General features: G+C 41.2%; 1 protein-coding gene across 3 annotated transcripts; it reads left to right on the top strand.

Annotated features, from left to right (window-relative positions):
- The first annotated feature begins 52,695 nt into the window (after positions 1–52,695).
- On the top strand, positions 52,696–137,356 carry LOC126456734 (cytochrome P450 9e2-like). 3 transcript variants are annotated; one of them, XM_050092481.1, is made up of 8 exons: positions 52,696–52,751; positions 88,519–88,967; positions 111,012–111,143; positions 111,220–111,422; positions 116,670–116,853; positions 119,773–120,000; positions 123,853–124,119; positions 136,654–137,356. In XM_050092481.1, exons 2-8 carry the CDS (start codon positions 88,613–88,615, stop codon positions 136,818–136,820), a joined length of 1,536 nt encoding a protein of 511 aa, XP_049948438.1. In that variant the 5' UTR covers positions 52,696–52,751; positions 88,519–88,612; the 3' UTR covers positions 136,821–137,356. The 3 variants fall into 3 exon arrangements, with proteins under 3 accessions (XP_049948438.1, XP_049948436.1, XP_049948437.1); XM_050092479.1 differs by having other exon boundaries at positions 111,012–111,146; XM_050092480.1 differs by having other exon boundaries at positions 52,708–52,751; positions 88,570–88,967; positions 111,012–111,146.
- Positions 137,357–144,179: the final 6,823 nt, after the last annotated feature.

Below are 144,179 nucleotides of genomic sequence, written 5' to 3'. Positions count from 1 at the left end.
CGGCAGAATATTATGTGTCTGACCATCTAGAAGCTCCTACCTTAAGTGAAATCCTGTTTAGTAGTTGCAGCCCGCATAATGCGACTCATTTGGAGCAGAGCTGTGGAAAAGTGGCGCAGTGGCAAGAAGAGTGACAATCATAGTAGAAGAGAGACGATCAAATCCCAGTCTGGTTCAAATGGCTCTGAGCACTATGGGACTTAACATCTATGGTCATCAGTCCACTAGAACTTAGAAATACTTAAACCTAACTAACCTAAGGACATCACACAACACCCAGTCATCACGAGGCAGAGAAAATCCCTGACCCCGCCGGGAATCGAACCCGGGAACCCGGGCGTGGGAAGCGAGAACGCTACCGCACGACCACAAGCTGCGGACAAAATCCCAGTCTGATCAACCGCAATTACACCTCCTCTCTTTATCAAAATTATTTAAAGAGGAAGTCAGGATGGTTCCTTCGAAAAATCTACTACCGATTTCTATCCGCAAGCTTGTCCAATGCGAGTTTACTTTCCTCTTCTAATGATCGCAACGTCGACGTGACATTAATACCCACTGACCTTCATACCATCATCATCACGCGATCAGGCCCAGAGGGCCGCGCGCCACCACAGTTAGAGCTCTCCATCCGCCTCTGTCTTCTGCTGTCTGTCTCCAGTTTTCCGTGACTCCCAGCTGCTACAGGTCTTCTCTCACCTCTTTCTAGGTCTTCCCACTGGTCTGCTGCCTGACGGGATACAGTCCATTGTGACTTTGGGCCACCTTGTTGCCTCCATTCTAACAACATGTCCAGCCCATTGCAGTCTTTTGCTTCTCATCACTCCCAAGATGTTAGGCTCCTTGTACAGCTCTTCTAATTCAGTGTTATGGCGTCTTCTCCATTCTCCAGTAGTCTCATCTCTGACTGGTCCAAATATTTTCCTGAGGACTTTCCTTTCAAATGTTAGCAGTCGCTTAAGGTCTTGTTTTCGAGTGCTCCAGGTTTGAGAACCATAAGGTACTACTGGCATCATTAATGTCTTATACAGCCGTATCTTTAGTTGTTGCGAGACACTTCTACATTTTAATATAGGGTCTAGAGAGTGATAGTATCTGTTTCCCGCCTGCAGTCGTGCTTTTATCTCTGCATCAGTTGATGTTACTTCTGTAAAAAATGATCCAAGGTATTTGAACTCTTTCACATGTTTATACCTGGTGTTGTTCACAATTAAATCTTGAGAGTTCTGGATCTTTCTTCCTATGGTCATATACTCTGTCTTTTCAGAGCTAATTTGTAGACCGATCCTAGCTGCCAATAACTCCAAGGTCTGGATACTTCTCTTCAGATCTTCTTGTGTGCATGCTAATAGTGCAATGTCGTCTGCATAGGCCAGATATGTAATGTGTTCATTACCAAATTGAATGCCCTTGATGTTTTCTTTGTTGAAATCCCGCATTACCTTCTCAAGTGTCAGGTTGAAGAGGACAGGTGATAGCCCATCTCCTTGGCGTAATCCTGTTACAACTTGGAAGCTTTCTGTCATTTGACTGCCTACCTTAACCTTAAGTTTTGTGTCATTTAGGCATACCTCTACCAGTTTGACCAACTTCTTTGGTATACCAATAGTTCTAATCAGGCTAGGTCTATGTATACTGTCGTAGGCCTTCTTGAAGTCTACAAACAGGAGATGTATCTCTCGTCCGTATTCGTACATTTTTTCACAGACCTGTTTTAGGACTAAAATCTGGTCCGTGGTTGATCGCCCTGCCTGGAAACCTCCTTGGTATTCTCCAATTATGTCTGTTGCTACAGGTTTTATTCGTTCTAATAGGCAGTTGGAGAAGATCGTATAGCACGTGTTGAGTAGCGCCATGCCCCTGTAGTTGTCACATACGGATTTGTCTTTCTTTTTATATATGGGGCATATCACAGCTACCTTCCATTCCTCTGGTATTTCATGTTTTACCCAAATTTGTTCGATTAGCTTGTGGATTTTGAAACAGAGGATTTCGTCTCCAGCCTTGAGAAGTTCAGCAGGAATACCGTCCTCACCTGGACTTTTACCATTCTTAAGGTTTTTAATCTGGTTCCTTATCTCTTCAGTGGTGGGTGGAGGATATTCTGGGTCTACTGTTACTGGTTCATCAAACTCAAGTAGTTCGGTTGGTTCATCAGAGTTTAGTAATTCTCTGAAGTATTCCATCCATCTTCTTCCAATTTTTTGATCTTCCATTGGTATCTTTTATGAATCTGTGTTGATGGTATGTCCCTCCTTTAAAACTTTTCACTTATCTATAAAGTTCTTTATACCTATTTCCATGAAAGTCTTGTTCAGCTTCCTCCATGATACTTTTAACATATTTTCTCTTTGCTTTCCTCAATGTGGCTTGGGTCTGCCGTCGTGTTTCTTCAAACTTCGATTTTTCTTCTTCTTGCATATTGCTTTGTATCCACAGTAGTTTGGCCCATTGTCTCTCCCTGATAGCTCCCTCACACTCCTCATTGAACCACACTCTTTTTCCCCTAGTTCGCTTTGGGATTACTTCTTGGGCTGTTTCTTTAATGGTCTCTGCAATCGCCTTCCAGTTCTGATCTACTACAGTATCTCCTTCCTCTTCATTCAAAGCCTCAGAACGGTTTGTTAGTGATATCTTGAAAGTTCTTCTTATATTATCTTCAGTCAGACTCTCATGGTCATATCGACTGACTCTTTGCATTCTTTTGTGCTTCCTGGCTCTTCATATTGTTCTCATCCTTCCTCCGACAAGGAAGTGGTCTGGTCCACACTCCGCACCTCTTGCCGTTCTAACATTTTGTATCCACTTCTTTATTCTCTTCTCTACAATTAGGTGGTCAATTTGGTTCACTGTTTTCCTATCTGGAGACACCCAGGTTCCTTTATATATTCTCTTCCTGTCGAAATCAGTACTACTTATAAACAAGCCTTTTGCAGTCGCAAAGCTAACCAGCCTAGTGCCGTTATCACTGCTCACATCATGTAAACTGTGCTTTCCGATGGTCCCCATGAAGGCTGCTTCTTTCCCTATTTTCGCATTAAAATCTCCAAGGATAATTTTGTAATGTTCACTTGGTACATTGTCTAAAACCGTTTCTAACTCCTCGTAGAAAATATCTTTTTTGATGTCATCGCTTTCTTCGGTTGGGGCACGACAATTTATATATGTGAGATTGTGTTTTCCCGTGTCTATGGTTAGGAGTGAGATTGTGGGGTTGATTGATTTAAAATTTATGAGAGTGGTACAGAGTGATTTCTTCATTGCAAAACCAGTTCCTAGTGAGTGGTTTGTTTCTGAGGCTCCATAGAATATGACACAGTTTTCCATTTCTGTGGCTCCGGTTTCTGTCCACCTTGGTTCTTGCAAGGCCAATAGATCAATTTGATACTTATCTGCCTCCCTTACTACACATTCTGCTGCCCCAGGTTGCTATAGGCTTCTGACATTCCAGGTCCCTAGTTGTATTTCCTTCCGTAGTCCTTGTTCTTGCTTAGGTCGTTTTACAGAGATCAGTCCTATCCGGGGCTCTTCTGTGAAGCTAGTACCGGTGATTATTTTTTCCAGGACGGGTTGGTAGCCATGTCGCCAACCCCCAACCTGGAGGACCAGGATTTTTCATTCGGGGTTTTCTCCCGTAGAAAGATTGGCTTCTCCACGCCTATAGAGGTCTTTCTGCCCTTTTGTACATATACCAGGGAATGACAGGAAAAGGAAATGGTGAGGACAGGTTTGGGATAGGAAAGGGGGGCGATAGATCGTTGTGGGACACACTTTGTCTGGCTCCTCCCCTTTGGCCTGTCCGGCATGGGTGACCCTGCTGGTAGCTCCGCTACCGCCGGCACAGCCCTCCGGATCCGGAGCACGCAAACCTCCTCGCCCGCACGGACAGTGCTACGTTAAGGCGGTGTCTACTGAGGAGGCACTGACCTTAATACACAATCCGAATTCAGAGCTGACGGGCACACGAGATGAGAAACAGAAACTCAAGGAAGACATATAAATCAAGGAATTCAACTGTGATCGATATAAAAGTCAACACCGATGTAGTGCGGAGTGTCTACTGCTACTCCGTTTATTGCATCAAAGCTTCAGCTTCGCATACAGCTGAATCATTGTCTCCACCTGTTAAAGACACTGGTCTTACGCCGTTTTCATGCGCCAAAATCCTTATTTGCTGCGACTGACATTATGTTGTCTTTTCCATGCAGAAGAAGAAAAAGTAGTGAAGTGCGAATAGGCCTCGCGCACTGAGGTTTCTGTACAAACTTAATTTTAAGTGTACAGATAGTTCAACCATCCTGTGAATCGACTACCTCGACGATTTTCGCGTGTTATCGATACTAGCAAGATACTGGTCCCGGGAATTAAAAAAAATGGCTCTGAGCACTATGGGACTTAACATCGATGGTCATCAGTCCCCTAGAACTTAGAACTACTTAAACTTAACTAACCTAAGGAGATCACATAACACCCAGTCATCACGAGGCAGAGAAAATCCCTGACCCCGCCTGGAATCGAACCCGGGAACCCGGGCGCCGGGAATTCCAAAGCCGTGTCAATCTCTACTGTAGTTCCTTAGACCACACCGGACATACAAAAAGAAGTGAGCACGGGATTCAGTTTGTACATGTAGGGAAAGAATATTTAGTAACATATTTTTAATTGCATACGAAAACATGACTACAGTTTATTTTTATGTTTACAAGGAGTAACATAATTTTGCTGTTGATGGATGATGAGTACAATGTAAGTCCTAACGGAAATAATATATTTTTATGCGATATAGGCCTAGGTAAAGTTGTTTTTTACTTGTACTGTGAAATCCAGCTTCTTGGCAAATTTCGCTATACTAGGTCAATGGAAGTACCCTATAGATTTTGATGAGAGAGTTTTCCAGTATCGAAATATGTGACGTAAATGGCCGTATCTTTTAATTATATTGGCTGAGAATCATAATTATTTGCTGCTAAGAGACCATAGATCTTTGTATGTGACGCTTAATTTTCAACTTGATACGCCTCTCGTTCATCGAACAGGCAGGCAACGTGACAAACGGACAACGAAGCGGTGCTATAAAGGTTCCCTTTTTACCCATTGAGCTACGGAATCCTAAATATGACTTTTACCAAAATCTAACATGCGATTGTTACCTAATTACCTAAAAACGTTTTTCATATGTCGTATTCACTATAAATTCATTATTGAAGTCTGTCGTTTGCATAATAGCGACTCATAGCTGTCGAAAATACTGGGCAGCTGCTACGAGGAGGCGTGCTCTGAGCGTTCCGTAGAAACTTAATTATACATATCAACAGTTCGTCCATTCAGGGAAACGAGAATCTATACGAGTTTTGTATGTTACCGACTTTGATGCTCGCAAGATATAGGTTCTGGGAATTCCGAGACTTTCGAGAATGTTTTAGGTTTTAAATCGGATAACAAATGGTAAAGCAAATATTTTTTCGTGTGGTATAATTACTGATTAACAGTTTTCTGGTTTTTAGGATTCCACGCCTCAGTTTGTAAAAATGGAACCTTTATAGCATCGCTTTGTTGTCCATCAGTCGGTCTGTCTGTCCGACTGTGAGAACCCTTTCCCTAAGGGTCGGGTAGACGTTTCAAGTTGAAATTTGTATGACATATTAAATACTATTGTCCCTTGACGATGGAAAAAAGTGAAGTTTCTAAGTCAGTTCACTCAAACGAGACGGTCATTTAGTCACATACTTTTATACTCAAAAACTCACTCATCAAAACCTATATGGTACCTCCCGTTGAACTAGAATCATGAAATTTGACGTGAGACAAGGTTTCGTAGTACGGTACAAATAATGGAAAAAGTTCAAAAATTGTAAATCTCTAATTATGTAACACGAAAAAATATTAGTTTGTCATTCTTCATCCGTCTCTTTGTTTGTCTCTCTGTCTGTTACGATCCCTGTTTCTCTTGAACAAATTGGCGTATCAAGTTCCCACACTAAGGTCTATAGTGTCTTGGCGGTGTAAAAATTTGAAGCATCTACGTCAATACAGTCAAGAGATGCGGCCATTTGTCTCACTAGCAGATTTACTCATCAAAACCTATTGGGTATCCCTGTTGACGTAGAATCATGAAATTTGGCAAGAAACAAGGTTTCACGGTGAAAGTAAAGTAAAAAACTCTGAAAACTGTTAAACTGTAATCACATAAAAAACCTTTTCGCATTAGAACATATTGCATTCATCTTCCTTCTAAACTGTAGGAGACGATCAATACTACTTGCAAACATAAAATTTAAGTTGTAGTTATGTCTTAGTAAGTAAATAAAAACGTTTTTTTAAATCTTCTCTCTCTACATATATAAACTGAAGTCTCCTGCTCGCTTTTTTTTTTATGTCCGGACTAAGGAACTGCCGTAGAGATTCTGATAAGCCCTTGGAATTTTCGGGACCGGTATCTTGCCAGTACCTACATCCAAAACAGGGAAAAATCGTTGAGTTTCTTGATTCCCAGGGTGGTTGAACTATGTACATTCGTAATGAAGTATGTGAGGAACCTTGCTCGAACTTGGACACTTTTTCCCTTTATTTGTGCTGTGAAGCGTTGCTTCTTACCATATTTCATGCTTCTAGGACAATGTTCAGTACGGTATGGGTTTTGATAAGTGAGTTTGCGAGTATCAAAATATGTTACGTTAATGGCCCATCTTTTGATTGCAGTGCCTTAGCTTACGTATTTTACACCACTAAAGGCCGTGGACCCTAGTACGCGATATAAGTTTCAACTTAATTTGTCTATCAGCCTGAGAAAAGGGGGTCTTAACAAACGGGTAGAGAGACAATCGGAAAACAAATTACTAAAAGAAGTATCTTTTCGTATGATATAACTATCAATTAGTACTTTTCAGATTATTTGCTTTCGTTATACTGTGAAACTTTGCTTCCTGTCAAATTTCGTGTTTCTAGGTCAATGGGAAGTACCATACAGATTATGATGAGTGAGTTTTCGAGTGTCAAAATATGTGACATAAATGGCCATCATTGGCTTAGAAGCTTACATTTAAATACGCCGCCAATGGGTTATAGAACTTAGCATCTACCATAAATCTCAACTTGATACTCCCACCCGATATGAGAAATAGGGGTCTTCAACAGATGGACGGACGGACAGAGCCGTATAACAAACAAACAAAAATTTTCTTTGTTTGATGAGTTAACACTTTCCGTATTTTTTTCTTTATTTGTACTGTGAATCCTTCCTATTGACAAATTTCATAATTGTAGGCGAACGGTAAGTATCCTATAGGCTTTGATGAGTGAGTTTGCGAGTATCATGACATAACTGAGGGTCGTATGTTTTGATTGCATTGACTTAAAGCTCAGATTTATGTCACCACCATGCGACCATAAACCTTACTACGCGACATAAATTCGAACTTGATACGACTACCCGCTGCTGAGGAAAGGGGTTTCTAAGAGTCGAACAGACAGATAGACGGACAGACGGAGAAAAAAGTGATCCCATACGGATTACGTTTTTACCCGTTGAGGTACGGAAGCCTAAAATATATCCGTAATTTTTTTGTGCCTAGACGCTGACTGTTTACGAGTATAAAATTTGCTAGTTGTTTCCATCACGAATTAACCATACATAAATTATCAAGGAGATAAAACTTGAAAAAAAATTATTCTAAAATTTTTTAGAGTTGGTGCTTGTCACACATTTTGTATCCTACAGTGTGAGTAAATTGTCAAAGAGTTTCTATAAGACTGTCCTCGTCAGTCTAGTCTCAGAGTTGAGCCTGGGGACCGTACCAACCGCTGCTTATAACAAGCAGATTGGAAGCAGTTAGTCCAATAAAGACTCACACTGCAATGTCAATTCACTCAGAGGACATCAACGGTAATGGTGCACGGCACGGTACTCGGCGACCACGCGAACGGCGCAGTAACCAGTGGCAGAACTGCGCAGATGGAGACGGGCCAAGGGGACTCCTAGTTCAGAATAATAAGCGCCAATGGATGACTTAAGACCCAAAAGACTCTTGACGTAGCATGCAGTATTATTTTACTACTTGTAAGGTAATATCTCACACAAAACACAGGAATGGCGCTCATATGCTGTACCTATGTCCGGATGTATCTGAATCTGTTGTCAGGCACTGAACCGTATTTTTCTACTTCGAATTGAATGAAAGATACTACACTTACAAATAAATTCAAGATGTCTAAGACAAAAATACTAAACTTTCCTTCGTATGTTACATAATGAGCACTTGTTGCTGGACTGTAGCGTACTTCTACCGACAAGCAGATCCACAAATCAGTTGAATCCTTTCTAAAATAACATAGCATTATACTAATACTCTTTTTTACATTTTTATCGGCCTGCTGTATGAATCAATCAAAGAATCGTTTCTCCCTTTCAATGCAACCGCATGCCACAGCAATTCTTAACCGAAAAGTTCCGCCTTGGTTGCATATAGGCTCTTTCGTATGAAGTCTGGTACTTCATTCTGAAACGAAACATTTTCGCCAATCGTTAAATGTACGTGAAACTGCATGTAGTTGACAGTACGTTACATTAGTGAAATCATCAAAACTCGATGGGACCTCGAGTGATTTCCGCACTTAGACGCAAATGCCGAACACTAATTTTTCCCAAAAGAACGTAGTCTTCCATGCGGGATTTCCATTTGAGTTAACGAAGCGTCTCCATAATACTAGCGCGTTGACTGAACTTACCGGCAACGTATCTAGCGGCTCGCATCTGAACTGCTTCTACGTCTTCCGTTAATGCGATAGGGAGGAGGTTCCAAACACTCGAGCAGTACTCAAGAATGGGTCGCAGTAGTATTGTATAATCGGTATTACGAGAATGTGCTGAAAAGTAATGCCTCCAAATATTTATGCAGAAACTGTTACAGCTCCTTAAATAAAACAAACGTTATTAATGCACTACATCTTTATTCTTCGTGTCTACGTATTTGCAGCCGCCTGCTGCTAAGGGGCTCCGAATTGTAGCGTGTAACTTGGCAGCGGGTAACGTAAAGATGTCGATGAGTGAGAAAAGCCGCTTGCTGCAATAGAGTTTAGAATTCGAAGAGTTCGTCCACATATGGAGCACCTTCCCCTTTAACACGACAATGCAAGACAATACAGGAATGCCGCGACATCTGCTACAATCCGACACCTTGCGTTCACTGTTATTCCGTACAGTCCTGACTTGTCCCAATTCGATTTTCATCTCTTTCCAAAACTTAAAGAACGCTTTCGGTGACTTCACATTGATAGCGATGACGCGTTACAAGCAGAGGGTGAGCCTGTGGCTCTGTCAACAGAGTCAGACATTCTGCAGTGACGGCATCAGCAAACTGCTCCCTCGGTGGGAGAAACGTGTTCGAGTCCCGCGCCGGCACCACGCCGCACACGTGGCTCCCAGTAGCGACCCATCAGTGTTGCTTGCGTTGGCGCCGTGCCCACTTCTGTGACGTCTACGGCATGGAAAAAAAAAAGGGCGGAGCGTCTCCACGGCTACACCGACGTGGTGGCCATCTCAAAAGATCTACCATCACCTATACAGGGTGAAAAGTATTTAAACCGACAAACTCTGGTAGGTTGTAGGGGACATCAAAACAAATATTTTTCCCTAGTGTCATTTTCTCCTATGAGGATTATTTAAACCGGTGTAGGCCGTATTACGCTCTTCAAATTGTTAGAGTTCGTATTACGATCTTCAGATGTTAGAGGGCGTATTACGCGCATCAGTTGCAGGCAACTGCTGTCCACCAGTGTAGTAGTGCATTGTCTCTGTTTACTAATGGAGCGGTACACCTGGAGTGAATACACTGATATGGCTGGTGCGTACTACGTAGCGCACCACAAGGGACGAGCTGCACAGCGGGTTTATCAACAATATCCTAATCGCCGTATCCCGCATCATACGACCTTTGCTGCTGTGTACCAACGTCTGCGTGAGACCGGGTCATTTAGCAGATTACATGGACAGGGACACCGTCGCACGGTAAGAACGCTGCAATTTGAGGAATCTGTCTTGCAGCATGTTGAGCGGGATCCTTCAATTACCACTCGTGCAATTGCACGTAACATGGTGACGAATCAGACGAACGTAAGAACAATCCTTCGAGAGTAATTGTTACGTCCATTTCACTTACAACGTATCCACAACCTGGAAACAGTTTTATCCACTCAGAGCACAGTTTTCGCAGTGGTACCTGGAACGGTGTGAAATGCATCCTACAGTTCCATCCTCTGTGTTGTTTACCGATGAAGCAACGTTCGGGCGTGATGGAGTCTTCAACATGCACAATTCGCATGTTTGGAGTGAGGATAACCCATATGCCACAGTTACTAGCGCTCATCAAGTGTGGTTCTTCGTTAATATGTGGGTCAGTGTTGTTGGGGGCTGTTTAATTGGGCCGTATCTGCTACCTAGGCCATTAAATGGCAGGCACTATTACAATTTTCTCGCCAGAGCATTGCCATAATTGCTGGAAGACGTTCCACTCCCTACAAGACAACGCATGTGGTTCCAACATGACGGGGCGCCGGCACATTTCAGTCGTCGTGTGCGTCGATTGCTGGACCGACGGTTCTCAGAAACGTGGATTGGCAGATGTGGTCCTGTACCATGGCCTGCTCGACCCCCAGATATGTCCCCATTTGTGTGGGGAGAGATGCGCAACCTTGTTTACGCAACTCCTGTCGCATCAGAAGAGGAACTGGTTGCCCAGATAGTAGCAGCAACAGGAACAATTCAGGATACTCCTGGGGTTTTTGCCCCTGTCAGACAGAACATGATCCGACAGTGTAACATTTGTTTACGTGTCAATGGAGGCATTTTTGAAAATCTACTGTAATTGAAATTGGGTTGTGTTAATGTGTTGTCTTTTGGTCATAAAAAAATGGAAAATTGTTTCTTGGTTTAATTAATTTTCTGCCAGAGAAATCTTCCTCTACCGGTTTAAATACTCCTCATAGGAAAAAATGACATTAGGGAAAAATATTTGTTTTGATGTCCCCTAAAACCTCCCCGAGTTTGTCGGTTTAAATACTTTTCACCCTGTATATTTTTTAGTTCACTAATGGAGGACTTCACGGTATGTGGGGCAATGATCTTATCCCGGCGTCTGGGTAGGATTACACATTAACACTGTCGCCTCGATGAGATAATGGACGAAAAGCGAACGAAGGGTAGCGGTTTTAAGGGCAGAGGGCGAAAAAGGTGCGAAGGCAAGCGCCAAGGGAAAAAGACCTCTGCGAAAGTCTGGTCGGGTAGTAAGAGCAGCAGCGGTTTTCTTGCCATCTCCGACAGATCATGCAAGGGTAGGGTGGTTGTTAGTTTTGAGTAACGTACAGCGCTCGGTTCCGTTAACACAGCTTAGGTCGTCATAAAGGGTGTCAGTCCTTTCGAGGTGGGGTACTGTTGGGCTGGACACCTGTCAAGTCTCCTGGGCCAGCTGCAGCGTCTCTACCTTTAAAATGGGAAGTCTGTCACGTAAGCAGGCGATTGGTCATAAATCGATCACTGTGTTAGTGTCCTGGTTGGGTTTGTTTGCGTTTAGTGTACAGTACGACTTACCTGCGTTACCGGTTGGTCGGCTAATTTACACCTGGTATTTCCAGTTAATTTTTCTGTGCTGCAGGGGTTCACCGGTGTACATCAAGTTCGTGTGTAGGTGTTATTCATAGGTAGTTAATTGTCCCCAAGTAGCAGTGTTTTTGAGCGATTGTGTTTCCACCTACGGTTATGATCGTAGTTAGCCAGATTGAGGATGAAAGGATTGTTCGAGTGTCTCGTTTTCTTTTACAGTCGTGTGGCAAGTATTTGAATACCTCTGTGAGACTCTAAAGGCTGTATGGTAAGACTTTCAGGACTCTATTATACTTCTCTGTCGAAGTTAAGACATGCTAATGTGGTATTTTGAGTTAGTTGCCATAATTAGAGGGGAGTCAGAAAATTAAATTGTTTTATCCAGCTACCTCTCACTTACAAAGGCAGCGAGTTCCCAGTCAGTTTGATTACAGACAATCGCTTCTACCGCACTGTTGGTTCTATCTTCACAATGAACGGTGAGAACTGGCTCGTAGCGTTTACTTTGCCACATCTTGACTGTTTAAAAACTAAGGAAACTTGTGAGTACTCAGGTCGTGACGTTTTAGTAAAAGTATTTAACAACCTGTGTGGAAGGTTTTCTTCACCCTGATCACCGTCGCCAGCGTGTCTATGTTGGGAAACAGATATGTAGACACGAAGAATAAAGATGTAACGTCTCAGTAACGGTTGTTTAAAAGTTCTCACATACAAAATTCGGAGTTATCACTTCTCAGCACGCCCTCGTATATCGTTACATGCTTGAGTCTGAGTGTAAACTTCAACCGTTCGTTGTAAAACATGTCAACTTCTTCAGCTCTCATTATTACAAATCTGTTTGGAAAACGGTGTCAGCATGGTGCATGTATTGCCCATTGACATTCGTATGGCCTGTTTTCTTCATCTATCTCGTTATCATTTGACGTCCCCTTGTACTTTTGACACTATCTACAGCGCCCCAAACGATCAGAGAGCTCCTTTGAAGGAGTGACTAATATTTTGTCCGGAGTTTATGATTGTCTAAACGACAGACATCTCTTAAACAGGCGAAATATTTTTCTTATGGCTTTTACGCTGCAATGCCCAGAGCGTGGTTCACAAACTACCCACAGCGAACCGCTTTGAAGAATGGAATACTTGATCCACCCAAAGTACGAGACTACACGAGAGAATAAGTCCAACATTTACGACTTGTAGCTTAAACAATGATCAGTAACAAAGGCATAGATTTTTGGATGGAAAATTTATTACGACGTAGCTAAAAAAATGGTCATTCATCCAAAAATAAACACTAACCACTTGATTGCAATTCACTCTCATGCACATTGATGTCTTGATGACTCATCCTTCACAGATCACTAAAAAATTGTGCACGAAGGCGTGCTGAAAAGTAGCGCGTCCGATTTGCTTATGTGAAAACTATCAAAGCTTTTTAAATAAAACGAACATTATTCACATTCTACATCTTTATTCTACATGTATACATATCTGCAACCCTCTGTCGCTAGAGGATTCCGAATTTTACCTAGTCGGTGCTTGAGAAACAGACTGCTGTAATCGTGTTTCGAATTCGAAGAGTTCGCCAGACACGGAGCACCCTCTCCTGCAACGTGGGCATGCCAGACCACACACTGGCGCACCTAGCGATGCGACACGACTTCGAGGACTTCACTTCGATAGTGATGAAGCGCTGTAATCAGAGGTGATGTGACTCCGTCAACGAAGACAAACAAGCTACAATGACGGTATCAACAAACTGGTCTCTCGTCGGGAGAAATGTGTTCGTCGCCAGGGTTATTATGCTGAGAAACAGATGCTTATACATGAAGAATAAATATGTAAAGTGTTGGTAAAGTTCGTTTTATTTTTTATAAACGTCTAATATTTCCTATACAAACATTTGGCGGCATTACGTTTCAGCACGCCCTCATATTTAGCTTACAGAGGACTGCAAAGGGTCGCAAACCCGAAACATGTAGTGACACCAAATGAAATTGTTACCTGTCAAACGTTTTAGGTTATTGGCCAAACGATCAGAGAGCGTTATGGTACATACTGAACTACTTTCCGGCTCAGTAGCAGCTATTCTAATGAAACTTTCGGGCAGACTAAAACTGTGCGACGGAGTGAAACTCGAACTCACAACCTTCGCCTCTCGTGGGAAACTGCTCTACCTACTGAGCGATCCAAACAATCCTGTACTTTCTTCAGTCCCTCAGATCCTACCTTCCAAAATTCAAAAAAAGTTCTCCTGCGAAACTTGCAGGAGAGATTCTGTGAAATATGGAAGGTAGGAGATGAGGTATTAGAATAAGTACAGGGTGTCTTTGGTAGAATACCTGAGAACGAGAAGCAAAGATACCGAGTTCGAGTCTCGCTACGACAAACAGATTTCATCTGCCAGGAAGTTTCGCATCACCGCACACTCCGCTGTAGAGTGAAAAATTTATTGTTGGAGCTGTACTAATGACTAACGAAGGTCATTTTTTTCTTCTAGTGTAGCTGTGGACAGTGCTATTATTACGAAACTGAGATGCATTTTTACCACTAATTTAATTAGCTAAAATATTTATTTGAGGGTGTAGTTATAATGCTTGACTCGTTAAAGAAGCACTTTGAAGATGAATATGGGTGAATATTACATACTGTTCTCACTTTGTAAGTGGTTATCTGTGTAATATAATTATATCACAAAATGTCAATGAATTTAAATATCCGAAAACATTATGTCAGAATAATTAGTTAACTAATGCAAAATTATCTAACAAGCAAAGAAGTGATTTTCCAAATTACCATCTTTTATATTACAAGAACAAGTAAGTTATTGTTAGAAGAGGAAAGTTAAGTCCTAAGTACACTGGGGTAACGATGGACTCTGAGACGGGTCCCAGAGATAGTTCCACTGCCCACGCAATCAGAGTGGTTAGGCATTTGCTGCACTCTGCGAACCACATAGTCTGAATGTTCCCAAAGTGCAGCTAAATATCCAGGTCAGTCATGATTCTCAATAATAAGCTTTTAGTTATGGTGGCGTATTTAATTTTAGGTTCTTCAAAAAACATGGCGTAGAGAAGCAAGTAGCTCAACGGATTGAGTGACAGGAAGAGTATAACCCCATGTTAAAAGCAGTTCATCATGAGTTCTTCGTCTGCTTGGCATGATTTGAACCTAACAAGCGCAACCTGACAATAGACACATCATTTAGATACAGCGGCAGAAACTGCACGAGTGCTTTGCACCAGTGAAACACGCTAGGAATACTCGACCTTTGGATCAAACCACGGAGCAGATTAACGTAAATGCCTATTTTCAGAGTTGTCAAAGCCTCTTAGTGAAGTGAAAACGCCTGCCGGAGTGGCCAAGCGGTTCTAGGCGCTGCAGTCTGCAACCGCACGACCGCTACGGGCGCAGGTTCGAATCCTGCCTCGGGCATGGATGTGTGTGATGTCATTAGGTTAGTTAGGTTTAAGTAGTTCTAAGTTCTAGGGGACTGATGACCTAAGATGTTAAGTCCCATAGTGCTCAGAGCCATTTGAACTGAAAACCTAATTAAAAAATAAAATCAATCAGTTAACTTTTTTCTAATTTCAGTATGTGTCTCGGAATATTAAGATATCCATGATTCCGTCGACGTATTTCATAAACACGTAGTATTTATTTTCGTATGGTCAATCATGGTGGTACAATGTTCCATGTGCCGAATTATTGCTTTCGAAAATTGTTTTCAATTATGGACTTCAAATAAGATTTCGAGATTTGTTTGTTAACTATATCTGCGGGACTAAAAGCGCCTAAGAGCCCATTGAGAAATTCAGGACTTTATGTCCAGTAGTGCTGATATCTGATTCTAATTTGGCTGTGGCATGAGAAACAACTGACTAGTGCCACCAGGAAAATAGCTGTGAATATTGGTATTCGCCAATCCCTTAACAACAGTGGAGCAAAGATTCCTTAAGCTGTGGCAATGATGAAATCGTTGTTATATGTGTATCCGCCCGTTCTTGGACGGAAGTGGAGTCGGTCAGATCTTCGGCCGAGGCGACCACCACGTGCGGCTGCTGCCGGCAGTCGGAAGGAAAACACGCACACCTCGCCCGGCCTTGACACAGTGGCTCGGGCTGTTTGCCTTGCCGAAGCGAGCAACAGCTCTGCCCTTAACGACCTTCCTCTATTCTGGACACTCTGGCCCCACCCCCGCGCCCTACCCCCTCCCCTTCCCCCGACTACGGAGTCAGTACACGTGGTAGACATGACATGAATGTCATGGATCTTCGACGATTTACGCTGGCTTTCTTTATACAGCAGAATAAGGATATTATAACACTATGTGCACATTATTGATAATGCCGGTTTGTGGCTATCAGATTCGGCAACAACAGTTGCCGAATTTCTTGCGGAAATATGTTCATGAGGTACTTCCTACTACCTTTTCAGCAGATGGATGATATTTTTCACATTATAGCGGAAGTATTTGTCATCGTTTATCAGTGTGCGACTACTTTTATTTAATTATTTCATGTTATACCTAACCAGGCATTCTCAGTGAGTCAACGTTACAATTTCTGTAGCACTTGAGAGAAACATAATGATAATTATAATGACAACTACAAATATCCAGAATGAGAGGTAGGAGACGAGATACTGACAGAAGTAAAGCTGTGAGGACGGGGCATGTGTCGTGCTTGGGTAGCTCAGATGGTAGAGCACTTGCCCGCGAAAGGCAAAGGTCCCCAGTTCGAGTCTCGGTCCGGCACACAGTTTTAATCTGCCAAGAACTTTCAACTACAAATTTTTTAAAACAGTGCCAGTTTTCTCGTTGGCAGTGTCAACCTGAGAATAGCGATGTTCTGTGAAACGTATCACGAGTGTTACATTCACTTACATATTTCGTTGCCATAGCAGCGTTATCCAAGTGGATGACGACTACGTTCTCTCGTTCGAGTTTACTATGTCAGCAATTACAATAAACATGGCAGGGGTTCGCGGTATACACCCACATGGGGTGACTATGTAAAATACGAGGATATGGCAACACGTTATGCAAATCTCAAGGGACAGCACGTGAAAGGGGCACTTCAATGAAACACTGTGAAAATACATTAATGTGGTCGTAAAACAGTCGAAGTTGAAAAGAGAACTGTCTTTTAATAAATAAAAATGATAATATGCATGGTAATGAGAATACGGATTTTAAAATGTGTCCATCTTATCATTGTACTTAGCAGTCACCTCGTTAGCTTCTTGTCGAATGTGAGTAATGACATCTAATGATCTAATGCATAGCAGTAAATCTACATTACACTCCGCAAGTTTCACAACCGCGTATGGCAGCTTCTGGTACCACTAGCTGATTCGCCCCCCCCCCCCCCCCCCCCGCACCGCAAAGTCTTCCACCGGCGAATGGCGCGTGGGAAGAACGATTGTCGGTGTGACCCTCTCTATTGGCTCTCTAATGTCTCGAAATTTTCACCGTGGCCATTTCGCAAGAGGTATGTGGGACGAAGTAATATGCTGTCCGTCTCTTTCTGGAAGATGCTCTCTCGAAATTTCAATAGTAAATCTCTCCATAATGCTCGACGCCCCCCCGACCCCTAACGTCTGCCACCGGAGTATGTTGAGCGTCTCTGTGGTAAGGATCCCAAACCGATGAACAGCACTCAAGAATCGGTCGAGCGAGCGCCTTGTAATTCACTTCTTTTTTATATGACTTACATTTCCTTAAGATTCTTCCCATGAATCTCAGACTAGCATCTGATTTTCCTACTATTTGCTTTATGTGGTCATTCCACCCAACTTCGCTCTGGACAGTTACTTCCAGAAATTTTACGATAGATACTGTTTCCAGCAGTTTTTCAGCAATGTGCAGTAGTGGATTCGTTGTCCTATGTAGGCACAACATGTTAAGTTTATTTACGTTCAGGACCAACTGCTGGAATCTGCACCGTTCATCAGTCCTCTCCAGGTCGTTCTGCAAATCTGGCGTTACTACTTTGTTATAGACAACCGCATCAGCTGTGAACAGTCTTCAAGAGCTTCCGACGTTTTCTACTAAATCATTCACATACAATTGTAGACAGTAAAGGTCTATCACACTTCCTTGCGGCACTCTGGAAGTTACTTTTGCATTTGTCGATATCGTTCCCTTAAGAGCGACCTGTTGAATTCTGTCTGAAAGGAAACGTTGAATCTATTTGAAAATCTGGTTCACTACTCGGTAAGCTCTTATTCTTTTGTCTGACCGGCAGAGCGGATAGGTGTGCAATTTCTTCCTGAAGTCAAGGCACATGGCGCGTCAACCTGACAATGAATGTCATTGTCTTCACCGCTATGGATCTCATGGAGGAACAGAGGAGCTGAGTTTTGCAAAATCTCTGTTTGTGGAATCCATGTTGATTTCTATGGAGGAGATTTTCGTTCTCCAAAAAGTCACGATTCTTGAACATAAAACATGTTCTGTAATTCTGCAACAGACTGACGTCAACGATATAAATCCAGAAATACAGGGTGTTTCAAAAATGACCGGTAATTTAAAACGTCAATAAAAACTAAACGAGCAGCGATAGAAATACACCGTTTGTTGCAATATGCTTGGGACAACAGTACATTTTCAGGCAGACAAACTTTCGAAATTACAGTAGTTACAATTTTCAACAACAGATGGCGCTGCGGTCTGGGAAACTCTATAGTACGATATTTTCCACATATCCACCATGCGTAGCAATAATATGGCGTAGTCTCTGAATGAAATTACCCGAAACCTTTGACAACGTGTCTGGCGGAATAGCTTCACATGCAGATGAGATGTACTGCTTCAGCTGTTCAATTGTTTCTGGATTCTGGCGGTACACCTGGTCTTTCAAGTGTCCCCACAGAAAGAAGTCACATGGGTTCATGTCTGGCGAATAGGGAGGCCAATCCACGCCGCCTCCTGTATGTTTCGGATAGCCCAAAGCAATCACACGATCATCGAAATATTCATTCAGGAAATTAAAGACGTCGGCCGTGCGATGTGGCCTGGCACCATCTTGCATAAACCACGAGGTGTTCGCAGTGTCGTCTAAGGCAGTTTGTACCGCCACAAATTCACGAAGAATGTCCAGATAGCGTGATGCAGTAATCGTTTCGGATCTGAAAAATGGGCCAATGATTCCTTTGGAAGAAATGGCGGCCCAGACCAGTACTTTTTGAGGATGCAGGGACGATGGGACTGCAACATGGGGCTTTTCGGTTCCCCATATGTGCCAGTTCTGTTTATTGACGAAACCGTCCAGGTAAAAATAAGCTTCGTCAGTAAACCAAATGCTGCCCACATGCATATCGCCGTCATCAATCCTGTGCACTATATCGTTAGCGAATGTCTCTCGTGCAGCAATGGTAGCGGCGCTGAGGGGTTGCCGCATTTGAATTTTGTATGGATAGAGGTGTAAACTCTGGCGCATGAGACGATACGTGGACGTTGGCGTCATTTGGACCGCAGCTGCAACACAGCGAACGGAAACCCGAGGCCGCTGTTGGATCACCTGCTGCACTAGCTGCGCGTTGCCCTCTGTGGTTGCCGTACGCGGTCGCCCTACCTTTCCAGCATGTTCATCCGTCACGTTCCCAGTCCATTGAAATTTTTCAAACAGATCCTTTATTGTATCGCTTTTCGGTCCTTTGGTTACATTAAACCTCCGTTGAAAACTTCGTCTTGTTGCAACAACACTGTGTTCTAGGTGGTGGAATTTCAACACCAGAAAAATCCTCTGTTCTAAGGAATAAACCATGTTGTCTACAGCACACTTGCATGTTGTGAACAGCACACGCTTACAGCAGAAAGACGACGTACAGAACGGCGCACCCACAGACTGCGTTGTCTTCTATATCTTTCACATCACTTGCAGCGCCATCTGTTGTTGAAAATTGTAACTACTGTAATTTCGAAAGTTTGTCTACCTGAAAATGTACTGTTGTCCCAAGCATATTGCAACAAACGGTGTATTTCTATCGCTGCTCGTTTAGTTTTTATTGCCGTTTCAAATATACCGGTCATTTTTGAACCACCCTGTATGTGCATCTGTCATACGACCCTTGTTGAAAACAGTAATGAGCTGAGCGTTTTTACGGTCGCTAATACCTTTCGTTACTCCAGCGATCTACAATGAACTGCTGATAGAAGGGGAGCAAATGCTTTCGTATAATTTTTGTAGAATCTTACAGATATGTCAACTGGCCCTGACAATCTTCCGCGGTGAAACAATTTCGGATGACGGAATTCAGTACTTCAACCTTCACTCTGTTACCTTCCCTTCCGGTACCAGTGCGGTCACTAAGTGAATGAATAGATTTCGAACCGCTCACTGATTTTACGTAAGACCAAAAGATCTTGAGATTTTTAGTCCGATCGGCTGACAAAATTTCACTTTCGAAGTCACTGAACGCTTCTCTCATTGTTCTCCTTACGCTCATTTCGCTTCGTTCAGCTTTCGTTTGTCAGCTAAGTTTTGACTGCTTTTGAATCCGTGATGAATCTCTCCTTGTTTACTTAGCAGTTTTCTAACATGGCTATTAAACCACGGTGGGTCTTTCCCATCCCTTAAGATCTTTCTTGGAGCGCACGTGTCTAAGGCATATTGAATGATGCTTTTGAATTTTTCCCATTTGTGTTCCACATATTCGGCCTGTGATTTGATGCTGAGGGAATCATTCCAGAGAAGAAGTTGACTGCTCAGAATAAGAGTGTGAAATAATGAGGTAACATTAGTAAATGATATGAAGGGAAGAACAGAGAAATAAGAAGGGACGAGATAAGCACGAGTAGTATACAGCGTGACAGAGACGCTGTTCCCTGTTGGATAGAAAGAAAACAGTTGGAATAAGCCGAGAGGGAAACTACGCCGATGATACCAGAAAACGCTTTAATCTCCTCTTGAATACAGAGCGCCTTCGGATAAGACGCTAGTTACGTGGTACTTTGTTCCACAACCTCATGCAGAAGGAGATGCAGTAAGATTTAGTGTTGTGCACAAGTACAGGAAAGATGTCGGACATTTCCGATCTCGTATTGCAGTTACAGAAAAATGATAGCTGTTTGACATTTGAGAAGACGTACTGAAACACATGTGGTTAGAAAACTGATGAAGTACGGAGTGCTTATGAAAATCTTGTCTCCCATTCGGTCGCCTCCAGCCTAACTGAGCGTAGAGAGGACCGATGTGATCAAAGAGACCACAACCAGTTTGAGTCGACAGTCGAAGTTTGTTCTTTTGGCGTGTACAATCAAAATGCGTCAACTCTGCGCTAGCGCCTTCGTTCGGTCTAAAGGAAAATTGAAATCCGAAGGACTTTTGTGGCTCTGAGCACTATGTGACTTAACATCTGTGGTCATCAGTCCCCTAGAACTTAGAACTACTTAAACCTAACTAACCTAAGGACATCAGACACATCCACGCCCGAGGCAGGATTCGAACCTGCGACCGTAGCAGTCGCGCGGTTCCGGACTGAGCGCCTAGAACCGCGAGACCACCACGGCCGGCGGACTTTTGTGGAGCCTAACGGAAAACCACATGAAGAGACGTTTTGTACGAAGAAAGGAACGAGTGCTGACGCTGTGCGGACTTAACTGCGTCGTACTTCAAAGAAAACCACCATCACCTGTACACTGATGAAGAGCCGAATTGGAAAGAAGGTTCTCCCGGCGCTACAGCGAGTGGAACAGTTTGATGCGTCGCGTGTATGAGAATGCCGATAGTCACCTGAGACGATGCATCCATGTTGTTGACAATTCACTACTCGTACAAGTAGTGAAGGTATTCTTGAGTAAGCCGTCGTTGAACTACTTAAGAACGTACTTTCCACTCACACTACACAGTATCGGTATGATCAGCAAGGCAGTCCATCGTCTCTCTGGAATCGTTTGAGGAACGCTCAAAGAGAAACAAGTGTGTGTTTTGGAATCCCAAAGACCACCTTAACACCTCACCAGAATCCTGCCGCCTACATTTGGGACTTCGTCCAATGAGATGCGGGCACACTGGACCCAGCACGGATATATTTTCGTGGTTTTCGGCGGCGTTTGACCGTTTCAGAATCAGGATTACTTCCCAACACTGTCACTGTATTGTAGACTCCATGAACAGTCGTGTCCCCGCCATCAGGACGTAAAGGTGTGCGCAATAACACCTCTGAATTTCAGTGCTAATTCGATGCGTTTGGCTGTCACACACCTCTGTTCTCGTCCCTTGGAAAAGACTGGTAACGGAAGCCACAAACCACTGATGTCAACTCCCTTCTCTTTGAAATTAGTGCCTTGTTTGCCAGTCTCTGTCGTCTCTCTGTCCAGCCTAGCACCATATCTGCTCGTGGCTACGATATTACTGCTTTTTTGGCGGTGTATTGTATACATTTGCATCGATCAGCTCGTTTATAGCTTTCATGATGCGACGCATCGCATATTTCAAAATATTTGTCGTTCTATCAATGTAATTCACTTTCGTTATAATTCAGTTCCTAGTAGTAGATTACTGGAAAGACAAAATTCTTTTTGTAATTTAAGCAGCATGCGCCATTTTAGGATAATTTGCTTAGTAATCAAATGGCTTCAAATGACTCTGAGCACTATGTGACTTAACTTCTGAGGTCATCAGTCCCCTAGAACTTAGAACTACTTAAACCTAACTAACAACCTAAGGACATCACACACATCCATGCCCGAGGCAAGATTCGAACCTGCGACTGTAGCGGTCGCGTGGTTCCAAACTGTAGCGGCTAGAACCGCTCGGCCACCCTGGCCGGTGCTTAGTAATCGATTTCAATTATAATTTTCTGTAGTATTATTAAAAACTTACATTTTACAAAGCTTCATCACAATTAATATCGAGTACTAGCACAAGTGAAAGTATACAATAACGAAAGCAAAATCATTCCAATGAACATGGCTTCGCATACTAAACTTTCGGGAAATAACTGAAAATGTGCAGATATGAGCCGCCATTGATATTAGTATGTCATATTGTCATTGCACAGATTTATTTGAAGTGTGAAGTTTACGGCCAAAACTCCTTGTTATTGGGCTCAAATTTCACATATGATCTATGGCAGTGGCCCCCAACCTTTCTGAACCACTATCCTAGAGTGCAGTCAGATGTTAGCTGGTAACCCTCACCCCACGTGCTCCCGCCACCATTGTCAACAATGGCACCTAATTATACTTTAGAACGGAAAAGAATTTTCTTTGGACACTTTCATATTTAAAACGATGACAGGCGAATGATATTTAGTTTCTGTTGGTGTTTTTATTAAACTACAAACTAATGATTCAGTGAGACAGTTGGTGTAGCTTATTTCTAACCACATTTTTAACAAATTAATGTATCAGTTCTCAATGCGTCACGAGTGCTATCTCAGAGAAGAAAGGTGTCCACATTGAGGGCAGACACTTGTTACGAAACACGCTTCCTTTGCACCGCTTCACTTCCTAGCGACACTTGCTTCAACCACACCTTGCACCTCATTTAATGTAATAATAATTTTGAATGGCTCAGCGGCTGGTCCATCTTTCAATTGGAGGCCTCTTTGGCGACTCGTGTGTCCATAACCTACCCCACTTATCCAAACAGGGAAAGAACACCTACATTTTAACTTGGAATCTGTGTTATTTCTGGTGATTCATTACAGCGTTAAGGTTTTAGGTTAAAATACAAGCTGAAAAATTCGTGTTCTGATCGGTATTCGATCCCGCAAGCATTCCGTTTCCAGGAGTGCGTTTCGCCAGTTGATCGCCAGGCTCAACAGCCAACTAACTTAAGACGTGTGCACTTCACTAAGGCCTGCTGTTTGTACCTCACTTGACTGCTGGTTTCCTTACTTCTGGACAGACAGAAACTGGAAGACCTCAGGCTGCCAGTGTTTCTGTCTGAGCACTGCCAGTAATAATTATAGTAATAATAATACAGTTTAGGCTCTACAGTAACGTAGTAGCCACTACATAGTTACTGTTGTATTTTGCTGTCAATTAATTTGTTTATTATTGCGAAGTGAAGAATGAAGCAATTTATGGTCTATTGCTGGAACTACCCACAACTAGGCGAAGGCATTTTCATGAGACGTTTAAGCAGAGGTGATGTATGAATACATCTCAGTTTTACTGTCATAGGCAAGTACGGGTGGACATTGTGAGAAAGACGATATTTATGCATTCGTTTCATTGTTGTAACCTCCACCACATTGTGTCACGTATTATTGCTACTATTTAAAAACTTGTATAATTATTGGTAAAGTATGTAATCAGTATTACAGTTTTTCAGAATAACGATAACAGTTTCTTATGCCTCAGAGAATTGTATTTTACCCCTTACAGGGTAATTACTTCCACATTGGGAAACACTGATATATGGCAGGGAAAAGTGGTCGATAAACGATGAGGCACCGACATATTTTGATACTAGAGCAAGACCATATCTAAGGCGCCAATGTGCGCCAAGAGTGATTGGTCGACCAGGGATACGTACGGCCTTCAAGATCACCATGTAGCGACTGGTATGCAACTGATGAATGATATGAATAACACTGCGGAAATCACTGTCTTTCACTGGCTCCGTATAAGACTCACCTGCTAAGCGCTGTCACTGGATTATCAGTTAACCATAGTGTGGTCAGTTCGTTCGTGCTGACAGTACCACTTCTGTTAGGGTTTATGTATGCGACTTATAATACCCCTAGCACATGTGGTGTAACTTTAGAAAATAGACTGGTTATGCTAGTCGAAACTGTTTGTAACATTACCGTATCATTTTTAGTATGTAATGTTGCGCTCTGCAAACACGTGTAGCAAGTAATATTTCATTTCATTCTGTGGAAATAATCTTTTAAGGGAGCCACCTTTCTGCTGGACTAAGTATAATAGACCGTCGATTATCCGAACTAAGGGAAAATGGACGTCAGGAAAACTACTGTAGTTTATGCGGACAATCGAACCGTATTCAGCAGAAACTCGGTTAGACGTTTCTGAAGAGAACTGATTAATGTACAAGTGAGATTAACTTTAAAATGAATCTTCTTAATATATTCGTATTGACTTTAAATACGTGTAAAATGGAAGATACATAAATTATACTGCAGAGTGGTAGACGGGTAATTTTCTGGAGAGGCCATTGTTCAGCTGTTAGGAAGCTTTAATGACGCACCACGCCAATACTTCTCTTGAAACTAAAAATTATTAAATAGTATCTGTCTGTCACTGCTTTTCAGCACGTTTTTCCACAAAGCAACTTATATATGATGTCGGTTATACTAACTTCGAACACTTTTTTTTTTTAGGTAGGGGTGCCAAAGACCTGTTCTTGTTATTGTGGTCTTCAGTCCAGAGACTGGTTTGATGCAGCTCTCCATGCTACTCTATAATGCGCAAGCCTCTTCATCTCCCAGTAACTACTGCAACCTCAACCATCGTCCTATTGAATCTGCTTAGGTATTCATTTCTTGGTCTCCCTCTACGATTTTCACCCTCCCCCCCCCCCCCTCCCCACGATTCCCTTCAGTTCTAAATTGGTGCTCCCTTGATGTTTGTCAATGTGTCCTACCAAATAATGCCTTCCTCTAGTCAGACTGTGCCACAAATTTTTTTTCTCCCCAATCCTGTTAAGTACTTACTCAATACTCCCGTGACCTACCCATCTAATCTCGATCATTCTTCTGTAGCACCACATCTCAAAAGTTTCTATTCTCTTCTCTTCTTGGCCAAACTCTTTAGAGTTCACGTTTCACTTCTACACACGGCTACGCTCCACACAGATACTTTTAGAAAAGACTTCCTGGCGCTTAATTCTATACTCGATGTTAGCAAATTCCTCTTCTTCAGGAAAACTTTTCCTGCCATTGCCTCTCACCTTCTGCAGTAGCAAAACTGATTTACTACTTTAAGCGTCTCATTTCCTAATCTAATTCTTTCAGTATCACCTCATTTAATTCGACTACATTCCATTACCTTCGTTTGTCTTTTGTTTATCTTCATCTTATATCCTCCTTTCTAGACTCTGTCCACAACTGCTCTTCCAAGTCCTTTGCTGTCTCTGACAGAATTACAGCATCGGCGGCAAACCCCAAAGTTTTTATTTCTTCTCCCTGGACTTTAATTCCTACTCCAAATTTTTCTTTTGTTTCCTCTACTGCCTGCTCAATGTACAGGTTGATATACGTCGGGGATGGGCTACTACCCTGTCTCACTCCCTTCTCAACCACTGCTTCCCTCTCGTGCTCCTAGACTCAAATAACTGCCATCTGGTTTCTGTACAAGTTGTAAATAGCCTTTTTCTCCCTGTATTTTTACCCCTGTTACCCCCAGAATTTGAAAGAGAGTGTTCCATTCATAACTGTCAAAATCATTCTCTTAATCTACAAATGCCCAGAATTTGAAAGAGAGTATTCCATTTGTAATTGTCAAAAGCTTACACTCAGTCTACAAATGCAATAAACATAAGTTTCCCTAGCTTATACTATCTTCTGTGAGAAGTTGTGGAGTCCGTATTGCTTCGCGTTTTCCTACGTGTCTCTGGATTCCAAACTGATCTTCTCGAGGACGGCTTCTACGACTTTCTCCATTCTTCTATAAAGAAATCGTTTTATCATTTTGTAATCATGACTTATTAAACACACCTGCCAGCACCAGCTTTCTTTCGAATTACAGTTATTATTGTGTTCCCGAAGTTTGAGGGTATTTCGCCTCTCTCACACATCTTGCTCACCAGATTGTAGAGTTTTGTCAGGGCTGCTTCTCCCAAGGGTATCAGCAGTTCTAACAGCATGTTGTCCACTCCCGGGGCCTTGTTTCCCCTTATGTTTTTCACTGCTCTGTCAAATTCTTCACACAGTATCTTATCTCCTGTCTAATCGCACCTATGTACTCTTCTATTTCTGTAATTTTGCTCTCAAGTACATCCCCTTTGTCCAGACCTTCTACACACTCCTTCCATCTTTCAATTTTCCCTTCTTTGCTTGTGATTGGTTTTCCGTCTGAGCTGTTTATATTCATGCAGATGGTACTCTTTTCTTCAAAAGTCTCTTTAATTTTCCTGTAGGCGGTATCTAACTTTCCCCTAGTGATAAATGCTTACAAATCCTTACATTTGTCCTCTAGCTATTCCTGCTTAGCCATTTTGGACTTTATGTCAATCTCATTTTTTAGACCTGCGTATTCAGTGCCTCCTGATTCATTTACTGCCTTTTTATTTTTTCTCCTTTCATCAGTGAAACTCAATATCTCTTGTGTTGCCCACGGATTTATACCAGCCCTCTTCTTTTTACCTGCTCGATCCTCTACCCCTTCACTATTTCCGCTCTCAAAGCTGGCCATTCTTCTTCTACTGTATTCCTTTCTCCTGTTGTTGTCAATCGTTCCCTAATGCTCCGTCAGAAACTCTCAACAAACTCTGATTCTTTTAGTTAAATTCCCCCTTTTTGCAATTTCTTTACTTTTAACCTACATTCCATAAACAATAAATTACGATCAGAGTCCACATCTGTCCCTGGAAATACCTTACAATTTAAAATATGGTTCTGAAATCTCTGTTTTACTATTATACACTCGGTTTGAAACCTTCTACTGTCTCGAGGTCTCTTCCACGTATACAACCTTCTTTCATGCTTCTTGAACAAAGTGTTAACGATGATTAAATTATGTGCAAAATTCTACAAGGTGTCTTCCTCTTTCATTCCTTTCCCCCAGTCGATATTCACGTACTACTTTTCTTTTGCTTCTTTTTCCTACTGTCGAATTGCAGTCCCCCATTAGAATTAAATAGGTAGGGCGATCAAAGATCTAATGAAGCAAATATGTCTCGAGCAGTTCATACGTCTAAAACAAGAAATGTATTTCATGAGGGAAAAAACAAAACAGGCTAAAAGTAGTGCACCTCAGAGCGTGTCTGGCGCCTTCTTCAAATATCTTACAAGAACCGATGATAGCCTAAGTTCGTCAAAAGCAACTGTTTCTCACGTTGATACATGGAATGATTCGGATGTCAGCTCATCTTCAGAAGACAATAGTGGCAATACAGATATGGTGACAACCCATGAAGAAGACGAATCACAAAAAAATACTGAATATGACTATGATAATACTATCAAAGACTGTAACAGTATAAATGAGTCAGTGCAGAACTTGAGAGATGTCTCTCATTGGAGCAGAATGTTCCTGTTAATGTTCGTACTGCGATCATAAAAACAGAAAATGAACATTTCCAAAACAGAGGAGGGACATTTGGTACTGTATCTAGGTACGAATCAAAAACAAAAAGTGATGTGCGGTATCTTTCAAAGTAATGGTTTTATAAGGCGACTTTAGTCTTGATCATTTAGTTATAAAAATGTAGGCGCTTCGTCTGAATATTACACATAAACGAGGTCATGTTGAAGAAGAGTCAATACGTCTTGGTGTGAAAAAATCTGAGGTGTACGATATTCCAATAGAAACAAGAGTTCCTCGCAAAAAACGAATGGCTCGTGAACTGGTCAGCGATACAGGAATCAAACTGAGAGCGGAGCACCAAAAGGATGTGTTGGAAAGTCTTGGTCGATTCAGTATTGAGCTCTGAACCAGATCAAAGGCCATTCGAGATGTCGCCTCATTGCTCGAGGCTGTGCAGCCAAATACTTTGTTTTTGACAAACAACGTTGCAAGGCATCCCAGATATGCTCAATAATGTCCATGTCTGGGGAGTCTGGTGGCCAGCGGAAGTGTTCAGACAGAGAAGAGTGTTCCTGGAGCCACTCTGTAGCAATTCTGGACGTGTGGGGTGTCGGATCGTCCTGCTGGATTTGTCGGAATGCACACTGGACACGAATGGATGCAGGTGCTCAGACAGGATGCTTACGTACGGTCAGCTGTGAGAGTCGTATCTAGACGTATCAGGAACCCCGTATCACTCCAACTGTACACGCCCCACACCAATAAAGAGTCTCCACCACGTTGAACAGTCCCCTGCTGACATACAGGATCCATGGAAACATGAGATTGTCTCCATACTCGTACGTACCCATCCGCTCGATACAATTTGAAACGAGACTCGTCCGACCAGGCAACATGTTTCCAGGCATCGACAGTCAAATGTCGGTGTTGACGGGCCCAGGCGAGGCGTAAAGCATTGTGTTCTGCAGTACACGAGTGGGCCTTCGGCTCCAAAAATTTTCAAATGTGTGTGAAATCTTATGGGACTTACCTGCTAAGGTCATCAGTCCCTAAGCTTACACACTACTTAACCTAAATTATTCTAAGGACAAACACACACGCATGCCCGAGGGAGGACTCGAACTTCCGCCGGGACCAGCCGCAGAGTCCATGACTGCAGCGCCCCAGACCGCTCGGCTAATCCGGGGCGGTCCTTCGCCTCCGAAAGCTCATATCAATGATGACAGGGTTACACTTTCGTCATGTTGAACGATTCTTTTCAGTCGTCGGTGGTCCCATTCTTGCGGGATCTTTTTCGGCCTCAGCGATGTCGGAGATTTGATGTTTTAGCGGATTCCTGATGTTCACGGTACACTCGTGAAACGGTCGGATGGGAAATCCCTAAATTAAAGGAGAAATAGAAAAAAATGTCGAAGCAATTTGATGCCCTGACCATGTTCTCCACAATAATATATCAAGCGCTGCTAGAGTCTTAACTGTCGACATTAAAACAATCGTCATGAAAATGCGTAATTATTTTTCAAATTCACGGTAAAGACAGAGAAGCTAAAAGAATTTGCTTATACGTTGATGTCAGTCATCAGACTCTTCTATCTCACTGAAAAAAAAGATGGCTGTCGTTAATGCCCACAGGAGACCAGCTCTGTGGCTGGATTGAAGAGTTTTTAGCAAACAGAACACAGCATGTTGTTATCAATGGAGAGACGTCTACAGACGTTAAAGTAACTTCTGGCGTGCCACAGCGGAGTGTTATGGGACCATTGCTTTTCACAATATATATAAATGACCTAGTAGATAGTGTCGGAAGTTCCATGCGGCTTTTCGCGGATGATGCTGTAGTATACAGAGAACTTGCAGCATTAGAAAATTGTAGCGAAATGCAGGAAGATCTGCAGCGGATAGGCACTTGGTGCAGGGAGTGGCAACTGTCCCTTAATATAGACAAATGTAATGTATTGCGAATACATAGAAAGAAGGATCCTTTATTGTATGATTATATGATAGCGGAACAAACACTGGTAGCAGTTACTTCTGTAAAATATCTGGGAGTATGCGTGCGGAACGATTTGAAGTGGAATGATCATATAAAATTAATTGTTGGTAAGGCGGGTACCAGGTTGAGATTCATTGGGAGAGTCCTTAGAAAATGTAGTCCATCAACAAAGGAGGTGGCTTACAAAACACTCGTTCGACCTATACTTGAGTATTGCTCATCAGTATGGGATCCGTACCAGATCGGGTTGACGGAGGAGATAGAGAAGATCCAAAGAAGAGCGGCGCGTTTCGTCACAGGGTTATTTGGTAAGCGTGATAGCGTTACGGAGATGTTTAGCAAACTCAAGTGGCAGACTCTGCAAGAGAGGCGCTCTGCATCGCGGTGTAGCTTTCTAGCCAGGTTTCGAGAGGGTGCGTTTCTGGATGAGGTACCGAATATATTGCTTCCCCCTACTTATACCTCCCGAGGAGATCACGAATGTAAAATTAGAGAGATTAGAGCGCGCACGGAGGCTTTCAGACAGTCGTTCTTCCCGCGAACCATACGCGACTGGAACAGGAAAAGTAGGTAATGACAGTGGCACGTAAAGTGCCCTCCGCCACACACCGTTGGGTGGCTTGCGGAGTATAAATGTAGATGTAGATGTAGAGGAAATTCTTAAGCTTCGGATTCCACTAAAACAATTTTTTTGTCGCCGAAGACAGGCCACTTAAATTATTTTCAGATATATATATATATATATATATATATATATATATATATATATATATATATATATAAATCGTGGAGAAGAATAAAGTCTCGGAAATTGGAATATGAACTATATTAATCAACACTCAAAGATGTCTGAATGAACGGAAGACTGCCAGCTTTATTGGCATGCAAACCAAGATGAATTTGAACAACTAAAGAATGAGAAGCCGAACCAAGAAGCAATTAATTTGATTTCGAAATCTGAGGAAGAGATATTGGTTTTCCACACCATATAATTTGCTTTACTTAGAGAAATGGGCTATTTCTGTTAGTAAATATCAAGTATTTGATTGCATGACGTTATCTAAAACCCCAGTTTGGGTGATGATTGAAAACACTATTCTATATCTGACTAAAAATGATGTGAAGAAGTCAGGTGGTAATTTTATTCAGGAATATGTGTATCTGAAGAGCTTTTTAGAAACTCAGTGTGACTCGAAAGAATGGAAGTCGAAACAGTCCGTGGAAGGCAGGAGGATTTACTTTGTTATGGAAACCGAAAATCCCGAACGCAAATGGCAACCGCTAAAATTATGCTAGTATTTCTCTTCTATTCCTGCACACAACGCCACTGTGGAAAGACTATTTTCGCTGATGTCGGCCCAGTGAACTGATGAAAGAAATCGATTGCTGCCAGGGACTGTGGAATCAGTCGTACATTGCTAGTTTAACTACAAGCTGACTTGCATGGAGTTTTATAGATACGTAAAAGGGAAAAAAGACTTACTTTAACAGGTGAAATCTCCCGAAAACTGTGGCGTACCAACTGCTTCTGCTGCAAAAAATTCCATGTAATTGTGTTCTAAATAAAAAGTAATTGTATCAAATAAATTTTTAGATAATTTCTACACTCCAATCTCAGTGTGTCCCGACGAGGTACCAGCTAGATACGGAAACCATACCTCGCTCCTCTCCATTCCTGAGTCGCATAAGCAGTATACAATAGGCTGCTTTCGTTTCGTTCGGATGTGAGCAACTCTTAAGTCCGCAATGTGACGTCGATAGTTGTAAAAGAGACGGGCAGTACTTGTTAGCTGTTACATTTATGATTTTATCTCGATTGTTAGAAAATAATTAGTAATTGTATATACTGTAGCCTGGAAAAATAGGTGTAATTATGTACATATACATATATTGTAAATTCGAGTCGGTTAAAAACTTGTAGAATAATAAAACCTATTAAAATTCGAAGTACAAATATACAGAATTAAGAATCAAGTATACTGCTGTATAGAATTAACATCATATATTGCTGAAATATAGTTTAATCTATATTTATGTGCAAAACACTTAGTTTCATGAATTTATCCAGCTTATGGTAAAATGAAAATATATATTTCGGCGTGTATCATTGCAACTTTTATGTCATGAACCATAACCTTAGAACTAGTGATGGGGTAAAAACCTACTGATTAAAAGCGAGAACCAGTTTTTTTAGGTTTGTCTTCCGGTTTTTCATTTATTTTTTGTCTTACTTAATGCTGGTTATTTTATTTATTTTCTATTAAGAATCGATTGGGAAAAACCACGAAAATCATCGTTCCTCGGCTTTGCTCCCAAAACTTTCTATTTTTAAATAAAGTGTTCCTTTATGTTTTTGAAACGCAGTGTTTTTTTTTCTGTTGTCCTGGATCGTAACTTTAGACACTGGTCAAAGTAAACAAAAAAATTCCAGCAGATTTAACGAGGCGCAGTCGAGTAAAACAAGAGCTGGCTGGCACCACATTCGTGATCACATGGGATGTTTGCCGCACTTGTGTATGTCACGAATATGGTACCACCGGCAATATGAAAATATATTAGCATGTGCAGTGCGAGTAAGGAGTTCTCAATTTATGTTTTAAAGGAAATTAAAGTCGGGAGGAAGCATCCAAAACAGTTCTTGGAAGAGAAGATTTTTCTTCCTTAGGAACTCGTTGTACATAGTACACGATTTTATAATCGGCAGCCGCTTCTCTTATCTAGGCAGAGCTATTGAGTTTTTTGCCTCAGCATCAGATTTGACCTCTCGCGGAAAAGTTATTGTTCTGGACTAACTACGCGTTAAGTTATCAGTTGATCTATAACTTTCTCGTTTACAGTTCCTTTGTTTTCAATATCAACCCATTTCAAAACTTTTTGTAGCATGACTTTCTGGAGTGATGGGTGGAGAGGAAGAGCAGTACAGACAAGCGATGATGAGAGGTCTTCGGCAAACTTAATAAACGGCAAACACCAGGCAAAAGCTGTCAGCCATCATGAAGCACCTTCTACGTGTGTCGAAGACGAACGCATCTACCGACTAAGTATTTTAACCGCTGACTTCTATGTGGATGGGAAAATCGACGCAAAGTTGAAACGCTACGTACAATGCCTACTGTAAAATTTGACATGGGCAGTCGTGTAAATTTTTTTGAAAGTCTAAACCAAAACAAAGCAATAAATAATGCCTCTCATATGAGAAGTACGAGGGCAGTTCAATAAGTAATGCAACACATTTTTTTTCTGAAACAGGGGTTGTTTTATTCAGCATTGAAATACACCAGGTTATTCCCCAATCTTTTAGCTACACAACACTATTTTTCAACGTAATCTCCATTCAATGCTACGGCCTTACGCCACCTTGGAATGAGGACCTGTATGCCTGCACGGTCCCATTCCACTGGCCGATGTCGGAGCCAACGTCGTACTGCATCAATAACTTCTTCATCATCCGCGTAGTGCCTCCCACGGATTGCGTCCTTCATTGGGCCAAACATATGGAAATCCGACGGTGCGAGATCGGGGCTGTAGGGTGCATGAGGAAGAACAGTCCACTGAAGTTTTGTGAGCTCCTCTCGGGTGCGAAGACTTGTGTGAGGTCTTGCGTTGCCATGAAGAAGGAGAAGTTCGTTCTGATTTTTGTGCCTACGAACACGCTGAAGTCGTTTCTTCAATTTCTGAAGAGTAGCACAATACACTTCAGAGTTGATCGTTTGACCATGGGGAAGGACATCGAACAGAATAACCCCTTCAGCGTCTCAGAAGACTGTAACCATGACTTTACCGGCTGAGGGTATGGCTTTAAACTTTTTCTTGGTAGGGGAGTGGGTGTGGCGCCACTCCATTGATTGCCGTTTTGTTTCAGGTTCGAAGTGATGAACCCATGTTTCATCGCCTGTAACAATCTTTGACAAGAAATTGTCACCCTCAGCCACATGACGAGCAAGCAATTCCGCACAGATGGTTCTCCTTTGCTCTTTATGGTGTTCGGTTAGACAACGAGGGACCCAGAGGGAACAAACCTTTGAATATCCCAACTGGTGAACAATTGTGACAGCACTACCAACAGAGATGTCAAGTTGAGCACTGAGTTGTTTGATGGTGATCCGTCGATCATCTCGAACGAGTGTGTTCGCACGCTCCGCCATTGCAGGAGTCACAGCTGTGCACGGCCGGCCCGCACGCGGGAGATCAGACAGTCTTGCTTGACATTGCGGCGATGATGACACACGCTTTGCCCAACGACTCACCGTGCTTTTGTCCACTGCCAGATCACCGTAGACATTCTGCAAGCGCCTATGAATATCTGAGATGCCCTGGTTTTCGCCCGTTGTTTGCAATGCACATCCGTTACAGACGCCATTTTAACAGCTCCGTACAGCGCTGCCACCTGTCGGAAGTCAATGAAACTATACGAGACGAAGCGGGAATGTTTGAAAATATTCCACAAGAAATTTCCGGTTTTTTCAACCAAAATTGGCCGAGAAAAAAAATGTGTTGCATTACTTATTGAACTGGCCTCGTATGTCTTCAGAAATAAATGAATACTTCAGTTACTCACCTTTCTTTCTTAATTTCAGCGCAACCGCCACCATACACAATCACAGGAATAGCCGGTATTGGCTTTTCCTTCCTTCCTTTTTTCTTCATAAAACTGGTCACTTTACATATAATGTATAACCTTAAACGTACAGGTAAAATCGTAACCGAAGGTTAAGAAGCTATATTGACGGCAACAATACAACTTCTAAAAGATATAGAAAAGTACTGCGTGAGTAAAACTTACATTATTTTCCGCATAAAATATCTGGAAGGCACACAACGTAAAATGCCCTCTGAGTGAGTGAAATGTGGAGCGGCGTAGAGAGCGCGCACGACAGTGGTCTCAGCGAAAAGAACGAGACAATGAGGTGTCTGTATCGCACCAGCTTTGGAGCTTTTATAATTTTCGATTGACCCAAAATCGGAACATTTGGCGTCCTGAACGAGGATGAATGGGGGTGTCCCGCGAAAATCGGTACTCCTGGCAAACTAGTTCGGGCACTTAACCGAAAAGTGATGAATGAAAAGGTACTAATTATGCCTGGTTGTTCGTATCCGAACAATCTGCCGCCAACATCACCTATTTTTGACTGTAACATGAGAAGATAACAGCATAAAAGATTAAAAGACCAGGTCAATGGCATGAATTAATAATAGAGCTGACAATATTCAGGAAGTTTAGGCATGTTAAATGCAATCTTCGGACGTATATCACTAACGTAGATTCTTTTTCATTAAAATATACTTTTCTTCTTTACACATAATTATATTAGCAATTACGAGGATAAAAATTAGGACAAAAAATAATGAAACGTTTTAATCTCCCACAGGTACTAGATATATGAAACGGAATGATCTGATAGGGTCGGTCGTGGGTAAAGCAGTTGGTGGATTTGGGTTTATTGGTAGAGTACTGGGAAAATGCCATCTGTCTACGAATCACTCGTGCGATCCATTCCGGAATATTGCTCAAGAGCGTGGAAACCATACCAGACCATACCAGATGGGACTAACTGGCGATACTGAACGTATACAGAGGGGCACCACGAATGCTGAAGAAACTGATCTGGCAGACTCCTGGAGATAGAAGTAAACTATTCCGAGAAAGCCTACTAACAAAACTGAGGAATCGGCATGAAATGATGACTCTAGGAATATTCTACAACCCCTAGTTATCGCTCACATAGGAATCGTGGGGACAAGATTACATTAATTACAGCACACACAGAGGCATTCCCGCGCATACCAGAAGCATTCCCACGCTCCATTCGTGAATGGAACGGGAAGAAACCCAAATACACTGGAGAGCCAAAGAAACAAGTATACCTGCCTAATATCGCGCAGCGCCACCGCGATCACGCAGGAATGCCCCAACAAGCCATGGCGCGGACTCGATTGGCAGTGTCGTTTGCGGTGCCATGTCACGGATCGCGCGGCCCCTCCCACCGGAGGTTCGAGTCCTCCCTCGGGAATTGGTATGCGTGTTGTTCTTAGCATAAGTTAAAGTTAGTTTGAGTAGTGTGTAAGTATAGGTACCGATGACCTCAGCATTTTGGTCCCTTAGCTATTCACACACATTTGAAGATGGACTCAATTAATACCTGAAATAGTACTGCAGGGAACTGACACCATGAACCCTGCAGGGCTGGCCATAAATCCGTAAGAGTGCGAGGGGATGGAGATCTCTTCTGAACAGCACATTATAAGACATCTCAGATATGTTCAATACTGTTCGTGTCTGGGGAGTTTAAACTCAGAAGAGTGTTCCCGGAGCCACTCTGTAGCTATTTTGGACGTGTGTGGTGTCGCTTTGTGCTACTGGGATTGCCCAAGTCCGTCGGAATGCGCAATGGACATGAACGGATACAGGTCATCAGATGGGAACACTTACGTACGTGTGACCTGTCAGAGAGTATCTAGACGTTTCAGGGATCCTATATCACTCCAACTGCACACGCTCCATATCATTACAGAGCCTCCGCCATCTTGAACAGTCCCCTGTTGACATGCAGGTTCCATGGAATCATGAGGTTGTCTCCATATCCGTATACGTTCATCTTCTCGATATAATTTGAAAAGAGACTCGTCCGACCAGGCAACATGTTTCCAGTCATCAGCAGTCCAATGTCGGTGTTGACGGGCCCAGGCGAGGCGTAAAGCTTTGTGTCGTGCAGTCATCCAGGGTGCACGAGTAGGCCTTCGGCTCCGAAAGCCCATATCGATGATGTTTCGTTGAATGGTTCGCATGCTGACACTTGTCGACGGGCCAGCATTGAAATCTGCAGCAATTTGCGAAAGCGTTACGCTTCTGTCACACTGAACGATTCTCTTCAGTCATCGTTGGTCCCGTTCTTGCAGTATTTTTTTCCGGCTTTCTTGGTCTGGAGGAAGGCGAAACCTTCGAGAGTAATCCGGAAAGTAAGGTTACACGAATTTTTTGAAATACAAAAAATGTAATTATTTTAATAAAATTAACACGCATTGTAGTGTAGATCTTGCATTATTTTTCCACATAATCACCATTTACCTCAATATATTTTGTCATCCATGGGACGAGTTTTTTGAATGCTGTGCCATGGACGTCTCCCGCCGCCTTTTTCGGGCCAGTTCTTCGCTTCCATTTTCACCTCGTCGTCGTCGGAAAAGTGTTTTCCATTTTCCAAGAAAGATTCTTCAATTCAGTGAACAGATGAAAGTCACTAGGTGCGAGATCTGGGCTGTGAGAGAGCTGGCTCAAAACATCCCAACCAAACGAAGTCATCAGCTCTTGCGTTGCATGAGCGGTGTGCGGACGCGTGACGTCATGAACTCCAGTCGTCAGTATCCCGGTAAGTTTGTTTCGTATGGCTCTGCGGAGTTTCTTCAAGGTCTCACAATATCTTGCAGCATTTATTGCTTCACCTCTTTCCGAAAAATCAACGAGCTGAACCCCTTTTCTGTCCCAAAACACTGATACCATGATTGCTGTTTGCTAAGTTTTGAATTTTTTAGCTGAAGTAGAATGAGTGCGACTGTCGTTTGCTCTCTGGAGTATGGTGAGGAGCCCAAGTTTCATCTCCTGCCACTATTGAGTTGAGAAAAGCCTCGCCTTCAGTCTCAAAACGCTCAAGAAATTCGCTAGCGGCACTGACTGTTCATTTTGTGTGCTTCAGTAAACGTCATGGGCACCCATCTCGCACGCAACTTGCGATGATTTAGTCCACCAGTTGTGATTTCATGAACAACAGTTCGTGAAATGTCTGGACAAACTGCATGCAGGCCGTCAATTGTCGAACGGCGATCAGAGAGAAGACGTTAAATTTTCTGCACCACATCATCAGTCACAACAGACAGCCTTCCGCTTCTGTCTTCATCGTGAATTTCCGTCCTTCCAAAATTGGAATTCCTTACCTATTTCATCACATGCTGCCTTGACATTACGTCCTCTGCGTAAAGTGAAACAATTTTGCCATGAATCAAAGCGGCGTTCGTGCACTTAGCATTCAGTTAGCGAGTTACAGCGCGCACTTCGCATTTGGCTGGAGCCGGAATGAGAACGCTTATTTCTATCAGTCACCACAACACTAATCGACAAGTTACTAATTGTTGGGAATGCTCGTTCCTTCCGCTGGCTTCCCGCTATATGGCAGTGCTACCAACTAACCCCACGGACATTCAATGCTGAAGCTACATGCCTTGTAACCGTATTTTCCGGACAACCTTCGAACTATGAACAAATGAATGTCTAAGAGCATTAGTCCCAATTTTAAGTTCACTTCAGAACAAACTAAATACCTGAATACTGTCTGAATTCCAACGGTCTGGTCAAGTTTGTAATATATTGGGCCTACAGAGCGCGTTCGATGCAGACGGTGGCAGCGTCATCGACGCCGCCCTGTTGGACTTAATATTCACTTTAAAAATATCCCGGAGGTTACTCCTTCTTTTTATCCGCCAAATACGTTACTTCTTACCGCACTGTTTTTCTTCCAAATTCAACTCTGAGAGACGACTCCAACTTTTCGGCTGAGAGATGTCTTAGCAGATTTATTTTCTGGAAACTTCAATTCCAACTACGTGAGTGTTCTCGGCGTTCAGCACTGTGCTGTCACGTGTACACCTTCCGGTCACGCAACTACTTTGTTTCCCCACCTACGGCAAGGTTGTGCTTATTACGTCATCTCCTGACACCACTCTGAATGCTGTTTCCTGGTGTCTGGCGTATCGCCTCTAACCTGCAGTCCACTTGTTTCTTTTATGACTGAATTATTTATACATTTCATCTTAGAAAAAGTCATCCTTCATCTAGACGTATTGGAAACTCATCAACTGATCTTCAATTACGATTAAAAGATGCGATGTTATGTGAGATACTGAAAGTAACGTGTGTACGAGAAGGCCATATTAGCTCGACTCATAAATACAGTTGAGTTGCCATGCATCACACGTACATAGTAAATGTTAACTGTTAAAATTTGTCGTCATTAGCAGTATTAGTGGTAAATTTTGTTTTAATAACAATGGCGGTAGAAGTACACTACTGGCCATTAAAATTTCCACACCACCAAGATGACGTGTTACAGACGCGAAATTTAACCGACAGGAAGAAGATGCTGTAATATGCAAATGATTAGCTTTTCACAGCATTCACACAATGTTGGCGCCGGTGGCGACACCTACAATGTGCTGACATGAGGAAAGTTTCCAACCGATTTCTCATACACAAATAGCAGTTGCCGGCGTTGCCTGCTGAAACGTTTTTGTGGTGCCTCGTGTGAGGAGGAGAAATACGTACCATCACGTTTCCGACTTTGATAAAGGTCGGATTGTAGCCTATCGCGATTGCGGTTCATCGTATTGCGACATTGCTGCTCGCGTTGGTCGAGATCCAATGACTGTTAGCAGAATATGGAATCGGTTGGTTCAGGAGGGTAATATGGAACGCCGTGCTGGATCCCAACGGCCTCGTATCACTAGCAGTCGACATGACAGGCATCTTATCCGCATGGCTGTAACGGATCGTGTAGCCACGTCTCGATCTCTGAGTCAACAGATGGGGACGTCTGCAAGACAATAACCATCTGCACGAATAGTTCGACGACGTTTGCAGCAGAATGGACTATCAGCTCGGAGACCTTGGCTGCGGTTGCCCATGACGCTGGATCACAGAGAGGAGCGCCTGCGATGGTGTGCTCAACGACGAACCTGGGTGCACGAATGGCAAAACGCCATTTTTTCGGATGAATCCAGCTTCTGTTTACAGCATCATGATGGTCGCATCCGTCTTTGGCGACATCGCGGTGAACGCACATTGGGAGCGTGTATTCGTCATCGCCAAACTGGCGTATCACCCGACGTGATGGTATGGGATGCCATTGGTTACACGTCTCGGTCACCTCTTGTAATCGCATTCACGGCCCTTTGAACACTGGACATTACATTTCAGGTGTATTACGACCCGTGGCTCTACCCTTCATTCGATCCCTGCAAAACCATACATTTCAGCAGGATAATGCACTACCGCATGTTGCAGGTCCTGTACGGGCTTTTCTGGATACAGAAAATGTTCGACTGCTGCCCTGGCCAGCACATTCTCCAGATCTCTTACCAATTGAAAAGGTCTGGTCAATCGTGGCCGACAAATTGGCTAGTCACAATACGCCAGTCACTACTCTTGATGAACTGTGGTATCGTGTTGAAGCTGCGTGGGCAGCTGTACCTGTACACGCCATCCAAGCTCTGTTTGACTCAATGCCCAGGCGTATCAAGGCCGTTATTACGGCCAGAGGTGGTTGTTCTGGGTACTGATTTCTCAGGATCTATGCACCCAAATTCCGTGAAAATGTAATCACATGTCAGTTCTAGTATAATATATTTTTCCAATGAATACCCGTTTATCATCTGCATTTCTTCTTGGTGTAGCCATTTTAATGGCCTGTAGTGTAATAGTAGCAGTAGTAACTGGGTTGTTGATGACGTCAGAAAATTGGAAATGCAGTATAGTAGATTAGAGTTGAAAATGAAACAGATCACATTAAAGAGGGCTAATAGCAATGGCAAAGCGAGAAAAACTAAATACTTTTCTGCAGTATAAATGGATGACCAACTATGAATTGGAACTGACGGGAGAGTAAAACTACACACAAAGTACAATGGGCGATCTAAAAGTTTGTGTTCCAGGGCCGTGCAGTCCAAAATCGCCACACCAGTCAGGCAAAATCGCCGAGACCATCGGGGCAATCATCCCACAGACGCACCAGGTTGAAGATACCTGTTTGATAAAACACTGAATCCTGATGCGTGAAGAAGTTGCTAAATGGGGTCCGCACATCCACGTCCGACAGGAATTGTCGACCTCTCACCTACGTTTTTAGGGGGCAGAAGGCGTGATGGTCCCAAGCAGAGAGATCTGGACTTCGGGGCGTGTGCCCGAGTGTCTCCCACGTTGATGAGGTTGACTCGCAGCTCGATCGACGTCTTGTGTCGAATCGCGACCAGAACGGAACTTCGTGCAGCATTCCACAACGGTGCTTTTCTACAGATATGCTGCGCCATAAACATTCTTCATTCTCCGATGGGGCATTCTCCGATGGCTGTCTACCAGTGTTTTTCTTCTTCGACAGCCAAAACGAGAATAGCAGCAAGCTGACCCTGCTTGGACGCATATGGTAATAGCGTTGCTATATTTTACGTTCTCGCAGTTGCCGCACGCACACTAAACCCCTGCCTATACGTCGGTGCTTATACACCATCAGCGGAGCCGCGCTACGGTGCATCTTCGCTGCAGCAATGCTCTCAAATAGAACCTGTTTGATCACCCCTTATAATATACCTGGCGACTTTCCAGAATGAGATTTTCACTCTGCAGCTGAGTGTGCGCTGATATGAAACTTCCTGGTAGATTAAAACTGTGTGCCTGACCGAGACTCGAACTCGAGACCTTTGCCTTTCGCGGGGAAGTGCTCTACCAACTGAGCTACCTAAGCATGACTCACGCATCGTCCTCACAGCTTTACTTCTGCCAGTACCTCGTCTGCTACCTTCCAAATACAGTTTTAATCTGCCAGGAAGTTTCATACCTTGCGACTGTAATAAAATTAATAATGTCACGGCTTAAAAATTAGAAAATTTTCTTTTTGTGTGCAGCTACTGCAAGTTCCTTAATGGGAGTCATTTTCCTACGTATGCTGTGCTTTTATTTCGTTATTTTACTAGTGAAATGGAAATGACTTCATTTAAGATGATAAGTACGAATATTTTCAGTTTTATGAACACTAGTCTTTGCGAACAACTATAACTATAAACGTACCCTGTAAGACTCTCTTTTAGACACCACAGTGAAGAGCCAGTAGAGAATAAATAAGAAAAGAAAGTTTGTTGTCCCTACCGCTAATTACGCCACGGAGACGTCCGAAGGCTATCGAGCTGACGATACAACGCACTAAGTGCCTACCGGATGACGCAATTCGACACACAACAAAGTAATTAAAACTCACTAGAACTGAGGTGTTCAATGCATCCGTGACGTAAGCCGCAGCTAGTCACGACTGGCAAATTTAAGGTGACTAAATCGATGTCTTAAAACGCAAAGAATTTTTTTTTTTTTTTCAAACCAGTCGCGAACGATCTCAGTGTGCGAGATTGCGCCGTGGTTCATCAGCAGGAGAATTGGACTGTATGACTGTTCATTCAGATTTAGTTTCCTATGAGTTCCCTGAATCTCTTTACGAGATTTCCAGAGCGGCTGCTTAGAAAAAGCCATTGCGGCATCATGTCTCGATCCAGTTCCAAGAAAAAGTGCTAGGTCTCTAAAAAACCTGAATTTCGATTAAAAGTTAAACAGTAGCCTCCCAAATGTTTTGACAGCTCTTAGCTCTGCGGTGTATTGCAGACTCAGAAAATAAAATCTTTGCTAAGCTTCCAAATTTCTCAAAATCGGTGCAGTGGAAGGCTTAGCACTTATTTCCAAATGACTGGATCAGTTTTAGTGAAGGAGCTAAATCAACGTGCATACCAGTATAAATCAACATTATACTGCACAGTAACCTGTACCAGTTTAACTGTTGATTCACTGTGGAGAGCTATGCTTTTTAGAGATGTGTAAAATCCAATGAAAGTGATTGCGCGGTCAGCGTATGAGCTGCTTCCGATCATCTGGGAAGAACAGAAAAGTTAAGGATTAACATTAAGTATGTTGAAATCAATGTAAGTGCAGAAGTAGTCCAGTTCGACAAAGGCAATAATAATTGGCACCTTCCTATTAGGGAAACCACGCAAAACCTAAATCACGAATTTGAATCGCAGACCTTGCGGTATGAATCCAGTGTTTTGGCCACTCCCGAAGTTATGCTGTCAGTAAGTCCTCAGGATCTATGATGAATCTTTCACTCTGCAGAGGAGTTTCCGCAGCCTGACAATTTGAAACTACGTGCCCGAACAGTTGACACTCGCGGTCTGTGCTCTTACTGATTGAGCAATCAAGGAACCACACGTTCTGTCTTCCTGAACTGTGCCAGTATTTCACTCGCGATTTCTAAACTTCAGAGAAGTTCTTCTACATAACCTTCCGAGTAGCAGTCGTGGAGGAAAGCATATCGTGGAGAAATTGTTTAGCCACAGGTTGCTCCCTGAAGACATCTTCCACTCTTCGGCTGAGTGTGTGCTGTTCTAAAATGTACAGGAAACTTAAAACCGCATGTCAAGTAGCCTTAAACAACTACTGCGACATCTCATTTGGTTTCAGAGGTCAAGTTATTATTCAGTACACAATTTTCACTTCTCTGGAATGTTAATTTCAGCATTCAGCCTGCTGCCGAGTGGAAGTTTAGTTCCTGTAGTTAACAATAGAGCCAGGCGGCACCCCTTCGCTCTCTACCCCCATCACCCCCCCCCCCCCCCCTCCTTACCCCAAGACAGACTTGTGTACCCATAAGCGTCTAATGTTACCCCATGCGAAAGTGGGTGAACGTTCGCTACATGTTTGCGAATCGTGGACCTGTGGCGGGATGTGGTTACCAGCCCAGTATTCACCAAGTCGGATGTGGGAAACCGGACAAAACCCACATCCAGGCCGGTCTGAACAGCGGTCCTCGTCGTCATTCCACAGGGCGGTAAGTTAATGAATCACGTATACTTTAATTCAGAGATGTCTCACCTATTCTGAAGTACCGTTTCATGGGGTAAATCTAATTAGGATCATACGAGGTGTGGCTAGAAAAAAACCGGACTAGTACTGGTGAAACAATAAAACGAATGCAATAAGGCTGAAAGTCGCGTGGCCTGTCACGTGACTCTCGCTCCGCCTACTGCTCGAGTTTCATCTGCCTCCTGCACTCAGTCTGCCCGTGGCGTCTGTTTTAAGTAGTTGACGTTTTGTCTGTGCGTCGGAAAATGTTGAGTGTACAGAAAGAACAGCGTGTTAACATCAAATTTTGTTTCAAACTAGGAAAATCTGCAAGTGAAACGTTTGTAATGTTACAACAAGTGTACGGCGATGATTGTTTATCGCGAACACAAGTGTTTGAGTGGTTTAAACGATTTAAAGATGGCCGCGAAGACACCAGTGATGACACTCGCACTGGCAGACCACTGTCAGCAAAAACTGATGCAAACATTGAAAAAATCGGTAAACTTGTTCGACAAGATCGCCGTTTAACAATCAGAGCAGTGTCTGAGTTAACAGGAGTTGACAAGGAAAGTGTTAGGCAGATTCTTCATGAAAGTTTCAACATGAACAAAGTGTGTTCAAAAATGGTTCCAAAGTGTCTCACAATTGAACAGAAGGAACGCCGAAGAATGATTTGTTCTGACATCCTGGAAAACATTGAAAGTGATCCCACCTTCTTACAAAATGTTATTACTTGCGATGAATCGTGGTTTTTTACTTACGATCCCGAAACTAAACGCCAATCGATGCATTGGAAAACTCCTGGTTCTCCACGACAAAAAAAAAAGCACGAATGTCAAAATCGAAATTCAAGGCAATGATGATTGTTTTTTTTTTTTTTGACGTCAAAGGGATTGTGCACATTGATTGGGTACCAGAGGGACAAACAGTGAATCAGCATTACTACATTAGCATCCTGGCTACCCTACGTGAGCGAGTACGGAGAAAACGGAACGATTTGTGGAGAAAAAAGTCATGGATCCTTCACCAAGACAATGCCCCAGCTCACAGTGCGTTGTCAGTGAAGACGTTTTTGGCAAAACACAACATTCCCATCTTAGATCATCCACCCTACTCACCTGATTTGGCCCCCTGTGACTTTTTCTTTTCCCTAAAGTCAAGTCAGCTTTGAAAGGAACTAGATTTGAGACTGTTGAAGCAGTAAAAGAAAAAGCGACGGAAGTAATGTATGGACTTACCGAAAATGATCTGCAGCATTGCTATGAACAGTGGAAAATTCGTATGGAGCGGTGTAGAGACCGAGGAGGAGAGTACATTGAAGGAGATAACATGAAATTGTAAATAATTGTAAATAAATGTTTTTGCAGCATCAGTCCGGTTTTTTTCTAGCCGCACCTCGTAAATGACACTGAAAGCCCTACAGTTCCTAACCTTCCATTTCACTACGTGAGAGTGTCAGTAGGCTGTTTAGGTTTTTATGTTGGTAACGTCACGTACCGCTCTGTATGAAAATCACTAGCTGTGCTGTGTGCAGTCTGTGGCTGGTTTGCATTGTTGGAATTTGCTATTGTAGTGTTGGGCTGTTGGCTGTTAACATCGCGTAGCGTTGCGCAGTTGGAGGTGAGCCGCCAGCAGTGGTGGATGTGAGGAGAGAGATGGCGGAGTTTTGAGAGCGGATGATCTGGACGTGTGTCCACCAGAGAGAGTAGATTTGTAAGACTGGATGTCATGAACTTATATATATATATATATATATATATATATATATATATATATATATATATATATAATGACTTTTGAACACTATTAAGGTAAATACATTGTTTGTTCTCCATCAAAATCTCTCATTTGCTAACTATGCCTATCAGTAGTTATTGCCTTCAGTATTTAGAATCTTTTATTTAGCTGGCAGTAGTGGCGCTCGCTGTATTGTAGTAGTTAGAGTAACAAAGATTTTTTTGAGGTAAGTGATTCATTAAAGGTATAGGTTATTGTTAGTCAGGGCCATTCTTTTGTAGGGATTATTGAAAGTCACATTGCGTTGCGCTAAAAATATTGTGTGTCAGTTTAATGTTGATCAGAATAGGTAAAGAGCGAAATGTCTGAGTACGTTCAGTTCTGCTCAGCTGTTTGAAAATCAAATAATGTAAGAGGTTTATCAGCACAGTAACTCATTAATTTTTTTAAGGGGTTGTTTCATATGTCGACCCTTAGCCGAGGATACCTCACTAGAATCTTCTGATTTTTTCTTGTAGTTTGCGTAATTACTGTAGCTATTGTTTATTGCTAGCGCGTAATTGTAGAGAGAATCTTCTTTGTAGTTGTAGTTTTTCTTTGTTGTACAGTAAAACAGATGTGGCATGCACGTAGATTTGCACCAAGGATTTCGCAGCTGCGCTTGCAATTAATTACATATTATTTTCAGTGCTATGTTAATGTGTTTTCTTATTTTTGCTTTTCAAATTGTGCTTTTCTGTGTTATCGTGTGAAATATTGTGACAATAATGGTGTGTGAAAAACGTAATACTAAGCTCCAAAGTAAACTGAGAAATGACAGTGAAGACGAGGGCACTGCGGAACATTTTTCAGACACTAGTGCATTGTTATTACAATTAATGCAACAAATGAGACAAAAGCATCAAAAGTTAGAGACAATGGAACAAGATCTTCAAAAGGTAGACACAATGGAACAAAATCTTCAAAAGTTAGACACAACAATGGAACAAAATCAGAGACAAACACAGCAACAGCTTCAAAAGTTAGACTCAGTGGAACAAACACTCTAACAAACACGTGAAGGTTTAACTGCTGAGTTACTTAAAATCGAATCGAAGTGTCAAAAAGTCTGTAATGACGTAAAAACACAAATTTATGAGCACTTTCAACCTATTTTTTTGCGTCATGAAAATGCACTGCAGAATCACAAACAGCCATAAAAGAACTGCAAACTATTGTTAATTAAAATCACGACACCTTGCAAGCTAAAATTGTCTCAGTTGCATCTACCGATTCGATTACGCAACTTGCAAAAACTCAGGAAAACTTAAAGGACACAGTAGATGCGATTTCAATACATATGGGCACACGTCCAGATCTTCCGCTCTCAAAACTCTGCCATCTCTCTCCCCACATCCACCACTGCTGGCGGCTCACCTCCAACTGCGCAACGGTACGTGCTGTTAACAGCCAACTGCCCAACACTACAACAGCAGATTCGAACAATGCAAACGAGCCACAGACTGCACACAGCTCAGTAGTGATTTTCATACAGAGCGCTACGTGACGTTACCAACATAAAAACCTAAACAGCCTACTTACAAGAGTTCTAAAAGCAGTTAGACATTTACACTATGTAGACTTCTACTGCACCTCTTGAGAATTCTAAAAGCAATGTAACAGTGTATTTCCTCCCTGAGGAACTTTGTTGAGAACATCTCACTTGATTACAACAAAATTATTCCATATAAAAAAAATCTCCACAGGCGATCTGTATAAACCATTCTCTAAAGAGTTTCGCGTTGGCCTCTAACGAAGCAAAGTGTCTGGTAAACAGCACAATAGTGTTTAAATACCTACTAGATTTATTTCTCGCTGACAACATCTCCTCCGCGACACTTGAGTTCTTGAGCAAGATAGCTATATTCCCTGTTCATGGCCAACAAATCTGCCACAGTTGCAAAATATCTTGTTGATCGAAGTCTTGCAAGACAGATGTCGCTACACATTAGCACGGTTTCGAGGTCTTAGCCCCATTATCAGGTGTATCTGATATCTAGCAGTAGTACGGCGTCATGTCCGTGTGGATGCACGTTTACAAAAGTCTTTGAGAGTTCTACCATGCGAAATATAATGTTTCATGCAACTAAGGAGAAGTCGTTACTTCATCAGCTTTACGGGATAAAGACCATGAGGTGCAATAACATTCGGAGGACTATTGGGGTTATCATATTACGTTCATAGGCCATTGCAAAGGAGGGCTTGAGTATTTTGAATTGCTCTCGTTTGGTGTGAACAAGATAACCTCAGATCGTGATTCTGCAAATTTCAAATGCACAGACGTCTAACCCGACGCAAATACTTATCAGAAAACGGAAAAAGTCGGCACAGATTAGTTGGGCACAACAAGCGTTTCTAGATTCTACATATATATTCACAAAGTTGCTACATAAAAGGCGGGCCATCAAAGGTTTGCGAGCAAGATATTTTAAGTATATAAACTGCAATGTTTGTAATTAGTTCATAAAATTAACCCAAACACCAAAAAATCTGAACACGCATATAACTCATGGTAAAAAGTCTTAATCCAAACGAAGGTCTGGACAAAGCCCCCAGTGAAAAGCCAAATAGTAAATCTACTGTTTGGAACGACATGGTTCCAAATGACAAAATCGAAGAAAATGAGTCGTTGGTGTGACAAGGTTCATCTAACTTCTGCTACAAATACAACGTACCTGTGCTGCAGTCTGTGTTAGAAGAACGCCCAAGTTCCAACTGATATCACTTTGATGACAAGGTTCAGTTTGACAGATGGAACTTACTTTTTTATTATTGAACTGTTATCCTTGTATGCAATAATAAATACAGTTGAATATTTGTGTAATTATCAGTTTTAATTAATCAAACATTATCATATTAACAAAAGTTAGCATTTAAATGGGGAAAATACCTACCATCTAAATTGTTCATTCTTGGGAGCGGAAAAAAAACAAGAAAAAGGAAATTAGCTGTTACAAATCGAATGAAGAAACGAGCGTAGACGTAAGTGAAACGTGAAAATGCACGAGCTGCTTGAATAGCGTGATCAGTTACTAATTTCTTGTAGTTTTCACGGGGCGTTCGCAGCAGCAGTTTTACAAAGAATGAGGCAGTAGGAAGTTTAACTGAGTTATGTTGCATTTTTATTACAATGTTTCTGTAAATGTTCCTTAAGGTTCATTGTGACAAACATTGACTAGCACTATATCAAAAAATTTCTACTGTAGGTGGAAAGGCAACTGAATAATGAGTTAATCAGACTTTCACCACCAGTAGTGTTAGTTGACACCCTGTCATCCCAAAGGGTCGAAATGTATTCCAAAACATTTATTTTCGTTTATGACATTGGGTCCAGCCGCTTTCTATCCCTCCATTGTGTAAGCCTTGCATGAAAACAACCGGACGTTCGGCATGTGTTTGTACAACTGTAGATGGTGCAGTACACATCAGTACAATTTGATAGTCATGTTGGTTAATCTATGGTGGCTAGTTTCTGTATTTTGGCATGAGAAAGCTGTGTCCTGTTGCGTCGATATCGCCCACAGACGGGTCCAGGCAGCCAGCAGCAGAGTGGACATTGTACGTTGCCTACACGATAAGCTCACACGGAGGCTGGTGACGTTGTGCTGCCAGCGAAGAGACACGTATCAGCCGACCACTGTATTACTGCAGCTGGTAGAGAGGGCGATTCCGTCGGCTTAAAGTGAGTCGGCGCGTAGTCGGGGTTGTGGAGGGAAGGAAAGACGGCAAACTACAATTACGCAATGAAAACTGCACTCACCTTGGTGATGGGTTATGCATATTGTACGGTCCGTCATACGAGGGGTGGCCGCCAAGTTCTTCATCTGCTGGATCTGTTTCATTGAGTCGCTGTCTTCGTCGTGTGCTACATATTCATCTTCACTCTCCAGACCATTGTTGATTATTGTATTCTCATTGCTTCTTCCATTAAATCTTTGCGCCAATTTTCACTTTCAATTTTCTTTAAGTAGTCTCAAGCTTTTATCCAATCATGTTGGATAATCTCAGGTAAAGATTCTTCGGTTATTTTTTTCAGGGTAGTTACACTCATAAAATAAAATTTTTTTCTGCAGTTTTTTGTTTCATTGTGTTTCAGATTAGCGCTATAGGGTTCAAATCACAGTGGTTTGGAGGTAGCCTCAGAATAGTGTATCCGTTACGTTTTAAAAAAGCATCTGTTCACAGTGCGATAAATGTTCTATGGTAACAGCTGTGGCAACTACTTTTAAAATAACGAACTGTTTACCGGTACTTAATATTTTTGTTTGCAAGTGCATGTTTCGCAGCAGTTGTTAAAATCAGTTGTCTTTGGTTTTCCGTCTTGAACTCACTGCAATTTCATTAAATAGAATTACACCAGACGCGTTTCGCTTTTATTTATAAAGCATCTTCCGTGGTTATTCTGCAAATTGCATACATACAATTATGCATTTATGGTTGTTTTAGGTTGAAAACAGAGTTTTGTTTGTAAACTGGCTATGCAACTTAATTAACGTCTTTCTTTACATATTCTCCAAACCACTGCTTCTTCCCTCCTTGCTAGCAACGGTTGACGTCGAAATATTTTGATTCGCATATGCATTTCGCAGTTATTGCCATTCTGCAGTATTTCCTGCGCTGGATATTTACACCTCATTTTGTACATTGAACTACAGTTATGAGTCTTCCTTACTCTGCACAATAACAGTGTTTATGTCTGTTCGTTTGTTTTCGCTCACGTTGTGAGTGTTGCCAGCATGTGACACGCAGACATACACACATGAATTAATGAAAAAATAATTTCACAGGTTGGCAACACGCACAACGTGAACGAAAACAAATGAAGAGATTTAAACACTGTTAATGTGCAGAGTGAGAAACACACGTAACTTCAGTTCACTTTACAAAAGTGAAGTGTAAATAATGCAGTGCAAGAAATACTGCAGAATGGCAAAAACTGCGAAGTGCATATGCGCAGCGAAGTCTTTAGATGTCAACCGCTGCTAGCTAGGAGGGAAGAAGCAGTGGTTTGGAGAATATCTAAATAAAGGTCCCAAGTAACTTGCACACCAACTTTATAAACGAAACGTTGCTTTTAACCTAAACAATCATAAATATACAAACGTATGTATCCAATTTGCAGAATAACCATGGAAGATGCTGTTGTTGTTACTGTGGTCTTCAGTCCTGAGACTGGTTTGATGCAGCTCTCCATGCTACTCTATCCTGTGCAAGCTACTTCATCTCCAACCGGTCCCTTCTTCTTGTCAAGTTGTGCCACAAACTCCTTTTCTCCCCTATTCTATTCAATACCTCCTCATTAGTTACGTGATCTACCCATCTAATCTTCAGCATTTTTCTGTAGCACCACATTTCGAAAGCTTCTATTCTCTTCTTGTCCAAACCATTTATCGTCCATGTTTCACTTCCATACATGGCTACACTCCATACAAATACTTTCAGAATCGACTTCCTGACACTTAAATCTATACTCGATGTCAACAAATTTCTCTTCTTCAGAAACGCTTTCCTTGCCATCGCTAGTCTACATTTTATATCCTCTCTGCTTCGACCATCATCAGTTATTTTGCTCCCCAAGTAGCAAAACTCCTTTACTACCTTAAATGTCTCATTTCCTAATCTAATTCCCTCAGCATCACCCGACTTAATTCGACTGCGTTCCATTATCCTCGTTTTGGTTTTATTGATGTTCATCTTATATCCTCCTTTCAAGACACTGTCCATTCCGTTCAACTGCTCTTCCAAGTCCTTTGCTGTCTCTGACAGAATTACAATGTCATCGGCGAACCTCAAAGTTTGTATTTTTTCTCCATGGAAGAAGCTATATAAATAAAAGCGAAACGCGTCTGGTGTAAGTTTCTTTAATTAAACTGCAGTAAGCTCAAGGCAGAAAACCAATAACAACTGAGTTTACTTACTTTTTTTCCGTATGTCTTGTTTTTATTTGACAAACCATTATATAAGTTTTTATAAAGTTATTCGTGTTGCGTATTGTTCTTGCCAGTTATGAAATGAAGTAAATGTTTCTACCAAATCTCCAATTTCTTTTATTAATAAGTATTGAGAAGGCGTTACGGCATGTTGTACTGCAGTAACTGGGTACAGGCTGTCCATGTTAACCTTTCAAGTATCAAATAAAATTGGAAACCGTAATTGCTCATTTAAATTTCCAGAAGATGGGCGATTAATCCTACCAAATTCGCAGAATTATTAATAAAGGACACTATCGTGCAGGTGGAATTCTATTTACAGTAAATAACTACTTTAACTGGCGTATTTCTGCAAATAACAGAGGTAGATTTTCCTGCTGTTGCCACAATACTTTAATCAACTTGACTCTTACACAGAACAGAGGGAAATCTTTCGTGAGGTTGCGACCTCAGGGGAATCGTTGATCTTCGTCTCTTCGCCACAGTACTTAAGAGTGCAAAACGCTTCGCACACCTGTGAAGCTCAGTGGCATACTGCATTCTAAAGAAGTTTTGTAATGTATACCCAAATGGGTAAGGGATCTAGGTCGACCCAGGAAATGATGGAGCTAATAGCTGACGCTAAAATAGGTTCCTCGAACCTAATCCACAAATGTAGATGATGAAGACTTCATTCTAGGGGGAGTAAAATCTCAGTGTGGTCAATTACTGAAATTGCTCCACTGTTTATGGTGGTCCGTTCCTCAGAGTGGTTTCTTTAATTGTTTTTCAACGTATCACTTTAATTCATTCTAAGCTCATCCACAACAAAAGATACACAATACCAAATGTGAAACGTGTAACGTTTTCGCATTGTTTCCAATTCTCACTCAGTACACTACTGTTTTATTCTTCTTATTTTCTTCCAGCATCTAGTGGCAGTTCTTATGGTTCGCTCTCATAAGGTAATATCCTCAAAAACTGTAGATATTGCCTGTTCACAAATTACTGTGGCTTATGTGTGTATTCATTCGCAAGGGCAAGGTTTTCTTTCATTACTCAACAGCTCTGTTGCTATTCTCTGGAACAGACTACTTCCTTGAACATTGCCAAAAACAAGAGAGCAGTATATCATTGGCTTAAAGCGTAAAGGACATACTGCAATTGACTGATGTAATAAACTGGCTGTTTCGCATTAACAAGTTTTGAATTTAATACAAGAAAGCTTAGACAGAAGATTTTATAAGATTTAGAACCGGATACTGAACCAGGAAACACATGTGCTAAAAGTTTTCTAGGAGAATCTGTGTAGACCGTATTTTGGCAACTTGATCTCGTTGCTGACATCCGTTCCCAAATGAGAATTTTGGAATATTTCTCAAGGTATGCAGTTCATTTTGTACCCAGCAGGCAAACATTCATCTATAGAAATAATTTTACGGCACATATACGAGCGACTTTGCCACATAAAACACGAGTCTAACGCCCCAGTTTCCTTACGGAACACACTCCACTCGCAATCGTTGCGTCGCTTGCTCGCGCCTGTTCTGTCTGGATGAACTGCGCATGCGCTACAGTCTGGCGTCCACGTGACGACAGCCATTTTGTATCCTCGCTAACAGAGGTTCCCTCTAGCGGCGTCGCGTGACACAGCATCAGTTCGAATTGGCAAGGTAAGACGGTACTACACGATCGTTTGGTGCTGTTCGGTGATTAAAGCCCCCATTTTGTACTGTGATTTCAGCTGCTCACGTCGTTCTGTAGTTCGTTTCTGGATTAACTGATGAAATTAGTGAGAAAGTGGCCTACATGTTAATGCAGTTGTCTTTTATATGCAGACTTTCGCGATACTAGCGGTGCAAAGTTGTATCACATGAAACCCAGCTCCACACTTTAACATGTGATATCCCCAGAGGTAACGAGTTGCTGTCAAGTGCGCTTCAGATAGCCTTTTATTCAGGATTCCACATTCCACTGTCGTAAAAAAGGTCGTACTAGAGTCGTTACGTTGTGACAAGCAGATTGCTGCTCGTTTTCCTGGCCGAAGAAGCACCTACAACCCCTGAAATAATTTTGGGTGGGTCCAATGGAAATCTCACAACACCAGCATACCAGCACTGTTCATATTACATATTTATACGTTAGCAGATAATATTGGTTGCAGTTTCAAACTTTTTTCAGATGATAAGTGCTAGGAGGCGGTAGCATATCAAGAGGGCTCTGAAATTGTGAACTGCCTCCAGAATAATTTTAATCTGTGGACTTTACAAAAGATAAAAATTTACTTTCCTTCACTTACCCAGCTAGCTACGTCTTAAAATGATGTATGAATTGCAGCTTGTGAGGATATGAAGAGAGAATATTACAAAAGCTTAGACACAGTACAGACAAGCAGTTGTGAACTTCTAGACGGGAAACAAAAATGGTTCAAATGGCTCTGAGCACTATGGGACTCAACATCTTAGGTCAGAAGTCCCCTAGAACTTAGAACTACTTAAACCTAACTAACCTAAGGACATCACACACACCCATGCCCGAGGCAGGATTCGAACCTGCGACCGTAGCAGTCCCGCGGTTCCGGACTGCAGCGCCAGAACCGCTAGACCACCGCGGCCGGCTCTAGACGGGAAACCGGGATAATGTAGTTAATCTGCAAAAGAGATTAGAAATTGCTTAAATGGTGTATATAGGATTTCGTATTTCTTTCACAATCTGTTATAGTAATTACTAAAAGATGGAACATAGCTCCATAATTTCTGTACAGTAATTATATTTATGATAATTATTATTATATGCTACATGTTACGTTCCCAAAAAACTACATCCTACAAAGTTATTTACCCCTGTCTAAACAACTGTTACTATTATTGCTACTGCGATTACGGTCACAACATTTGTTCTTTTGTTAATTCACTCCTTACGACCACCGTTTCTTTGTGATGTGTATATTTTTAATGAAACCATTCGCTACTGGAACCGTCCAGAGTCCACCCTGATAAACAGCCACTGTCTGCAGGATTCCTTGCGCACTGGACGGTACGTATGTAGCGTTGCCATTGCAGCAATCGATTCCTTAATTTACAGCACCATCACAGTTTTCACATCACTTGCATTACTAAACATTCGAAATTAACACGAAGGACGGTCTTGTAATCCATTTGCTGTGGCGATTTCCGAATTAATGCTTCTGCATAGAAGTTTCACTAGCAGAGGAGATAAGAATGTCATGCATATATTTAACTCATGATCAATCCGAGCAATCGCTGTAATCAATTAGACAGCTGGAACATGCCTACAGAACTGACGCAAACGTTTAAGGTTACATTTGTTTTACAATGTTTTCCGCCAGACTGAAGAACAAACAGCCGTAACTGTTTAAACTTCTTGTAGCTGGTTTCAAGGTCAGGAAAAATTTTGTAAATGACATTATGTTTGTCTCTGACAATACAGTTATTTATTTCCACAAACAAGTATTGTCATTTCAGCTGTGTGGCAATTATTAAGTGGAAATTATTGATGCTCGGAGCTAGATAATGGTAAGCCACATACTGAATAAATTGAGATTTTTACACTGTTAATACCTGCAGAGGATTTCAAGAGACCAAGAGATGGCAACGCACACTCTATTGTTACGTACTGCATCAACAGACAGCACGTCAGTTTTGTGGTTTAGTATGGGATGCAGAAGAAACAGCGAGACTTATTCAGCTGAAAAAATGCGTTGTGGAACCTATAAGGAAGCCCTTTGCTTTGAGAGGGTGATGGCAGGGTTATGTAATTATAGAGCATGCTATATTACAGCACGTTATTATGTGGTTATCAAGACAGTGCAGTACATGTAGTGCCCTTAAATAATACTAACATTTAGCTAAACCATAACTATGGAACAATTTCTAAGACGTTTATCTGGAGCCCATTGACTGTAAACCACTTTCGTGCTTCTTATGGGCACCACTAGTGGTTGCTATAGGGGTTATTGCGGCTTGCCATTGTAGTACTTTTCAATTTAGTTTCGTAGTTTCATGTTATCAGTAAGTTTTGTATTTTTTCTTTTGTAAGGAGAAATATAACAAAAAGAAATATTGTAATGGATGGATACGCTATTAACTTTTCAGAAGCTATTGTGCTAAAATTTTTGGTCCCAATCTCTGATTCAGTTTTCCGGAAGCACACTATTCATCGAGACTCTTGTAAAATTAATGTCAAGAAACGTGGCCGTGGACTGTGACCTTAACATCAGAAGTATCGTAGGCCTCTTTCTATGCAGCACAAATAAACAAAACATTTACTGATGTAAGTAAAATTATTCTCTTACGTTACATTATTTTTAAAGTTAAATGATAGTGAGAAAACTTAATGATGACAGAAGCATCTGTATAGAGTTAAAGCAAGTGGACTTTCCGCAGTATGTTTCGCGCTCCCTTCATTAGTCGTCGCCGCCCGGGCCACGAATCATTCATCTTGTTTTGATTTTGGCGCTATTTCCATCGTGTTTTGTCTGTGGTTATTAGAAAGTTTCCGTCGCTCTTTGCAACTGCTGTCAACTTAGGCGGTATACCATGCATGACGCTGGAATAGTCATTACACGGTGAACAGTTTGTTGTTGTTACTGTCGCTTTGTTGGACGTTAGGTGAAACTCCATCGCGATACCAAGAAAGTTTGCAACCCCTGTGACAGTCAGTCGCACCCCCTTCCCCGCACCGCCGACCTCAGGGTTCGTGAACAGGCTATCGTCGTGCGCCCAAATTTCTGAAAATGTCAAGTGATACACAATGACAAAAAGTCTGTGGAAATCCTTGCTATAAGGCATAAGAAACTGTCCGACGTAATGGACCTGCTTCCCTATAAAGCTACCTGCGGTACAACGTGGACATTTTTCAGCCCTCACTCAGTATGAAGCCATACAGCAGGTTCAAGAACCTGAATTGACTGATGGTAGTATCTCATATTACCCTGAGAGAAATGTGAATTGTGATAAGTGAAGCCGGCTGTTGTGGCCGAGCGGTTCTAGGCGCTTCAGTCAGGAACTGCGTGACCGCTACGGTCGCAGGTTCGAATCCTGCCTCGGGCATGGATGTGTGTGATGTCCTTAGTTTAGTTAGGTTTAAGTAGTTCTAAGTTCTAGGGGACTGATGACCATAGATGATAAGTCCCATAGTGCTCAGAGCCATTTGAACCATTTTTTGTTGTTGTTCTTTTTCATTTGAAAACAACCTTTTTGAGTTCGTGGTTTCCCTGACCAATTATGTTGTTTCCGTCGCTCCGTTGTAGGATGCCTTGTAAAAACTGAAATAATAATAACTTGTTTTTATTATATAAAAAAGTTATGTACAGAATACTGCTCGCCTCAGTGCGAGACTTCAGCTTGCTACTCGCTAAACAGCTTGTCAAATTTTGGCACGAAATTACATACAGCTATCCTCATTTCCTTCTTCACACAAAGTCGTGATTTGTACTTCGTTTTAATGACAGCCACTGTCGAAAACCACTCTCGCAAGATAGAAGGTTGCGAAGGCAGTTAAAACCTTCAGCGCTTTCTTGCTCAAGCTTGGAATCTCTTTTCTTACTGAATACCACAACTTTGGCAATGTCAGTTTTGAAAACGTCACTTGGAGTGAAGAATCTGACGAAAATTCTATCAACTTCCTCTTCTGCAGTATTGAATTCAGAAGGAGAATCATTACTGAAGGGATTTTGAACCCACTGACATCTGTTACATATTTCAGGAAATTATTTTTCAAAATGTACATGAGGTCCAGATAAATGTCCTTGGGTTATGGAAAACAATATCTGTACTGAGGGCTACATCATTGTCGTTTATAAAATGCTAACGTGGAAAGCAGTTCATTTTTCTCTTCCAAAGAAGCAGCTTCTTTTGAAGGACGAAACTTCATCAATAATCTGAATTAAATGAATCTCATTTCTTTGCAGAGACTTGTTCAGTGACTTTAACATCTCAAATATATCACAAAAGTATGCAACCTTTAAGGAAAAAAATTTAGTATTGGAGGGCAGCGTGGAGGGTAAAAATCGTAGAAGGAGACCAAGAGATGAATACACTAAGCAGATTCAGAAGGATGTAGGTTGCAGTAGGTACTGGGAGATTAAGAAGCTTGCACAGGATAGAGTAGCATGGAGAGCTGTATCAAACCACTCCGTGGACTGAAGACCACAACAACAACAACGTTTAAGTGTTGTCATTTTGTGATTTGGAGATAGTGAGTGGCGTTGTGGACACTAGAAAATGGAATGATAGGTGGGGAAATCGGAACATTTCCGACACATTCTTCTGTTTGGGTCCAATAGAAGGGTGATAACAGCGGAGGCAGTCGGAAACATATGCGCCGTGTGTAGGGGTTAATGCCATTAGAAAGAGCACGGCAAAAAATGGTTTTCTCGTTTTGAAGCGGATCGTTTTGACATTAGTGACTTTCCAGGTTCATGGAGAACCTCAGGGTTTGATGAAGATCACTTGAACGCATTAGTCCGCACCAGTCCACGTTAGTGTACTTGAGGACTGGCAAATGCGATGTTTTTTTCATCATTCCACCATTGAGTGACATTTGCATGCAGTGGGGAAGGTTCAAAAATCGGGCTTATGGGTAGAGAATGCTCCAAGTCCAAAAACCAGCGGGTGGCCACGTGCGCTCCGCTAATTGCTCATAATCAATTGGTTCGTGAACAGTACCAACCATTCCTGTCCTGTTTCATTATCTGTGTCTAGAAGTTTCGTTTTTATGCTAACATGGAGAAAATATGAGGGCGCAACATCAGGTGAATAATGTGGGTGCTGAATGACTTCCCAATCCAGTTGTCTGTCGAACAACCTTCAAGGATTTCGTTCCGGATGAAAATGCTCTCGTCACGTGACTCGACGAATTCTTTCCCACAAAACTAAATAATTTCCACCGTCGCGGAATCGAAAAGTTACCCACGCGTTGGCTAACTGTTGTGAATGGTGAAGGAGAATATATTATTGATCACGAAAGTCTCTTTATTCGTATCCGCTGTATTTATTAATCTTACGGTAAAATGCTGCGAACTTATGCACCAACTTAACATGTTCAACTCCCATACCGTGACATATTTGTCTAAAAATCTAGCTTCTTGAGGACGAGTTTTAATGAAGTTCACCACATTTATGACAGTCTGCAGTACTTGATTTAGATCAATACTCAAATATTACAAAGCAAGAGCTTTATGAATAATGCAGTGGGTCCGAATAGTTCTTGTAGACCCCTGTAACTCCCCGACATGGATCGCGCGCCATCAGTACACAAACCACACCGCAGGCCGGATTAATTTGGTTTTCTACCATGAAGTTGTCCTCTATTTCGAACAAATCATTGTCGGTAATACCTGAATTTATTTCGTAACAAAACAGATCTTCAATCATTCTGTTACTTTATTCGTCAATAAATGGCACGTAGCAAATTACATTTACATCTACATGAAGAATTTCTACATCTACAGGGATACTCAGCAAATCACATTTAAGTGCCTGGCAGAGGGTTCATCGAACCACCTTCACAATTCTCTATTATTCCAATCTCGTATAGCGCGCGGAAAGAATGAACACCTATATCTTTCCGTACGAACTCTGGTTTCCCATATTTTATCTTGGTGATCGTTCCTCCCTATGTAAGTCGGTGTCAACAAAATATTTTCACATTCGGAGGAGAAAGTTGGTGATTGGAATTTCGTGAGAAGATTCCGTCGCAACGAAAAACGCCTTTCTTTTAATGAAGTCCATCCCAAATCCTGTATCATTTCTGTGACACTCTCTCCCATATTTCGCAATAATACAAAACGTGCTGCCTTTCTTTCAACTTTTTCTACGTACGCCGTCAGTCTTATCTGGTAAGGATCCCACACCGCGCAGCAGTATTCTAAAAGAGGACGGACAAGCGTAGTATAGGCAGTCTCCTTAGTAGGTCTGTTACATTTTCTAAGTGTCCTGCTAATAAAACGCAGTCTTTGGTTAGCCTTTCCCACAACATTTTCTGTGTGTTCCTTCCAATTTAAGTTGTTCGGAATTGTAATTCCTAGGTGTTTAGTTGAACTTACGGCCTTTAGATTTGACTGATTTATCGTGTAACCGAAGTTTAACAGATTCTTTTTAGCACTCATGTGGATGATCTCACACTTTTCGTTCACGTCCTACTGCCACGTTTCGCACCATTCCTATATTTCTTCTAAATCGTTTTGCAGTTTGTTTTGATCTTCTGATGACTTTATTAGTCCATAAACGCCAGCGTTATCTGCAAACAACCTAAGACGGCTGCTCCGATTGTCTCCCAAATCGTTTATATAGATAAGGAGCAGCAAAAGGCCTATAACACTACCTTGGGGAACGCCAGAAATCACTTCTGTTTTACTCGATGACTTTCCGTCAATTACTACGAACTGTGACCTCTCTGACAGGAAATCACAAATCCGGTCACATAACTGAGACGATATTCCATAAGCAAGCAATTTCACTACGAGCCGCTTGTGTGGTACAGTGTCAAAAGGCTTCCAGAAATACGGAATCGATCTGAAATCCCTTGTCAGTAGCACTCAACACTTCATGTAAATAAAGACCTAGTTGTGTTTCGCAAGAACGATGTTTTCTATACCCGTGTTGACTGTGTGTCAATAGACCGTTTTCTTCGAGATAATTCATTATGTTCGAACGCAATATATGTTCCAAAATCCTGCTGCATATCGACGTTAACAATATGGCCTGTAATTTAGTGGATTACTCCTACTACCTGTCTTGAATATAGGTGTGGCCTGTGCAACTTTCCAGTCTTTGGGTACGGATCTTTCGTCGAGCCAACGGTTGTATATGATTGTTAAGTATGGAGCTAATGCATCAGCATACTCCGAAAGGAACCTAATTGGTATACAGTGTGGACCAGAAGACTTGCTTTTATTGAGTGCTTTAAGTTGCTTCACTACTCCGAGGATATTAAATGAGGATATTAAATGAGCATCTCTATTGTTATCAGTGGCCTCACAAAGCTGCAAGCCAAAATCTTTCCCTGTAATCTTTTTATATAATTTGGTCATGATGGTCTTCCCCTAAATCTTGAATTCGACGACTAATTGTGATGTCGGTTGTAGGAATGGGCAACACTGTTTTGCCATGGACACTCCAGGCTGAACACCATGTGTACAGCACACTGTAGAATTAATTCTTTTCCAATCGTATGAGCTTTCATACATTTTGCTACTCGGCAAGCTACAATAAAGGACGCTAGAAGGGCTTTATTCGAGATTTCGCTTACTTAGAAAATAATGACTTTCTTGCTCTTTCATTTCACTCAGTTTTCTAGAAAAATATTCTCTTGGTTTGATCACGTCATTCTTACGAACACTTTCTAAATGATGCCTTAATTGTTAGATAATATAATTTCAACAGAAAGTACTTTTAGATACCAAACGCGCTGTTGACTCTCTTCATTGTTCAGAGCAGGGTACATGAAACCAATATCTAAGTAGCTATCGTCGTACTTTCTGTACTTGCGTTCCCCGTCTTCGTTACTACTTTCCTTGCAGTCTTCAGCGACTTCTCGCTTTTTGCTTCCGTAGTTTATCGCCTTTATCAACTTTATAACAAAGTCACAATGTGCTGGTGCTGGTGCTAAGGGTAACTCGCGATAGTTCCGTCTTCGCAGTTGTGACCCGACTGCTTACGCAGGCTGTCTGACAGCTAAAGGTGGAATTCCTACGAGACCGCACGGGCTGACACCAGAAATGAAATCTCCCACAGCTGTCTTCTTTGCAGCTGCGAAACAAATCCACGGCGCCCCAGGCGGTCATTCGTGTCTCACGACGGCGCCGCAGCACACAGGCTAAACAGCACTGCCGTAATACATGTATTACGCTCGCTGTGACACAGTAAACGTACTTCTCAGTCCATCACCTGAGTTATGAAGTTTGCTGAACCTTCATGTGTCTCTCCTGAAAGGATTACATTAATACTTGTTCCATAGATCATGAATACGACACTTCGTAATGATAGGATAATAAAAGGTGTCTATACAAGATACTACATTACACAAAATATTACATGACACTTAATATTTTTAATTTCTTTTTTTATGGGGGTTGGGGAAATTACCCACTTACTATGTCCAAATATTCATCTAATGAGTAGAAGGAGTTGCCGTTCAGAAATTCTTTTAATTTCATTTTAAATGCTATATGGCTATCTGTCAGACTTTCGATGCTATTAGGTAAGTAACATAAGACTTTCGTGACAACATAGTTTACCTCCTTCTGAGCCAAAGTTAGATTTAACCTCGAGTAGTGAAGATCATCCTTTCTCCTAGTGTTGTAGCCACGTACACTGCTATTACGTTTGAATTCGTTCAGATTGTAAATAAAAAATTTCATAAGTGAATATAGGCTATATATTGTGAGGCTGCAGTGAAGATCTCTAGCTCTTTAAATAAGTGTCTGCAGGATGATCTTGGATGAGCTTCGGCAATTATTCGGATCACACGCTTTTGTGCAATGAACACTCTTTTACTCAATGATGGGTTACCCCAGAATATGATGCCACACGAAAGCAGGGAATGGAAATAGGCATGGTAAGCTAATTTACTGAGATGTATATCGTCAAAATTTGCAATGACCCTAATAGCATAAGTAGCTGAACTCAAACGTTTCAGCAGCTCCTCAATGTGTTTTTTCCAGTTCAACCCCGCATACACCTAGAAATTTTGAACATTCTACCTTAGCTACCGATTTCTGATCGAAGTCTATATTTATTAATGGTGTCATCCCATTTACTGTCTGGAACTGTATATACTGTGTTTTGTCAAAGTTTAATGAGAGCCCATTTGCAGAGAACCACTTAATGATTTTCTGAAAAACATCGTTTACAATTTCATCAGTTAATTCTTATTTGCTGGGTGTGATAGCTATACTTTTATCATCGGCAAAAAGTACCAGCTTTCCATCTTCGTGAATACGGAATGGCAAGTCATTAATATATATTAAGAACAGCAGAGAACGCAAGACCGAACCTTGTGGCACCCCATTCTTGATTGTTCCCCAGTTTGAGAAATCACCAGTTTTTTGCATATTATGTGAACTGTTTATTTGAACTTTCTGCACTCTTCCAGTTAGGTATGATTTAAACCATTTGAGCGCAGTCCCATTCATACCACAGTACTTGATCTTATCTAGAAGTATTCCGTGATTTACTCTATCAAAAGCCTTTGAGAGATCACAAAACATTTACTTAATGTAGCTTACCATTATCTAGCCCCGAGCGTTTCAATTGTGTTTCAGGTTTTGGCATGTGTCCATTATGAACAGCAGTAACTACTCCGCTTGACAACAGCATCACTAGAGGAACGGGTAAAATGGAGCACGGTGGCTCACACTTTCGTAGTGATACACATTGTTCGTCCTGATATATTCATTTTACTGCCAGTTCAGCATTTCTGAATTGTTGGTGCACGTATGGTGTGTGATTCCGTGACCACGGTAGCCGAAGTGTTAGTGTTTCGAGAGGCACACATTACGTTGCTTAATACGGTTTAGGAAATCTGTTGCCATTTCAAAACATCTTCCAGCCGTCTCCGAATGGATACATACAGGTTCTGTATGGTTTTTAAGGGAATCTCGTGCCATTCTCTCGACAAAATAGTGGCGAATCTAGTTAATGATGATGAAAACAGACAGTGTTAACGCACGATTCGCTCCGAATGGGACCACAAAGGCTCAACAATACTCAGATCTGGCTATTGAGGTGCCCATGGTTGATGCGATGATTGATCCTCGTGCTCACAGGATCAGTCCTGGAAGACGCGTGGACAGCGGCCCCATACTCTTAGAACACGGCATCACCATTAGGGAACAAACATTGTACCATGATCAGCCAGAATGGTCACATCCTTGGCAGTAGTGTGAGCTTGCAGATTAGCCATGGGCCTCTTGGAGAACCACGAAACGACTTGCCAAACCATCACCGGACCTCCGCCATCTTTCACCCTTTGGACATAAACTCGGCCAGCAGTTGCAAACTGTGAAATAAGTCACCAGACCAAATGACTTTCTTCAGAGGCATTGCTAGAATTTAGAAGTGAATTATTATACCACCATATTAAATTACGCGGACTATTCGTCGTTGCATGTCGGCCTTACAAGCTTTGCAGACTGTTTCTGACCACCCTGTATGATACTCCAAACTGTTCGCTCTCAGCAACTTCTTTCCAAAATTAAAGCCTATGGTAGACGAGAAGGAAGCGAAGGAACCTGGATTGTTAATTACACTTTCTAAACATTATTTTATCGTGTTTTTCAAAGCTATTTCCCAGCGTGGACAAGTGAAAATAATAGTCCTGTTTAGGCGCTGTACGATTCACTGCTCATTTATTGCCAACACGCACAGGATTTGTTTTTTAATTTCAACCGACAGATGCAGTTAGAAATCCGTATAAAAATCACAAAATAAATAAAAAACAGGAAAATGATTTAATCCCAGCACTAACGGTGTGTGTTTCCTAAGACAGACGAAAACCTGTACATGATGCAATGCTTGGGCTGTTGAACAATGTGTCGTATACTGCGGTTAGAGTGGCACTCAGCAGCTTAGAGGTCTGTGCCAATAGTTCAAGGAAGCCGACTGGAAAGAAATCTTTGTGCAACATTGTTTGCCTCAAATGCACTGTCGCATATAGATAAGACGACAGAAGCATACTAGTACACCCAGCAGCTATTTTCAAGAGTACTTTATTTCATATTAGTCATCATAGAGCGATTTTTGAATAACTGCCAATATACAACGAACATTCCGACTATAAAATCATAAAACATTTATTAATGGAAGGTATGACTATTTATTTAATTTAAATGATAGGTAAAAGGTTCTAGACAAGAATAGAGGGCAGCCACCAATAACTGTTACTTTATGTTATGAACGTAGCTAAAGGGTACCTGTTGTGTTTTTCTTACTCAGTTCGTCCAATAGTTTTACAGAAGTCCATCTTACAAAGAAGCTCTTCTTTTTCATTTATTCCTCATACCAAAGTAAGCCCAGAGTGCCATTAAAATTACGTAAAACTGTCATTATTAATATTTCTAAAAGTTTCCAACCCACACACATCTTATGATGTTCAGTATTTTACATTGTTTTTCTTTAGGTTTCAGGAACGTTACGTAGTTTAAATAGTATATAACCAGCGGAAAAATGCTACCATCGGACCACAAAAAAGGGGAATATCCTGCTGTTTAAAAGACTGCGACAAAAAAGTGGCATACCAGTTGTTCCCTCAGCACCTTCAATATTTTTCGTAAAAATTTTTACATGTGAACATTTTCGTACTCTTTTTAACATGAAACTCACTTCTCACTCCCAAAAGCTCTCCTGATTGTTACTCGCTCACACCCACTACTCCATCGTTGTAGGTGGCTCATACCCAACCAATTCCAATTGCTCATTCTCGCTCGCTCACTCAGTCCAACTCATTGTCATTATCTGTTTGTGTCTCTCTGTCATTGACTGTCTCCAGTCCCAAAAATCTCTGTCTCATTCGTACTCTCCCGCTGCTGCTGTCTCCTCCCATATTTCTCTCCTGCTCTCTCTTACTGCTCCTGTGCCATCTCCTCCTCCGTGTCACAGAGTCCGTTTCTCTCCTTATCGCTGGCTCTCACCCACTTCCACTTTCTCCACCTCTCTGTTCCTCTCCCACTGGCACTGTCTCCTTCACTCTTTTCCTAGAACTGTTCTGTCACTGTCAACTATGTTCCAGTCCCACTGCGTCCATTCTTTCTCTCACACTGCCTTTGTCTCCTTCACTTTTTCTATATCACAACTAATGTCTACTATCTTCCAGTACTTATTGTTTTTCCCTTTCGTATCCACTGCCACTGCCTCCTCCTCTCTTAGTATAAAAAAGCGCGAATATATTCACATACCACAATTTTTAAAGGTGATGAGAGAGGTAGAAGAAGCAGCTGCTATCCTAGTCAGTCTTTTAACAAAGACGAACGTATTCGCCTTTCTTCTGCTCCAACAGGGGCATTTTTACACTGGTTCTCTTCATTTTCTTACCACAACAGGGTGTGTCACTACTAAGAAAATATCACTACGAGTCAGATACATTTTGATAGTTTATTTCTGTGGTGCTGGAATAACATATGACTAATTTTACACCCCAAACCCGATTTGATGGGTACGAAAATTCTGCATGTGCTTCATACAACAACACGGGGTTCCCAAAATTCTTATGATGGTTAACAGAGACAGTTTACAGCATATTTCGTCGTGCTACATAACTTTATAAACTAGGTTTTCGCCTCATACCGGTTTTACGTGTGTATTTTACTTGTACAAGAAGGGTGACATTGAACATCCGTATCTCGCAAATTGGTAAAGATATCAAAAAAAAAACTTTCAAGGTACTTCGGGATTGGGATCTTAGGAATATTTCGTGAAAATTGCAGCCATTTGCAGTGCATAGCCGTATCGAAATCCTTGGCCCGTTTTTGGTACCCAAAAACCATGTGTTTTCGATGTTTCTCGATAACGGATAAAGATTTTTGAAAACGAGAAGATGGAATTTGCAGATGAATTCCTAGAGAAGATGCCGTTAAAATTTGAGCAATTTGTTGCTGTTAGTTATTTACATACCCCGCTGCTGACGGCCAGAAATAGTAAAAAACGTCTTCCGGTTTTCTCAAGAACCAGGCATGAATTAAATGGTGCCTTCATAAGGCCCTTCCTTGCCGCAGTGGATACACCGGTTCACGTCAGATCACCGAAGTTAAGCGCTGTTGGGCGTGGCCGGCACCTGGATGGGTGACCATGCGCCATGCGCTGTTGCCATTTTTCGGGGTGCACTCAGCCTCGTGATGCCAACTGAGGAGCTCCTCGACCGAATAGTAGCGGCTCCGGTCAAAGAATACCATCATAACGACCGGGAGAGCGGTGTGCTGACCACACGCCCCTCCTATCCTCATCTGCGGATGACACGGCGGTCGGATGGTCCCGATGGGCCACTTGTGGCCTGAAGACGGAGTGCTTTTTTTTTTCATAAGCCCCTTAAAGCGCAACGTAGACCACATTTAGTGCAGATAAAAACCAACAGATTTGCTCCATTTGCCTAAGCTGTAGGAAGCGTACAGTATTCAAAAATTGATCATGTACTCTAGGATAGTTACAGTAAGACGATCATTCTGTTGGATATACAAATGGTCCCTAGCCCAAGGATTATCCAACACACTTGACCCTATCTTTTCATCAACACACTTGACCCTATCTTTTCATCGCCAATAGAACCGACGTAGGAGCAGCGGAAAAATTCCGTTTTTATGCGCGGGGTTTCTTAACATATTGGACGCAGGCAACAGAACACGAAATCGAGCCCCACGCTGTGAACTGGTGAGACACGTGTCTGCAACATAGCCGCTCGGTTACCACCCTCTGGTAACCGCAAGTTTGCTGCTGCGTCAGTCAGTTGAAATAAAAGCTGTAGTAACTCTGCCCCTGCATATCGACGCTGCGCTCAACTTACTCTTCTGAACTCACCAGGCACCAGAACAACATCGTAGCGGCGTTCGCGTCTTCTAATACTCAAAACTAGCTAAATAAGGTAATACAGAGTAGGGAAAAATACTGAAAAGATTTATGTGACGCCTGAAAATTCTGTTATTTTTTAACGTCGAAACCATCTCCCGTAAGAGTCAAGTTATTATGAAGTACGTCTGGCATTCAATTGATAGACTAGTGCAGACCGTCACAGTGACTTGTGGGCCGCAGAGTCCCGAAACAAAGGTTCCTAAAGTGAGGGCTCACGCCATCACCGTTAGAAGCGTGAGAATTTCTCTTAGTGCGCTAAGAAATAACAACATTAAAATATAATTAATGCAGGGTAATGAAATTTCGGAATACATACGTCTAGGTAGAAGATTTATGTGATTAACATCGCAAGATCACGGGTTAATGGGGCTAATGTAAGAGCGAGATAAGCCTTTGCAAATGTTACACGCCGGTGCGTTAATAATTTGCGTTGTCCTGGTGTCGGATGTCAGTTTGTGAGGTGGAGTTTCAGGCCTGTTGCAGTTGGTCGGTCAGTGCAGGGATGGTTGCTGCTGTTTGTGGATTTCGCTGATGTCGTCGTCTGAAGACGTCCCAGTTGGGCTTGACTGGAGACAGATCTGGTGGTGGAGCGGGCCGGGCCAAGATGTCGACACCCTGTAGCGTATGTTGGCTACAACAACGGTATGTGGTCGAGCCTTACTCTGTTGGAAAACACCCCCTGAAATGCTGTTCATGACTGGCAGCTCTACAGGTGTAATCGGCAGAGTGACACGCAGGAATGCAGTCAGGGTGCGTCGGACAGCCAAGAGAATGCTCCCGCTGTCATAGGAATCCGAACCCCGGACCATAACTCCAGGTGTGAGCCTGGTGTTCCTGCAACAAGACAGGATGGTTTCAGGCTCTCGATTGCTCCCCTTCTAACCGACACACAGCCGTCGCTGGCACCGAGGCACAGCCGGGTTTCATCAGAAAAACACAACGGAGATTAGACTAGATTAGATTAGTACTTGTTCCACAGATCATGAATACGACACTTCGTAATGATGTGGAACGTGTCAGGTTAATAAAAGGTGTTTATACAAGATATTACATTACACAAAATATTACATGACACGCAATATTTTTAATTTTTTTGTGGGGTTGGGGGAAATCACCCACTTACTATATCCAAATATTCATATAATGAGTAGAAGGAGTTGCCATTAAGAAATTCTTTTAATTTCATTTTAAATGCTATATGGCTATCTGTCAGACTTTTGATGCTATTAGGTAAGTGACCAAAGACTTTTGTGGCGCCATAATTTACCCCCTTCTGAGCCAAAGAAATAGATTTAACCTTGAGTAGTGAAGATCATCCTTTCTCCTAGTGTTGTAGCCATGTACACTGCTATTTGTTTTGAATTCGTATCGGATTGTTAATCACAAATTTCATAAGTGGATATATATATTGTGAGGCTACAGTGAAGATCTCTAGCTCTTTAAATAAGCGTCTGCAGGATGATCTCGGATGAGCTCCAGCGATTATTCTGATTACACGCTTTTGTGCAATGAACACTCTTTTACTCAATGATGAGTTACCGCAGAATATGATGCCATACGAAAGCAGAGAATGAAAATTGCGTGGTAAGCTACATTACTGAGATGTATATCGTCAAAATTTGCAATGACCCTAATAGCATAAGTAGCTGCACTCAAACGTTTCAGCAGATCCTCAGTGTGTTTCTTCCAGTTCAACCCCTCGCCAATGCATACACCTAGAAATTTTGAATATTCTACTTTAGCTACCGATTTCTGATCGAAGTCTGTATTTATTAATGGTGTCATTCCATTTACTATGTGGAACTGTATATAGTGCGTTTTGTCAAAGTTTAATGAGAGCCCATTTGCAGAGAACCACTTAATGATTTTCTGAAAAACATCGTTTACAATTTCACCAGTTAATTCTTGTCTGTTGGGTGTGATAGCTATACTTTTATCATCGGCAAAAAGTAACAGCTTTGCATCTTCGTGAATACAGAATGGCAAGTCATTAATATATATTAAGAACAGCAGAGGACCCAAGACCGAACCTTGCGGCACCCCATTCTTGATTGTTTTCCAGTTTGAGAAATAACCACTTTTTTGCATATTATGTGAACTGCTTACTTCAACTTTCTGCACTCTTCCAGTTAGGTATGATTTAAACCATTTGAGCTCTGTCCCATTCATACCACAGTATTTGAGCTTATCTAGAAGTATTCCATTATTTGCACAATGAAAAGCCTTTGATAGATCACAAAAAAGTCCCAACGGGTGACTTCTGGTTACTCAGAGCATTTGCTATTTCATTAATGAAAGTATATATAGCATTTTCCGTTGAAAACCCCTTCTGGAAACCAAACTGACATTTTGTTAAAACTTTATGTTTACAAAGGTTTGAAACTTCTCTACAATACATTACTTTTTCAAGAATTTTGGATAAGGCAGTCAGAAGAGAGATTGGGCGGTAGTTGTTGACATCAGACGTATCCCCTTTTTTATGTAGTGGTTTAACAATGCCATACTTCAGTCTGTTTAGGAAAATACTCTGCTAATGAACATTTAGATCCTGTTTTCTCTACAACATTTAAAAAATGATTATTCAAAATGTTTTCGACTTCCGGCTTGTTGTTAATCAAGATCTGTATCGCCGAGTCACGCAACCCTGCCCATCAACGGCAAGGTCCATGGTTAAACGGGGGGAGATTTGTGTACAAATTCTTTATGTCAAGACGACAGCCTGTCGGGAAGGCCTGGTCCTGTAACAACGTAACCCTGATTGTGTTTAATGGCGATGAATCAGAATTTCGGGTTTGGTTGATGAATTTAATGCCCTTCACCCAAAGATGATTTTCACACATGAGGATATGAATACTGACGGAGTCCTCAATTACCTAGATCTGTGGTTACAGCTACGTGATAACAAAGTATCCATAGATATTTTTAGGAAACCCACGACCACAGATGCTATTATTCATGCTTCTTCCTGCCATCCTCGCCAGCATAAGATTACTTTCTTTAGAGCTGTGATCACGCGTGTATGCGAATTGCCATTATCTGAAGACGCAGTTAGTAGACAACTTACAGTCTAAGGTGTATCGCCCGTAATAATGGCTACAGGGTTGCGCTTGTTGATAAGATACACCAAGACAAAACAACGACGCCTCTCCGGAGTTCACCCAATGCGCCTTCTGTCGCGCAGCGCAATTACATTTCTTTGCCATTTATGGGCAATTTTAGTTATGAACTGGCAAAACTTTTCCGGGGAGTGGGCTCTCCTATAGTATTTTCCGCGGCTACCAATCTCCAGTTTATGTGCATACATAATAAATCACCTAAAAAGAACAACCTTTTGGCATCGAGGGTATATCTGCTGGAGTGTCGCGACTGTAATCCAGGATATGTGGGAAAAACAGGCAGAACTTTCAAAATTAGATTGCAAGAACATCTTCTTGATAGATGGGGACAGGTTAAACAGAACTCTGCCTTTGCCCAACACCTAAAAGCCAGTGGCCATAGTCCTCCGCAAGTACAAAATCTTAAGATTTTGCATTTTGCACAAAAGGGTAAGAAGTTAAATATTTTGGAAGAAATTGAAATATTTAGGCATATGGAAGACAAAGATTTGTCTCTCCTTAAAGGCCAAATATTTGGCGCCAATCAGACCTTTTTAGAAGTTATGAAATCGGTGTTATTAATGTAATCCTGGAGCTCTCGTAATTCTGTCTTGCTAGAAGTTCTAGCTCCGAATGACGCAGTATTGAGTGTTATATGGGCAGCCTCTTTATCTGAAATTACAGTCCTGTGTTTATTAATGTTCTCGTTCTAGTGATATATGATACGAAAAATCTGTTTATGCACTGCATCTGTGTGTTGTATTATACACCTTGTTTTGTCATTTTAAATTTACCGCCTTCATTTATATTTTACTTCGTCAAACTTTTAGGGTAAGTTATACACAGGTGTTGCCACTAGTAATCCCATCTTATCAATGTTTTATGTGCATTACATTTATAAAGTTTTAGTGCGTACGTATATCCAGTTTACGTTCTCTCACTGCGTCGCAGCGCCACCTCCCGAGGTGATTCTGTATTAGAGGCTTCAGTACTGGCACACGACGCTGTGGTGCATTATGCTTACTACCTGAGCCCCCATCTCACTCTGTTACTCGCTCCTGTGAACGGGAACGCGTTATGCAGATCTTGGTTCCTCTCGCGTCCATCTAGACAAGGTAATGATTTTACTATTTTATATTTCCAGTTTTTACTGAGTTTAACGAAGGCGATGTTGGTCTGATAGATTTGACGATGCCCTTTGGCTACACTGACTAAAGGATTCTTCCAAGGAATACCAAATTAAGGTCCTTGTTCTTTCAATAGGTGATCTATTTATAAATGCTTATAGGTTATCCAAGTCTGCACAACGCGATCGCTATTCTTAAATAGATGTATTTGTTCTCTGTTTTCTATGTAGATAACCTGAAGATGCCTAAATAAGGCGAAACGCGTCGTTGAAAAATAAAAAACTAAATTTGCAACCAAGACTGTTTTTAACCAGTACTGTTAAGCACTGGTTTGCTGTATGCCACATATGGATTGGAAGAATTTCTATGAATACTGCATTTCAAAAACTTATGTGTATTCCATCACGTGTGGACAGACATGTTGTACACGTGATCCATACATATTGTAAAAATGGGTATATGTATGTGTGTATGTTCCACATCTTCCCCTAAATCGCTGGACCAATTTCAACCAGTCTTGGTACACAAGCAACAATCGCTATAGGGGTAAGGACCACATACATATCATAGCTCAGGAGATACACTTTGTTATCAAAAGTTACCCCCAGAAACATACGTTTTTCATATTAGGTGCATTGTGCTGCCACCAACTGCCAGGTACTCCATATTAGCGACCTCAGTAGTCATTAGACATCGTGCGAGAGCAGATTGGGGCGCTCCGCGGAACTCACGGACTTCGAGCGTGGTCAGGTGATTGGGTGTCACTTGTGTCATATGTCTGTACGCGAGATTTCCACACTCGTAAACATCCCTTAGTCCACTGTTTCCGATGTGAAAGTGAAGTGGAAAGTGAAGAGACACGTACAGCACAAAAGCGTACAGGCCGACCTCGTCTGTTGCCTGACAGAGACAACCGACAGTTAAAGAGGGTCGTAATCTCTATCCAGACCATCACACAGAACTTCCAAACTGCATCAGGATCCATTGCAAGTACTATGACAGTTAGGCGGCAGGTGAGAAAACTTGCATTTCATGCTCGAGCGGCTGCTCATAAGCCACACATCACGCCGGTAAATACCAAACGACCCCTGGCTTGGTGTAAGGAGCGTAAACATTGGTCGATTCAACAGTGGAAAAACGTAGAGTGTAGTGACGAATCACGGTACACAGTGTGGCGATCCGATGGCACAGAGTGTGAGTATGGCGAATGTCCAGTGAACGTCATCTGCCAGCGTGTGTAGTGCCAACAGTAAAATTGCGAGGCGGTGGTGTTATGGTGTGGTCGTGTTTTTCATGGAGGGGACTTGTACCCCTTGTTGTTTTGCGTGGCACTATCACAGCATAGGTCATCACTGATGTGTTACGCATCTTCTTGCTTCTCACTGTTTAAGAGCAATTCGGGGATGGCGACTGCATCTTTCAATGCGATCGAGCACCTGTTCATAATGCACGGTCTGTGGTGGAGTGGTTACACGAGAGTAACATCCCTGTAATGGACTGGCCTGCACACAGTCCTGACCTGAATCCTATAGAACACCTTTGCGATGTTTTGGAACGCCGACTTCGTGTCAGGTGTCATCGAGCGACATCGATACCTCTCCTCAGTGCAGCACTCCGTGAAGAATGGGCTGCCGTTCCCCAAGAAACCTTCCAGCACCTGACTGAACGTGAGAGTGGAAGCTATCATGAAGGAGAGCAGTGGACCAAGACCGTATTGAATTCCAGCATTACCGGTGGAGGGCGCCACGAAGTAGTAAGTCATTTTTAGCCAGGTGTCCGGATACTTTTCATTACATAGTGTTTGACGCCATAAACACTGAGATGCGTGCAAAACTGTCGCATTGTTAATGACGTTTAAACTTACTACTGTTTCGCTAACTCTGTTTCAACACATTTTGCAGTCAGGACCTACGTATACCGCTGAATGTACCTACAAAATTATGTCGTGACACCACACATAGTACAGGAGATACGTCATAAACGCTGGCTGGGATGCGTGAAAAATGCCGCATCATGCATGAAGTTTTACTACATTTATTCCTTACTGCTAGCAAGTGAGAGACTTCTACAGTGTAGTCAGCTGGGAAGTGCAGACGGCTGAGGCGAAAACAATAGCCGTCTGTAGAGTTATGATGAGGCGTTGCCATGGAGACGTATATTAAATCGCGCTGCGTTGTATACAGACGAAGCAACTGCGGCCGGCGTACAGGGACTGTCTGGGATACTTTATTTTCACATTTGTACATTATGCATAAGCGACTGTTTGAAGAGTTCGAGACTGATTTCAAGTATACGTGGAAATGAAATTTTTTCGATATTACGCTATAAATGCAGTTCTTTATTTTTGGGTTCTAATAGAGAACTGGCGAGGTGAATACTCGGGGAATGCGAGGTTTGCAAGCCAGTGTGCAACTAACGGAGGCGTACCTAGAGTCCTGACGCTGAGCCCGCATCTCGTGGTCGTGCGGTAGCGTTCTCGCTTCCCACGCCCGAGTTCCCGGGTTCGATTCCCGGCGTGGTCAGTGATTTTCTCTGCCTCGTGATGGCTGGGTGCTGTGTGATGTCCTTAGGTTAGTTAGGTTTAAGTAGTTCTAAGTTCTAGGGGACTGATGACCATAGATGTTAAGTCCCATAGTGCTCAGAGCCATTTCCTGACGCTGATTTTGACATTTTGGACTCTTGCTTCCATTAAGCAAGAGTCAAAAAGAAAAAAAAAGATCAGATTTCAGTCCTTTATTACAAATTATGAAAGGCAGAAATACATTGAGCATGTCACTGATGGAGGGAGGTTCAAACTTTTATGTTCTGTGCCAAAATTTGGAACCTTCCTCTATCCAATGGCATACGCAATGTGTTTCTTTTATTGTTGGTCTATAATAAACAAATGAAATGTGTTATTTCTTGTACCAAAACACGGCGTCTTCCGCTGGCGCGCACTTTCGTATCTTATCAGGCCGTTGTGGCGTGCTATCTGCGCGTTGCTGTATAACAGCAGCCGGTCTCACAGTCTTACTACACTCGTCAAGATGCCTGCACGCTGTACAGCAAGCCGTGTGCCGTACCGTCTACAGGACAGTATTGGATATCGAAACAGACCATAAGATGAGCGTTGATACTGCTAAGATCATTCATGTTCTGCATGGTCGAAGTGCATTTGGTGGTGGTCGATTTGATTTTGCTCCAGCTGTTTACTGTGCTCGCACGGTCTGTAGTTGGAAGACCGCGGACGGCGGACAACGTATAAGTGACACGGAACACCTTTCGCAGATCTATAGGTTGGTTCTCCCTCTGTCTCTCTGGATGGGAACGTCTGTAAGCTCCCGGATCCTTTCTCGGACTTTTATTCCTGTCTGTTCTGCACATCTGGAATTAAAAAGGTGTACTGCCAGAAAAACTATGCTGTATGGTTCTCTCCAGCTTGTATCCGCAACCCCCTCCTGGAAGCTTCAGAGACAACCTCCAGGACGCTAAGCTCGCCATGTTGGCCCTTTGTTTCCTTGAGCTGGACTGCCACCGTGGATAAAAGTTGTCAAACCACTGGAGGTCTCCATTTAGCGCACTAAGTCGTTCTCCCCGCCACTATGTGTTAAAATTATACGAGGGCTGTTCGATAAATAATGCAAAACATCTTTTCTCTTCTCGGCCAATGTCGGTTGGAAAATGCGGAATTTGTCGTGGGAAATCGTGGAGTGGACCGACTTCAGCCCCTATGAATTCATAAAGTTCCGACAGCTGGCGGCGCTGTACGTAGGATTCAAAATGACTTACGTAACGGACGCGCGCTCCAAGCAAAGGGCTGTCACTGAGTTTCTTTTGGCGGAAAACCAGAGCACCGCAGTTATTGATTGGCGCTTGCAGAATTTGTACGGAGAGGTGGCAGTGAACAGAAGCACGGTGAGCGGTTGGGCGAGCCGTCTCTCATCAGTACAACTGGGTCGCGCAAATCTGTCCACCTCCCGCGTGCTGGCCAGCCGCACACAGCTGCCACTCCTGCAATGCTGGAACGTGCGGACACTCTCATTCGAGGTGGCAGACGGATCTCACTCAGATACCTCGCTGCTCAACTGGACGCCTGTGTTGGTAGCGCTGATACGCTCGTCCGCCAGTCCAGGTACTCAAAGGTGTCTGCTCGCTGGCTTCCTCACCGCCTGGCAGAAGACCGTGAAGACTAGCGAAGGACCGTCTGTGCGGAACTGCTTGCACGTTACGAAGCTGATCGTTACAATTTTTTGTTGAACATCGTCACAGGCGGTGAAACATGAGTTCGTCACTTCGAACCGGAAACAAAACAGCACTCCATGGAGTGACGCCGCACCACCTCTCCTCCTCCGAAGAAGAAGTTCAGAGCCGCACCTCAGCCGGTGACGTCACAGCGACGGTCCTCTGGGTCTCTAAAGGGGTTAGTCTATTCCGTTTAATGTCCTCCTTAGTGGTTGAGCGATTAGCTCGGGAGTGTATTGTGGTACCCTCAGGAAATTGAAGAGACGGCTTCAGCGTGTTCGTGGCCCCAAAAATGCAAACGGACTCCTCCTTCTCCGTGACAACTCTAGGCCTCACGCAAGTCTGCCCACCCGAGAGGAGCTCACGAAACATCGCTGGCCTTCTCTTCTCATCCACCCTGCAGCCCTGATCTCGCGCCTCCCGACTTCCACCTGTTTGCCCCAGTGACTTTGCCTGACGAAAATTAGGAAAAGAACGGAAATCAACATCGGGACGGCAGGACCAGGTTTGAAGCTCTCCCTGCTAAGAAATACGAATCTAATAACAGCAAAAAGGAGTCCCAGACGAAAGCACGGTTTCTGCTGTTCACTGATGCAGTGTTTCACAAAACTGTTCGAAGTAGGTCCGTCTGTATCTGTGCATGACTGCATTGTTCCTCGTTTCGCGCACATTTACCACATTGTTGTCTCTTGCACGTGTGGGGAATAAGAACACACGGCTTGACTTTCTATCTTAAAAAACTACTTGTTGTGGCTTCGATCATTGTCAGCTTTTCTCCAGTATTTCAGAATTACCCCTGTGGGCACTGAAGAGTGGTCTAAATAGTTAATCTCGTTCAAGGTGCTTGCCTTCGACAAGAACCTACATGCTAAGTGACCACTTATTGGGTTAATTTGAAGTCGTTCGTGAGATAATGTACCAACCACACAAAACATACTCCAATAATTCTACATGTACTATTCTCCATTTGCCCTCGCACTTTTCTGCTATGATACCTCTCCCGCGGCTAAGTTAATGTACAGGTTCAAAGGTCTACACGTAAGACTAAATACTACAGCAACGGTCTGTAGCCGATTCGCTGGAAACTGCAACGTTATTTAGCCACAGCTGTTGTTCCTACTGCTGCTGTCATCAAATTTTCCCTGTCATCAGAGAACCTGCGTTGAGGTGAAAGAAATAAACCGTACTGCGGAATTGTTGAGAAGAAAAGGCATGAAACGTCATAACAGCAAACCCAGCTGAAATATGCATGCTCCGCTTTGGGATGACGTAGTGACACTCGAACCGTGCGTCGTCCCCTCCCTCAAAACATGCAAAGCTGCGGCCTCAGCGGGCAAGCTGACGCGCACCGTCTTGTTCGAAGTCCAAGGCGCGACGCTCATCGAATTCCTCGAGCACGGAGAAACGGTTAGCAGCGACATGTACTGCGAGACGCTCCGCAGCCTACGGAAGTTCATCAAGGGCAAATGCCTGGGCTGCTCACAGAGGGAGAGATTTCTCTCCACGATAACATGCGCCCATACTTCTCCAGGGTCACACACTGTGTAACGGCCAAGTTCAAGTGCGGGCCGCTTCAGTATCTGTCCTACAGCCAGGACATGTCGCCGTCCCACTTCCAAGTGTTCGGTCCGCTCAGAAAAATCTCAAAAAGTACACAGCGGAGTACTGCTCCTGTCACAGACACAGGAATCTGGAAACGGAGTGTCCTTCGGCTCGTAAAATAGTGGAATAGTTGTGCTCAGATCTGGTGATTACTTCTGAGCAAAGACTTCCGTTACACCCACGATGTTCTTTCGCGCCTTTTATTCTGAACACCCCTTGGGTTCGCAGTTACGCTGAATTTTTGAAATGACGACATTTTCTCCATGGACTGCAGTATCTGTTACAATTTCTGCAATGCAGTTGCTATTTTTCAGTACATTAACAACTCGAAAATGCCTTGAAAATCGAAATTACAATTGTCATAATTGCAATAAATAGTGTAGTTCACGAAGTAAACGTTGCCATACCCACGAATTTAGAGGAAGCCGAAAGGCACGCGTTTAAGCTCACGCAGGCTGGCGTGAGGTCTGGAACAGGAGCCGGCCGAAGTGGCCGTGCGGTTAAAGGCGCTGCAGTCTGGAACCGCAAGACCGCTACGGTCGCAGGTTCGAATCCTGCCTCGGGCATGGATGTTTGTGATGTCCTTAGGTTAGTTAGGTTTAACTAGTTCTAAGTTCTAGGGGACTAATGACCTCAGCAGTTGAGTCCCATAGTGCTCAGAGCCATTTGAACCATTTTCTGGAACAGGACAAGGAGTTTAGACTTCAGAAAAAAGGAGGTAACTGGTGGAATACTTAACTTTAATCCATTAATGTTGAACGTAGCTCTCGTCTGTACATTATTTACAATATCAATAGTAACTGAACATGGCGCCTTGCTAGGTCGTAGCAAATGACGTAGCTGAAGGCTATGCTAACTATCGTCTCGGCAAATGAGAGCGTATTTTTTCAGTGAACCATCGCTAGCAAAGTCGGTTTTACAACTGGGGCGACTGCTAGGAAGTCTCTCTAGACCTGCCGTGTGGCGGCGCTCGGTCTGCAATCACTGATAGTGGCGACACGCGGGTCCGACGTATACTAACGGACCGCGGCCGATTTAAAGGCTACCAGCTAGCAAGTGTGGTGTCTGGCGGTGACACCACACCGACAAAGCGCTTCATTAAAGTCAGAAATACAACTCCCCTTCGTACGAAAACACTGCGAATATGGTTCCAAGTTGCTAGAAATCAACGCAACAAAATCAGCAGATGTAAGATAATTTCAGGAGTACCCCAAGAGTTGTGCGACCGGTCTTGTATACAAAATACAGAACTACACGTTGGTCAGAAATAGTCAGGAAGACTTATAAGGGTGTTGCAGCGTCCTTTGTGCTGAGAAATAGTTGTTCGAGTTAATTACCAGTGAAGTTATCCAATGAGGCCGTTATTTGCGCAAATTCGAGCGACCCACAAAATACAATTAGTGTCAGTGTTGTTCGCATAGTGTAGATGGTAGCGCACGGGACTGGTCAGCCGTTGCCTCGAGTTCGATCCTTACTATCGATCCATGTTCAGTTCTTAGGAAACCAAGCAAAGAACACGTTAAACTGCGCTGGCAACGTCCTTACCAGCCAACTTCAATGCTAATTAATTCGGAAACGGCGCAACGTATCGCATTTTTTCCGTAACGGTTATTTCTCAGTACAGCCTGTCGCAAAACAACCTGACAGGCTTTTCAGATAGTTTCTGATCACCCTTTGTAAATGATCTAGTGAAAAACGTTGGTGACCCCATAAGTGTATTCGTAATGCTCTACTGTGTTGTTTGCAGAAAGGTTACGAAATGCAACGAGGATGTAAATACATGTGTAACGTCATGCACGTAAATAACAGAAAAGATCCACTGCTGTCACACTATTGATGACAAATCACTAGAAACAGTAACTATCATAAAATACTTTGGAGTCATCATCCTTAGCGACCTAAAGTGGAATGACCACATATAGAGAAGGTGCCAGGTTGAGGTTCATTGGAAGGATCGTGCAAATGAAATTCATTCACGAAAGAACTGGCTTAAAAAACACTTGTAAATGGATGCGTAACTGTTGCTCATTACTCTGGAACCCTTTCCAGGTTTGGATAAATAGAACAGAGGGAAAGAGAGAGAGAGAGAGAGAGAGAGAGAGAGAGAGAGAGAGAGAGAGAAGATTCAACGAAGAGTGGCACGTTTCGTCACGTAACCGTTCAGTCAACTCGAGAGCGTTGCGGAGATAATTCAACGAACCCCAGTGGCACACGCTACGAGACGGGTGTTCTGCATCGCGGCGAAGAACTGTTGCAATGCAGACAGCGTACGTTCCAGGAAGAGCCACACGACGTATTACTTTCTTCCACACACGCCTCGCACGACGGGAACAACTAAGAAATTAGACGTCATACGGAGGTTCACCGAAACCCATTTTTGCAGTGCACGCTTCATAGATTTATCAGGGAACTGAGAAAAATGTGACTGCAGAGTATTGATGTAGATGTAATTTAAAAAGATAACAATCATATGGATAAGTGAAAGGTTACAAACCGCTCAGTAATAATTACGATGCGACTGCTAATCCAATTAGACCATTACCAAAACCCAGCTGACCAATAGTTTGCAGCTGCAACTTACGCAGCGTGACGGTAGCATAAGATAACACAGTTCCGTCAAGATTTCGGTAACAAAAATATGAGTTAATGGAAATACATGCAACTGAAACAGATAATGCAGCAATGATGTTTTTATTTTGAACAGTGTGTATGAGTAACAACGCACGGTTCACATTTAAAAATTGTGCCTACAAACTGATGTGATATTTGTTCCTTGTAGTCAGGGCTTCCCAACTTGTGGTCCGCGGCCACCTTTCACCAAATCGTGTAAAATAATTGAATAAAAATGTGAAAATCAAATTCATCACTATTTTTCTTTTTTTTACTTCAGGTCGTATTCCCAAGCAGCCTTTGCGGTTCCTAAGTGAGAACGAATACACAGTTTAGTGCCGGAGAAAGCGGCTCCTCTGATCGACTGTTTCGCAACAATACGGGGGTCGTTTGTGCGCCGGCTCACGGCGCTAGATGGGCTGAACACCTTTTACGCATGCGCGGAGGCAGCTTTGTCGGATTTATTATGTGAAAACGCTGCAAGCACTCCAATGGTTGCAATATGCTGTGGAAGTGGAATAACCAAGAAGCGTTAGTACAACGAAAGCTATTTAGAAATGGGCTTTATGGAGACAAGGAAGGGTAAAGCTCAGTGTGTAATTTGTGCGCGAGTCCTTCCGAACAGTTCAATGGTTCCAGTTAAATTGCACCGTCATTTTGAAGGTACTCACCCGGATTTCCAGGCTAAAGACATCGATTTCTTCAAAAGGAAGGGTGCTGAACTAGCTGCTTCTCAGCATTGCGTGAAAACTCATGCAAAAACAATTAATAAAAATTCATTAAAAGCTTCTTTCTTGCTTAGTTATCGAGTGGCAAAAACAGGCAAAGCTCATACCATTGCAGAAAATCTCATAAAGCCGTGTGTTAATGTTATTGTTTCTTGCATGCTAGACGAATTGGGAACATGGCACGTGCATTAAGAAGTTTTCAGTTCCCATGGGTTTCGCTCTGAAATTTAAAGTTACTGTGCTCTTGACTGACGAGGGGTCCGCCACGGATTTTCGACTGAAGAAGGGGTCCGCCAGCTGAGAAGGTTGCAGTTATTCATTTTGATTTCAACAGGAAAGCGGAAGAATGAATTCACACTGCCGCTCGAGTGTTGTGCTTACCACGTGCTCTACATAAGCCCTTTTTACACGAGCGATTTTCTTGTGTCCATCGACTATGGCACGTTAGTCTATTCCAGCGCTCCTAGCGTATTTTTCATGGACTAAGACACCAATGTTGAGGTGGACGTTTACGCTTCAGATGCCTTCGCGCCAAATTTGTTTGTATTCTGATTGTTATCTGCTGCAAAAGTGAATTCATGGGTGACAGGCTTTCTTTCGAAATGGTGGTCTACAGCAACATCATTTTGAAACTAGTAATCATAGCCAAATTCATAGTGAATGATATTGACAAAGATGTGTAGCAAGTGTTCCACACTCCTGAGAACTGGAGGAACAGAAAAAGTGTCGTCCAAACATTTCAAAGTAGCATTATTTATTTACTCGAGAAAATAAATACACACATTGCATAAAAATATTTATAAAGCAATACATAGCGCCGTGTGGCGAGGCTTGTGTGCCTCAACGATACAGATGGCCGTACCGTAGGTGCAACCACAACTGAGGGGTATCTGTTGAGAGACCAGACAAACATGTGGTTCCTGAAGAGGGGCTGCAGCCTTTTCAGTAGTTGCAAGGGCAACAGTCTGGATGATTGACTGACCTGGCCTTGTAACACTAACCAAAACGGCCTTGCTGTGCTGGTACTGCGAACGGCTGAAAGTAAGGGGAAACTGCAGCCGTAATTTTTCCCGAGGGCATGCAGCTTTACTGTATGATTAAATGATGATGGCGTCCTCTTGGGTAAAATATTCCGGAGGTAAAATAGTCCCCCATTCGGATCTCCGGGCGGGGACTACTCAAGAGGACGTCGTTATCAGGAGAAAGAAAATTGGCGTTCTACGGATCGGAGCGTGGAATGTCAGATCCCTTAATCGGGTAGGTAGGTTAGAAAATTTAAAAAGGGAAATGGATAGGTTAAAGTTAGATATAGTGGGAATTAGTGAAGTTCAGTGGCAGGAGGTTCAAAAAATGGCTCTGAGCACTATGGGACTCAACTGCTGTGGTCATCAGTCCCATAGAACTTAGAACTACTTAAACCTAACTAACCTAAGGACATCACACACGTCCATGCCCGAGGCAGGATTCGAACCTGCGACCGTAGCAGTCGCACGGTTCCGGACTGCGCGCCTAGAACCGCGAGACCACCGCGGCCGGCGGTGGCAGGAGGAACAAGACTTTTGGTCAGGTGAGTACAGGGTTATAAATACAAAATCAAATAGGGGTAATGCAGGAGTAGGTTTAATAATGAATAAAAAATAGGAGTGCGGGTAAGCTACTACAAACACCATAGTGAACGCATTATTTTGGCCAAGATATACACGAAGCCCACACCTACTACAGTAGTACAACTTTATATGCCAACTAGCTCTGCAGATGATGCAGAAATTGATGAAATGTATGATGGGATAAAGGAAATTATTCAGGTAGTGAAGGGAGACGAAAATTTAATAGTCGTGGGTGACTGGAATTCGAGTGTAGGAAAAGGGAGAGAAGGAAACATAGTAGATGAATACGGATTGGGGGTAAGAAATGAAAGAGGAAGCCGCCTGGTAGAATTTTGCACAGAGCATAAATTAATCATAGCTAATACTTGGTTCAAGAATCATGAAAGAAGGTTGTATACATGGAAGAAACCTGGAGACACTAAAAGGTATCAGATAGATTATATAATGGTAAGACAGAGATTCAGGAACCAGGTTTTAAATTGTAAGACATTTCCAGGGGCAGATGTGGACTCTGACCACAATCTATTGGTCATGAACTGTAGATTAAAACTGAAGAAACTGCAAAAAGGTGGGAATTTAAGGAGATGGGACCTGGATAAACTGAAAGAACCAGAGGTTGTACAGAGTTTCAGGGAGAGCATAAGGGAACAATTGACAGGAATGGGGGAAAGAAATACAGTAGAAGAAGAATGGGTAGCTTTGAGGGATGAAGTAGTGAAAGCAGCAGACGATCAAGTAGGTAAGAAGACGAGGGCTGGTAGAAATCCTTGGGTAACAGAAGAAATATTGAATTTAATTGATGAAAGGAGAAAATATAAAAATGCAGTAAATGAAGCTGGCAAAAAGGAACACAAACGTCTCAAAAATGATATCGACAGGAAGTGCAAAACTGCTAAGCAGGGATGGCTAGAGGACAAATGTAAGGATGTAGAGGCTTATCTCACTAGGGGTGAGATATATACTGCCTACAGGAAAATTAGAGAGACCTTTGGAGAAAAGAGAACCACTTGTATGAATATCAAGAGCTCAGATGGAAACCCAGTTCTAAGCAAAGAAGGGAAAGCAGAAAGGTGGAAGGAGTATATACAGGGTCTATACAAGGGCGATGTACTGGAGGACAATATTATGGAAATGGAAGAGGATGTAGATGAAGATGAAATGGGAGATACGATACTGCGTGAAGAGTTTGACAGAGCACTGAAAGGCCTGAGTCGAAACAAGGCCCCGGGAGTAGACAACATACCATTAGAACTACTGACAGCTTTGGAAGAGCCAGACCTGACAAAACCCTACCATCTGGTGAGCAAGATGTATGAGACAGGCGAAATACCCTCAGACTTCAAGAAGAACATCATAATTCCAATGCCAAAGAAAGCAGGTGTTGACAGATGTGAAAATTACGGAACTATCAGTTTAATAAGTCACAGCTGCAAAATAATAACGCGAATTCTTTACAAACGAATGGAAAAACTGGTAGAAGCCGGGGAAGATCAGTTTGGATTCCGAAGAAATGTTAGAACACGTGAGGCAATACTGACCTAACGACTTACCTCAGAAGAAAGATTAAGGAAAGGCAAATCTACGTTTCTAGCGCTTGTAGAGTTAGAGAAAGCTTTTGACAATGTTGACTGGAATACTCTCCCTCAAATTCTAAAGGTGGCATGGGTAAAATACAGAGAGTGAAAGGCTATTTACAATGTGTACAGAAACCAGATGGCAGTTTAACAGTCGAGGGGCATGAAAGGGGAGCAGTGGTTGGGAAGGGAGTGAGACAGGGTTGTAGCCTCTCCCCGATGTTATTCAGTCTGTATATTGAGCAAGCAATAAAGGAAACAAAAGAAGAGTTTGGAGTAGGTATTAAAATCCATGGGGAAGAAATGAAAACTTCGAAGTTCGCCGATGACATTGTAATTCTGTCAGAGACAGCAAAGGACTAGGAAGAGCGCTTGAACGGCATGGACAGTATCTTGAAAGGAGGATATAAGATGAACATCAACAAAAACAAAACGAGGATAATGGAATGTAGTCGAATTAAGTCGGGTGATGCTGAGGGAATTAGATTAGGAAATGAGACAATTAAAGTAGTAAAGGAGTTTTGCTATTTGGGGAGCAAAATAACTGATGATGGTCGAAGTAGAGAGGATATAAAATGTAGACTGGCGATGGCAAGGAAAGCGTTTCTGAAGAAGAGAAATTTGTTAACATCGAGTATAAATTTAAATATCAGAAAGTCGTTTCTGAAAGTAATTGTATGGAGTGTGGGCATGTATGGAAGTGAAACATGGACGATAAATAGTTTAGACAAAAAGAGAATAGAAGCTTTCGAAATGTGGTGCTACAGAAGAATGCTGAAGATTAGATGGGTAGATCACATAACTAATGAGGAGGTGTTGAATAGAATAGGGGAGAAGAGGAGTTTGTGGCACAACTTGACAAGAAGAAGGGACCTGTTGGTAGGGCATGTTCTGAGGCATCATGGGATCACAAATTTAGCATTGGAGGGCAGCGAGGAGGGTAAAAATCGTGGAGGGAGACCAAGAGATGAATACCCTAAGCAGATTCAGAAGGATGTTGGTTACAGTAGGTACTGGTAGATGAAGAAGCTTGCACAGGATAGAGTGGCATGGAGAGCTGCATCAAACCAGTCTCAGGACTGAAGACCACAACAACAACAGCGCCTTGTATGTTGTATTCTTTGTGAATGGCAAATAATTTACCAAACTGTATTTTTCTTTCGGAAAGCTGACCTTTTGACTTTTGAGCCAATTTTCATTAAAAAAAGGTTTTCATCTATTTACGTAGTTATATAAGAATATTCATTTTTTACTCTTAGATATTTGGTCATCGTTGAGGGGGGGGGGGGAATACTCATAGAAAAAATATCGAATCCTCATGTAGCTTACGCAATGTGTTCCGAAAATAAAGTAAGCAATAAAGTATAGATTAAGAAAACACAAAACCTAGTACTGTAACTTGAGTGCATATGGCGAGAATTAGTTAACTTCCGGTGTTAACAGACGACACGAGCGTTCCTGTTTTCTCCCATGCGCAGTATTCAGCGTTTTCAGGAGTTCAGAACCCTACACTCGTTGGCGTCGCTGAACCACTCGGGACATGGTTGGGGACTCATCTACACGCAGAAAGATGACGCTTACCAACCACGAGCTGCCGGTTTCGATCGGGTCGTTCGTGTGAAACAGGCTTAATGCGAAGGGAGCTGGAGAAGGTGGAGGGAGCCGAGCTCTGCCTAGACAACGGGCATGAAAAGCAAGTTCGAAACACGACGATCTTGGCCCATCTGTCTTCGAAATTAGTTTCCATTACAAAAAAGGCAATTACATTAGTGTTTCACTAGGTTGAACATGAAATCCTTCAATGGGCGTGCGACCTTGTTTGGCTCAAATAATTTACTGTTGTCTTACGCGCCAAAATTCTTTTCTTTTTGCTCCTGACGCGTTTCGCACTAGCGCATCTTCAAATGTTAATGGATACACAGTAATTAGTCAGCTATGAACTTTCTTACTTAACATGTATTTGGCAGCTGCTATTAAGCATGTATGTTCAGTGTTGTCTATGTACAGTGTATCAACAAAGAAGTGAAGATGCTGTATAGCGAATCACGTCCGTAGTAAAAATAAAAGAATTTTGATGATTCAGATGAGAGTGAATTATTCGAAATTAAAGTGTTACGTGATTCCCGAAGTTTTCCCAGCGCGCGTCAGATCGAGCGATACCCTACGGATGGTACTGAAACAGACAGGAGGTGGTCACGATGTGCCACTGCGCCAATTTCTGATGTAAAGCTAGCGACATGCCCCAGGAAAACTCACCTGAAGATGGCTGAATGGCTGCCAGCCGAAATACCTTGGCAAGGTGTGGACATCATCTGGCTGCAAGCCCAAAACCACATGAAATTAAATTGTGATAATCTTTCCAACATCAGCAGTTTGCTCCTTTAAGACATGGTCTTTGGAAACTGAGTGAAAAGAAACAGGTTTGCCTGACGCATGCAGGGGAACTGAAGTTTCCACCTCGCCCCACCTAACGTCAGTCGGTCCGTAGCGAAGCTGAACTTCCAGATGTTCAACTCGTGGTCCCGCACATGTCTCACTTCGGCCTTCATTTGGAAGGTTCGGACGCTGCAGTTCACCGAGACAACACCTGCTGTCAGTAGGAATTTTATTTTCCTCACCAAGTTGCCTTGGATTTGGCGTGAAATACGTTAGTGCAGTGTCCGTACAAACACTGTAAAATGCAGACACTGCACTGACGTAACGTCAGTAAACCACCGAAGAGCAGCGAGGTGACTGAACACAAACAGAATTTATGGTAACCACAGGGTACCAACTTCCGGTAGATTGTCTGCCCGTCAAATGCGTCAAAAGTTATGTAGACTCCACCGTTGTTACAGAACATAATATTAAACCTGCATATTGACTCCGTTTTATGGCGTACCATTGTAAGACTGACCTTCTTGGACAATGAAATTTCCAGAGGAACATTAACCCTTGCCACAAGATCAGAATTAATGGGTTTGACCGCCGATGGATCGTGTGAAGCCTTGAGCCACAAGGTCGGTGGATATAAATTCTATTTGATACAAGGTCACGATACAAAATACCGACCACCCTATTAAGAGAGCGTAGTGGTTGTGCATTGACGCTCTGTAAATGGTGTAGAACTGGTGCCAGATCGTCATATGACCCTCCACCGCTGACGAAAATCTGGGGGATGAATTACCGTCCTCATATCCAGTTTCGGTTTAGGCAGCTCCGCCTGGTCCAGTGTCAAGTACGCTGCAAATGGTCTTTCCATCACTTCTTAGAACGCCAAACATTCCTTTACCCTTGAGGTGTATATTTGTTTATTATTTTAGGTATTCGTTCTTCTGGCGTCCTTTGAAGGTGTTCGTACCATTTCTTCCGTACTCCTCTATTTTCTGAAGTATGCTTTTGGCACCCTGTTCACTTCTGATTTCACTTTTTTTATCCGATCTATGATATAACCAGCTAGCGGCCTTAGGAGGCTCCCTTCTGCTGCTTCAATCCCGCTCCTTTCAGTGGTGGTTGTAGTCCAAGTCTTTGACCCTTACATTAGAATTCGTACTGCCTTCACATTAAAAAATTTTAGTACTATCTCTTTTCTATTTGTTTGGAGGAGAGAGCGATTTATAGTACCTACCAACTGCTGGATTCTTGCAGTTTGCATTCTTCATCATTGTGTGTGATATTTGAAAGGCCAAGGCATTTAAAAGTACATATTTGTTCAACCGACTTATCATTTATTATTTTTGCTATAAAGTACTCCTTACCATGAAATGCCGTTACCTTAGTTTTGCTTTTAGGTATTGTCATTACTCTCTGTAATTTATCCTCTGAGTCCGCTAAGATCATTTGATCACCTGCGAGCGGGAGCGTATTTATAAGTTTATTGTTAAACTTAAGATGGTGCACCACTTTTTTCTGCCACGTCTTTACGACGTCCTCTCAGTATATATTAAATAATGTGAGTAATAAAGGGACACCCTTGACTCACTCCTTCATAGAGGTTTCTCGCAAACGGACTTCCTTGAATTAATGTATATGGAACCAGCGAAGTAAGATTTTTCGACGTGGAGACATGTCTGAATGATAAAAAGGAGGTATTGTGTGTGGAGGTTTTAACAGGCTCTTCCCTCTGTTTGGCTTCTGTTACTTTGCACCAACAAATAATATGTAACGTTGAGCATTTGTGAACAATGCGATTATTTGCTTTAATAAGAGAAAATGGGCAAGTGGCTGTTAAAAACAATAAAAGTTATTTAACATTGGTTTCGTTCATGTAGTATCTTTCTTTGATAGGCTGTCTAGTTCGATGATATCGCTTCCTACAAGAGGGTGGGGTGTTGCATTGATGTACGTACAATCAAATGTAATAATGAAGAAGCAGGAACTGAGGTTTCGCTTCAGTTTTCAACGTGTGTCTACTCATTCATTTCACAATACCCAAAACACTTTGCATGATTCGAAGAAAGCGTTTACAAAAATCAAAATTCAGTTCAGCTCAACATGCTTGCATCCATCTCTTTCCATCTCAACTGTACAATTCTAGATTGCATTGTCCAACCAGCTACGCGAGCACACAACTATAAATGGCCGATTGCTACACAAACAAAACACTGATACGTGAAGTCGCATTCCAGAGATATTTGAATACATCGATCTTCCATGTCACAAATATATGTGTACAGTATCGATCTGATCGAAAAGATTTCCAAAAAGTTTCATATTTGGCCTTTCATTAATAAAAAATGATTATAGGAAATAGTTTTATATTAATGATATATCAAGAAGGTAAATACTTCAGCATTTGAGGTATTCTGGCCTAAAATACTTCTGGAAAAAAACCAGGTGTTTTGAGCAGTTCCATTATGTCGTGTCCATGGGTGCACCATAAATGAAGTTTCCAGATTTGCTGGCGCATTAAAGTCAGCTGTCCTACGTGTCCGCAACGAAGCACACAGCGTGATGTGGTCGCAGAAAGATCCCAGATGGAGAGGTGTATCACGCCTTTTCAGTGACGATCGGTTTTAGCCCATGACAGGAATTCCTGCTTACAGTGGATGCGGGTCCATCTCAAACAGGTCCATGCATCAGAGACCAGTGGATTTCAGGATACGACGAAATGCGGCTGTTTTACGTACCAAAGCGGAAAAGTGTGGGTACTACTAGCTTATGTATAGTACAAAGTCGACTTCCTTTTAGGTGTAATTTGATTCCTGGAGGTTATCACTGGAACATGTAATACACAAGAAAGTTATTGTGACAGTAAACATCCACTTTCTTTTATGCTATCGCCATTAATCTGATTAATTTCGCCGTGTTGTTTAGAGCGAGTAAACGCCAGGAGCTCTGCGTGTAGCGATCAGTTTCATCCGACAGCGGCGCTGGCAGACTGCTCCGGCGCCCCCCTTGAGGTGGAGCGATGATGTGGCTGGCGCTGCTCTGTGCGTGCGCCGCCTGCTGGCTGGTGTGGAGGTACGGCCACTTCCGGCGCGCGCGCCTGCCCTTCATCCCTCCGTGGCCCGTGGTGGGCAACATGGGCGCCGTCGCCCTCAGGCAGACGCCCTTCCACGACCTGGCTGCCCACTTCTACCGCAGCCTGGCCCCCCACCGCTGCGGGGGCCTCTTCACCTTCACCACGCCGGTCCTCCTGGCCAGGGACCCACAGCTGATTGGACTGCTCTTCGCCAAAGAGTTCGACCACTTCACTGACCGACAAGAGCTCATCCCGGAGACTGCTGATCCGCTTTTTGGGAAAAGCCTCTTCGGTCTCCAAGGTGAGACAACATTCTTTCCAATAATACACTGACGGAAAAAATTACAACACAAAAAAATATTTCATGTAAAGCAGTGAAATCTGCCCAGGTAACATATGTAAGTGATTAAGATTTGACTGGAATACTCTCTTAAAAATTCTGAAGGTGACAGGGGTAAAATACAGAGAGCGAAAGGCTATTTACAATTTGTACCGAAACCAGGTAACAGTTATAAGAGTCGAGGGACATGAAAGGGAGGCAGTGGTTGGGAAAGGAGTGAGACAGGGTTGTAGCCTTTGCCCGATGTTATTCAAACTGTATATTGAGCAAGCAGTAAAGGAAAAAAAAGAAAAATTCGGAGTACGAATTAAAATCGATGGAGAAGAAATAAAAACGTTGAGGTTCGCCGATGACATTGTAATTCTGTCAGAGACAGCAAAGGACTTGGAAGGGCAGCTGAACGGAATGGACAGTGTATTGAAAGGAGGATATAAGATGAATATCAACAAAAGCAAAACGAGGATAATGGAATGTAGTCGAATTAAGTCGGGTGATGCTGAGGGAATTAGATTAGGAAATCAGGCACTTAAAGCAGCAAAGGAGTTTTCCTATTTGGGGAGCTAAATAACTGATGATGGTCGAAGTACAGAGGATGTAAAATATAGACTGGCAATGGCAACGAAAGTGTTTCTGAAGAAGAGAAATTTGGTAACATCACGTATAGATTTACGTGGCAGGAAGTCGTTTCTGAAAGTATTTGTATGGAGTGTAGCCATGTGTGGAAGTGAAACATGGACGATTAATAGTTTAGACAAGAAGAGAATAGAAGCTTTCGAGATGTGGTGCTACAGAAGAATGCTGAAGCTTATATGGGTAGGACACATAACTAATGAGGAGGTATTGAATAGAATTGGAGAGAAGAGAAATTTGTGGAACAACTTGACTAAAAGAAGGGAGCGGTTGGTAAGGCATGTTCTGAGGCATCAAGGGATCACCAATATAGTACTGGAAGGCAGCGTGGAGGGTAAAAGTCGTAGAGGGAGACCAAGAGATGAATACACTAAGCAGATTCAGAAGGATGTAGGTTGCAGTAAGTACTGGGAGATGAAGAACATTGCACAGGATAGGGTAGCATGGAGAGCTGCATCAAACCAGTCTCAGGACAGAAGACCACAACAACAACAACAACAAGCCTGCAAGATCACACGTTACTGTAAGTGGGAGATAAATCATTGCAAATGTGAAAGGCTAGTATGTTAATAACTGGTGTAAAGGCCAGGATTTTGAATACAGGCATGCAGACGTGCAGGCACTGTTGTAAAGGTGCCGGATGTCGGTGTGGGATGAAGTTCCACGCCTGTTGCACTTAGTCAGTTAATACAGGGACTTCGAATGCTGGTTCTGATGAAGCTGGAGTTGTCATCCAATCACGTCCCATATGTGCTCGACTGGAGACAGATCTGTCGATCGAGCAGGCTAAGGGAACATGTCGACACTCTGTAGAGCATGTTGCGTTATGGCTCTGAGCACTATGGGACTCAACTTCTGAGGTCATCGGTCCCCTAGAACTTAGAACTACTTAAACCTAACTAACCTAAGGACATCACACACATCCATGCCCGAGTCAGGATTCGAACCTGCGACCGTAGCGGTCAGTCGGGTTCCAGACTGTAGCGCCTAGAACCGCACGGCCACTTCGGCCGCCCATGTTGGGTTACAACAGCGGTATGTGGGCGACCGTTATCCTATTGGAAAACACCCCCGGGAATGCAGCACAACAGGCCCACTCTCCAGCCTGACGTACAACTGGGTGCGTGGGACGAGCGCGAGAGTACTCCTGCGGTCATACAAAGTCTCAACCCAGGGGGAAATTCCAGGTGTAGGTCCAGTTTGTCTAGCACGCAGACACGTTGGCTGTGGGCTCTCAACTGGTCTGCTCCTAACCAAAGCACGTCCATCCGTTGCAGCGAAGTAGAACCAGCTTTCATTAGAAAACAGAACAGACCTCCACCATGCCCTCAAATGATCTTTCTCGTGATACCACTGAAGTCGCACATGGCGGTGGTTTGGGATCAGTGGCATGCACATTACAGGGCATCTGACCCGGAGTTGTCCTTGAAGTAACCGACTTGTAGCAGTTCGTTGTGTCGCTGTAGTGCCAACTTCTGCTCAGACTGCTGCTGCAGATGCAGCACGATGCGTCAGAACCGTACACCGAACACGATGACGTACACCGAACACGATAGAGCAAGACTCAGTTTTTACAGTTTCTAACTAACAATTCAACAAGAACCGATATTTTGATCGGAGACAGAACAGTTCAAGTTCCTAGGCGTTCGGATAGATAGTAAGCTGTTGTGGAAAGTCCATGTTCAGGATCTTGTTCAGAAACTAAATGCTGCTTTATTTACCATTAGAATAGTATCTGAAATAAGTGACAGTTCAACACGAAAAGTAGTCTACTTCGCATATTTTCATACGCTTGTCATATGGTTAAATTTTTTGGGTAATTCTTCTGATTCAAAAAGGGTATTTTTGCTCAAAAACGGGCTGTTCGAGCTGTATGATGTGTAAGTTCGAGAACCTCTTGTCGACCCCTATTCAATAGTCTAGGAATTCTGACATTGCCCTCACAGTATATATTTTCTTTAATGTCGTTTGTTGTTAGCAATATTAGCCTATTCCCAAGAGTTAGCAGCTTTCACTCAGTTAATACTAGGCAGAAATCAAATCTGCATGTGGAATGCACTTCCTTGGCTCTTGTGCAGAAAGGAGTGCACTATTCTGCTCCATCCATTTTCAATAAGCTATCACAAGAACTCAAAAATCTTAGCAGTTGCCCAAACACTTTTAAGTCTAAACTGAAGAGTTTCCTCGTGGCTCACTCCTTGTATTCTGTCGAGGATCTCCTGGAAGAGCTGAAAAATTAAGCAAATTCAAGTGTTACATTGTTGATTTTCTTTATTTAAAATTACGAATTGTCGCCTGAATAAGTTTCTTATATTTCATTTTATCTGTTTCTACTATCGTGTTATAATTTCATGTATTGACTCGTTCCATGACCATGGAGACTTCTCCTTCATTTGGTCCCACGGAACAATAAATAAATAAATAAAATAAATGGTCTTCCCTCTCGGTGGTGCTCGTTGCCGACTGGAAGCCGGTCTTCTTGGGACCGTACATTCTCTGACAACCGCTGCCAGCGATAATGTACAGTTGCTACATTCCTGCTGGGTCTTTCTCCAATATCGCAGAAGGAACATCCAAGTTGTCGTAGCCCTTGTAACGGAACTGAAATGATGGTGGGCTGACAGTAATTTGGAGCCCGCGCGTCGGAAACGGGCGCGCTGGTGTGAGACTGCCAGGGAGTGCACCCTGATGCCATCTATTGGCGAAACTGGGAATTAGCGCTGTCTCAGACGATGCACTAGCTCTCGGAGTCAAATGTATTCTTTTTCTTGGTAATTATAAGTTATTACTGTATGGTTTAATGTTATAAGGTGCTAGTAGTAAATTATTATGACTGGTATGAACTCCAGGGTAATAAATATAAATATTCTTAAATACTAAATGATTTCGGTGAAAAGGTGGTAGGGGAACGCCCCCACTCTTGATGATACGAGCGTAGCTAGAGGTAGCTGGAGACACAGGGACTGAACAAGGGATTGGCCTGGGGAGTGTTGACGTGAGCGGACGTGCATAACTGTGCTCACGCAAAAGTGACTGTGCAACAGCGAAAAGGAGAATATCGTCGCCGTTTGTGGAGTGGAACGCGACGAATGGTTGTCGAAGCCGTCTCTATGCCACTGGGGCTGATTGTAAGAGTTCCTGCGCCCAGATTTTATGGCGGACGTGCAGTAGCTCATACGAGTGCTACAGCTCGTAGTTCCAGCCGCCATTAAGGGCATGAGGCGTGAAGAGCTGCGTTAGCCACCTGCATCCCACCACCAGCACCGACACGTCTACCCAAGGCAAGACTGCTTGAAATTGTTAAGTCGAACTTTGTATACATGTAAAAGGAGAATACCAGTTTTCTTTTGTGCAAGTGCAGAAGACAGAATATAGTAATGAGCAAAATTACGACGCATGTTGTTCCTTGTAAAGTGTAGTAACCTGAAACATAGTGTAGTGAAATCAGACTGAGGCCACCATCGCCTCTTTCATTTAAAATTCTTTTGGTTGTAGAATACTTTAGCGTTTAAGAATGTAGAAAAGAGCAATGGTCACTCCAGAATGAGTCGCCTATTTATAGTTACTTAAATTTTTCTGAATAACCTTTCAAGTAAAGTCACTTAACTAATTCTATAGCAATTGTCCAAGAGTAATATCCCAAAATCATTAAATAAGTTGAAGGGTAGAAGTTTGTTAACCTAAGTTGCTTAAATTGTCTTGGTGGTAATTACCAAGCCAACTCACAGAAATTGAGAGAGTATTTGCTTTGTAGAATCACCTAGAATGATCAGAAATAGTAATATTCAGAATTAAGTTTAAAATTCAACTCAAGCCGTTTCACTTTGAAACGAGCCAAAAAATTGATTTATTCTTTTGCTCCTTCAGAGCTGGCGACCGTAGCTATAAGTATTTTCAGGAGGATTCGACGGTAAGTCTGCTGCTCTCGTCGTGCTGATAGGATTATCTACTGCTGCTAGCAGTGGTGATTGGATACATAAGCTCACTACCAAGTTAAGTGGGTCAGGTAGGCAGTGTTACCGTGTGAACTGTAGGGCACTGTAGGCCGTGGATCGAACCCGTTCAATCATCACAGCTCTTTGAGAAATAGTCCGGTTAGGAGTGTACTAATCCAATAGGTAAATACTGGCGAGTAACGGTCAAAAATGTATACGCAAGTGAATTTAGCAAGGTCTATGTAGCACCTAGTTAATGTGGTGTAATGGCGAGGGTAGGAGTGGAGTAAAAGTGAGCTGAGCTTGTGGCAGCTGTGCTGTCTTCAAAGATTAATAACGCCAGAATTCACTACTAACTCTTACCATTAGGGCTGAGCTATTTACGGTTAAAATACGTAGCAGTAAGCGCAAAGGCGTGACAGCTACAAGTCCGTATTGGCTTTATACATGCGGAAGTAGGAAGCGGGTCATTCTATCAGTGGAGGGGTTAAAACATCGGAGTCACTTGAGAACATACCCCATTTACTGATGGAAAGATTCGGCGGTTCGGTCGCATGTGGCGACCGTGACAGGACTTACCAAGTTTGTAGAATAATGGCTGCAATAAAAGTGTTTTATATAAACTTGTAGTTTCAAGAAAATTTTAAATTCAAAATTCTGTTGTAGACAAATATACCACAATTGGTAAGTTCATGACGACAACCTGCAAAGCAGCAAAAGAAAGTCCAATAGTAGGAGTTAAACAAGTAATACTTGGTTTAATCAACATTTCAATTAGGCACGAAATACAGCAGCATAAGATGGAGTCGAATAGTAACAAGCAAGACGAAAACATTACAAGGTCAGACCCAGAATTAGGGACCATAGATACTGTTGTAGGGTTGGAAAATCCTATAGATGAATCCACACCCACAAAACAGGAGGAACGGGAAGTGAAACCAAAGGTAGTGAAAAGTGAACCCAATGTATCGGTGGATGCAAGTCACAAGGGAGAGGATATGGAATTAACAAGTTTGTTAAATAGGATGATGGCGCAAATTCGAGAAGGGAATGCTAGTTTGAAAGCAGAAATGGCTAGTCATATATCCCAATTGGAGGAAAACCTATCTGGTAAAATAAAAGCCAATTTAGATATTTTGAATACGCAAAGCCAGCGTATCACAGAGGTAAACAAATCAGTAAATAGCATTAGGGCTGAAATAACAAATGTTCAGAGAAAAGTCACAGAAATAGAGAAAAGATTTGATACCGAAATTCAGAGAATAGAGAAATCAGTGGAACCTTTGGTTAGTGAAAAATTAGAACCGATAATTGAAAGTAAATTACAGGTGATAGTACCAGTTGTAAAGAAAGAGATTGTTAAAGAAACGGCAGCTGATATTGAAACACTGCGCAATACCATGTTGAGTTTTGATGCATGTGTGCAGGAGCAGGAAAATACACTGCGTAATGAGATAAAATTGTTAAGTCAGCAAGTTCAGAATCAGACGTTTCTTACCTGTAGTGGTATCCCATTGGTAATGCAAAAATCGGAAATACTGAGTAGGGAGGAAAAATACGATCCTCAAAAGAAACAAGGTGGATGGCATCCAATGGATTTTATAAAAAATTGTGAACGTGTCTTACCAACAGACATGTCGGATAAAGAAAAAATTAATTTAGTAATAGACGCTTTAGCAGGTCATGCTAAACGTTGGGGATTGAATTTGGATATCGACAATTTGAAGTTTACAGACTTCAAAGAAAAGTTCCTTGAGGAATTCTGGGGCACACAACAGAGGGATAGGTTGTGGAGAGAATTCGTTGTCGCCAGAATGCCAGAACATGGGCGTGGGCTCATGAAAGAATACTGTGAAGGATGGTTCAAGCGTTTGGAGTATCTTAAAGATCGTAGATCAGAATCGGAGATAGTGTGGGAGTTGTGGAAAAAGCTACCTGACGATTCAAAGCGTTATGTAGGAGGCACTCATCGAACATTCGATGAATTTTTAGAAAAAATTGAGAATGAAGATAGGTGGCGGGAAACTAGAGAGTTTCGAGGTTTCAGAAATCAGAATGGAATAGTAAAAGGTGGTAGGAATGAACCGCAAATTAACATGATGAGAGGAAGAGGTCGAGGAGGTAACTCTCAGCGAGGGAGAGGACACTATCAGGGAAACGGGATGCATTATCAAAATCAGGAAAACTAAATACCGCGCAGGTCAAGGGCCTAACGCGCGCGGAAAGAAAGAAATGGCCCAAATATAGGGAAGATCGGAGTAGTCAGTACTATAGTAGGATAGTGCGTCGTTCGCCTGAAGAGCAGTTACATAAACGAAACTTTGCGAAGTATAATGCAGGGATACAAACAGAGGAGAGAGAGCAGGGAGGAATTATTAAGGGAAATGAAGTAGGAAAAGAATATCGGTCGGATGTGAAGGCTCACGTGAATGAAATAAGTACAATTCGAGGTCAGAGTGACGAATTGATGAAGGAAGAGTCAGAGAAGGCGTTGTTTGTCGGTAGGGATGGCAACTGTGCAGAGAGGCAGGGGCAAGGTAGGAGTGATGTGATTTATGGTAAAAGGTTCGTACGAATAGTCGACGAATCGCATCGAGAAGTAATTAAAGAGGGAAGGGTGGATAAGAAAAAAGGGCATAGCGCAGAGACGCATGCCGATTCAGAAATTACCTCGTATGCAGAATATGTACATCAGCTCAAAAGCCAGCCAGCACAATTAAAAAGATCTTCCACTCAAGTGATTAAGTTGGACCCGAATATGACAGTGTTAGAGAGCCATACCGATTATGATGTGTACCTAGTGACAGCAAGAGTACATGACTGTGATGAAGATTCTTTTAGAGAAATTAGAGAAAGTGTATCTAACCAAGAGAAAGAGTGTGGTGATCCCTGTAGTACTGAAGCAAATGAGTTGAGTGAGACTGGAATTCCATTAGTAGGGGAAAATAATGAAAGTAAGAGTGGCGAATGTACTATCCAACAAAGGGAAAGTAGAGAAATGGATTATAATTTGCAAGAATTATTTGATTCCGAAAAAGGTCATATTTCTAAGGAGGAGGAATTATCGTCAGAATCATCAGAAAGCATCCAGGGAAAAAACGAAGTAGAGGAAGTTTCCGATTCCGCAACCGAGAGTTCAGGCATGACAGATTCGAATGAGAACGAGATGGCATTAAAGAGCCTAGACGAAGGACTATTGGAAAAAGTGGTGAAAGAATTTAGGATGAAAAGGAGAAAGAAACCTCCAGATGGAATGGTCAGTATAAAAACCGGAAAAATAATATGGCAAGACTTGGCGGTGGAAAAGGATTTATTATGGGAAGATAAAGAAAGTATGAAAGAGGACAATAGGATGCAAACAATCCTACCCATTAATATATGTGGATACGATTTATATGTATTGTTGGATACGGGTGCTCAAATAAGTGCTATTTCGCACGCATTTTTTGAGATGATCAAAGAGCAACGAGGAGTAGTCATGATGCCAGTAACAGGTGTTAAAGTGATAGGGGCGACAGGGAAATGTAGTAAACCTGTTAAACATCAAGTGATGATGGAATTTAAGATAAAGAACAAGCTATTTTCGAATGCATTTTTAGTAGTTCCAGAGCTCAGTGCCGAGATCATTTTAGGCATTGACTGGTTAATAAAACAGAAAGTAATTATAGATTGTGACAAAGGGATAATAGTTTGTAAAGTTGGTAGTGCGGTATTAGAAATACCCTTTGAATCATCTAGAGTAATGGAAGAGAACCAGCTGAGATGGGTAGAATTTAGAGATGATCATGATTCAGGAATAGGTCAAAAATTCGATTGGTGTCTGGTGAGGCAGATAGTTGAAGATGGAAATAAGGAGACACTCCTTCGAAATGTAGTGGATAAAACGGAAGGACTATCTGATGCCCAAAGGGGGGATCTATGGCAAATTCTGAAAGAAAATCAGGAGGTATTTTCGGACAAACCGGGACGAGTGATAAATTATGAGTACTGCATGGAGGTAGAGGAGCATGAACCTTTCTTTAAACCACCATATAATGTACCCTTGTCTAAGAAAGAAGCAGTTCAAAAAGAAATAGATAAAATGGTTTCATGTGGGGTCATTGAACGGAGTTCTAGCCCATATAATAACCCACTAGTGATAGTAGGTAAGAAGGATGGGAGTGTACGAATAGTGATAGACGCTCGTACTCTGAATAAAGTAGTGAAGAGGGAGTTGGATCGTCCAGAGAACATAGATAATTTATTGCAGAAGTTTAATGGTGTAAAGTACATGACTAGTTTAGACCTAACTGCAGGATACTGGCAAATCCCATTAAGTGAGGAGTCTAGGAAGTACACGGCATTTTTATTCAATGGCAAATGCTACCATTTCACCGTGGTACCATTTGGCCTAAATACTTCCGTTTCAGTGTTCATTCGGGCTTTAGACAAAATTTTAGGGAGTGAACTTAGTTCGCTAATCACGGTTTATGTAGATGATCTGTTAATTGCTACAAGGACATGGGAAGGGCACATGGAGTTATGCGACAGGGTGTTCAAAGCTTTAATTAAAGGAGGAATGACCCTGAACCTGAAAAAATGCGAGTTTGTGAAGAAAGAAATAAAGTTTTTAGGTCACATAGTAACACCAGAGGGAATTGAAAAGGATCCCGATAAAGTCAAAGCAATAAGAAATTGTCCGGCTCCCAAGAATAAAAAACAACTAAAGTCATTTATAGGACTTTGTTCCTTTTATCGTAAGTATGTGGATGATCAGGTGTTCAATAGCCCACATCTGAACAACCTACTTAAGAAGAACAGTGTGTATATGTGGACTGAGGAATGTGAAACAGCATTCAACAGGCTAAAAGACAATTTGGCTAAAAACATAAAGTTATGGCACCCTGACCTGTGTGAACCATTCCACATGGCAACAGATAGTTCAGATTATGGATTGGGAGTATCCATATTTCAGGAGGTAATGATAGATGGGGAAAAAACTCATAGACAAATAGCATTTGCGAGTAGAACCATGTCTAAGTACGAAAGAAACTATACGGTTTCAGAGAAGGAGGCTTTAGCTATAGTATGGGGTTTTAGGAAATTTCAACTTTTCTTATGGGGACATAAGACTGTGGTCCATACAGACCACAAAGCTTTAATATTTTTGAAGGACTGCAGATTGTTACATAACAGGTTGACCAGATGGGCGCTGTTTTTACAACAATTTGATATAGAGATCAAGTATGTTAAAGGGAAAGAACATGCAGTACCGGATGCTTTGTCGAGATTACCGGAAGGATGTGAGACACTAGAAAGTGTAAAGAATAGGGAAGATGTTTTTGAGGTGAATTACTTCAAAAAAGCGGAAGGAAGAGAAAAAATTAGGGAAATATGTCGGAATATGCGAAGATATCAAAGTGATGATGATGCACTCAAGTCGGTAAAGGTCAAGTTTGACAATCCGGACGCAACTAACATAAGGGCTTCATATAAAATACATAAAGGTGTACTGTATCTTCAAAGATTAAATAATCCAGGGAAGTGGAGAGTATGTTGGCCGGAACAACACACTGAAGTGCTGATAGATTATGTTCACTTGGCATATGGCCATTGTGGTGCACGGAAGTGTACCGATAAGTTAGATGAATGCATTACCTTTAACAACATGGCACGAAGGGTAGCACAGAGGATAAGATCTTGTGATCTATGCCAAAAGGCGAAAGTAACAAATGCAACTAATCAAGGGCCCATGCAATCAATAAAACCTGATGAAGTATTAGAAATAGTAGCAGTAGATATCTTTGGACCATTACCGAAAACCATGGGGGGTTTTGTGTACATATTTGTAGCAGTTGAACTTTTCTCAAAGTATATAAAGCTATATCCCTTGAGAAAAGCTACTGCCAGAGCTGTGTATGATAAAATGGTGTGTGATTATTTTGTGAAAGTAGGGAAGCCAAAGAGAATACTATCAGATAATGGTGTTCAGTTTTGCTAAAAAATGTGGAAGGATGGGATAACTGAGAAACAGGTAGAAGTGGTCCATATCTCAGCTTATCACCCATCAAGCAATCCAGCAGAAAGATATATGCGTGAGATAGGTCGGTTATTTAGGATGTACTGCCATAGTAACCACAAGAAGTGGGGCATGTATGTGAGTGAATTCGAAGAAATCAGGAATTCATTAACAAACGAGAGCACTGGATTTACTCCAGAAGAAATCCTGAAAAAGACGAGAAGTAAAAGTCTAGTAGAAGACCTACTAGAATTTCCAGATAGAGTTGAATTAGATTATGATAGTAAAAAGAACTTAGTAAAAGACAAGATGAGAAAACAAGCAGATGCGAGAATTCGTCGTCATGACGAAAAAGTAAGGAATCCTAAATTCAAAATAGGTGATCTCGTTCTTGTAAAAACACATGAAAAGTCAAGTGAAATTAATAACGAGATCAGCAAATTTAAATATATATATAATGGACCATTTAAAATAGTGTCCATACCCAATGTGAATGCTTATTATTTAGAGTACCCATTAACAGGCAAACGCCTGGGAGTAAGAAACATAGTGGATCTCAAAAGGTATGAGCCACGAATTCTACCAGATTGAAAATAAATATATAAATAAATATTAAAGTAAACCAATATGTAAATAGTTTTGTTTCTTTTGTTCTATGTGAAAGGTAAATGTTCACTAAAATATGTTGCAGTATTCTAATGAAACTTCTAGTTTAAGTAGAGACTAAACAGACTGGGAAAGACTGAGCTTCTAAGAAAGCCTTAATAGATGTGTAAATAAGTGTTGTGGAAGAGGTAGAAAAGTGAGGAGGTAAAGTGAAAAGGACGGGCTATAAAGTAATAGGCGGTTAACGTGTGTTTTACTTGCCTGAGATAAAAGAAGTGTATTTAAAATTTTTGTAAAAAAGATGTTTAAAGTGTACTGTGTTTAGATGTAAGAAAATTGTAAAGAATATATGTAAATCATTTATGTAATGTTTAGCAGGAAAGATAGAAAGAATTGGTGTTTAATTTTAAATAAGTAATATAAGTACCGAGGTGTATCAGTAAGAAAGGGAAAACCCTTGGTAAAAAGCTTAACGAACATTTCAGATTCATTATAGGAGAGACTTCTTATTGAATTATCACTGTTAGATACTTCAATAAGAAGTGGGGCATGTGTAACGGAACTGAAATGATGGTGGGCTGACAGTAATTTGGAGCCCGCGCGTCGGAAACGGGCGCGCTGGTGTGAGACTGCCAGGGAGTGCACCCTGATGCCATCTATTGGCGAAACTGGGAATTAGCGCTGTCTCAGACGATGCACTAGCTCTCGGAGTCAAATGTATTCTTTTTCTTGGTAATTATAAGTTATTACTGTATGGTTTAATGTTATAAGGTGCTAGTAGTAAATTATTATGACTGGTATGAACTCCAGGGTAATAAATATAAATATTCTTAAATACTAAATGATTTCGGTGAAAAGGTGGTAGGGGAACGCCCCCACTCTTGATGATACGAGCGTAGCTAGAGGTAGCTGGAGACACAGGGACTGAACAAGGGATTGGCCTGGGGAGTGTTGACGTGAGCGGACGTGCATAACTGTGCTCACGCAAAAGTGACTGTGCAACAGCGAAAAGGAGAATATCGTCGCCGTTTGTGGAGTGGAACGCGACGAATGGTTGTCGAAGCCGTCTCTATGCCACTGGGGCTGATTGTAAGAGTTCCTGCGCCCAGATTTTATGGCGGACGTGCAGTAGCTCATACGAGTGCTACAGCTCGTAGTTCCAGCCGCCATTAAGGGCATGAGGCGTGAAGAGCTGCGTTAGCCACCTGCATCCCACCACCAGCACCGACACGTCTACCCAAGGCAAGACTGCTTGAAATTGTTAAGTCGAACTTTGTATACATGTAAAAGGAGAATACCAGTTTTCTTTTGTGCAAGTGCAGAAGACAGAATATAGTAATGAGCAAAATTACGACGCATGTTGTTCCTTGTAAAGTGTAGTAACCTGAAACATAGTGTAGTGAAATCAGACTGAGGCCACCATCGCCTCTTTCATTTAAAATTCTTTTGGTTGTAGAATACTTTAGCGTTTAAGAATGTAGAAAAGAGCAATGGTCACTCCAGAATGAGTCGCCTATTTATAGTTACTTAAATTTTTCTGAATAACCTTTCAAGTAAAGTCACTTAACTAATTCTATAGCAATTGTCCAAGAGTAATATCCCAAAATCATTAAATAAGTTGAAGGGTAGAAGTTTGTTAACCTAAGTTGCTTAAATTGTCTTGGTGGTAATTACCAAGCCAACTCACAGAAATTGAGAGAGTATTTGCTTTGTAGAATCACCTAGAATGATCAGAAATAGTAATATTCAGAATTAAGTTTAAAATTCAACTCAAGCCGTTTCACTTTGAAACGAGCCAAAAAATTGATTTATTCTTTTGCTCCTTCAGAGCTGGCGACCGTAGCTATAAGTATTTTCAGGAGGATTCGACGGTAAGTCTGCTGCTCTCGTCGTGCTGATAGGATTATCTACTGCTGCTAGCAGTGGTGATTGGATACATAAGCTCACTACCAAGTTAAGTGGGCCAGGTAGCCAGTGTTACCGTGTGAACTGTAGGGCACTGTAGGCCGTGGATCGAACCCGTTCAATCATCACAGCTCTTTGAGAAATAGTCCGGTTAGGAGTGTACTAATCCAATAGGTAAATACTGGCGAGTAACGGTCAAAAATGTATACGCAAGTGAATTTAGCAAGGTCTATGTAGCACCTAGTTAATGTGGTGTAATGGCGAGGGTAGGAGTGGAGTAAAAGTGAGCTGAGCTTGTGGCAGCTGTGCTGTCTTCAAAGATTAATAACGCCAGAATTCACTACTAACTCTTACCATTAGGGCTGAGCTATTTACGGTTAAAATACGTAGCAGTAAGCGCAAAGGCGTGACAGCTACAAGTCCGTATTGGCTTTATACATGCGGAAGTAGGAAGCGGGTCATTCTATCAGTGGAGGGGTTAAAACATCGGAGTCACTTGAGAACATACCCCATTTACTGATGGAAAGATTCGGCGGTTCGGTCGCACCCTATTACACGATCTCGTTCAAACTCAATAAGGTATTGGTAATAGGCCTTTGCTGCCCTAAAGGCATTCTTGACTAATATCAACTCACCACGTCAAATCTCAAAGGTAACTAACGTTCACGACCGTTAGAGCGCGTATTTAAAACAAATCTGGCTTGTGTCCTCATTGTGGCGCAACTAGCGCCGGTCTTACCAGACTGACGCGAGATGTGAATAGAGATGTAGAAAGACGCCTACCGACGATTCTTTATGTCGCACGACTCCTTCTTGGTGTTGCGATCTTTTTCCCGACAGTGTAATTTACTGAAATTCTCTTTTACTTTCGAAAACCCAGCCATCACTATTATGAACATAAGAATATAAAATAATCACGGTCACAACTGAATAATGTTTTCGGACAGGGTACACATCGTTATTATTATTGATCGAAATAGCCATCTGAGGGGTACAGAAATAATAAGAAAATGTTGAAATAATCGAAGAGTACAGCTACTTTCGTAATAAATTTACGTTTCTTCTAGATCAGTATTGCCCAACGGAAGCATAATTACCACTGGACATTAAATTAATTTTTCTGATGTGAACAAAGAAAAATGCTCTTTGTTTTTTTTTAACTGTCTCTATTAGCGTATATTTTCCTGACATGGAAGACGCCAAGCGCCATTTTCAGAGAATGTAATTCGAACAAAAATATAATTTCGCGGACTCCGTGAAAACAATTGAAAATAGACTTTGTTAACTCAATAATCACAACATTTTCGTGAAATACGGGTGGTATCCATCATTATCGCATAAAACATGAATAATAGTGAAATATTTCGTTACAAATTGCTTGAGTCATAGTGCATTATCGATTTCGGTACAAATAATGACAAAATCGAGACACTGAGTGAACGTGGCAGCACGACGTACGACGTGAATTGTACCACGAAACAGAAACTCAGAATATTGTCGGTGTTAACTGTACTATCGATCTCAATTGCTCACTTGTCGTTGGTTTCATAAAGTATCAGGAGACTGTATACAATAACACTGAGAGCTGCAGACTACTTCAAAGAACTACACTACTACGATCCACCAAAACAAGAATTTAATATTGATAACAAAAAGCAAATACAACCAGACCAACAGTCACCAATAACAAAAGAAATCGTTAAAAGTACTTAAAATAACAGTATATCAGGCTACTGCTTTTCCTCTGTCCGACCTATAAACTTATCGTGAACCAAACATTGTTGCATCGCACAGAAACGGGAACTTATGAAGATGTAGTAGCTCGGAGTAGTTTTACAACAGGCTACCACGCGCGGTCTATGGCGACTTGCCGCGGTTCGTGGCACGTAACATGGCTACGTATTTGTAACTATTACGTAATGTATCTGTTACGCATACAAATATAAACATGTTTTACAAGCCACTGAAGATGCGCCACTAAAGATACTTCATAAATAAAAGAAGCGAAACGCTTATAGCAAAAAAAAAACCTCCTTTCATTTTGTTGCAAGTATGGAACATACCTCTATGAATCTTGAAATAACTAAGGAACGACGGAAAAAGGGAAAAAAGACGATAAAAATTCTATTAAAGAAAGCCAAAAAGCGTATCTGCAGACCATGCCGTCTATGTGATGGAAACAGCGGATTCTGAGCTAATAGACCGATAACTATGTGCATCTGCCTATGGCCATTCTTAAAAACGGGAGTGACCTTCCTTTTTTTTTTTACAGGGCTATGTAGCCTTCGTTGGTACAGGGGACTATGGCAAACGGCTGTTAGCAGGGGAGCATATTCTTTCGCATAATCTTTGTAGAATCTTACAAGTATCTCAACTGCTCCTGATGCCTTTCCACTATTAAGCGGTAGTAGCTGCTTTTCTGTTCCGCCATTTCGACGTTCATACGATAGTTGAAAGGAGGGCCCGTATTACAATCTTCATCGGTGAAACGATTTCGGAAGACCAAATACAGTATTTCGGCCTTCTCTCTGTTATCTTCCGTTTCCTGCCTTTGTGGTCACTGAGTGATTGAATTGATGATTTAGAACGGTTTACAGATCTTACGTAAGACCAAACCTCTTAGAGTTTGTAGTAAGATCAGGTCTCCAAATTTTACTTTCAGTGTCACTGAAAGCCTCTCTCATTGCTCTCCGTACTCTGATTTTCGCCTCTTCCAGCTTTTGTTTGTCTGCTAGGTTTTGACTTCTCTTCAATATCTGATGAAGTTCTCTTTGTTTAGGTAACAGTTTTGTAACACTGCTATTAAACCACCGTGGGTCTTTCTCATGCCTCAAGACCTTTCTCGGAACATACTTATCTAAGGCATATTGAACGATGCTTTTAAATTTTCCTGCCCTTGTTATCACTTCTTGCAACACTTGTAGCCATAATTGCTATCACAGCCTTATGATCACTGATACCTTCCGCAAACTTCACTGATTCGATAAGTTCAGGTCTGTTTGTTGCTAGGACGTCTAAGGCGTTTCAAATGGTTCAAGGGCTCTGAGCACCATGGGATTCAACACCTGAGGTCATCAGTCCCCTAGAACTTAGAACTACTTAAACCTAACTAACCTAAGAACGTCACACACATCCATGCCTGAGGCAGGATTCGAACCTGCGATGGTAGCAGTCGCGCGCTTCCGGACTGAAGCGCTAGAACTGCTCGGCCACCGCGGTCGGCCAGGATGTGTGAGTTGTTAAGCTGATTGTGCGATAGTTATCGCACTTGTCGGCTCTTGCAATCTTCAGAATTGTGTGGATGATGTTTTTCCGAAAGTTGGATGGTACATAACCAGACTCAATACATTCTACACACTAGCTTGATTGATCGATTTGTTGCCACATGCCCCAATGATTTTAGAAATTCGGCTGGAATCCTACCTATCTCTTCTGCTTTATTCGATCTTCGAGAACTCTTTTAAATTCTGATTCTAACACTGAATCCCCTATCTCTTCTGTATCACCTCCTGTGTCTTCTTCTATCACGTTCTCAGGCAAGGATTTCAATGTAGTCTCTCCACCGATCCCGCGATCCGCTCTCTCCCTGAACTTAACCGGTATGTCACTTTATCGTGCATGTATCTTATTGTAATGTATTCTTACATGTAGAACGGATTTTTTTTTTTTTATTTCCGCCAACGATTACAAAACTTATGGTCCTTTGATTTTCTGTTTCAGTTAACAGTGAACATCTTCAGATCTGCAGCAAATCATGGAAAATGGAATTCAATTAGTGAACAGATTACGTCTTAGAACGATAAAATATACCGTAACGAAAAATTATTACTTTCATGGATACGAAAACACGCGATTAAAATATGGCGAAGCATACCTGTTTTATAGCTTGTCCTAAGATAACAAAAGCCATAGTGGCATCGTCACAAAATATACACAATATCAGCACAGCATCGTCCCCCATATTTAAAATGTGATGTAATCTAGGCTACAGTTCTAGAATTGTCATACTGTCTCTATCGCTACTGATCATAACAAACTGCAATACTGTAGCCATAACATATGTTTGTGCCATTAGGTCGTTAACTGGCGCAATGACATGTCCTATATTCTTGTAAAATGAGATCTACGGATGAATAAAGCTACTACTACTACTACTACTACTGCTATTATAATAAGTCTCCACAACATATGTTTGTACAGTAAGCTCGTTAGATGTCGCTACTGTAAGTCTACAAATTTTCGTCAATTATAGAAGCTGCACAGTGTGCAATAAGTGAAGAGTGCAATAGCTAAACTCTGTAGTGGGCTTGCCAAATGTATAATTTATTACAGTGATAACGTGCGTAATACTTTAAAAAACGAATAAAGTTAAATTTAAAATTGTTAAAAGGAAATGGTTAAGTGATAATATATGATTCTGAGACGGTCTTGTGCTCATTTTAGATAAAAGTAATAGTATACACAAGAACAAGTTTATGGAGCTAATTAAATAACATGAAGTTGGTGGAATAACTAAGGAAAGAAGCGAAAAAGGATAAAGATGAGAAACTAAAATAAGTAATTAACGACTAATGTTGACGTAGCCTCCAGAATGCAGCTTAGGCGAAAAGTGAGAACTTAACAAGATTGCGACACGCCGTTCCAAGAAAAATATAATAAAAATTTGTAACAGTCACTTAATAAGATTATCTTGTTAATGAAATGTATTGCATAGACAAAGAAGGGAGAATCAAACGCGAAAGTAAAACAAAAACACGTGATGCACTCCTTACTATGAAACGACAGTGCAAAGATACACTTACGAGAGGCGTTCAGTCATTAACGTGAGACGCTATCAAATAGAGCAAAGTAGACATTGGATACAAAATCGCGTTTCTCGTTGAGCACTTTTGCCGTCGGCCAGTTGGTTTTGTAAACATCAAGCTGTTTCAACAAATCGAGAGCATGGCGTTTTTGTGCTCTGTGAAGAATACGTATACTTTCTTGAATACTTCCTTTAGCATGTCCGGTTTCTGCTATGTGCAACGAAAGGCAGTTTTGTTACTTGGCTGTAAATGCTCCATAAACCGATCATTAAAAGAGCGGTCGCTTTGGCCGATACAACAGCCCACCAATCACAATTATTACACTCGATCCTGTATACACCGCAGCCGTCAAAGAGATGGTTTTCATTCTTTCTGTTTCCTGTTTGAGTGTGCGTTTGCCTATTATTTGTTCTGTGTTTCTGTAGCCTCTTGTACATCGTTTACAGAAAAACTGTTGACTGTTGCAATTGGCTTTAAAATACCGAGTTCTTTACGTATTTCGTTGTTTTTTCAAAGATGAACGAAAGAGTCGGTGAACCATTGAGGTACATTAGGCTATTCTATATTGTGTGGCACGTCATGAACTAGCATTGATGATAATATCTGTGCGTGTGGGTTTTCTGAAAATGGAACATTTGTAATTGTTGTCGACTTTCTTAATAGTAAAATCTAGATAATTAATGGAGTTCTCTTTTGCTTCTCCTTTTTTGGGTTCATGCTATAGGGAGAATGGTGACACTTGATCCCTTTTTTTTTACATTTTATTTTTTAAAGCGGTAGGTATAAACATCAGAAAAGAACTAAAATGTATAACAAATAGTCAGTTTTTAACGCTTTCTGTCCCTATTTTTAATTCAATCCTTTGCCATTTACTATTATCATAAAAAATTAAAAACTAAAGCAATGCAGAATGGATCAAGTCTCACCATATGTGGGAGACTTGATCCGCCACTTTATTGTGGTAAATAAAACAATTTATTCATTATGCAAACCAAATTTTATTTTGTCTATAAGATTTATAAGAGGAATTGAGGTTTACTAACAAAAGAAATTCACATAATAACTTTAGAAAACAAATTCATTCATGATCTCTAGAGGCATTGCTTGAAGTACAATCTGTAGCCTACAAAACATGTTATAAGATCATAAAAAGTCACTTAAGTTATCAAATATATATTTTAAATAGTTGAAATTACTGACAAAAAATTAGAATTAGCATGTTTAGTGTATCCAAGATCATATACGAGATGAAGCACATTCATACAAAGAAAAAACAAGTATAGTTCTTGAGAAAGTCAACAACGGTTGCCTGTGTTTGAAGTATTTAGCATGGTGAAATTATAGACAAACATACAAATTTTTTAAATATTAAAGCCCTCAAATTTGACACTGTGAAAAATGAAACTGGTAACTCTGTCATTCTTTGAAGAAAATGCTGGAGATGGAATGACTCTTATAATTTGGTTCCTTTCAATGTCACATATGTCTTCAGTTTCTGGCCCTCTATCTTTCTCACACATTTCATAGTGAAATTCTCTTCGTCAGGAACATTGACAATCTCTCCCACACAATGTTTTTCAGTTTTCTTTGTTTGGAAGGTAGCAATGATCCATTTTCCAGTTCCTGGTTCATCATTCAAAATTTCATCAGAATCATTGTTATTCAAACTCTCCAAGTCATTATCAAACTGTCATGGAGACAGTTCTTCACTTTCAGAAGTTTCTACTTTCGGCTTATTCGTTTGTTTCTTGTTTTCAAAGTTCAGCCTCTTAGGTCTCCCCACAGGTTTCAATCTTTGTGCATTTCTTGCTCTGATTTCTTCCTCAAGTTTATCTTTTACCGGAGTGTTTGTTAGGATTGCGGTACATGCTCGTTTCCTTCCTCGTCCAGTTGTAGTGTGAGCTGCTGCCTTAGGGTGTGGTCTGATATCTTCAAAGGATCTGTATCCAATAGGGCTACGTCTAATTCTGGAAGATGAGGGTGCTGATACTGAAACAAACTCGTTTGGAGAATCACAGACTTCCACAGATTGTAAGTGGTCTGTTGTATATGCAGACAAAAATTGATCATCTGTAAATATACCAGAGTTAAATGGCCATATGCCTGAAACACGAAAACCACTAATCACTTTGCTGGGTGTAAAAGCTTTAGGGAAAGCTCTACAAAAAATCTCGGAGATATCATAGATAGAGATAGTCTTCCCTGGATGTGCTGTTTTCCAGTCTCCTGCAGCAGAATTGTAATATGCCTTCGGTGGACCATACACTGACCTATCAAGGGGCTGCATTTTATGGGATATTTTCTTTTGCAAAATGTAAGGATTCCAAACTAATGACTATCATGATTTTCCATGATGATAAGTGCTCTGTGTTGAGCACTGCATTTTATATATTTATGAAAATGTTTTAAAAACAAAACAAAATCATCAGCTGTCATCCAACCGCTGGAATGAATGGAACCACTGGTTCCAGGAGGAGCTCCATGCAGCATGCTATCCTGCCGGTTCACACGTGGAAAGATCATGAAAGGTGGGATGTGGCCTCCTATAGCATTTATTGCACAACATGCTGTCACAAGTTCACCTCTCTTGGCAGAAGTCATTTTTCCTAGCTGTTTCTCTCCTTTTACAGCCACTATTTTTCCTGGTTTCGTGCCTGTAGTAAGACCCGTTTCGTCTATGTTCCAAATAGATTCTGGTCCAAGAACTTCCCTAATGATAATCTGCTGAAGATTATCAAAAAACTCTCTAACATTGTGCTTATTAAAGCTGCTTCCTCTGCTTATACTGGTTCCTTCTGGTGTACGAGGAGAGAGTTCAGGATGCCTTCTCATGAAACCTCTGAACCAGTCCTTTCCAGCTTTGCCCTCTTTCTTCCAATTTTCAGGAATTTTATTTTTATTTTCAGAAGAAAATTGATATGCAAACACATGCACACTTTTTGCACTCAGACCATGGTGTAATTTGCTTGCCGTTTTCAAGTATTCACATAAAGAATTTTCCTCCTCAGTTGAAAACACCTGAGACTTGCTGTATGTAGAAGAATAAGAAACTTCAGTATCTTGACTTAACTGCTTCCTAACATAATGTTTTAAGGTCATTAGTGGGACTTGAAATTCCTTTGATGCTCCTCAGAAACAAAATTGCTTCTGAATGCTCCCTAACCTACAATTAGCATTTATTTTCAGTTATAGTTAAAAGTATGAACTTTTATAGGAGACAGTTATCAGCATTATTTCTTACAGAATTAATATGTAAAAATAATTGGATTAACTTACCAAAATAAAAGTTAATTTGGTGAAAAATCTTTCTTTCCCCCTTGCTGGACAGCAACAACAGTTAAACTCACAGATGCAAATTACAACAATGGAAATTGGATGGCAAGAAACACTGATGCCAACAAAAAAAATTTAATTTCCCAAAATGGGCGAAGTAATTGGAGGAACAAGTCTCCCCACTGATCAAGTCTCACCACCCTCCCTACGTATTGCTTAGGCAAATGTGTTAACCTCGGTAGTGTAATCCTCTAACAGTAATCTATATCATTGACATAAAATTTACAGCAAATAGCAGCCTTTTCTTGCAGCTTAACTTGTATGTTTCTAGCACTGATTTTAGCCACACAGTGGTTGAAATCTCTCTAGATCTCCAGTAAGCACGTTATTAGCACATTTCTCACTTTTAATAAACACAATCACTGAGCACAATTATTCCAAATGGGACCAAACCTGAGCTAACGAAGAGGTACTGCACCTATTGGCGAAGAAAAGAAATTCTTGAACAATTTCGCTAAAAGAAGGGATCAATCGGGAGGACATATCAAAAGCCACCAAGGAGTAGTTAATTTTGTAATGCAGGGAAGTTTGGCAGGTGACAATTCTAGCTAGAGACCGAGACTCGGGCAAACTAAGTAGTTTCAGTGTATCTGTGTTGCAGTAGACATGCAGATATGAAAGTACTTACACAGGATAGATTAGCAAAGAGCTTCATCAAATCAGTTTTCAGACTAAGGACCATAACAACAACACGTTTAATTAGTAGGGATAAGACTCCTGATTTCTTCGGATAACATAATGTAACCAAGATCACAGTATTTGTTGGACTTACAAGTTTTTCTGAATTCCACAGGGCAACGATGGAGAGACATGCGTCGCATCCTGAGTCCAGCTTTTACACCAAACAAGATGCGTAACATGGTACCTCTCATTCAAGAAATTGGTCATCAGATGAGGGACTACTTAGCAAATGAAATGAAAGAAGGTGGTATGTGGCTTATGACCTGTTGTTTCTCTTAGTCTTGAAAACTGAAATTGTAATTGCAAGTTTGTTTCTTCAGGGGAAAGCATCACACTTGAAGCAAAAGATTTCTTTTCGAGGATTAGTAATGATGTAATTGCATCGACTGCATTTGGTGTCCGAATTAACTCGCTGGTGGATAGAAATAATGATTTCTATTCCATGGGAAAGGAGGTCACTGATTTTGGACCACGAAAAAGTTTCATTATATTCGGCTATCTTCTCTTCCCGAAGCTAATGGAGGTAATGATTTCATATGTGATACATTTGTTGTTGGTATAACACATATCACTATTCTTGTCACATTATTTCATCGAAGACACAAGAAACTGTCATGAGAGTAGTGTTTTTCTGTTAACACACAGAAATATCTTTACGTGATAACACTGTATTCTGAATGCAAATATTATTTCATCTGCATTCTTCGTGTGTCACAGATTCTACTTTCTTTCCTCTCACTTTACAGGGCTATGAACACACCCAGTTTGCTTGAACGTTAGTACCTTTTAGGTGCTGTCCACCACTCTCCTGCGTTAGCCGTCATTTTCTTTTCGTCAGCTGACCTCCAGTTCTTGCTTATTACCTACTTCACGTTGACTAAGTTGCCATACTGTTAAAATATCTGAAAACTTCTGCAACTGCACTCTTTTCTCGAGGTATTGTGCATTCTCTCTCCATTCTTCTACAATTACTATATTGCAGAAAAGCTTGAAGAACCATTATCCTCATATGCAATAGCAATGGCAGAATTTTTTCAGAGTCTTCTCAAGAGTGTCCTGGGTATGACAAGTTTGTTTGTATGGCCATTAAATTAAGTTGCAGCAAGAAAGGCAGTTTTATTTACAAAGAAGTGCCCTGAGTATGCTGAACTCTGCTACTGTATTTTTACTTCTACCATTATGTTAATTGTTGAATCGTACATTACATATTGTTGTTTGTTATGATTCCTCGAAATTCTTCAGTCACCAGATCCTGAGAGGAGGCCTGGCCATCTGACAGAGGCACTAAGATGAACTTTGTGTCTGAGTTCCTAGACGGGCTGCTGTGGGACGACAGACATTTCCCATCCACGTGGCATCTCCTGGTAACATTCCCATGGGAGGGGACGCCTGTGATCCTCTGGACTGTGGGGAAGTCGCTTGGCAGATGGGTCGCCACTGCCAGTGCAGTATGCTGTAGTGGACTCGCTTCATGAACTGGCTTGCAAAACCACATCATTCCCCCTCAGTATGGGACTGCACCCAAAGATAAATGAGGGCAGTGATTAAATGAGGGCTGCTGTTATCTTCCCTCTCCTTTGTGCTTTCTGGTCTTACAGTATTTTGACTTGTTTTCTAATTCCCTGATGTCTTAAGCAGTGATGCTAATAGGGAAACATGACACAGTCAGACAGACATTTCTCTCATACTGCGCAATTGTGCCTTTTACAGGGTGCGGCAGAACCGACTAAGCAGTTTTAAGGAGCAATAAAAAGTAAATCTGGATGTATAGAGGAAAAATGTTTTTATTTTCTAAATTAGTACAATATACCATTTTACATTCACTTAGTTTTGAAAATAATGTCCTCAAGATGGTGGCCGTTAGCATCAATACATTGTTGTACATGATTCCTGAAGTTTACAGTAGCTCTTGCACACATATCGTGGGGTATGGCATTCACTTTGTCAATAATCTGCTCTTTCAACTCTGGTAGGGTGTGAAGGCGGCTTTTGGAAACCTTTCCCTTCAGTTATCCCCAAAGAAAGCAGTCACAAATGCTGAAATCTGGTGACCACGCAGGCCGCCCGACATCACCCCTCAAAGAGATGGGGCGTCCTGCAAACAGTTCTCTCAAAACACCAAGTGAAATTCGAGCTTTGTGAGTAGTAGCTCCATCCTGTTATCCTGTTGGAACCCCCAGTCCATGTTCTTCAACAATCTCGTCCATCTGCAGAACATTTGGCAACATTTAAACATAATGTGTGGAATTCACTGTCACGGTCACTCCTTCCTCCTCAAAAAGTAAAGACCTACCACGCCAGATTGTGATATGGCACACCACACTGTCACTTTAGGAGAGTGTTGCGGTCTCTCATGAATAATTCTGGGGTTATTTTCAGCCCAGTAGCGAAACTTTTGCTTATTCACGCAGCCACTAAGATGAAAATGTGTCTTGTCACTACTGAAGAAAGCTGCATTCGAAGGGATCTGAGCAAGCATTTGCCCACACAGAATTTGACGGTTGGTGTAGTCTGCTGGGCGTAATTCTTGAGCAGTCATTATTTTGAAATGATGGAACTTCAAATCGCATTGCAGAATCCTTCTGAATCCGAGGTCTGAAACCCCCAATGCAACAGCATGTCATCCAGCAGAACGTTGGGGAAGGGGCAATTGTTGAACTGCTGCACATTTTCTGGTGTTCTGATGGCTCTGTGTCGGCCATGTGTATCTATTCTTAGTGCGCTACCAGTTTCCTCCTACTGCCAAACCCAGGACCGAATTGTGTTTACATTAGGAACAGCATTTTTGTGTGGAATGTTGAACTGTCGCCGAAAGCTCATTATGCAGCGATCACAGATCTGTTGTTTTCATAATAAGCGTGAATGGCTAAACCACGATGTGCACGGGCCCAGACCATGTTGGGTACTGAAATGAGGGCAACAACTGAACAAAGGCAGACCATGTGCAACTACATACCCCCACCACAGCCTCAGCAGTAATTGATAGAAACTGCTTAGTCAGTTGTGCTGCAGCCTGTACTTATACTTGGACTACCAAATTAAAGAATGCTCAGTACCTTGACATTCCTTACATGAACTTTCTCATTCTCATATGTCTCTCATAAAATGAATATGTTTGTTTTTCGTAATGATGTTACTTTTTATATAATAACTTCACTTTTACCATTTTTAAGCAACAGCTCATTATACAATCCATTAATTTCTTCCTACTCCCTTTGCTTCAGATTTATTATATGTGTTCTTCCACCTGGCCTTTCTCTCTCTATCTCTCTACCAATTTGATAGCAATGTTATCTTATGAGAATGTTTAATGGGGCTGACACTGTCTTACTCTTGCAATTATATCATTATTATTATTGTTGTTGTTGTTAAGTAAGAATAGGATGTGGGTAAGCATAGGAAATGAGATGACAGAAGTAATTAGCAGGGCATCATGGGAGAATTGTTAGACCCTACTCTTGTCTTCTGTCTACTCTGCATGATATCCGTCCATTTGATTTAATTATCAATGATTTCAACAAGAGAATGGGGGAAAGGGGGGGGGCAGGAAGAGTAAGGAAATGCATAATATTTGCTGATGACATTATATTACAAAGTGAAAATGAAATGATAATTAACAATGTGTTAAAATAACTGAACACCAGATTTGGGGAGTACGGAATGAAGATAAATCTGAAAAAGATTAAGACAGTGGTTTTTACAAAGCAAACAAGAAAAATAAAAGATGAAACTTGTGAGTAGTTGACAACTTCAGGAACAAGAGATGCAAACTAAAGAGTAATATTACATGTTATCGAAAAATAAAAACAAGAATAGATATCACAAAATAAATGTTTTATGGAAGGAAGAGCATTCTCTGTGCCCCAAACAATAAACAATCAGGGAAGAGATTAGAAAAATATTTTGCATGGGGTATTGCTCTGTACACTGCCAAAACATGAACAGTGTCATGCTGAGAGGATAAACACTAACTGGCTTTTGTGACGAGAAGAATGGGAGGTGTAATGTGGACAGATAAAATGAGAAATGAAGTTGTGGACTCAGGTTGAACGATAAATGACAACTACAGAAACAATTGAAAAGAGGAAATGAACTTGTCTATGCCACTGCATTGTACTAGAAGGAATTGTATGTAACAGCCTGTGGTGGATGGCCTCTATGGTCACATGATTGGATAGTGCTGGTGGGTCATTGTCAGGATGTTGATCATAGGAAATACATGTAAACAGCATCAATGATCAATGATTCATACAGACTCACACTACAACACTAGTAGCACTGCTTCATATTGACCACACCCATTGTGGCTCATGCTTTGGGGAACACATGGGGGACCACTGAGGCCAGCAGCCGACCAGAGATCAACCGTGATATAAGTGGGTGGTGGTGTGCGGATGCCCAGGGACCGTGTGATGGAACATGCACTGGCTACAACAGCAAGGTGTGCCAGGGGCACGGAAGCCCATCATAATCCTTGTAGGGGGTGCCAGCCCTCAGTAGTGGAACCTGCCCTGTGAGTGAGGGTGTGTACCGTGAGGATGTCTTCAGAGGGGTAGGAGGGTGAGTGGCAGCACTGCCCTGTCTCCAGAGGCTGCCTTCCAGGGAAGACCTGCTGTGGCCAGAGTGAGCCAGAAGGTGGCTCACCACTGAGAAAGCACCGAGTCCAAGAAGGTAGAATTAGTGATTGCAGACAGGCTGGAAGTGGTGAAGGCCAAAACTCATGGTGACTGCCTGCAGAACTATATTGCTCCATTACCTCATGTAGCCTTCTCTTCACAGTGTGTGCTGCCAGACTGGAATACCTTTGGCTATAAATGACAGGTATTTATACTGGTTAGGGGCTCATTTTTATCACTTCTAACCGTGCACGGTGCAACACCTCGGCTGCTTGCAGGTGTGGAAACCAACCGGCTGACTCTGCTAGCTGCCCCTCTCACTTTGCTGCATCTTTGGTATTGTGGTGCTTGACAGGGTTCGGCCTGCAGTGAGTAAATTGACCAGTAGCCGCAACTGCTTTAATGGTGTTTTGGCAACTGCCGACTTATAATGCTTCTTGCAACTGCTGTGGCAGAGTTGCTATTTTCATAGTAGCGCTCAAAAAATAGTGGACAGATAAAATATGGAATCTTTTGTATTACTTAATGTGAATGAGAAACAACAAATTCTGGAAATAGTTAAAAGAGGAAAAGAAATTGGCTAGATAATTGAATTGTGCTAGAAGAAATATTGACTTAGAACATGAAAAGAGGAAGAAGAAAATGTTAACTAACTGATGACATCACAGTAAGTGCATCATATGCAGCAGTGAAGAGAATGGTGGAAAACCAGTATTACTGGATAATGCTGAACTGGCACTGGTGGACCTGCCTTATGGGCACAACACATATTACCACCACCACTCATATCTTCTGCACAGTGAAATATTAACAAGGGAGAGACTTCAAGGATGTATGGTCAAATATGACAGATTACCTGAATTCTCTAATCTTGCGAGATGAAAACAGTCTCAGAAATTTCATTTCGTTTGATGCTAATATAGTTTTATTGTATTTCATTCTTTTCCTATATCTTCCTTTTTTAGACCTCATTGATAAGGTTATCTCTTCCATTTCTGCAGTGCCATTTCAAGCAATGGTTTTTTTTATGATATTGACTTATATAATTTTTGTTGAATATCAGTCATCGGCAATTGTTACTCATTTAGTTGTGTATAATATATTAAGCAAAGTTCCAGCATGTCTGACCATCTTTCCCTGTCATTCTTGTAAAGGCACTTGACATCAAGTTCATGAGAGATAAGTGCTACAAGTTCTTCACTTCTTTGATTATGGAGGCAATTGCTCAACGGGAGAGGCAGAATGTGTTACGTCATGACATGGTGCACCTGTTGATGCAAGCTTCCAAAGGCGAACTTCAAGACACGTCTGATGACAGCAGCAGCAACAAGAAGTCTTGTAAGTTTTTGAGCACTACTGTAATTATATAGATATGCCCTGTATTGTTCTGAAAATGACAGATAATGAACACTGGTTATTATATCACAAGCATTTCAGAATCTTGAAGTTGACTATGCAGGAATTCAGAAGCATGCTTGTTTTTAGTGCCAATATCATGAACAAATCCAAGATCAATATATTCTTCTTTTTTGACAATAAATTTTGAATTTAGCATATGCTTGGGAGAGGAGAAAGGTAAACTATATTTTGAGGTAAATGTCCATGTCTAGGGGCAGGTATCATACTCAAGCCTCTTCACATACACTTGAAACTCAGACACACTGCTCTACAGATAATAATTGTTCTCATCGACTGTACAAGTACAGTGTAAGGGCTACCACTATCCATGTAGAAATAAGGACTCTGAAGGGAGTGATTTCTAGAAAAGCTTTTGATATAGCATAGCTCATAAACATAGCAATATACTATTTGTGGGACATCAACAACTGTAGCTAAAATTTTTCATGATGAGTAAATTTGCTCCAGTAGTATTTTACAGATCCTTTACTTGGATAAAATTGTATACGTGGCATCAGGATGTAAATCCCATCTCTAGGAGCTACAAAAAACTAGGGAAACTAAGAGAGATGCTTCAAAATTAATGAACATGATATGCTTCCTTACAAATGTCCACTTCAGCTCATATATCAACCGCATACTAGAAAATCGTACCAGTCATATAAAAAATTTATCAAGTAGCATGTTAGGTCCCATGTGGGTGACCATATTCTTTGAGTCTACTGGTACACACCAGGTAAATGGGGACAACTGATTACAAAAGAAATGAATCAGTAAGTAAATGCTCAGTGCCAGACTAATTTAACCTACAAACAAGCTGTGAATGGTCAGGCATGAGACAACATTTAAAAAAGTAAAATGAAGGCATGAATGTCATAGAATGTCAATTTGTGAACGTCACAGGTAGCTTACCATATAAGTGCTCAGCCCATCACTTATTGTGGGCACCCAGCACAACTGGTTAACAGTCTGCTCTGCGAACCAAAACGAGACACCTCAATGCACTTACACGTCATAGAGTGGCTACCATCAGAACTGATACCGCGATTGGGAGGGCAACCGAAGAAATCAGCATACCCACACTCCCTGTTTTCTTGCAAGTGCCTTCCACTGTTAATAGTGCTAAAATCATATAGCTGTATGGCATTCAGTAAAATCAGAGCAAACAATAAAAGTAAAACATACAATATATAATTCAGTTGTCAAGGATTAAAAATAATAAAAACATAGCATAAAACATAAGAGATCAAACTGAAATATCACAAATTAAACAAAATAGTGCAAGATGCAGAGTACCTGATGTTAAGAAGTTAAGAGACACAAAAATATATATGCACTGAATGTCTACATAGTCTTAGAGCTACACATTAGGTACATAGTTGAGGAACAGTATATCATATACAAACCCATTGAAAGAAAAACTGTGCCTAGCTGCAGAAACATTATGCGACGCCTCTCAGTTGGCATGACATGCAAACCTCCAAGATCAGGGGTTGAGATGCTATAGATACAACTTACGCAAAGATGACCAAATATGACAATCTACTGTAGCAGAAACCACAGTAGAGATAAACATAGTGATCTCTTACAGTATGTGGAAACTGTGTCTTGGAATGATAGTTCATCCTGGACCATTGTTCAGAAAGCCTTAAGAGAATGTAATCCTTTTCTTGAGATGTGCATCATATTTACTACAAATTTATGCTGAGTAGCAATGGCAAGAACTCAGGTTTTTGATTTCATGCCACATAAGGATTCTCAATTACACTGTACCTGAACATTGTGAGAGATGTTATCTCCAACAACTAGATTAGTTAGACACCTTTAATAATGGCTGTATTTCTTGTGATGAATTTAACACTATTTTGAATACTTATATTGGTTAACTTGTTTTTTGGGATAGTGACTCCCACACAGAACCTTTTGTTAGAATGGTGCACTGCAGGCAAGAAAATGTTCTTTGATTTCAAATATACATTTTGAGGAGTATGTTCTTATATGTTTTCAATATAATAGAAGGAAACTTTCCATGTGGGAAAAATATATATAAAAAAACAAAGATGCTGTGACGTACCAAACGAGAAACTGCTTGTAGATAGACACAATAAAAAACACACAAACAGACACACAAGTTTCAAGCTTTTGCAACCCGAGGTTGCTTCATTAGGAAAGAGGGAAAGACGAAAGGATGTGGGTTTTAAAGGAGAGGGTAAGAAGTCATTCCAATCCCGGGAGCGGAAAGACTTACCTTAGGGGGAAAAAAGGACAGGTATACACTCGCATACACACACATATCCATCTGCACATATACAGACACAAACAGACATATCTGTGTCTGTATATGTGAGGATGGATTTGTGTGTGTGTGTGTGTGTGTGTGTGTGTGTGTGTGTGTGTGTGTGCGTGAGTGTATACCTGTCCTTTTTCCCCCCTGAAGTAAGTCTTTCCGCTCCCGGGATTGCAATGACTCCTTACCTTCTCCCTTAAAACCCACATCCTTTCATCTTTCCCTCTCCTTCCCTCTTTCCTGATGAAGCAACATTGGGTTGCGAAAGCTTGAAACTTGCTTATTGTGTCTATCTACCAGCGCTTTCTCGTTTGGTAAGTCACAGCATCTTATATGTTTTCAGTCACATTTATTTCAGTATCTTAGACACTGTAATATGATTGAAACAAACCCTATTTTAATTAGCTTTATTCAAAGTTCTACTGAATTTGACTATATATAAAATAATGTTATCAAGCATATATCGTAAAGAAGTTCATATTGTGAAATGAACATAATACCTCTCTTTGTTTCCTTATTATACTGGCTGAATGGTCATTATAGTGACGATATGCTTTACTCTCTTTCCAAAGCTACCCTACAGGATATAGACCTTGCTGCACAAGCAATGATTTTCATCTTTGGTGGTTCTGATACAATTTCAAATCTTATGAGCTTCACAGCATATCTATTAGCAAAGCATCAAGAGGTGCAGCAAAAACTTCACCAAGAAATAGATGAGCTTTTGCATGAAAAACATGATAAAGGTTTCACATATGAGGATGTTGCAGCTTGCAAGTATTTGGATATGGTAATATCAGGTATGCAAAATATGTGTATTTGTTTTTAATTTTCATTAATCAAAACTCTGAACTCAGTGTGGGTTTTGTTACAGTGTCTTTTGAATGAATCTGCTGCTCAGTAATAGAAATATTTTGTTTGAAGTGGTTTAAGATGACATGGTTTATTGCAATAATTATGATACTAGTAGAGAAAGTGGCACTTACACATTTTGAAATGATATTCATACATGTCCTTCGGCTGCGTGCACTGTATGATTCATAAAATATGAACATTGTGTTCTATGTGAAAGCTGACTCAGTGAAAGTGATGTACTTTCTTGTTTTGTTTCATGGCATTAAGTGACATCTCTTAAAACTACACAAGTGATTGTCCTGGCACAAAATCCCATTAATCATGTTAAAACTAATAACAACTATTTTTCTGTCCTATGAATTATTTGCAGGTGGTAAAACTATAAAACAATTTCATCTTGATGAATTAAGCATAAAGTAAATAGTATGATGCACTGTATTCAACTTTTTACAATGGCAAAGGAAATTTATGGAAAAGTATTAATATTATTAAGAACAAGACAATGTAACTTGTACTTAGGAACAAACAAACATTTTGTATTGTACAGATAATGCAGTATGAAAAAGAGAACATATATATATTTAACTACAGAAAGTTATATATAAAAACAAAGATGAGGTGACTTACCGAACAAAAGCGCTGGCAGGTTGATAGACACACAAACAAACACAAACATACACACAAAATTCAAGCTTTCGCAACAAACTGTTGCCTCATCAGGAAAGAGGGAAGGAGAGGGGAAGACGAAAGGAAGTGGGTTTTAAGGGAGAGGGTAAGGAGTCATTCCAATCCCGGGAGCGGAAAGACTTACCTTAGGGGGAAAAAAGGACAGGTATACACTCGCACACACGCACATATCCATCCACACATACAGACACAAGCAGGGGGGGAATGTGTGGCGTGAGGTCAGGTAAAGTTGGAAGCAAGTGGAAAAGAACTTTATTGTATTGACCATTACAACCAGTCCATTGGTCGGGGATGTAGGCATTCAACCACTCTCATACAAAGAATTTACTTTCTAGTTAGGGAAGGAGCCATTTTGCAACATATTCAGTCAAACCACCTCTGTTACAGTAGCTTCAGCAGAAAAGAAAAAATGGTCCATTCATTTGATGTTGGGAAATAGCACAGAAGACATTTAATTTTGAGGAATCTCTTTCATACTCTACAGATGCATGAGGATATTCAGGCCTCAAGATATGAAAAGGTATGAACCCCCATATCGAACCTTCCCACTTAGGTGGAAAGCTGCCTCCTCACTGGACATCACATGAACAAGAAAGTCAACTTCTCAGTGCCGTGTTTCACTTGCAGAGTTATTGTGTACATCTTAGTCATCTGGCTTTGGGGCAAGTACCAACTGTAATCAGTATGGACACATGTATGAACTTTTTCTTAAAAATACTACACACTGTTCTCTTTGGCAATAGAAGTTAAAGTCTTGCCTTCTGAACAGAATTATTAGAACTACAAAATTAAGATTCTCTGATACTCCTCTGTAGACACTTATAGTCATCCTGGGATTTTCCCTTTACACACACATCTGGTCATTTCAAACAGACTATACCATCAGCAGATATTTTTGCTTCGTGGGGAATCACAATTAGACTTTAAATGAAATGTATGTTGAACTGAAATTACAGATTTAAACTCAAAAAAACTACGCAATGAAACACTTTATGTTTAGGAGCTGCAGTTTGAATATCTGGTGCAGAAAGTAGGAAAACAACAAAGCAGTATTCACTCACGTGGTTTTATAAAACTGTTTGAGTTACTGTTTAATTGTTAACATGAACCAACAGTCTAAAATGCTTATAGTTGTTATTATTAAAATCTATAGCTAGGATAGTCTTCTATGGACACCCTGTATTCTCTTAGTGTGTGATAAATTGCCAAACCATGTTCTCTAATAACATTCTGGCTATAGATGAGCTTTTCTCTTGCCTCAGTGATAACAGAGTAGTTGATTTGCATAGGTCACTGCTCAAAAGTATTAGGGAAACATGAATTTGGGCATCTGCCATACTCCATTGAGCATTAATGGAGGACTAGGTATATTGCTTAATTACACCTTTATCTATCACAAATTATGTACACAACAAATCATCATTACTCCTCTTCTCTTTTCATAAAAAGACCTGAAATATCTGTCAGGTGTTGAAAACAACGTGGAAACAATCCTTCACCCTATTATCTCGAGTGATTTTCATTTGATAACTTCAGTAACATTTTTGCCTTGTGTGAGCATTTTTTACAGGCTGACACTTATGCAACATGCGCTTTATAGGTCTACAGAGGTCACAGTGTCGTATCCATTCCATATTGTTCAACGAGATGTGATGAGAGTTCTTGCAGAGTTGGTGGTGGCACTGGATGGCCATGAACACATTTGTCAAGTATGTCCCACAAATGCGTGATGGGGTTTGGATTGTGACTCATCGCCAGCCATTGTCTTACTTCAGTGTGCAGCCTTCACGAGGCGTCCTCGCTGTTGCCTGCCACATAGGTCCAGGCATTAAACGAAAATGAGGGCCACCACCGTACACGGCAACCATCACATGGTCCAATAGCATCAGTTTGACGTACTGCTTGGCAGTAAGGCGACTATGAACAGTGACAAGATTCGTATGACTGTCAACACTGAAGCCTGCCCATCACATCACAGAGCCTTGGAAATCTGCCTTCACCTTGCATCAGAGGATATCTGGACTCAACTGCGAATAACACATTTTGCCAATGATGTAGTTCCCAGTTGACAAGGGAATGATAGAACTGAAGGTGAGCTGCAAGATGTTGTCATGTCAAGCGGGTTACTTGAGCAAGACATTTTGGTCATAAAGCCCTTTCTTGTAATCTGTTCATGACAGTCTGATCAGACACAGCAGCTCCTGTGGCCTTCCTGAAATCATCTTGCAACTCTCAGGCAGTAGCTGCATGATACTGAATGCAGATATGGCCAGAATGCTGTCCGTGGTCCACAGTTAAACTCTGTGACAGGTTAGCCCCGTGCTGAACCACAGCAAGAAGCCATAAAGAAGTTATTTAGGAACTTTAGGCTGTTTCTCTGGCACCGCATGGTGTCTGGTCTTCATGTTGGGTTGTACTGTACCAGCTACCTTGTGTCCAACTCACCTTGTTTATCCACCTGCCTCCCTGTAGTGTGTCCAGAACCTGGGGTTAATACATGGAGAGGTCCATCCTTTTTGAGTCAAATGGACTGTCCTCATGACTTGCACTGCATTAAGGGGTCACATTGCGTGTGCTTGGTGAATACAGTGACCACAAGTGACAACTGCCATCTGTGTACCTCACTAGAAAACACTGGCGCACCAGTACTCACTTCCTTCTGAGAATTCATTTGACACTGTAATGCATAATACAGCCACTAGATGGTAAATGCTTTTAATTGTTGTCTACATTGAAAGTAAAGATCTCAAGTCATTCAATAATACCACAGGTACTGCCTGCATCAAAATAGATTAAACATACCAGACATTGATACAAATGTTCCCCTAATTCTTTTGATTTATATATATTGCCAGTTAACTATATGTTACACATAAAGTATGAAAAAATTGAGCTTGTGAGGTCATTAATGCACACACATGAAAAGTAGTAGTACTAATACATAATATCAGTTGGATGGTCTTGTTCATTGTTGCTAAGCATAAAATATCTATTTATTGTAAATGTTGTTCTAAATACTGTGTTGACAATGCTTTCCTGTAAAACACAATTTTTTGGAGTTTTTCTTTTCTTTATCAATTGTTTTTAATAAAGACACTTCTCTTTCCCAGAGTCCCTTCGTCTGTATCCACCATTTGCAGTGATGGCTCGTAAGTGTGTGAAAGCATACAAAGTCCCCGAGTCAGAAACAGGGGAGCCAGCGATTAATGTGAATCCTGGAGATATTCTGTGGTTCCCAATATTTGGACTGCATGCTGATCCTGAATTGTTCCCAAATCCAGAACTGTTCGATCCAGAACGTTTCAGTGATGATAGAAAGAAACTTATTAAACCATATTCGTATATTCCATTTGGAGTTGGACCTAGATTCTGCATCGGTGAGAGACATAAAATAAGTAATCTATTTGTCACAATGCTTGCAAGCTACATACATCAATTAAATCATTTGGCTTTGAAAAGAACTAATTGGAAAATGTAGTAGTAATATTTTCATTCAATATGTGTAGAAATTGCACTTTAATTTTATGTGTGTATCTTCAGTCAAGAGATATTTGGCAACTTTCTTGACTTTCAGTTCATCTTTCATCCATCCCCCATGATGAATCATACTTTTTACTGCTTTACTGCAAACTACGTCAAGGAGGAATCGAATGACAGAAAACATCAACAAACTTCAGTTTCTGCACACACAGATTTTCAGATTTCTGAATTAAGGAACTTTTTTAATCTGCTATCATTAATTAGTCTGCTACCGTAACAAGTAGTTTTAGCATCTGTCTGCATGGTCATAATTTTCAGGTATGTTACTGATGACATCATTCAGAGGGCCTTCAGTGATTATAACTTTGTTTGTTGCATGAGTGAAAACCTTCAGCAGAATATTTTTGTACAGTGATTTTAGAAACAAAGAATTATTACTATAGGAGAAATTTTTTGTTATGCCCCCATTGATTTAATTGAGTATGTTATAATTCACAAAAGATTGTAATACTCAGAAGAGGGACTTTCCCATTTGTTCTGTTTTCACATTTTTCCTACTAAATTTGAAGTGGACTGAAAACTCTCATTTTACATTGTCTATTAACGGTGTGCAAACTACAAAAGTGTAAGAAGAAAATGACATTATCTGAACAGCCAAAAAAGAGACAGAGTTGTATTTTAATTATTAGATGGTAATATTATAATTAACTATGCACTTTAATAGAATAAATAATGTTTTATGACACGTGATCAGAGTCGAATTCAGGATCTTTGTCTTGGAGGGGAGTACCTGAGCTCAGTGAAAAAGTGTATCATTATGCTGTCTCCAGGTTCTCTAAATGAAAGTGTTTCTTTAATCTAGTATAATACCAACTACAATAGTGAGAAAATCTTTGGGACTGTTAAGTCTAAAAGCTAAAGACTTTTTTGAACATTAAGAAGAAGCAGGTGTAGTTCTGGGAGGGGGGAGGGGGGGGGGTCTGCAGCCTGGTGACTCCTCCCCCTCTTGGATGTGCCTCTGCCTGTGATCAAAAATAGGGAGCCAATTCCATAATGCATTAGCTAACAAGCAGCTTTAAGTAGTTCCATACGTACACCCATTAACCCTTTTAGTGCCAAATACGATCTGATCGTGATCCAGATTTTCAGCGAAAAATGCCAGTAACGATCTGATCGTGATGCTTTTCTCATTCATTTTTTCCGCGCTTGAAGGCAAAGTTGTTAGTATTTCCTAGCGAATGAGAAAGGCATCACGATCAGATCGTTACTGGCATTTTTCACCGAAAATCTGGATCACGATCAGATCGTATTTGGCACTAAAAGGGTTAAACAAAATATTCCACATTGTGGCTCTTTTTTTGTTTTAAACTCAAGAATTTTTCATCAGATGTGGTAATTCTGATGAAGAGTACAGCAAGTCTAATAAAGAATAAACAAATTTTACAGTTCAACGATTACTGCTTTACCAATTACAGCATCTGTGAAGCATTCCGTAGCCGTATTAGAATCATCATCATTTGCTCTGTAAAATTGTGTTTGGGGTATCAGGCTGAATGGTGTGAATCAATGACAATGCCTTATTTTTTCATAAGTAGCAGCTTTTGTAGTTATGTGCTAAGCAGTTAGTTTCCAGTTGCTTGAAGTAATAAATACAGAAAAGAATGCCAGCATTTATTCCATTAGAAACTGAAACTGTACTAGATATTGATTATCTATCTCTAGGATTGGTTCAAGAACATTTTTCCACAGAAGCATCTTATCACTAGTTGCTTCTGCTCCCCCTCTCCTTTCTCCTCATGCCCTTTCAGTTTTTGCTATCAATTGTGATACACACTGTATTTAATTCTTGTACTCGGGCACCTCTTTCAGCTTGATGCCCCAAGCTGCTGCTGCTAGTTGTGACATGTTCTGCTTAAAAATCTTGCCGTTGCGGTGCCCCTGGCAGCCTTCTCAGCTTGGCGCCTGAAGCAGTGACGTGTCACTTGGCTCTTAAGGTGCATACACACTAGGGCAACAAACGAACGAGACTGATTTTGGCTGAACATTGGTCACAAGTGCATTGATGTTCCAGCTTCTCATTCAAACCAAATGAAGGACTTGGAGCCAAGAGGTTCTGGGACATGGAATCACAGTTGGATCTGATATTGCTTCCATTTCGTTACTGTTATAAAACAGTGTTTTAATTATGTTTTCACTGAATGATATTATGAGGGAAGAAGAGGATTTAGCAGTAGGGAGCAGTATCGTGGGACAAAATTAATGTCTGACCCTAATGCTAAATTGGAATATGGGCTGTTACAATAAATACACATCTTTAGCAAGAGCAGGCATTGCCTGCAGGGGAAACAGTGACAAGCTGCACTCAGTATGTTTTATTGACTGGTTTCACTCTAATTTAAAAGCCAACTACTGCACATTAAACTGTGAATTCCAGAGTTTCTGATGATGCTCATGTTAAATTAAAGAGGAGAACTGGTCAATAAAACATACTAAGTGTGACTTGTAGCTGTTCTGAAAACATAAATACACACCCATTCTAGGGACACAACGAATAACTGCTAAACCAACACAGATTCAACTCACCACACTAGGAGAAGGATCCCAACACCAACCAACTGCCAGTGCTTTGGTGTTAGTGTCAGCAGACCAAAACCAAGGCCAACCACTTTGTTGGCTTTGATTTGCTGCTCATACACACTATGCAAATCTTGACCAATGAAGCGGTTGTCAGTCATTTGTTGGCCTTCATTTGCCTTGTGTGTATGTGCCTAAACTAGGCCTGTTCATCTCCTTCTGCCCCTCCGTGGCTGTGCACCTCTCTCTCTCTCTCAAAAAACCATTTGAGACCAAAGAACTTAACACAGGGTTGTATATACTTGTGAAAGTAAGACTCTCTGGAATGCTAAACATTTATTGAAACATAATGTGTAGGCAAATGCTTCAATTAATTAATGCATTAAAAATATCTGTAACCAAATGAATGAGAACGTATTAAAATGGCTTTTGTCATCAGTATTACCACACAGGGTGTTAAGTTACTAATTTAACTATTCACTTCATTAGAGCGTTCAAAGTATTCAGTTTACACTCCAGGAAATGTTGCAGAACCTAATCCCTCATGCACCTTAGCACGTGATGATATATCTCTTGCAGCAGGAGCCAAAGCTTTGGACAGAATACCATTATTACTAGGTCCATGACCTATACGATGTACAGAGTGTCTCGTGTAACTTGCTCATTCCTAAAATTTTCTGACTGGTCCGTTACATCGGAGCAGGTTTAATTCTTTGTTTTACAGTCAATGTTCATAACTTTTCTTCTACATAGTTATTGGAGCTACATTTTGAAGGAAACTATCTACCCTTGTTAAGGCATTAGAGAGCTTACCAGAAGAAATTTAGCCTATGTAAAACACTTCATAATGTTCATAGTAAATTTTGGTCACTGGTAATTCTGATGGGTGTAACAACCAGACCTGCCAACACAACATAGTTTTATCTTTGTTTGCACTTAAACATAGTTTAATGGGTTTTAGGTACCTGAGATAAAAAAAAAAAAAAAGAGATTAGCTACTTGCTAGGTATGTTAACAAGTGTTACCAGCTACATAAATTTATTCATTTCTTGAAGAATTCTAAGCATGTCATCAAAGCAGTGCATCTTTTTCAATTTAAAAAATAAATAATTTTTTAAAGCTCTTGAGGGTATTTCTGTTCTGTCATATGCAAAAAAGTGTGCTGTGAGAAACATAAGAAATGCATAGTGCTGCAGAAGAACTAAAAATTAGACCACAACTATCAGTGTCTAAAGAAGAGAAGCATCAGTGATGTGCTAGCAGACGGCATTTCCTGATGTAAGTGAGAAATCAAGTGAAAATCATCACCACTGATAATGCTGTCTGGTGGGGGGGGAGGAGGGGGAGGGGCCAGAGCTGGTGGGGGGGGGGGGGGGGGGAGGGGGGAGGGAGAAAAGGAAACACTTTTGTTGTTGCAACAACAGAACAAAAATTCCCTCAATACGGACAGTATGGCCACTCAAATGAATTTTTTTAAAGGCTTTCTGCATAAAAGTGTTATGATTCTGAACCCTACAACAAAGTACTTACCCTTGGCAGGCTATCACTTGCAGAAAACATTGTTTCAATATTGCTTGTGTGTCCACATTACAAGGAGGCTTGCTATTTTGTAATTATTGCAGATCTGCCTGATAAGAGATTTGATCTTTGTGATGAATCAGGGAGCAGAGTGTTCTTTAGTTTTATAAACCTCAAATAAATAAGCTGTTCTCGACTTACGCCCCTCTTAATCAGCTTCCCCCCTGAAAAGTGTTTTACTTTTTATGTGTGTGTGATATTTAAAATAAGTTTTGTTTCTTAGACTTTGCTCCTGATCTGTCTCTAAAATTTTGCAATATTTCAACTAGGCACATACTTTTTGTCTTCAGACGATAATGTCAACATAAACCAAACCAAATGTGGACTGTGTCAGTTTTTCCCATCCCTTTACTGCTACATGTGTGTGTTGTTTCTCAGAATTTCATTTGTTATTTGCTTATTGTTCTTGATATCTCATAATTAATACTTAATTTAACATCTGAGAGACATGGAACTGTTTATTAAAATATGAGCATCACCAAAATGTAACAGTGTTATATTTACTGGATAATATTTTTGGCAAAATTTGCTCATTATCTCAACATTCCCATAGGCCTGGAGTCAAAACACTTTCTTTGAGTTTTCTTTCATTCTCTCCTCTCATCCCCCCCCTCTCCCGCTAAGTCTGTCTGTCTGTTGGTCTCTCTCTCTCTCTCTCTCTCTCTCTCTCTCTCTCTCTCTCTCTCTCTCTCCCCCCCCCCCCCTCCCCCCTTTATTTTAAGAAATTTCTGCCTTTTGATAGTTAATTGTTCATTTACTTTACACTGTTATGATTTCAGCTGTATAGCTATTTTCAAATGCATCTAAAAACAAAGATGATGTAACTTACCAAATGAAAGCATTGGTATGTTGACACACACACACACACACACACACACACACACACACACACACACACACACACACAAAATTCAAGCTTTCGCAACCCACGGTTGCTTCATCAGGAAAGAGGGAAGGAGAGGGAAAGACGAAAGGATGTGGGTTTTTAGGGAGAGGGAAGGAATCATTCCAATCCCGGGAGCGGAAAGACTTACCTTAGGGGGAAAAAAGGACAGGTATACACTCGCACACTCACACATATCCATCCACACATATACAGACACAAGCAGACATATGTAAAGGCAAAGAATTGCATGTTGAATTGTAAATTAGTAAAGTGTACATGTCATACAGTCAGGACTTGATTGGAACAAGAGATTTTTACGTATTTGAAAACAGAGGTTATTATGTATTTGAAAATGTTACATACAGGTTAAACTGTGTCTGACCCATCTGTGACATGTCATCATAAAAAACATATTTTGGGTCTTACAGACCAGTTGTCATATCACAGGATACGAGTACATATTGAGGGTACATACTGGAGTTGACACTGTGCACAGTAAAAAAACAATTAACACACAGTATGGCATATTTAGCAGCTGATATATTCCTGAGACCTGCATTCATCACTTCTGTTAATCAACTGACATTAACATATACTGAAGCACCAAAGAAACTGGTATAAGCATGCCTATTCAAATACAGAGATATGTAAACAGGCAGAATATGGCGCTGCAGTCGGCAATGCATATATAAGACACCAAGTGTCTGGCGCAGTTATTAGATCAGTTATTGCAGCTACGATGTCAGGTTATCAAGATTTAAGTGTGTTTGAATGTGGTGTTACGGTCACCACACAATCAATGGGACACAGCATCACCGAGGTAGTGATGACGTGGGGATTTTCCCGTACGACCATTTCACGACTGTACCATGAATATCAGGAATCCAGAAAAACATCAAATCTCCGACATCACAGTGGCTGGAAATAGATCCTGCAAGAACAGGACAAACGACAACTGAAAGAGAATCATTCACTGTGACAGAAGTGCAATCTTTCCACAGACTGCTGCAGATTTCAATGCTGTGCCTTTAACATGCAAACCATTCAATGAAACATCACTGATGGACTTTTGGAGCCAAAGGCCCATTCGTGTACCCTTGTTGAGTGCCTGACACAAAGCTTTACACCTTTCCTGGGCCCATCAACACCGACATTGGATTGTTGATGACTGGAAACATGTTGCCAGGTTGGATGAGTCTCGTTTCTAACTGTATTGAGCAATTGAGTATGGAGACAACCTCATGAATCAATGGTCAGGGCATGTCAGCAGGGGAATGTTCAAGCTGGTGGAGGCTCTGTAATGGTGTAGAGAGTGTGCAGTTGGAGTGATATGGGACCCTTGATAGGTCTAGATACGCCACTGACAGGTACGTAAGCATCCTGTCTGATCACCTGCATCCATTCATGTCCATTTTGCATTCTGATGGACTTGGGCAATTCCATCAGGACGATGTGACACCCCACACATCCAGAATGCTACAGAGTGGCTCCAGGAACACTCTCCTCAGTTTAAACACTTCCACTTTCCACAAAACTCCCCAGACATGAACATTATTGAGCATATCCAGGATGCCTTGCAACGTGCTGCTCAGAAGAGATCACCACCCCCTCGTACTCTTATGGATTTATGGACAGCCCTGCAGGATTCATGGTGTCAATTCCCTCCAGCAGTACTTCAGACATTAGTTGAGTCCATGCCACATCATGTTACGGGACTTCTGCATGCTCGTGGGGTCCCTACACAATATTAGTCAGGTGTACCAATTTTTATGGCTCTTCAGTGTATATCAAAACAGTGGCAGAGATTGTAACAAAGTGGCACTGCTGTATGGGCCACATGATCTTTACATTACCAGAGTTATTACTAGGAAAGGGAAAGTGGATATTTGTTTAGCTAAATGCTTAACAAATTCTTGTAATACTCGTTCATAAGAGCCTCTTACAGGTATACATTGTAATACTCCAAATTCAGAGTGTAAATATAACCATTTTAGATGCACAATAAAATGTTTGATTTCAAATCCATAAAAAGAATGTATACGTGTGTCAAATTGAAAATGTATATAGAATCCATTATGTTTGTTTCAGCTATTCACATGCTTTAAGCAATAAGACAACATTAATATGCAGTTAATAATATTCATGTAATATTGCAGTGTATGGTTCAGGTACATGATATAGTATTCTGATGTACGATCTTCAAAATGTATATAGAACCTATTAGGTTTCGTGTGCTATAAGTACAGGGGGTACGTAAACATGAATCCAATGAACATTCATGTAATACTGAATAATATGGTCAGGTGTATAATATTGTTCATAGCTGTACCATGCTCAGCCTGCTGTCCCCCCCCCCCCCCCCCCACCTCCTCCCATGCACATCCCAAAATCTGTTCCATCCCTCAGCCACAACAACATCTCCCACTTACCTTTAACTGTCCTCTTCTCTCTCTCTCTCTGTCCACAACCTTCACACTCTGACACCAGCATGACATCTTCTGTGTAAATGCCCATGAATCTGTGAATTATAATTTTATAATATTGCAGCCATATGTTAAAAAATTATTTTCCATCTATAATGGTTATATTTACACTATGAGTACTACAATGTATGCCCTTAAGAGACTGTTATGAATGAGTATTACAAGAACACATTAACGATTTAGCTAAATAAATATCCACTTTCCCTTTCCTGGTAATACCTCTGGTAATGGAAAGATCATGTGGCTCATACAATGGTGCCACATTGTTACAATCTCTGCCACTATTTTGACATATGACAATGTCAATTGATGAACAGAAGTGACAAATGCAGGTCACAGGGATGTACTGGCTGTTAAATATGCCACACTGTGTGTTAATTGTTTTTCACTGTGCATAATATCAGCCACACTAAGTATCCTTAATATGTACTCATATTCTGTGATATGGAAACTGGTCTATAAGGTGTGAAATATGTTTATTCAATAATGACAAATCACAGACAGGTCAGACATTTTTTAACAAATAAGTAATGTCTTCATATACAAAATAACTGCCAGCCGGAGTGGCCGTGCGGTTCTAGGCGCTACAGTCTGGAACCGCGAGACCGCTACAGTCGCAGGTTTGAATCCTGCCTCGGGCATGGATGTGTGTGATGTCCGTAGGTTAGTTAGGTTTAAGTAGTTCCAAGTTCTAGGGGACTGATGGCCTCAGAAGTTGAGTCCCATAGTGCTCAGAGCCATTTGAACCAGTTTTGAACAAAATAACCTATTGTTCCAGCGCCCTGCATGGTATGACATGTACACACTATTAATTTTCAGTTTAACATGCACTTAACAATGGCTATGAAGCCGAAATCATGATTGTGTAAAATAAATGAACAATTAACAGTCAAATGACAGAAATTTCTTCCAAAAATCCTACCTGACTGGTTCTTCACAAAGGAAAGATCATTAATTTTCTTTGAGTATTTAGAATGGATGGCATATAACATAACCATGGTGTATATCATAACCAAATGTAACTGCTGTTCATATGGGGAATTTGAATTTGCCAAAAAACTGTGTTTTCCTGACCTGAATTGTTTACTTCTAACTTTAGCAGTCTGTTTTCAACTCCTCATTTTCTGTGAATGGCTTTTTCTTCTGTGTATATTTCACGACTACATTGAATGACCTCCACACTCTCTATAAGAGAAAAACAGGATAAAATATTTATTTTATCCTGTTTTATTGTCTGAGCCATATATAAATGCAAAGAACTGTAGATTCCTATTGGTTATGACTCAGATTTATGAAGTTAAGAAATTTTATAAACACTCCTAGCTTTCTTTTCCATTTTTGCTGCAAACTTCTTGTATTGTATTGCAGCTTTCATGAGGTATGATATAGAGGTCAACTCCTAACATAGTATAGTGTTAACTGAAAAGAGTTTTATGCGTTAAGAACCATAATTTTCATGCCAAACTTACATTAAGAGAAAGATGCTACAATGTTAGTCATTGTTGTTGTTGTGGTCTTCAGTCCTGAGACTGGTTTGATGCAGCTCTCCATGCTACTCTATCCTGTGCAAGCTTCTTCATCTCCCAGTACCTACTGCAACCTACATCCTTCTGAATCTGCTTAGTGTATTCATCTCTTGGTCTCCCTCTACGATTTTTACCCTCCACGCTGGACTCCAGGACCTTATTCTCATAGTCAACTGTAATATCACAGAGTGATCAATTTGGTTGTTTTTGGCGTGCCTGATGTTTGCATACATTTTGTTCCAGTTAATTTGCAGTACTTTTCAACATTCTTAATGTGATCATTGAGGTCTGCTCTGTGAAAGTCACTGAATGTTGCCTCAGTAGTCAAAGAGACATCAGTGATTTCAGTTTCCATTCTAATATCTTACTTCTAATGTGTGTGTAGTTGTCGGGAAGTAAAATTATAAACAGTCTACATTCCTTCCTTACATGAACTGGGAGGAGGGTCATTGTACATACACACTAATATTTCAATGTTTAATTCTCAACCATTATTGCAGAATCTTTTTGTCATTGCTACAAAGAGCCAAATTTTCATTTGTATTGTTATTATAGTAAATATTTTTTTTTATCCTCATTACCAATATTATTATGTATATACAGGGTGAAGCGAAATTTGTGCACTTGGGCTCCCCAGCGTGGCTCCTCATATGCCAGTGATAAAAAAATGTCTGTCACAAAATTTCAACCGGCGAGTACATCCAGCAGAAAAAAGACGTTGAAGAGTGACAATCTGGCAACACTGTTGCCACATGTATGGTAACTACCTCTGTCAGCACATACTATCTGTGCTGTAAAGTTAGTGAGGTGGATAGAGTTTTGGGTTAGCCTGCAGGAGGTCGAGGGTTCGATCCTGGGTTTGGGGCGCATTTCTTTTATTTGCTAATTTCGTTCTGAAATTTCGTACTGTAATATACACTGTTTCTTAGGTCACATGTATCTTAAATTTACAATATTTAGTAACGCCGAACATAAAAAGTACGTGGTTAGACCAATAAAAAATAGACTGTTAAAGCAAACAACCAGACATCTCAGAAAAACTATAAAAACAATATCAATTTTAAGATGCTTAAGATGGTATCAGAGTACAATAACACAACATCTACTTGTCATTTATACTACACATAATATGAGGACTCAGATGTTGCACATTAGCAAGCAATTGCAATAATAATGTCCATATTAATGACCGCATGACCTCCACAACAGAATACGTTGTCCACAGAACAACAGACGCTCAAAGCTACCTCCCTGCATGTCCAAACATTGCGCAATCCACCACAGCTCTGGACCCTTAGCAGCAAAGCTGAGTCCACCGTAAGAAGAGCGGCCTGAACACGCACTACCAATTCTTCCACATTCACCGGCGGAGTAGAGTACACGTGCTCCTTCAGGTGTCCCCACAGGAAGAAATCCAGGGGATTTAGATCAGGTGAATGCAGTGGCCGTACAACTGGACTTCCATGTCCAAGCCATTCCCCTGGAATTCTTTCCAAATACTGTCACACATTTATTCCAGAGTGTGGAGGTGCACCATCATGTTGGAACAATATCCTCTGCTGAATGTGTAGTGGAACACCTTCCACAGCATCAGGCAGATAGTTTGAGAGGAATGCATGATACCTTCATGCAGTCAACCATACACCCGTTGCCCAATATTCTGGCCCAGAAGTTGATACCAAAGTGAACTTGATATCCACGGCCGCAGGTGACGTGCGGGTTACCCTCACAGCAATGGTGGGCATTGTGCATATTGAAGACATCCTTAAGAGTGAATGCCGCTTCATCCGACCATATTATGGTGTTCACAAAGTCATTGTTGGCTTCCTGTTGTTGTTGGAACCATTCACAGAACTACATCTGCTGCTGCGGGTGTTGCGTGAAAGCATAATGACAGGGGTGCAGCACATACTTGTGCAGCATGTTAATGACTGTGCATTGTGAGACACACAGCTATCTTGCTGTGGTACATGTACTTCACTGACGTTCTTGGTGTACGACCCCCAGAATAGCTTCCTCAGTAGCTAGAGTACAGCTAGTCCATGGATGACCTCTGTCGTGATGGTGGAAGAGGAGAACCTAATTCCTGAAGACATAGCTCCAGATTACAAAACACATTTTTATCTGGATGGCATCAATGGGGATATCTAGCAACATATTCAGGAGCGGTAAGACCAACCATGTTATCAGATGCACCAAGGATCAGAAGCATATCCACATATTCATCATTTGTGTATGCCATATGTCTACCATACTGGTTTAGATTTTTATAATGAGAAAATTCTATATGTGTTGACATGTACACTGGAGTCTGTCACGGGCAGGTTACTCCACTTGTAACAAGTCCCTGTCTGGTTGACAGCCCTTACAGTATAAACACGCCGTCAGTATAAACACATGCCTCACGAACATTACCCCTCTGACACTTATAACAGTAATAATGCGTTGAGATACGTACTAAACGGCATGTGGTTACCAGACTCAGTGTTGAAAGGCATAATTAGTGGGACCATGGTGATACAAATAGTAACTGAGTTTGGACGTTATTTACAAAGCACGTTGCTGGTCCTATTTGTAACGTAAGGTCCTAATGAAATGTAATGGACCTGAACGAGCCAAGAATAATAGTTGGTACTGATCTATGGAACCATTGGAGAAGAGTGCAAAGAAAACAGGTTTCGCATCTATTAGATGAAGTATTGGCAATAAATTCATGTCCACGACATGGAAAGGGCTTGTTTCAAAGCTGACCAGTCTTCCATTTCTACTACTGTAGTATGTAAGCACAATTTTTTGTAGAGGATCTGCTGCAATTGCTGTTGATGATTAAGATGCCAGATGCCATACCACCTGGACAAATAAAAAACATTGCCTCAACCCAGGATCGAACCATAATCCTACTGCATGCTAACCCAAAACTCTATCCACTGCAGCACAAATAAGAAGTGCTGACAGAGGTAGTTACCATACATGTGGTTACAGTGTTGCCAGATTGCCACTCTTTAACATAAATTTTCTGCTGGATTTAATTGCTGGCCGAAATTTTTTGAGAGACATTTTTTTACTACTGGCATGTGAGGAGTCACGCTGCAAAGCCCGAGTGCGCGAATTTCGCTTCACCCTGTATAATTCTTTTTGTTGCAACTGCATAGCACACCTGCTGGCACACAAAATTTAATCATTCTAATTGGAAATGAGTCACAGCTGAGAACTCATGTTTGAAGTAGAAGTATTGAGATGCTGATAATGATATAATTTGCTATTTGCTTATGCCTGTATCACAGGATACCTTCAGTTAACTTCTACCATAGTTTATTGTTACAGAAACAATAATTATGACCCATACACTGTTAAAGCATTGGCATTTGTTCTACTCTGTTGCAGCTAATCGTTTTGCACTGATGGAGGCCAAAGTGCTGTTGATCTATCTATTGTCACAGTTCACCATTGAGCCATCAGATCGGACACCCAGTCCACTTAAATTCACAGCTACTGGTTTCAGTCTAATGGTTGATGGTGGTCTTTGGTTGAGTATAAAACCACGAAATTAAGAAAATATGTACACACTGAATATATGCTACAGAACTCATGGGGGGAAAAAGCATGATGGAATACGTACATGAGGTATTCTAACCTCCAACTATTTCCTTCAATACATAATTAATTCCTATATCTATTTGTACTGGCATTACTAAGTCATGACAGGATGACTAAGTCAAGCTCAAGCTAAAACTTTTCATTTGATCAGAAGATTAGAGTTTTACATGTGTTCACTTGCATGAAGCACTACTGTGTTGCGAGGGTCAATAGCACCCAAAACTATAGTCTAGGACCATCTCTTGTGCTGTACTCACCCACAAGGTACATTTGTGGTTTCCTTCTTTCCTTCTGTGAAAACCTTCGCCATTGTGGTTACACTTTCAGTTTTGTGAAATTGAGGATTCGTGGACAATGGCAGGTTCATACAGTATGGAGAACTGAATTTACAGCAAGTACTGATGTGAATATGTATGGTTTGATGGTTAATTAACATTTCAGAATATTCCATGAATTTGATATTAAATGGGAATCTGATTTCTAATCTAAACAGTTTATTACTGGTATGTTTGGTTGTTAAATCACTGCTCTAAAAATGATACAGTGGGAATAAATGGTACCAGGCCCAAGGACACCTTCACATCTTCTTTCAACAGACTGGCAACAAGTCAGTGGTCACAGCATCCTCGTAACATACTGCGCTGGTACAGTTGTGAAGCTGACAACTGATTTCAGCTGCCTTCCATGAGACATGTGTTATAGTATAAAACTCGAGGTTTCCCAAGGAGACTTTATATTTACTAAATAACATAATAAGTACTCACCATTCTAATACATAGGTGCCTGTAGGCCATGCCAGCTTGCACTTCTTTTTTTATGAATGTAGATGAGCGACTATAACACACCAGTTTACCAGAGATTTTGTCAGAATAGTGGGAGATACTCTTCTAGCACAAGAAAGAGTGGATTGTATATGGTTACAATGCCAAAATTTTAAGAACATTTCGTACCTTTACACTGTTTTAATTTATGAATCTCGTAATGAACATAAAAATGGTCATCCAGTTCCTACTGAGTCAACCACCTGCTGCTAAAGATATCCTGATCATGACCTACAGATGTCATTTGACTAGGGCCTCCCATCGGGTAGACTGTTCACCGGGTGCAAGTCTTTCGATTTGATGCCACTTCGGTGACTTGCGGGTCAATGGGGATGAAATGATGATGATTAGGACAACACAACACCCAGTCCCTGAGTGGAGAAAATCTCTGACACAGCCAGGAATCGAACCCAGGCCCTTAGGAATGACATTCTGTCACACTGACCACTCAGCTACCAGGGGCTACAGATCATGTGGAGTTATGTTTACTACTGAACAGCTCATAATTGATAAGTGGCAGCTTCCTTGAAATGTACAAAAATATTAGTTAATGCAGATGAGTGGGAAAAACAATACTGCAATGTTTGAGTACAGTAGTAGTGGTGTACTTCTTGACATAATTGTTGATGAGTCTTTCAGGCTGTATGGCCATGGTTGAAGAAACTTTTCAGTTCCTGTCATTTCCTCCAGAGCTGTGCTGAACAAAACAGTTCATGATTACTATATTTCCTGAACTGCACTGGACAAAATGTCAGGAACCAAAAAGTTTTTTCAGCCACAACCATACAGCCTGGAGATTCAGCAACAACTATGACATTGTGCTGTGAAGGCCTTCTTGACGTAGTCGCATTGGTTAAATATCTAGGCCCAATGTTTCATGGCATTATAAAATGGAACAAACACATAAAGTTGGCGGTAGGGAACATGAATGGTTGGCTTTGCCAACTTTGGCAGAATTCTAGGAAAATGTAGCTCATATATAAAGGAGACGCTGTATACAACACTAGTGTGAGCCTTTCTTGAGTATTGTTCAAGTGTGTAGGATCAGCATCAGGTCAGATTAAAGAACATCAAAACAGTTCAAAGGCATGCTGCTAGATTCGATACTGGTAGGTTCAGTCAATATTCGAGATGCTTCATGAACTCAAATGGGACTCCTTTGAGGAAAGACAAAGTTTGCTTTTGCAAAACACTGCTGAGGTTATTAACAAAACTGGCATCTGCAGCCCACTGCAGATCAGGTCTGTTGCTGCCAACATATATTTTGTGTAAGGACCATGAAGACAAGATAAGAGAAATTTGGCCTGACACAGAAGCATATAGCAAATCATTTTCTCCACACTCCATTTGCGAACAGGTAAGTGAATGACTAGAAGTGGTACAAGGTACTCCCTGCCATGGACTGTATTGCATAGTATGTATGTAGATGTAGATTGATTAGACATTTTGTGTCTTAAATGCAAGTTTCCACAAATTGATTGCTTGAATTAGTTTAAGGAATAGACCTCGCAGCTATAGTCTACTCCACGGGCAGCCTACAGCAATCATGGTACTACAGTTCATAGACAACCATCCCTCTGATCAAGTACATTGCTCAAACCTTACATCCCAAAGTACTGTGAAAAAATTTCTGGCAGTTACACCATGTTTCCATATGTTACCTCCAAGGGAACTCAATAAAACCCATTTAAATACGAGCATAGGCATTTTCAGTCTGAAGATAAGATGGCAGTATCTTCCTGCTAGCTGTCATTATGGTGTCAAATTGGTTTCTTTTCTGAAATTCACTCCTCTTTGAAGTTCAGAAGAATCCTTACTACAGGCTGGAGTGTTCTGCAGTTACAAGGCAAATTGATTACACCCAAGTGGTTTAGTTTGTAGGAGCTTCCCAACCTCACTTGTTGAACATTTGCCTGTTAGTGATGTTCCTGTGTGGATCTACTCTAAGCGCTCTGGTATTCCACATGAGGAGTGTATGTCTTTGCCAATGGAAAGCATTGGCTTAATGATATGTTCATTTAAGTATTTCAACAGTATGAGACAATGACTCTAATTTTTGACGTAGAATTGTCTAAATCAGCTACAAATTGCAATGAAGCTGACAAAGGTATTTTTGAATATGAACTGTAATGGCAAACAGAACACATAACATCTGTTAATTTACTTTTACATTCATTGTTCTCACTCTTGAAGTGTTTAAATGGATGTATCTTGGAGCAGAAAATGAACACAGCATATGTTTATTTGATGTTTCCTCTTCAGAATGATTCTTACTGTCACTGGTTAACATACATCTGTTTCATCTGAGCACACTCTATTTTCAAAGTCATGGCATAATTTGAAGATCATTAGAAAATACACAGAGAGACACAGGTAATCAGTATCTTGCCGACACTGGCAGTCAACCTTCAATGTAAAGAAAAAAACCACTGCTGCTGTAAGACAAATTAGTTAAATATCAGTTAAAGAGAACTGATATTCCTTGCGTATACAATTGCTGAGAGGCCACTAATTTAACTGTTAGTCCAGTCTCTATAAAAATATGATCTTAAGCTCTACCCAGTCCCTTTTGTTGTTTGGTGACTGTTATCTCATGGCCTTGTGCTATTTAGATGTAAAACTTTCATTTATTTTTGTAAATACAAGGGCATGCTGAAAAATAATGCCTCCAAATTTTTTATTCTTCTCTCAATATCGGTTGAGGTCAACTTTCCCACTTTTCTGATGGAAGTTGCAACTCTCTGCTAGAGGGCTCCGAATTATGGCATGTAACATGGTGGTGTGTAAAAAAGCTATGTCAGTGCATGAGAAACAGTGTGCTGTAATAGAGTTTTGAATCTGAAGAGTTAATCCAAAATGGATGACAATGCCAGATCACACACAAGCACTGTGACATCTATAACAATTCAATGCCTAAGGTTCACTGTCATTGATGATCCTGCATATAGTAACAGCTTGGCCTGATCAGACTTTCATTAGTTTCCAAAACTTAAAAACACCTTCGAGGGCTTCTCTTTGATAGTGATGAAGCAGAGGTGAGGTGCCTCAATTAGTAAAGCCAGATATTCTACAGAGATGGTGTCAACAAACTGGTCTCTTGTTGAGAGAAATATGTTCATTCTCAGGGTGAATATCTTGAGAAATAAATACGTAGATGTGAAGAATACAGATGTGGAATGTTAATAACATTTGTTTTATTCAAAAAGCTTTATGAGTTTTCACATAAAAAAATTTGTAGCATTACTTTTCGGTATACTCATGCATATTGACTCAAATATATTAGCATCTATAACTGTACTATTCATCTTTGTTATGGTCCTCCCACTGATAATCTTTAATTGAGAAGCAGAATTTATGGTCCTCCCACTGATAATCTTTAATTGAGAAGCAGAATTAAATTCTCAAAACACATACACACAAAAAATCTAACATTGGTATGTTTAATTATATCATGGAAAACATAAAGTAGGCCAGTTAGTTCTCGTATAGGATTATCACAATATTTATATTGAATGCTGGTATTTTTTGTTATTTGGTTGTATGATAATGAAGTTTACAGAGCAAGTATTCACAAAAAGCTTTATCAAGTGAGATTTTTAAGGCAATATGTCATTCAATATGTATTGTTAATTAACTTGTTGTCACTTACAGCAAACTCTTATAATATTTCCATATGAACATCATTGTTGACTGTATACTTGCAGAGAAAGAGAGGGACAATGATGAAATTGTGCATAAATCTGCACCATACAGTGAACTTGGGACTGTCACTTTCTATCACATGTGCACATGAGGGCACTTTGATTTTCGGTAACAAATGTTATTATGGTTCATTTCGCAGGGTACATGAAAAGTTGCCTCATGCAGAAAAAAATCTTTTCTAAAAATCATTGTTTGAGTCAGTCTTGGCTAACACATTGGCTGCATACTGTACACACTGAAGTTTGTCCGTTGGCTTTAGTGCCCAAAGCAGCCGCACCTTGGACGCATAAATAGCTTACTTGCTATGCAAGACTTTGTGTATTGTCGATCACGGTATTTCCAACTATCTGGCCACCATATGCATTAATTTTGATGAACTCCATGCAAACATTTGCCACACATGGTCTATGTTGGCATCTGAAACAGATAAGTGACCCACCCCCTATTTATGGAAAACACTTCTTGTTTCCATAATTTACATATGCCAAGCTCAAACAGCTTCATCGGGATGGTTGTTTCCTTCCATACTGTTTCCTGAAGTTTCGTTACACTTGAGTATCAGACTTCTTCTCTGTGAACCAGTCTACAAACTAAGCTTTCTCTGGTAGCATTCACATTCATTGTGAAATCTATGGCACCTGGAAAGTGAAAAAAAAAAAAAAAAAAAAAAAATATTCCAAGTTACTTGTTACATGCTGAAAACTAGTTGTTAGTGTTTAGTATAGTTTTTATAATTACTAATGCTGTAAGGATAATTTATGGCCATTATGTATTCTCTTCTTTCCTCTACTCTATTTATATAAATGCCCTTTGAAATCTTGATGTTCTTGGTGTAATATGTGTTATTAGACATCATAAACATCCTCTTTAGCATTTTCTTTTCAACATTACGACATGATCTCCAACAGCTGGCACTCACTTTGTATCACCTTCCGCACTGATAATTCATTCTTACTGCCTTGTACTGTAACTTTTTGTGCCTCTTGTCTGCTGTCAGCCAGCTAGGCCAACAAACACCGTTACTCCCCTCCTGTACAATGCCATTGTGACAAGTTGTGGATATTCATCATGAGCCCTGCACCAAACATTGTCAAGTGACATTGTTTGAACAAAGATGTTTTTCAACTGCCTTCAACTCCCCGTTCCTCTAAGCTTATATAGATACAATGCCTCTGGGCGTAACATTCAAATTATAAAAAATATTCATATAAAATATTATATGTATAAATTATATATAAAAACAAAGATGAGGTGACTTACCGAACAAAAGCGCTGGCAGGTCGATAGACACACAAACAAACACAAACACACACACAAAATTCAAGCTTTCGCAACAAACTGTTGCCTCATCAGGAAAGAGGGAAGGAGAGGGGAAGACGAAAGGAAGTGGGTTTTAAGGGAGAGGGTAAGGAGTCATTCCAATCCCGGGAGCGGAAAGACTTACCTTAGGGGGAAAAAAGGACAGGTATACACTCGCACACACGCACATATCCATCCACACATACAGACACAAGCAGACATATTTTATATATATTTTTTCCCACGTGGAATGTTTCCTTCCATTATATTGTTTTTATATATGTTTTTCCCACGTGGAATGTTTCCTTCCATTATATAAGTATAAATTTGCATATGTAACATAGATAGCACAAATGAAAGAAAAGAAAGAGCAAAAAAGTAACCCAAGAGAGTTCCGTCGCATGTCCATTTCTAAATTCTGTAATTTCATGAGACCATACCTGTTGCCTCATCCACAAATTTATAGTACATACCGCACATTATTTTTCAGTTTTCTAGTAACAAATCTACATAATTATGTAGACGGGCTCTATTTAAAGAATATTATGTGAATTTGTATCAGCACCATTTGATGAACAAATTGCTGCAAGACAAACATGATTCTTCAGTATGATGGTATAAAGTATGTGCATTATGGATTTTAGATGCTGCTGCTGTATCATGCTCATGTGTGCAGATTCCATAACTGGCAGAAACCAGTGCACCGAGATCTGCTTTGTACTGCTCATATACAAATGACCCCCTTTGTATGCAACTTCCTAGTACCAACAGGTTCAATCAGGGTAAGACTGTGTTCCGTTACTATTCTCGCACCCCACCAACGAATAAATTTTGAGTATCTTTTCAGAAGCACTATTTATATCTTATGCTAATTATGTGCACTATAATGGCTAGGCCACAAATTGAACCTGGATAGGGGAAATCAATCCAACGGATCAAGGTAATTGGTATGTAACATTCTACGATGTTTTGCAACAGTGTAATCAAATATTTACACCAGTTCATGAGAGTTGAGGATGATGTCTCGCATATCTGCTGTTATTGACTGATCTAGATGAGGTGCCTTTTCTAGTTGGTATCATCTCCAGACAAACTCGCACAATGAATATTTGTGGTAGCCGTCTGGGTGAGTATCCTCTTCCACACTGCTTTAGCTTTTAATGTCATTTTATAGTAACAGGGACTTTTAAAAAATAATTAATTTTTCCTGATGACTTGGTAGAAGACCAACTCTCTTTCCACTAATAACCTTGGCATTGAGCACCTGTAAGCTCCTCCTCCTTCCGACTGTCTTTGTCTACAGGTCTCAAATCCAGGAAACAGGCTTTCACATGAAATAGGACATACACAATTAATATGCATGGCTATGATTTGTTGACTCAGATTTTGGTAGACTGGTATTTTTTAGGCATGCGAGATCGCTCATACCACTGGAGCACTCCCCCCATGGGATCAACTGCTGAACCTGGTGATGCCTTGTTGGCAGAATCT

Source organism: Schistocerca serialis, chromosome 2 (genome assembly GCF_023864345.2).
Source record: "Schistocerca serialis cubense isolate TAMUIC-IGC-003099 chromosome 2, iqSchSeri2.2, whole genome shotgun sequence".
In the NCBI taxonomy this organism is placed as follows: Eukaryota; Metazoa; Arthropoda; class Insecta; order Orthoptera; family Acrididae; genus Schistocerca; species Schistocerca serialis.
Note: the sequence above shows the minus strand (reverse complement) of the source record. Positions and strands in the feature narration are given on the sequence as shown.

Excerpts from the sequence above, each read along its gene's own strand:
- LOC126456734 (XM_050092479.1), top strand. The coding sequence starts at position 88,613 with ATGATGTGGCTGGCGCTGCTCTGTGCGTGCGCCGCCTGCTGGCTGGTG. Across the intron at positions 111,423-116,669 it reads TCTTCCCGAAGCTAATGGAG|GCACTTGACATCAAGTTCAT; the intron begins GTAATGATTTCA and ends ATTCTTGTAAAG. Across the intron at positions 124,120-136,653 it reads TGGACCTAGATTCTGCATCG|CTAATCGTTTTGCACTGATG; the intron begins GTGAGAGACATA and ends ACTCTGTTGCAG.